Source organism: Aquila chrysaetos, chromosome 1 (genome assembly GCF_900496995.4).
Source record: "Aquila chrysaetos chrysaetos chromosome 1, bAquChr1.4, whole genome shotgun sequence".
NCBI lineage: Eukaryota > Metazoa > Chordata > Aves > Accipitriformes > Accipitridae > Aquila > Aquila chrysaetos.
In genome coordinates, this window is record NC_044004.1 from 25,304,886 (window position 1) to 25,426,781 (window position 121,896).

General features: G+C 39.7%; 2 protein-coding genes and 1 long non-coding RNA gene across 6 annotated transcripts in view; 2 read left to right on the forward strand and 1 right to left on the reverse strand.

Moving 5' to 3' along the window:
• LOC115346169 overlaps positions 1-3,016 on the reverse strand; it is a 3,892-nt gene extending 876 nt beyond the window's left edge. The window contains exons 1-2 of the long non-coding RNA XR_003925044.1: positions 2,632-3,016; positions 1-750 (exon numbers count right to left, since the gene is read on the reverse strand). The exon at positions 1-750 is cut by the window's left edge and continues 876 nt beyond it. This is a non-coding gene — a long non-coding RNA (uncharacterized LOC115346169). The remainder of the gene's footprint in view (positions 751-2,631) is intronic.
• Positions 3,017-12,592: 9,576 nt separating this feature from the next.
• Positions 12,593-71,129, forward strand: NWD2 (NACHT and WD repeat domain containing 2). 2 transcript variants are annotated; one of them, XM_030023127.2, is made up of 7 exons: positions 12,593-12,855; positions 34,795-34,883; positions 39,762-39,878; positions 60,820-61,023; positions 62,824-62,968; positions 63,273-63,862; positions 65,469-71,129. In XM_030023127.2, exons 1-7 carry the CDS (start codon positions 12,705-12,707, stop codon positions 69,402-69,404), a joined length of 5,232 nt encoding a protein of 1,743 aa, XP_029878987.1. In that variant the 5' UTR covers positions 12,593-12,704; the 3' UTR covers positions 69,405-71,129. The 2 variants fall into 2 exon arrangements, with proteins under 2 accessions (XP_029878987.1, XP_029878997.1); XM_030023137.2 differs by lacking the exon at positions 12,593-12,855 and having other exon boundaries at positions 34,713-34,883; positions 39,762-39,864.
• Positions 71,130-76,794: 5,665 nt separating this feature from the next.
• Positions 76,795-120,652, forward strand: C1H4orf19 (chromosome 1 C4orf19 homolog). 3 transcript variants are annotated; one of them, XM_030028529.1, is made up of 6 exons: positions 76,825-76,921; positions 96,375-96,424; positions 98,982-99,072; positions 101,889-101,943; positions 117,444-117,491; positions 118,593-120,652. In XM_030028529.1, the coding sequence occupies exons 5-6, from the start codon at positions 117,460-117,462 to the stop codon at positions 119,542-119,544; spliced, it is 984 nt and encodes a 327-aa protein (XP_029884389.1). In that variant the 5' UTR covers positions 76,825-76,921; positions 96,375-96,424; positions 98,982-99,072; positions 101,889-101,943; positions 117,444-117,459; the 3' UTR covers positions 119,545-120,652. The 3 variants fall into 3 exon arrangements, with proteins under 3 accessions (XP_029884382.1, XP_029884389.1, XP_029884379.1); XM_030028522.2 differs by lacking the exon at positions 96,375-96,424 and having other exon boundaries at positions 76,795-76,921; XM_030028519.1 differs by lacking the exons at positions 96,375-96,424; positions 98,982-99,072; positions 101,889-101,943; positions 117,444-117,491.
• The last annotated feature ends 1,244 nt before the right edge of the window (positions 120,653-121,896 follow it).

The following is a 121,896-nucleotide window of genomic DNA, read 5'->3' on the forward strand; positions in this document are numbered from 1 at the left end:
TAGAGCATAGGTATGATAGCAAATTAATTCACAATTAAGATAACTACAGTTAATTAGACCTAATCCTGTTTACTTAGAATACATATAAAATTAAAGCTTTACACCTAAGAGAAAAAGTATCTCCACTGACCACCTTAGTGCCTCCTGAAAACACAGCAAGACTGAAACATAACGGTTGTAAGGTGCCGCCTATCTCTATATTGTTGCAAAATGTCACAAAAGTCCTTCTGAGCGTAGAAGTAAACAGGTTTATGCATTTCCCTGCGATACCTAATTAAGTTTGCAAGTAATAAGCTTGTGAGATTAAAGTTTGTGAGACTTTACCATTGTCAGACATTTTCAGTGCTGTTTCCTCTGAACAGTCATGGTATCATTGCACTCTGAAGGCACACCCAGATATTTGCTGAACAGATTACTTGGCAACAAGCTTTCATCTCCTGAACAGCTCCGCTGCCCATCTCCTCTGGAGAGCAGCAAGCAACCTCTGTGAAACCCTTAATATGAAGAATGAAACTTTAATTCATTGCTAAATACAGGCCACCCCGATGTCAAGATGCCTCTGTGCTGCTGGCTTCCTGAAATACCGCCAAACTGTGACCACATTATTTGCCAAGCAGCTCTGCAGAGGTGGACAGACCCAGCAATGCAAATAGCCTCAGCACCTGGTCTGAGCTCGTAACATCTCACACATGAAGTTTGTGTCTTCAGAGAAAAATGTTTGATCTGAAAAGCTCAGTTTCGGTGTTATACCTGAAAACAAAAATAGAAAAAGGAATACTTAATACAAACACACCGTCCCAGGAAGCAGCGTTGTGAAAAATTCAGTACTTGCATAAAAGACACTGGTCCTCAAGGGAACCATGAAGTGGAAATCGCAGAGGAGGCGCCATGGTAACTTGTAACACCTATCTACCCTCACTGATTCAATACCACGGCATGAATTTAGCACAGGATGCGGATCAAAATGCTATTTTCCAGGTGAAAAGCTAAATGACGTCTTATGTGCTTGTGTTATGAGAGTATCAAAAGCAATCCTCTCAAGAGTAGTAGATTTAAGTCCACTGTCCTGGCCAAACTCTGACTTGGTAAATTAGATTATTTCAATTTTTTAAATTAATTTCTTCCTTTTTAAGGATCACAACCACTGAAATCTGTAAGGACATCCAGTAGTACCTGGAGGGTCTCATGCTTATGTTTTCCTCATGATCTCTACTGCTTCCAGTATCCTTGTTAGGCGAGGAGGTACTAAAGCTTGTATCTTATCTCCCTCACAGCTTACAAAGGAGGAAAGGATGTATTAACTTAAAGCTAAAGCTATTCAGTCCTCAGACCCAGCTTTGACTCCCTGACTCCTGAACATCCATGGGAAGAATTATTTTCTGAGGAGAGAGGTTCTCAGAAGCCATAAGGCTGAGTGACCTAAATTAGCAATTTTGGAACTAAGGATTCAGCAGCAGCCAAAGAAGGATCATGACCACCTGGAGTTATATCCTTAAATTTCTCTGTAGACCTAGGCCTAATTGACTTGCTTAGTCATTGCACAGGAAACTTTGACAGGGCTGGGAGTTAAATCCAAGTCTCCTGACACCCTGACCATGCCTCATTCAATAGACAATTCTCTCAGTGATTTGAACAGAATACATAACATGTATTTGGGCCAAAGAAAACCTAAAAGGAAATCCATTTTACTTAGTTACATATTATTACGCACCATAACACATTTTTCAACACCCAGTAACAAAATGAAGCCTGCACACTTTGTACAACACTACAAAGCCACAAAATTAATATAGGCATGAGAATTTGTGGGGTGAATATGCCCAATGACTGCTTGAAGCAGATCAGGCCACCTGCAACAGTGGGCAGCAAAAACAGCCAACAGTCCTAGCCCACCTGTCCCATAGGGAACAGTCTTCCTGACTCAGATTTAGCGATTTTCTTAACTATGTGTGTACAAGCAAGATACAACCTAGCAGGAAGCAGAGGGCTTCATCCCAGATGTAGCTGTGCTCTGTCTCCTACTGAAATCAACAGGAGCACTCATGTCTTTGGAGGAAGACACTTTTCCTTAGCTTCCATGCTTTTTAAGTGCTTTCATGAACAAATTAATTTTGGAGGGAGTGATAAAATGCTCTCTGTTGCTTTCATTCTTTTTATTTTTTTTTTTAAACAGAAAAAGAGTAAGAACTGAACTTGAGTTTCAGTCACTTCAATAGAGACTCAAGAATTTGGGGTTCAGTTCCCCAAACATACCTGAACTGTCACTTAACATCTCCAGGTCTCACTTCTGTCAATAGAAGAGGGCCACAAAAAAGCCAATAAAGCAAGTTCACGCACTCCTAGTGGGAGAACAGCTCTATTTCTGAACAAGAGGGATTTATTATTTTTAGGTTTTTCGTGGGTAGTTGGACACCTTAAAGCAAAGCTTTTACTTAGAGAGTCATTTTTATAAAAGATTTAAAGCCATCCAACTAGTTTCAGTTGGCATCCAGACAAACAAGAGAAAACCGTGTCTCTTCAAAGACCAGCCACCAACTCTCTTACACAGGAAAACTAAAAAAGGAGTGACTGCACCCATCGGCAGCTCAGCCAATAGGAAATATTAAATCACACATTCAGGTACACACTTACCTGCTTGCGCAATACTTGGCAAAGAGAGAGCCAGAGGCTGGTGCCTGGAGTAAGCAGCCGGTGAGTGTCGGGGCACTTGTCTCTCTGTCTGGTGCCTGCTGCTGCTCCCGTCTAGCCCAAACACGCAGATTCTCTTCACAAGAAAAACAATGCACAGGAGGAGCTGGTACATGATCTCACCCTGACAGCGACCTTCAATACAACTGTATAGCTCGGAGCTCTGAAACATTTTTGGATCTACGGGTTTATACATACCTACATTGATGAAAGGGCAGACTCCGATGCCATTCTTTACAATAAGCAATGCATAACTCATAAAAGAGACTTACTAAATCATTTAAATGGCTTACCAAACATGACTAATGGCCAAGAAAAGATCTAAACTATTCTTGCCTCTGTAAAAAAAAAAAAAATTCATTTTACAGAAGCAATGACCCAAATGACAGATTTTATTTGGGGATAAAAATTATTTCAAATTAAAATTCACCCTTGGATGATGATAGTTGTCTTCATGATTCTTCAGCAAATGTTTTTACATTCAGGCTGCCTAAGGGCCTTCATAACGCTTCAGAGCACAGCATTGTACAACTGTGGCACAGCAATGGTTGCAAAACATGTCTATGATGGCATTTGGTAATAAGGTACTCCATGCTCCATCAACTTACAGAAATCAGTATTAGCAACAGTAGACTAGAGACACAAATCCACTGCCATCATTTCTGTGGCAGACCAACCAGATTCATGCAGAGAAACTCCCTTTTGCTCTCAGTGCTTGTCTCCAAGATTAAGTACTTTGTTCTGGACTTGGAGCAGGTGGAGAGCTTCCTTTCCCCCCAGCATAGCTGCAATATCAATTCAGAAGCCAGATGAAAAATGATGGCATATACTAAATAAGACTTTAGAAAGTGACAGCTGCTTTTTTCAGAACCCCTGCAGGTAAAACAAAGCTTAGCAAGTTTGGGTTTTTTCCTTTCTTAGCACTAAGAAGATAAATTAATGTTGCTATTATAATCCCACCCCCCTGGGTCTTCATATGTCTAAAATAAACTTGCCATGTCAATAAATCCCATAAAATCACATTAACAATGGAGTGTAAATGCTTCATTTTCTATTAGCACAAACACATCAGAGTAGCAATTTTATTTTCCATGTAATGTGCACAAATAAATAAATATACACACACGCACACATGTATAATCAGATTGTTAAGCTTTATTCATCAGCAACCTTGCAGCATGAATATTTTGACTCATCTATTTAAAATTCACTGGCCACATGTGCAGCAGGTGTAGTTCACTTAGAAGAAGAAAACACTCATAAAATGCTGCACAGCAGATGGCCCTCTCTTAACTCTGCTGCAGACACGTACGTACTCACTAGGCTCAGCCTCTCCCTAATTGCTGTTTCAGATACGATTCCAAGATTACTTGCCATAACAATCTATGCAAGAGCAGTGGCACAGAAACTTGGACAGACTCACAGAGAAACATCTCAGCCTTCTTTCCCTCCTCCTCCTTTACTTTCTGGTTTGTATTCGGATTGCATTTCCTCAGAGGGAGTGCAATGTGTATCTTCTTTGCTGCCATAAGCAACTTCTAGACCCAGAAGCTTGTAAGTCCATCTCAAATGTTCTCACCATATGGAACTTTACCATGCTTGTCACCACTACCAGTATATATAAAGACTAACGCTCCTCTTTACTGTCCTAGGAGAAGTGTCTGTCAGGGAGCAGCAGGGGCCATCCCACCGCCCCCCAGGATGGGAGGGAGCAGAGCAGGTGGAGGGGAAAGGAAGGATGAAGTTAGATGGGGAACTGGGGAGAAGGGGAGCTCAAAACAGCTATGCAAAGTTATGATCCCTAGAAAACACAGGGACAGATGAGCTAAGAGTAAGGGGTTGGCCAAAGAGATGAGGACAGGGCGGGGGGGGGGGGGGGGGGGGGGGCGGTGAAGACACTGAGATTGCACAAAGAGAGTGCAATGGGAGACTAGGACCAGTAGCTAAGACGGAAAAAATAGGTGGTGGGCAGTGGAAAGAGACAGATGCATTGGACAAGAATCTGGGAAAAAGATAAAAGGACTGAGTAAGACAAGCTGAATGGGATAAAGAAATGGAGAGTGAAGTACGGTGAAGTCCCTAGGGAAGCAGAATAAGCATGTGGGAAGACTGTGATGGTGGGCTGAGGAGGGAAATTACAGCTTACTGAGTAAGTTAGAAACACACTGGAGCGTATTTTGCCTATTTTGTTGCAACTATGGATAACCTTTAAAGATGATGCAGAACTGTAAAACAAAGCAGATTGCTGATTTATTTTTAGCTGAGGTTAGGAAGTGCAGGAATAAGGCAAGGAATTACAGGAAAAGATGGTTTCATGGCTGAGAAAGTGAACATTGCTCCAGAGAGGGAGGGAATTACATTCCATCCTGGCTTCCACCACAGATTCCCTAGGATGCTTATTAAGTAATTTAAATTTTTCAGGGGTGGTCATTAATTTTAGGTTCTTCATTTTCTAGGCACCTTACTTGGAAGTCTGAAGGTTGAAACACAAAAACGCTGAACACTCTCAGCTACAACTGATAAAAATCATGTCTTGTACTTAGTATCTAATACCAGTTGCTTTGAAAAAACACAGTCCTTGGTATCTCAGAGAGGGCATCCAAAATTAACAGCTACTTCAGGTGTTAATTTTCCTGTGCTTCAGTGGAACAAGTATGATTCAATAATGAAACTCTCTCTGGCTTGGGTGTTACTCAGATTTTGGAAGTGCTTATATACTTATTAACTTGGGAAATAATATAGAAGACCTCAGGAGAAAAAGACTGCTGCTGTCGTCTAACAGGGTCCAAACAGTGAGCTGCAAGTATGCCACTGAATGCACACTGACTAACAGTTGAATACTGTTCATTAACTGAACACCCCTCTTTTCTGCTCTGAGTTATGTCAAGGGATGGTAAAATAGAGTACTGGGTCAGTTAATTAAAGATTGCTATAATGTATATGCACAACACGGTGACATTTAAAGCTATATGGGCAAATTTGAATGACTAACTTGGAAATCTTACTATTGCGTACTCCCTGTGTGAATTTAGCAATCCATACATCCTTGCGTGTCTTTTGAGTGTGTGTGTGTACATGTGTGTATGCACCTATCCTTGAGGAGCACACATCTATATGTATGTGTGCAAAAGAATACTAATTCTGTATGAAGAAACAGGTTTCTTTTAAGCTTCCGATAGAAACTAAGACAAAAATAATTTCCATGCCTTCATCATGTTATTTTAGCTGCGAAGAACCTTTCAATCAAGTGTGACATGAGATAAAAATAGAGATGTGGTGTAGCCACTTACAACATTTTAAGAGAAAAGGCTATGTTTGCCGTGCTAGGTTTCAAAGAAAACAGAAAATTTCTAAAGAAGCTCAAAAAGAAGAAAAAAAAAAAAAAAAAAAAAACCCCATGCAGACCTCTTCCATTCCCAGACCACTGTCATTCCAGGTGTTAAGGCAGATTCCTGGTGGTGGCACTGTTTTAACGATAAAGTAGAATTCCTTGTGCCAACACCAGCTGGCAAGTAAGACTGGGACCTGGAGGTGAGAATGAAGTACCACTGTGCTTACAAAGCTACAAACCTAACCAGCTTGGAAGTATTATCTTCCCTGTTTTCCTTGAACTATAAATTAAACTGTATATTGTATACGTGCATAATTAGATTGCTTGGCAGCTCGTGAAAAACGGGATTGTTCTTATACCTCTCTGTTTGGAAATCTTATTCCAGGTTGGAGTACCCTCCTTAGCACTTGTGAAAGTGATGTGGTTTGAAGGCTTAACACATATTCCACTACTGTATATTCAAAAGCCAACTTTTTTATTGTTAAGTTGCACAGAGAACATGCAGAAGTTACCAGAATTTCATTACAGGCTCACCCACAGGAAAAAAGTATTCCTGGACTAAAATACACAAAAACTCAAACTTGTCTTTGTTTTATGACACCAAAGTTTAGCATCCTCTTCTGGATGTATTAATGTACGGGTTTCAGGGAAAGTGTAAGAACATTCCAGTGGGCCAATGTGGGATAATATGCCTCCCATAAATCTCCTCTTAATGTGATGCAGTGATTGACTAAAGTTGCAAAGTCTAATGAAATGTAATATGCTTTCCAAATTCTTATTACTTATGATGAAACTGGATTGTCTTTTTTTTTTAATCCATATACATTTCCTACCTTGCTATTAAGGACCTTGATGTGTGATGAAGGCTGACCCACCAATGCTTTCAGTGTATGTCTTTGGATGACACGATAAACCTAACTGTGAACCTAATGCAAAGCAATAGTGTCATCTCTCAGACCTTGCAGTCAGCTCACAAAACTCTGCTGCTCCAAGCAGCTCCTCTGAAGAGCAGTAGAGCAAAATGACTATCATTGCAGACAGGTTCTCTGTTACAGCTTGTAACCATGTTGTCAGTGACACTGAAGGCTACCGTCGACTCTACTGGCAAAGCCTGATACAGCAACCTATTCACAGCACAGAAGAGATTCATCCCAAAAGCCTAGAGGTGTCAGAGCACAAGGAGTGAAGGGTGGGGGGGTGGGAAGGAAGGGAACAAACATTTTTGGCACTCAAAACTGGGTGTAAAATGGAAGTCTACATCAAGTAGAGTTAACTGATCCCTGAAATGGCTGTAAAAGGTCCTTATAGGAACCCAGTACCCACGTAAGATTTGCTAAGACATCTCTTATTTCTTGCAATCAGTTTCTTGACATAAATATAAACTCAGTAAGCCTCGGCAGCCTGTCATTCCCAATTTGCAAGGATAATAATAACAGGAGGGTTTTTTTTAGTGAAGCATGAATTCTGTGAGCTCTCTAGTCTCAGCACATCTGCCCCTGCTCTTCTGCCAATCCAACCACCCCAGCAACAGTAATACAGCACTGTCAAGAAAAAGGAGCAGAGAACGAGCACAGAAAGTTTCTCCCCTCAGTATCAGCACCAGCAAGCTGAAGCAGAGACAAGAACAAATAGATGGGATGTTCAAACAACAGGACTGTGGCCATGGTTCCTGTGGTAAGGAGATTGCTCAGTCTCAGCACCCCAGCAACTTGGGGAGAATGATGCCTGGGGAACGCACCAAGTCCTCATTAAACAGGCAGAAACAGGCACAGAGTCACAGGGTCACTTTCTTGCTTAAAATGGGATTTTATTGCCTCCTTTTGTCTGTCACTCTAGGCAACTGCCTGCTTTGCCTGCTCCTAAAACTGGGACAACTTGCTAGGGAGCTGCAAAAAAACACTCAAAGTTAGTATTCAATGAGAAGACATTAACTCCACACAGGACTCCTTTAGGTTCTATGTGAAAGGGGAGATGCTGGTCAATTTGCTGACCCTTAAACTTTGATTTTTGACCTGACCTTAAATCTTTGCCTTCCCGAGTCCTGCAAATAGCTACTGTTTTGGAAAGAAGACAATAGGAAGGCTGAACATGCAGCCCCTGGCAGAACCAGGTTCTAAACACCTGAGGAGAACTGATGGGTATTTTAAGTACCTAGGTCATACCTCAGTGGGTATATTTTAGTGCGGGGCAAAATACTTTAAAGATACGAAAAAGAAAACCCTCAGCTATTATGACCCTGTCACATACTTGGTATAGGATTTCCAAAAGTGCTAACTACAGGTATGCCTGCAACAAAATTACTGAGTATGTCTCCACTGATTGCAGCGAGACTGAAATTAAACCACTACCGAGCACTTTTCCACACCCCACAATAAGTATTAAAGTATTAAACAGGTATGAACAAGAACAGAAATTTAGCTTGCAGACAGAATAAATTTGTTTCTCGTAGTTAACTTCGTATCACAACACTGCCTATAGCATATCACTCCGGTTACTTTCCAAGCTCTTCAGACAATTAAGAGCTGATCTATAATGCTCATTTTTACACAAAACTCAACTCGGAATAACATGTCTGAGAAAGTTGTTTGTAAACTACAAACCCTTATTCATGCTGGGTTTAAGACAAACAACTTGGTGCATTTTTTATTGCTCTCCATGGATTTGGATCAGGACAACTGAGCTATACTTCACACCTCCAGTGTCTTACCATTTCCTGTGGGACTGCTCAAGAAGTAAAGCACTACTCTGTCTGAATTACAGCAGGATCAGGCCATCAGGAACAACTTGGGTTTACTCATGTGTTTCACCAAGGGATGCATTCTGTAGCTTCATTTAAATATATCTGAACTTGGAGCAAATGAGGCCAGAATGATAACCCAAGAAACATTCAGATAAAAGGGAAAAATCTGTATACTGAATACATGTCAGTAAAGATTCCCTGCCACTTTACTGATTTATGGTTTTTCAGGATCAAGCTACTAGCCATGTTTACATGAAGGCACTGCAGAATTACAGATTTGTTTTTATTCCTGTTCAGCACAAGGATACTTCCTGCATTAACTTTAATGACAGACACTAAAGATCTGCTCCAAGTACGGTAAAGTCAGTGTGAAAGTTTGGGGATCATGCCTTCAGGCAATGCTCTGCAATGTTTTCTACAGGATGAGAATCTCTGCTCAGACAGCTTCCACATAACTAGTCTGGGACTCAAATACAGACACTGATTGTAGAATACCACTTCCAAAGTAGTACATTTTCCTAAATGAAAAATTTAAAACATCTGTTATTCAGTATGAAACAGGATAATTTTGATGTATGATTTATAATGAACACAGTAGTATCCTCTTCATGATTTGTATTTGGGTTTACATAATATTCCTTGAGATTCTTTTTCTTCTTGTTGAATTAACAAAATAATTCTTTTTAATTTAAGAGAAGCTGCCAACTTATCTCCAAACTGAGTTAACCCAGAGTGCTTTCATACTGGTAAAGTCTCAGGTAAAGCCATGAATTAGTTTCTCTGTAATCATTTCTTTATCCTCTCCATTTCAGCCTCATAGTACTTCATTCCCAGCATTTTACGTTCACAGGTGCTGAATCTGAGGATGTTGAGCCCCAAATGCAGACAGATTGAAGCCGGACAGCTGAAGAGATCACCACACTGAGGCATCCGTCCAGTTCAGCCTTCGCAGAGGTGGCAGCTACCGTGGCAGGAAGCTGAGTCATGCATAAAGGCAATCCACTTCACAGATCAAAACTGTAATACAGATCAGCACAGGTTCTGAACTGCATAGTGGGAGCCTGCAAGCTGCACGGACTACCTGCTTCACATGCAATGCAACTACGCCTGCCGCAAGAGCGGTAACCCCCAGGCAACAAACAGACAGGGTGAACAGTTGGAATTGATAGGCTGGGTCCCATTTCATTCAGCTGGGGTTTGTGAGACAATATATTCAGTTAAAAGCGGATGCTGTTGTCAACGCTGTCAAAGACAAAATTCCAAAAGAATTCAAATTATGCAAACTCAAGTTTTCAACTTAGGTAAAGAGGGCTGCCAAAAAGAGTCTTAAAAAAACACTGCATTATGGCTGGCACGGTAAAGGGGTAGATCAATGAGCCTCATCTTCCAAAGAAGCTGTCTGAGAAATTTATTGATGACAACACTAAGGCAGAAGCAATATGAAGTGAGAGTCTCTGCATCCTTACCAGGAGCTGCTGCTTCCACAAGCAAATTCGTATTTAAGAACTGCCTAGTACTTTATGCTGGAGACAGCCTAGCTGAGAGTTAGTCCCAGCAAAGTACATAAGACGTAATTCAGCCTACACTATAAATCATTTCCTCCGTGCATTCATTAACTGTCTGCAGCCTCAAGGAGCTGCTTTTCAGCTCTGTATTAGAGAAATTACCTGTTCATGACACAAGCCAGAAAAAGGCGCGTCTAAGCACATTGGCTATACAAAGGGTAAGTGAAGTGTAGATAAGACCAATAGTTTTGCAAGCAGTGACATATATGAAGCCTCATTTCCTAGGGAATTGCACCTCATGACTGTCAAGATTTTTTAACTGAATTATACCAAAGCTTCAGGCTTGTCTTAAACAGAGCATCAGAAAATCCACAGAGAAGAGAAATATGCATGTCTACCATGAAAGGCTTCAAGTGAGATTTGCTCCTTATTGGACACCACTGAATCCTACAGGAATATACATTTTGATTGAAAGGGGGATTTTCCAATTCCTAGGCATTCAGTTCCCAACACGGTGCCACAACCTCTCTGTCCAATGTTGACATTTCAGTATTAATGCTTGTATTTTTCCTCTTTCCTCCCCTGCCCAGCTATGTTCACAGAACTTACAGGGAATGTTATCTCTTTGAGAATTAGTGTCTTAAAATTTGCCCCTTTGTTTCATTTGGTTGAAATCGGCCCAAAATTTATGGGGTGCAGAACTAATCAAGCAACAGCAAGCAAACAGCAACAAAATTACTCCCTTATACTCACATGCAAATGCACACGGGATACAATTTTGCATATGCCTTATTTCTTTAAGAAATCAGGATTAAAAAAAAAATTGCTCAGCAATACTTAAGGAACCCATCTGGCTGTCACCTTCGCTTCTGAAAAAGAGCTGAGCAGTTTGCTTTTGCCTACTTTAGTAGCATTACCTCCCTGAAAGCCAGCTCAGCCTCCCCTGTTGCTGACACTGCCTGCCACAGCGGGCAACTCGTCCGGCAGAGACCGCAGCAGGGCAGGGGGGAAAGCAAGCCAGTACCGAGAGGACGTGGGGGGAGAAAGACCTCAGCTCTTAAATACCGTGTGTAAATACACAATAAGGTTGTTTTATATACATTAGGCATAGCGTGTTAGGTATTTTAGTACGTGTGGATACACAAACCAGCTTTGTGTCGGATATACCACATGAAATAGCCTGTATAGACACTACCCGCATTAAGGACTCTTATCTCCAGCCTTTGAAGCGTACAGAAACACCTGCAAACCCCTCTGTCGAAGTCTGCGTCTCCCTCCCAGGAAGGTATTCATTCCCACGGCCAACAGACCCATCAGGCTAACTGAGGCCCCGGGCCCACCCCTCCCCTGCCCCCCCAGCCCCTCCTCTCCGCTTCGCTGCCAGGTCCCTGCCTGCCCGCCCCTCCCTGGGAGGTTTCTAAACTCCGCGGCTCGCCCAAGGCCCGCCGCCCGCTGAGGCTGGGGCCGCCGCGCCGCGCCGCGCCGCCACCCGCCAGCGGGGACCGGCCCGCCGCCCCCGCCCGCCCCGGCGCACGGCGGAGCCGCGGCCCGACCCCGCCGCCCTCCTGAATATTTCATCGGCGCTGCCCGACGGGATGCCCCGCCACTGACTGCTGCAAAGGGACCGCATCCCGCCGGCTGCTGGTCTCGCTGCTTCCTTCCTCTTTCATTCTTCAACCCGGGGCTTTTCATTTATTCCGATAAATAAATAACTGATTAAAAAAAGAAAGAAAAAGAAAAAAGCAGCAAGAGCATCTCTTTTGTATCTGAGCAGGCGGGACTCCTGTGCAGGCGATTACCGAATGAAACACAAGAAGGGCTCTGAACTCTTCGGAGCCCGGAGGATGAGCCGGCAGCAGTTCTCCTATAAAAATCCGGTCCCGGGGCCGTGACACACTCGGAGGAGGGAAGGCGCCGTCGGCCTTGCCGGAGACCTCCCTGCGTTGGACGCCGCAAACCCTCGTGGGCGGACGGGCACCCCGAGCGACTCGCCGGCCCGACCGCGCAGCGGCTCTCCCGGCGCCCGGCCTCCCGCTGCTCTCCGCGGCGGCCGGCGGCCGCGGGCGGCGCCGGGGGGGGGCTGGCTGGCTGGCTGCCGCCGCGGGGCCGCCGTCCCGCCGCCTCCGCCGCGCCCGGCACCGCTCCGCCGCAAACTTTCTTCCCGCGCCCTCCCCGCCGCCGGCCGCCGCTGGGGAGCGGCGCGGCGGGGCGGCCGCCGCCTCGCCTCCTCGCTGCCCCCGCGCTCCGGCGCCGGGCGGCGGCTCCAGCCCCAGCCGCGCCGCCGCCGAGGAGGCGGGCGGCGGCCCCGGGCAGCCGGAGGGTCCGCATGGCCGCTGCCGGCGAGCCGGTGGCGAGCGCCGCTGCCGCCGCCGCTGTCCTGGGGCTGCCCTGAGCCGGGGCCCGGCGGCCGCCTGCGAGGATCGCCCTGCAGCGCGGCGGGATGTGGCCGGCCGGGGCGGGCGGCAGGCTGCCCTGCCCGCGGGACGCGGCGCTGCGGCGGGCGGCCTTCTCCGGCAACCTCTCGGCGCTGCCGTCCCACCTGGTGCCGAGCGGCAGGAGCGTCCGCGTCTTCATCAGCGCCAACCCCGAAGGTAACCCGCGGCCCGCCGGGCCCCGCCGCCCGCCCCGCAGCTCCCCCTGCCGCCCGCAGCGCCCGCGCCGCTCCCCGGCCCCGGCCGTCGCCGCGGCGCTTCCCGCCGCTCCCGGGCGGCGCCGGGCGCCCTCGCTCAGGGGGTCCGCGGCGCGGCCGAGACCGGCTCCTCGTCCCTCCCCCCGCAGCGGGCCCCGAGGGCCGCCAGGGCGGCGCGCTGCGGGGAGCGGGGCCGCTCCGCCCCGCCGCCGGGCGCCGTGTGGGGCGGCGGGGCGGGGCGGAGCAGGCGGTGTGGGGCGCGGGGCGAGGCGTGTGGCGGCGGCTGGGGCGGCTCGCTCTGCCGAGTGTCGGTGTGCGAGCTGGCGGGGGGGGGGGGATTGGTGGGCCCCGATATACTCCGCTCCTGAAGTTTTATGCCCATAAATGACACCTCTGAAACGCACCGGGGGGGGGGGATACGTGGTCTCTCTTTTTTGCGGTGTCGGAGCAGCAGGGCACGGGGGGCTCGGGACATGGAAACGGGCTAGCCAAGGGGAAGCTTTTGCGGGGGGGTGTTTCGTGGAGCTTTCCTGGGGAGGCTGGTTAACAGAGTTTCCGATTGATTTCATAGCAGAGTAAAAGCAGGTCTCAGCCGGCTGAGGCTACAGCAACGGTGATCCTTTGATCCCGGTCACACTCTGCTTCCAAGGAAGCATGCACTGAGACCTGCAGTTTTAGCTTGATAAAGTCGGGATCGCATACTCGGTATCTGAACTAATTAGGCATCCTGCTACTTAAAGCCTATTTTTAAAATTACCCTTTGATATGAGGAATTTGCATACATTCAGGAGCTGTCATTCCCACTCGTAAGATTTAAGTTGCTGAAGCATATTCCCACTTGAAGCACGGAAATAATAAATTAAGCGTTCACACCTATGACTTTTCTTGTCTGTAAAAATGAGCCCACTGTATTCACAATTCGCTTTCACACCACCACCCACCACCTTCTCCCCCAACATTTCTAATTCAACAATACTGTCAGCTTTTATGCAAACATCAGAGATCTGAAAATCATGCCTGAAATGACAAAATAGTTTGAATTTTGAAGTGAAAATTGTCTTGGCACCAGTACTTACGGGAGTATGAGAAATAGCGCTCACAAGCAAAAAAGTGGGCATAGTGCTGCCTTGAAGAATTCCCACACCTCCAGGTCTTCTGAGTTGCTCTCGACACAAGGAAACTCTCAGCTCTCACATCCGACATTCCTGTTTGTTTAAAAAGATGCCATTCTTTAGGAGGGCATGAAAATGCTTGCAGTTTATTGTTGCAATCTAAGCAAAGATATATAAATAGCGATAATTGAAAAAAATGTTTATTTGGCTCTGGAAGAAAATTAGTGTGGATTTTTAGAAGATATGTTATTCATTAGAAATGGATTTCTGCCAGCCTCGCCTTAACTGTGGAGCTACTGATGCCTCCGTTATTTGACGTGAATGGCATTTATCATCAGGATAGCTTGGTATGTTAGCTAGATATTTGCTAAAATAAAAAAACAAACAAAAAACCCCCCACTAAACTCATTCTAAAAGTTGGGGTTTGAAGCCATATATATCCATTTGCAGGATTTTACCCTTGCATTGTTATTTCAAAATTTCAGCTTTAAAAAAACATTAAGAGGAAGAAAATAATTTGGTCAGTTTAGGATTATTTATATCAGCCTCTTTGTAGGATCACATGGTCACAATGATTAACACTTCTCATGTCCAAAATTTCATTGTCAATATTGCTCCTGCTTTCAGAAATGATAGTTTGGGACAGAAATTTCAGAGTGGTTACAGATTTTGATTATGAACATTTAGGGACTCTAAATGATGAGAAACCACCTTGACTATTTACCAGTGATACCACTGGCACAGAAGTGTTACTTCCTGCATGTGACCTTAAAAAAAAGAGTGTATGGATAAACAAGAAAAAACAGCCTACAATTGGATGTAGATACCATCTAGTAAAGTACTTAGAAATAAATATGCTGTTTGCAAAATACCTAGAAGAGTTCACAATGCAAAAGTTGTGGAAAAAAAGGTTAACCTTTTCCAGCTTATTAAACTATTTAGCATATTTAAGCCCCAAGCCACAATGTATATTTGCATGACTAAGGCCTTTCTTGTTAATTTTCAGCATATCAATACAGTTTATACCCATTCTTGGTGCAGAGCATTCCTGAAAGGGGCAGACCGGGGCACCAGAGAAACTTAGGGATTAATCCTGCTAGCAGTCACAGGAAAACTTTATCTACAACTTAAAGTGTACAAACTTAAAAGTAGTTTTCTTGAATTATATCAATTTAATAAATGTATATTGCAGAACTATGGTAAATCAGTGTTTGGGCTGTTCTTTACGAACATACTTTAGTATGATTGAAATATATTATGGTTTTATTATGCAACTAGGAAAACAATTATTTGTAAAATTTCTTAAACAGAAATCCCTAAAAAAAAAACCAAGGGGCGACAGTGAGCATGGGTAATAGGAACAAAATTGCTTCATTTTACAGTCTCATTTTCTAGAGGAAATTTTGAAGATAAGTGAAACTGTATGTTCCCCCTAGTAGTTAACAGTATTGTCTTGCTCAAATTGTTGATATCAATTAATCAATCCTCATATCACTCAAGATGATTGGATCTTTAGAGACATTGAAGTTGCTTTATTATTTGAATATAAATAAGTTTTTTCTCATTTCAGTAGATATGAGCAATCAGACATATTTTAAATATGTATTTTGGCTAAGAGAGGTTGAAGACTGCTTTAAATAATTTCTTGGTTTTCTCAAGGTATTTTTATTGCTTCAAAGTGATGAGGCAAGTAAGTTATATTCGCCTGATTGTAATAAAGGTTTTTACTGTTTCATGTAGAAACCTGTGGACTGTAACAGCAGTCAGTTAATGACAGTTTCTCTGCTACTCAATAGTGCCTGTATAGATGCCTGCCATTAACATAGAGTTCATATTAAATACAACAGGTATGAATTTCCATATGGTCCTGTTACATGGAGCTGTGACATCAGCCCCATATAGGTTCAGAACATTCCAATGATTCTCATCACTACTTCAAACAGAAAATTATTTGAGTTGCAAAGTTTGCTACTTCAAGAAATTATGTGGTGATACAAGGCAATATTACAAGCCCTGGTTGAAACTGATGCCTTAACTGGAGTTAGGAATTTGTCTTGAAAATGAAATCCTGTGAGTTGGAACATACAGTCAAAACTCTGATAATTTTAAATTCTCTTGGCTCTTCTGAAAGTTAGGAAGTTAGCCCTTTGGTAGTTTGACTTAAGGTCCTGTTATTGCTTCAATTAGTTAAGACATTGATCGGTTTTTACTCTGAGCTCTTTAAGTTTCAGTTGTGAAGGTGCCTTTCACATCTGTAATTTAGCAGAGGCAAATGAGTGCACTGATGTGGGATATGTATAAAACCAAATACTACACACAGGTGGTTCCATTGAAGACAGGATGATAATACCTTTGTATAGCATCTGAGTGTGTCCTGACATAGGTGGTGTTAGCCAGTCTTATCTCAAAGTGTAAACAGGGTTGCATTTAGCACTTCACATGGTAAGGATGCTCCCTTTTCCATCCATTATTTCAGCTGCATACTGCTCGCTGTCATCTGGGCAGCACCTCTGCATGCTTCCTAAGTTCCAACATAGGATTGCTTTTTCTCGATCTTGACAGTTAATACTTTTTAGCCATTCAAAACATTTCTGTTGTACAGAAACAATTGTGATGAGATCATGAACAAGCTTTGTTTTAACAGCCCTTTTTAATACAGAAGGGCTATGTTCCTCATGGTTTCTGTGCCTCCAGTACCCATTTTTTAAAACTATAAAACCAACTACATATAAAAATCCTAACTAATACTAGTTTTGGCATGATTAATAATCTTAAGTATGAAGTCCTATGTATACATGTACGAATGTAAAATGGAGAGCTTATTCTAATAGAAGACACTACCAGTATTACCACCACTTTAATGCCTCCATTGTACAAGGACGGTATAAAACTAACCTGTACAGTTAGAACCTCACCAGTTTCTCCATAGATTGCCTGAGTGACATTTCTGTGTCTTACACTATGGAATGAGTTTGAGTTTTCTTGAGTTATACAGTTTTTCTAACTTAGTTTATTTCCATTGACATGCGTCATCCAGAACATTGTATTCATTTGAAAAACACTTAATTCTGATAAAGTACAAATGTTTGATGCTCAATTTACATATTTTCTCCTGATACATAAAGCAAAAATCTCACCTGCAGTTAGTTTTGCTGACTAGAAAAGGATTATTCCTATAAATAATGGTTGCAGAAATGGGTCTTACCAATGTTTTTGTTTGGACCTGTTGTTGTAGGCTGCTTTGCTGGCATTATATGTATTTCTATGCATGTTGATGTACATGTGAAAGAAAAAAAAGTTATATGCATTTGTAGTTTAGTGCTACTGAACATGAGGGTGGATAACTCATAACAGATGAAGAATTATGATTGCTTTAATTACAAAGTTATTGCCATATGTGATAAGAGAAAGGTATAATTTTGCATTCTTAGCATGTTCCAGGTGTATTATATTATTTTTACCTGAAATGTTGTTTCTCTTAAGAAAAATATCATTGAGGAAATGTTAATGTGGAAAAATACTCAAAACCCAGAATAATGCTTAGTTAATGATGGTCCTTTTTGGCCAGCCCCAAAATACCATATGGTGTCCCTACTTGGATACATTGCATGAAGATCTTTTTATAAAGACAATTTTATATAATCTGGATGGAATTTATTCCTTAGCTAAAGGACAACACAGATGTTCAAGTGTACGAAATTGCAAGGGAGGTGTTGCGGAGATGTGCAGACAAATAACTTCAGGACTTTTTTTATGCTAAGTGTTAGTTCTGGTTACCTAACTTCATACCTATTTATGGTTTTACGTGACGCACATCACTGTAGTGTTTAAGAGCTACAAACCAAGCTACACTTGGTTAAAAAAAAAAGAAGTTCAATAGTTTTAGAGATGAAGTTGAATATCTCAGAGTTTGGGAAAGCAACATGGTTCAAGTACCTGGGTTTGGTATGGGCCTTGATTTGAAATATGTCTTACTTCAGGAGGCCCAGAGGTCAGAGATACCTACAGTTTATTAGGTTGGAAAGAAGCCTGCCATTTTCAGTATTTCTGCCTCCATGTGAAGTCTTCTCTTTCCTCTTATGCCACAGAACAACTCCGTTGTTGGTGTGGTTGAGCAGAAAGCAAGATCTGACTCTCCTTGAGACTGTATGACTGAGTCTCATGTAGGCTTTAACTTTTTTTGCAAGGCAGAGCTGGTAGATCTCAAGCAGAACCAGTGCGAGATGACATTTTGCTGAGCAGATTCTCAAGCCTTTGTTCCTGTTAGAGGAAATGATTGTTTTGGGCTAGGATGGAGACTGAATTGAAGTTTATTCTGCCGGACAGATAAACTTGAGAAACTGTTGATAAACTGTATGAAAAGAAGTGCTCTTCTTGTCCCCCTGTTCTTTTTGTGGACTCTTTGCTTATGCAGCCTGGTGGCTGGGCTAAGGATTTGCTCTAAATGTACCAAATATGCAAGTGGAAACATTGAAAACTTTTGTTTCATTTTCAACAAAATTTTTCATTCACATACTCAAAAGGTAGGATATGCATTTGGGGAACAAGATTAAGGTCAAGAGGTGGTGGTGGGGGGGTGTTAGTAAAACAGCAAGCTATTTAGTTTGTTGGGTTTGTTCTTTCTTTTTGATACTTGGAAATAAGCAAAATTACCTGAAACCCAGTCACCCTCCCACTAAGCAGCATCTGGAATTATCAGCTCCAAAAGTTTGGATTAGGTATTTACCCTATCTACTTAAAAAACAGCACTTAAAATTTTTAACCACATGACCATTCTTTTTTAGTTTAAAAAAATGTTATGAAATTTGTATTTTTCTGTAATTTTTATATATGTGTCTGTAGTGTGCATGCACACACATACACACATATTGTATAAAGTAGTATAAACTGTATAAAATGGTATAAATGGATGTATAAAACTCAAGCTACACTGTCACAGACTATTTTCAAACTTGCTGTTAGGACCTCTTTTGAGAACTGAGTATTTATGCTCAAAGGCCATCACTCAAGGTTGTAATTCTAGCATTACTGAAGAACAGCCTAGGTTTTGTTAAATGCTATTGTAAAAGTAAAAGCTTTACAGAGGAGTTTAGATTTTATCCACAAGTAAACATTCGGGGTTGTATGGACCTGCACTTTAGGTTCTATGGCTGTTTTTCTTAGCATTGAAGAAATAATATTAAAACAGAGCAGAACCTACAATTTCTTTTCTTCCTTTTTAACTTTGCAAATATTGCTTTATTTCTTATATGTATTTGCATGCTAGACGAGTTCCATATATTGCAGTTTATGTATATATACATACATATATATGCATGCATCTTTTCATTAAACTAGAAATACAGAGCAGTCAAGATGTGCGTAGGACACCAGAGCGTGCCTTGTTCTTGTGTAAAGTGGTCATCCTTTCAATGGCCGTCAAACAGGAGTTTGCAGTCCCTGTACACTTGACACAGTTTCTAAGTACAGTGAGGGACAGTGAAACACTTGTGCAAATTCCAAGTGATATTAATTTCTCAAATAATATGTTAGATGATGGACAGCAGCAGTATTGAATCGAGTCCTTACTGTGAACCGTTCCCTCAGCAAGGTATAAGACCTAGCTTGAAATGAGAGGCAGCACCGTGCAGGCAGCGTTGCAGTGCCTTCCCCCATCAACACAGGGGAGCTTCTTTCCTGCCTGATCAAGGGCAGCGCGATGACCTCTCAACTGAGCAACAGTCTGCTGTGCAGCAAACTAACGAGGATTTCCGAGGCTGTGTTTCAAGGAGATGACGTGTATTCTGTGTGGGACTTGTGTAACCGCATAAGAACAGTGTAGTACAAAGGGTACATAACTTGGCGTCCTATCTCTTAAGCTTACGCAGCAGAATAACTCCTTTTAAGAAACTTACATACATGACTATGTGGGCACATGCAAGTGTCCACAGATGTGTAAACACACAAGAGAAAATCCTACATTAGACTTTAAGTTTTGTTTGGAGAATTCTAAAATATTTATTATGGAAAGAAAACTTTAGATCAAGGAGTTACTGAACTCTAATTCAAGATATGAGGGCAGCGGCAATTTTTTTCATCTGAAACAAATGAAATTTCTTTGGATTTTCATCTGCTGAAAGAGTATTTTATGATAAGATATCCTTTCAGGCTGCAGTAATAATCCATTAGTAATATTTAGCTACCGGTAATTTAAGGTTTTAATATATTGAAGGTGGTAGATATAAATATAACGTAGTCATAGATCGTCGTGTGTATGGAATACAAAGAAATCTGGCAGGTTTTAATATAGGCAGTCCCGTTCAAGACAACTGCTTTATCCCCTTACTGGAATTTTAATTAAAGAAGGATAATAATAGATAGAATTAGAGAACCCGATTTAATCGTGGTTGTGCCAGTGCAACTCTAAAATAACTCCACTGGCCTGATGCTACTCTTACTAATTTAGGTTTTGTATCAGAGACAGGCTTTTACTTACAAAATCTTTAGTCAAAAGGGGAGTAGTCCTAAATGACAGGTAGCTGAAAACAAGGAGTGTAGCAAGGTAAAGAGGAGGAAGCCCCGAGTCAGTGCAGAGTACCATGTGCATGCTGCTGTGTTGGACAAGGAGGAGGTGTACCACATGCAACTCTTGTAAGCCACCCCATCACCACCATACTTACATGCCTGCCTCTATCTTTGTTTGACTTGGCCTTAAACTCCCTCTATAAGCATCTGCTATTGCCCATTGTTGGAGACAAGACGCTGTGCTGGACAGACCTTATGCCTGACCAGCTGCAGTCATTCTTGTACAGAATCTCCATCTAGAGAGAAAAAGTCACCTTCACAGACTAGATTTAATCAGGCTGTTCAAAATACACTTGGTGCCACAAACTGGAAAGACTAGCAAATGGCAGGACTTCCACACTGGACTTAATCCAGAGTCATGCTGTTGCTAAGTATCAGTTACTGGGACTGATCAAATAGCTAAACAGATCAGATTTCAAATTGTCAGAGCCTGACAAATACTCTTGTACAACCTGCTCCTAGTGTTTGCTTGGGGTGGCACAGCTGCAGTCTTCAGTATAGTAACATGCCTCTGTGGTATGATTAAACACTTCAAAATGTTTATTAATAGAGTCCATTTCACCCTACTAGCAATTGAGTACCTTTGCAGTCTCACCTATGCTTTATAAATCTCCAGCTTTGTCCTCCAAATCTCTGATACCTGAATCAGGTATTGAGACATGTAGTTATAGTGTATCTATGATACATAGCAATGTTTTTTGTAAAATTATTATTTAGAGTCTCTAATTAGTAACATTTTACAAAACATTAAGATGAAACGAGAATTAATGACTAAGAGCCCTGTCTGGACAGCTTTAGTTTCAGAGAGCTCCCCAACTGTAGTGTTTGCTATTGGCGGGCATTTCTGAAGCCTAGACCCTTTGATGTGTTCGTATTATTAAAGAGCATTTGCATTTCTTAGAAGCTACAGCACTTCATAAAAGTACAAAATAGATATTCAGAAGCATATAGAAGTTCAAAGTTAAAAATCATTAGCAAAATAAATGGCTTGTGCAAATCCTCCAAAACCCCCTTTTAGCATAGTGGTTTCAATATACATTATCTGTTAGTTAGCATTGTTTATTTGCATTGTACAAGATTGATGCCTGGCCATGCAATGTAGGAAGAAATGACTGGCACTTTAGAGTATGTGTAACAGAAGCCCTGACACTGCCTGAGCTTACACTCCGTGTTTACTCACAAGCGATCTCACTGACTGGATTTTATTAGATGAAGATTACTTTTAAATTATTGAGAACCATCAAATAACCATGTGGGTTTGATATTTTCAGATGAGAGGAGTTATCCATATTTGTAGAGTTATGCACATCAGCTATTATATGAAGATAAACGAGAAGCAAATGCAGTAAGATTGGACTTAGTGAGTTAGACCAAGGGAGCCCACTACTTCTCTGACCCTGGCATTTTCAGATGCGTGATGAAAGAATAAGAGATTACACCCGGGACAAAATTATAAAGATTGTATCTTTGTGTTTAATAATCTGTGAGGTCCTTTGGTTCCATTAATTTATCTAGTTGCTTTACTAATTAGTCAATAGTCTTGGTACTTAGAAGAACCTTTCAAAGTCTTGAGATAGATTATTGCGCAGTCAAATGCCTAATCCTAACTTAAGTGGGAATTTTGTATGAACAAGACCATGCGTGTTCAGCCAAAGAGATCTCAAAAACCAAAAGTGGAAATATCTATGGAGTAGGGTATCTAAAAGCAGATCTCCCTAAAAGAGTAACTTTATCCAAAACCATAATTGTAATGATCCGTTTTTGTCTGTCTGTAGAAAGAGAGGTTAGCTGTGAAGACCTAGTTATCTGAATGTCCTTATTTCCATGGGTTTATTAAAATGGAGCCATACTAAGAAATAAATAAGGAAATGACGTGTTCAAATAATCTAAGGTATGGAGTCTAATCTAAAGGAGTGCAGTGTGTCATGCAGGACTCTAAGGGTTATTTTATTACCAAGAATTTTCCACACCTACTTATGCGAGCATGACACAGCTAGAGGATCTTGCTTTACTGTCATAATCAAACATAACATAAATCATGTATGACTGCTTTACTAGTGATTTTCTTAAAATGAAGGAATTAATCTTTTTATTTTTTTGTACCTACTGTTGTTTAATAAAGGCCCCAAAAATTCTAGAAAAGGGGAACAGAAGAAAAATATTTTCTTACTTGATAATGGTCCTGATGGCTAGATTCATAGTCTGTACTGTTCTGGCAAGACAAAGTTATTTGTTCTGAAGAAAACACCTATTTTTCTCCTTCATTTTCCACCCTATAATATTTTTGATAGCTCAGATACTGAGAGCAGTGAGCAGTGATCTTTTTAGGAGTGGTTACTGGAAAATACTAGGAGAATGATAAAATCATATTATTGTTTGAGAATGGTCTTGATTTGCTTATACATTTATTGGATTGCATTTAAATGTGATGAAGAATTATGCAGTGCTCTTGAAGCCAGTTATTGAAACATTCCTGTTTATGTGATCGTTAATTTGGTATATCAAGACACTAGCAAAGTCTGTATGATGATTTACTTTGAAATGCAAGTAATTTGCAACATGGGATTATAAAGAATTAAGCAATCTTTGGTGAGCAAAATGAGTGCCATTGAGTTAAATGACATGCCATTTAAACCAGGTATATGTGGCCATAACAGAGGTCCAAGGGACCTTAGGCAGTTATTTCAATAGTCAGTTATTGTGCAAATCACAGACCAGGAGGCTGGAAGGGACCTCTTGAGGCCTTCAGATCTGTCCTCCTGCCTGAAGCAGGATCAAACATACCTGTGCCATTCCTGACAGAGGATTGTCTAGCTCTTCATGAGCTGTCTCCAAACCAGTTAAGAAAATACACAGGAAAACAGACTGTACAGCATACTGCTGCAGTATGTCTTTGAAAGCACAATGGGTAGTGCTTGCAGCAACATACACAGGCACAAAATAAGCTCAGTAGTCAATAATAATGACCAAAGGTAAAAGATTTCCCTGAAAATTTCCTTGCTTAGAATGAGTTTCAGTAACTTTCACTACTGTATGTCATTATTCATAAATTTCTCAAATCCAGTTTCTGCCTCTTCATCCTTTTACCATGTCAGAAAGCCGATCTATGCATCCGTGCAAAAGATAGATAATATAAAGCAATAAACTCCCATAAAGATTATTTTACCATGGATGTATGTCCTGCAGAGGCCTGCTTGTTTCAGGTGAAGCTTTCCTGCACATGAGGCATTTATGAACTGTCCAATAGCTCATGTTACAGCTTTTCCTTTGGTGGTTTATTTATGAATGGGAGGAGGAGGCTCATTTACAGGACTTCTCTTATTTACCTGGTGAGTTATTCTCATGTAGGATATTCATTATATTTCAGATTAATATCATTCGGTCACATTTGTTTAATGTCAGTCAATGAGTTTAAAATCTTTTTCAAAACCGAAGACATGTAGAAGACACAGATCATCATTTATTCCTCCTTTCTTTAGAAAACAGAGCTAAATATGCAAATGACCTCCTTACACTCCACCTGTTTTAATTATGAATGTTCTATTTTATACTTTCTATAATCAACCATGTATAATACTATATAATTCTATTGAGGAATTCCATTGCTGGTATATTGTTCCAGTGTTAATACCACAGTCAGCTTCTCATAGTCATTATGTAAAATCAAAATCATTTCAAATAAAAGAAATGAGATCCTCAGTTGTGGATTCAGTTGTGTTTAACTATGTAGTTGTGGAAGGTAAAAGATGGCTTGCACATGTTTTTATCTGTTCTCTGGCCAAGGGACAAATACCTTCACAGGCACTGAGAAAGACTGATAGTGTCTGGCAGTGCAAGAAATGGAAATGAAGTCAAGTCCACCCTTTCAGCCATCTTCTACACTGCCGTTCAAAGTATAGCATCACAGAAGATCTTTATCCTCCCTTAAAGGTAATTATAACTCATTGGGTATCATTATTGTGAAAATAACAGCAAAGAGTTGGGGAAGATGGCTAAAGTAATTTGAAAGTACTAATTTGGAAGACTGTCTGTAGTTCAGTCACCGATTGATTAAATTGGTATGCCAGTTCTGGAAGTTCTTCAAATACTGTTTTCTGTATCACACTTGTGAAAGGTATTTGTGAGCAATTGAACTCAGTTGTTCCAAGTACATCTGCTTCTAAAATGGAGCAAATGACAGGAACATGTATTGTCATTTTTCAATTACTAATGCCTAAAGATTGTTAAACTGCAAATTTACTATTACCTTAATATATATAATCAACCAAATGTGGTTAGCAAGCAGAAGAAATTAATAAAATCTGGAACAAGAAAACAGTATCTAGTAAAATCAAGGCATCAGAAAAATATTTGACTCATAAAAACAGATACATTGTAGAATTTATTAAAAATGGCCTTTCCAACTGGATTATATAATCTTCACTAAAAATAATGCTTAGATGAATCATTAGAATTGGAAAGAGTAAGGGAGAACAGAGGTAAGATAGATCACTCTTCCTTTACATGTCAGTCACTGTTTTCCTCTCAGACATTACATAATCCATCAAAATGAGCCAGTTTTGTAAATTATTTGGTCATGTTCAATGACTTTTAGCACAGAGCCCACCTGGAATTCTCAGTTTTAAAAACTGTTGTACTGCAGTGCCTGTAAGTGGGTGGTTATAGCTAAGTAGAAGTTGTCTGTTGGTATGTGAAATCGTCCTGTAAGAAATCAGTTGAGATTCTCTTACTTAGGCAAGGCATGGTTGAGTTTCTGGCATCCCTCCCTCACGTAGTCCCGTTGTTCTGGGCTTAATGCCCTCTTGCAGCTGCTCTCCTTTGCTGGGATTGTCATTTAGTTTCTTCATCTTCGATAACTGTTTCTACAGCAGCCAAGAACTATTCTGACTGTGCAGTGATGTTATTTAATAGTCCTCTCCATTTAGCATCAAAAAAAAAGTCTGTTGCAAAGAAAACTCCTACTTTGTTGATGCAGACTTACTGCACTGATAGCAAGCAGCACCTCTCACTTCTTCTGTGGGTGTCTCTGCACACCCACAAGTGTTGGGTTCAAGACTTTTTCATCTTCTGGCGTAAAAGCCTTCACATCTTTCACTTGAAGCCCATACAATAGGCTACATTTATCAGTCATGCTTTTCCAGCTGGACTGACTGACTTCAGCAGTTTTGTAGTGACCCAAACCGTGGCCATGTTCCACCAAACTTACTTAAGGAAGAATACGACCTGGATTAGAACTTTGTGACTTGTGAACTTAAATAGAACGTTTAGAGAAGGGAAGGGCAACTTTACCGGAGAGCAAACAGTGCTTGCAGAGCTCTTCAATAGCTTTGCAGCGCTGCCAGATGTAAAGTCACATAGGTGTGTTTATTGGAATTTCTTCAGAACGAGGTGTATTTAATGGGCCTGCACCAGCCTGTACTGTGAAATACACGTGTGCTTTTACAAGCCTTGCTTTCTCGTGGCTTTTTGTGGCTTGCCTCTGCTTTCTGCCTTCTCAAAGCCTACAACATACTACTTCATTTGCTTCCAGCACTTGAATCTGCAGTTCAGTTAGGAGGCAGAATGTCTGTGACATCCCGTTGCTTTATTGATTGCCACTGCCTCATTACCTCAAGTGCTTTAGTAACATACCCTGATTGTTTTCTCTTTGCTCTAGTGATGTCAGAAAAAAACCAGTAAAGCTACTGCAATACATACAACTTAATTGTTAAAAATATTTTCCAGTGTTGTACAGCTATTTCTCTGCTTTCTAGGTAATTCCATAATTTTTTGAAGTGTGAGTTGACACCTCTAGATGAATTAGTAGGATTTTTGCATGTATCTTTTTTACTGCACTGACCCTTTTTATGTTTTCTGTTACGCTTTTTTGCACAGCTCACCCAGAAGTCCTCTTTTAGATTTCAAAAGAAGTTTTTCTTTCACGTTAATTTTGATTATAGTTGCAAATTCTTGTCCTTGCAGGCTTTGCTGTTTTCCAGTGCTTAGCTGTAATAAGCTTTGGTGTTCTGCAGAGATAATTTTCAGACTTAATTTTGGTGTCTCTAAACGTGCTGTGTCTTCAGTTTCTCCTGTCACATCATTTAATTGTATGACAATAATTGTTTGTAAATCATCATGTTTTCAAGAGCTTTTCCTAGTTTGCTTTATTGAATGAAAGAATTAGATTTTGTTGAATTCTTCCACTTGTGCAGTTTGCAGAATGCAAAATTCTCTCCCTGTAGAGATTCTGCCTTCAGCCCATGGTGCCACTAACGCTCCCACTGTGCATTGGCATTTGCATGGAGATGCATTTGCATTTGCAGTGTTTGTCACAAATCACAGTCAAGGGATGCAAGGACACCTAGGCACCCAAGCTGCAATCTAGGGACTATTTGCAGATTTGGGAAACAATTCCAAGTCAGCCTAACTATTCTTTTTTCTTTAAGAACATCTACATGTAAGGGTGAGGTTTTCCCAAGAGGTAATGTGAGGTTCATTATTAGGATACATTATGAGATAAAATTCTGCTTCAGAGTCCTCACCCATACCATACCCTCTAGATTTAATGAGTATGTAGTGTTTGATTATTTATTTATTTATTTATGGACTGAAGGATTTCATCCAAACTCTGTGGAAGTCAGTAAGGTATCAAAAAGTACTGGGTTTCAATACATGCCACAAATATAGAACTTCATTTAAGATCTACTGAGATTAACAGCTCTTTCCATTAACTTCACCAACCTTTGGATCAGAATCCAAATTTGTTTCATGTAAGCATATTGTACGCATAATAAAACTCAGAACTCTCAGCAACCAACATTTGTTTTAAATTGGGAACACAGTCACGTGTGAATAATCAAAAGTCTTTTGATATTTAGATACAGGAACTTCTTTTCACTTCTGTGTCATTTCCATACTGATATTTCCCCAAAATTCTGTATTTTAACATGAGTCTTGGCCCCATTGATCTTACTAGATGCTTCATTTTTTTATGTATACAAATTGACAACTGGGTGTTATTGTTAAGCCAATAGGTGGCACTAGTTAATCATATTAATAGTCAAGATGCAGGGTATTTTGTAAGAAAGATGTCACTGTGAAATGTGGCCAGCTATTAAGCATTATAATTAAAAAAATAATAAATGCATATTCTATCTGTGTTGTTTTAAATTTGTCATCTTACAGAACTGACAGTAGGGAACATTTCATAGAAGCAGGTTTTAAAATGACACCTCATTTTAAATCGGATATTGTTTGATTTGGGGCTACAAAAGAAGAGCTAATTGCTGCAACTAGAAGTTTTAGGCTTATAATTATGGCCTACATTTTGAATCCTGCATCAGATAGTTAGGTCTTTTGTTTTGAAAATGTGTTTGTTTAAATGTTCTGGTGTAGATCACAAATTTGTAGTCACATCCTGTCATTTCTTCACAACTGAGAGACACATTTCAGGATTACTTACTATTTTAATGTTACTTTCTGTTATTTCGTCTGATTTTCAGGCCAAGCGGCCATTCCTTTGGGCTCAAATGCTCAGCCCACTGTTGTTGTATTTATTTTTTTAAGAACTGAGATGGTTGAGGAGAGGGAGATGCCAGCAGTGTTACTCTGCGATGTCCTGGTGGCTAGAGCACTAACCTCTGAGCTGAAGGACTGCAGTCTAGGTCCTCCTTAGTCCAGCACAGTCACACACACCTTCTGCCCATCCTGTGAGAGAGCTCCCACCATCAGGCTGGGTGAGGACACACAGCTGTGTGCATCACAGTAATGTTGCAGTATTTTGCTAGTCAGAATTTATTTGGAGGGTTTCAGTCAGTTGTGAGCTTTAGTTTAATTAATGAATGGTCTTCAGTCTGTCCAGCTTCTCATTTGCCTTTTTAGCGAGCCAGTAGACACCTGAAGATTGGCAGTGTTGTTCAGGGAGGGCACACTGGAAGAAGTGACCAGACCAATCTGTTCCCATTCTCTAAAAAGAGTCTTGGGGAGCTTTGGATGCTTATTCTAATGCTCTCTAATCACAGAAACCCCAAGAGAAGGAAATTACAAGAGAGTCTATGCAGTTAATTTTCTAGGAAGGCAAGGGTACTAGGTAGCTCAAGTCTTTTTTCCCTGTCTAACCAGCTACATGATTCAAGCTCATTGCTTGCAAAGTGCTCTGAGATTCTCAGATGAAAGGCACTATAGAAAGGCAAATGACTTATTATTCTGGTATTATTTTCAGAGACAAGGTTTCTATAATATTTAGGGACATTTGTTACCTACTGGTATTCAAAGCTTTTAGTATCAGGGGTAATATACAATGCTATTGTGCATTATTAGTAAAAAAGGTAGTTTAAAAGGAATAATTCAGTTGAATAGTCTTATGTGACAAGAACATACTAGCATTAAGAGGTTTGGCAGCCACTTCCTTACTTGGTATTGCTGCTAAGTAATTTTTAACCTTATTTGCATCATATCCTTAGATAATTCAAGTACAGAAATTCCTACTGCAGTTAGTAGGCAATGGTTATAAAATACCCACATTTTTTATTATTGCAATGCATTAAAAAAAATCCCATGGCAAGAATCTGTCGTACCCATCCAGCAAATCTAAGCATTTAGAATACTTAGAGGAAGCAAATAGCTGGGTATCTTAGTGGATACCCATTCAGGACTAGATTAGAAGATACTCTATGCTCACCCAGGGCCTCAGACCTCCATAGTCGCACAGAAGACTCCAACATTATGTGATAATAAACATATCTGTGTGCATTTGTACAGGAGACTAAGCTAGCAGAGAAGTAGCCTGTGGAAAGAGGTGAGGTCAAGACCCCCAGCCAGCCTCTGTCCTGACCCACTGCAAAGCATGCGAACACCAAGCACAGGGAGGTGATACAGAAATTGTTTCTTCTGTGCGTACAAGGAGCAGCTCTTTCCTGGGTGACGGGCTGGAGATGAAACCTGCAGGCAGCTCTGTGACCCCAGAGTTCATTTCTGTGGTACCTTGAACAGCTGCAAGGGCAGCTTTGTTCTTTTTCTGCCTTGGTCCTTCCAGGTTCAGCTGCCTGCCTCAGCCTGTTACGTCAGTCAGCAATTTTCCTGCCGGCTCCTTCGAGCTGGGTAATGCTGCATTCCTCTGTCAGTCAAACTGGCAGTGCAAACACCCTCCCTGCTTAGGACTTTCCCCTGCTTGAGGGCCTTAGCTTGCATCGTGCTTGGGTAAGGTTACTCACAGGTAACATTTCTGTGAATAGACTCTCAACTTGAATGCACTGCTCCTTTGAGGGTAGTCAAGCAGGGCTCACTGTCCCCACATTGGCACCCCCTGTGCAACACATGATAACAGGATGGGGCTGAGCAACCTCCTTATTCAGCTTCATCGAGCCTCGGTTGAATTCAAGTTGTGGTGTGACTCCAGCCCATGCACATGAAACAGCCATTCTCATCACTGTGGCTGAACTCAGACCAGTACAACCACCAGCAAGAAGAGAAACTGTTTGGTCTTAGGGCACAATAACTGGTGCTTGAAAATGGGTGATTTCCATTGGGCTTCTGTGTTAACTGTTCACTTGTATATACATTTTGAAATTTTCTTCAACTAGGCTATTTTCCATGACTTATTTTATCCCAGAGATTAATGTTTGGCAACTGTTTGTAAGTACACATCATCTGTTTACTAACACAAGAACGTAAAATGTACTTTTCCCTATTAAAAATAAAATAAGCTACTTTAATAGCAGAACAGCTTGTGTTTGAAGGTCAGACTTTGGCATGGAAATAGTTCACGCTGAGAAGTAGCACCTTGGAGTACTCTAATCAAAACTGGCAGTGATTTGACTGAGCTACAAGCCTTCAGAAATCACACCTCACACAGTCGTGTTTAAACAGCGATTGCCTATTATTTGGCAGAAAGGCCGTAAATGCATATGTGGCTAATTCAGTCCAGTCTTCAGCATTACACTGGGGAGAGGGAGGGCTGCAATGGCATTCTCAGTCAGTCCAAAGTGCAGGGGTGGGCAGGATGGTGTGGTTATGGACTGGCTTAGGAGGCAACCATCTGCAAGAGTTAGCACTTGTATGGAAGGTGTGTGTTCAGCAAGTCACTGTCTTGCTCAAGACAGTGTCATTTTTTGGTTTCATTTAAATACTGGACACAAGTTTAGGGTTGGGGGTTTTTTTTAAGTCTTGTCTTATGTTTTTGCAGATGTAGTTTTATTCCCACACTTTATTATGGACTATCATTTGGATTTCAGAATATCAGAATTAACATTAGAAGGTGTATAAAGCTCATCTCACAGCCACTGTCTCATTTTGGCTGCTAGAAGAATGTCATTTAGTTAATCCATTCATCTGCAGCAGCAGCCTGGAAGGTGGAATTTGCCTGTGTGACATTTTTGTTAGGATCTGCCAGCTTCACAGATTTGCTGTCACTGTAAATCAGGTTAGATTTTATTTAATTAAACCAGCTTATCTGCCATCCATACTAATTACTGTAGTTCATCTTAACTACATGCATTTGTGTTTCCTTGAAGTTTCACAACTTACTACAAATAGAGGAATTGTTAAAATTCATTAATATAAGCACCAGACTCATTCCATTCCATTAGATTTGGAGGTAGGAATAAAAATACAAGATGGGTATGCCGAGTGTCTTATCCAGAACACAGTTCTAGCTGAAAGAATGTTTTACCTCTTTCTATTTCATTTAATACAGTATCAGAAATGTAGCACTACTCTTGCAGTGTGTTGTTTCATTTTCTGAACTAGACTCTACAAGTTATGCTGTAGGGAATAGCACCATGTCCTAAACCTAGAGCCAGTGGGGTTCTGCAGTGTAAATCCTATGGGCATAAATGGAAAGCAGCAGAATACGGTTTTATCTGTTGTATACCTCAGACAATATATTTCTCATTTATCATTCAATCACGTTTAACTCTTAACTTCTGCCCTTTTCCAATATTTTTTTTGTTCCTGCAACTTAGCCTATTTTAGTTCCCTAGTAGGACTGCTCTGCCCACTGTCACATTGATAATTTAAGTAACTGTAATCAGTAACTGTGAATTGTTTCTTCCTTAATAACAAAGCTGTAGTCATGATTAATTTCCATTTAGAGAGGCAAGAATAATTGTGTTTTAGCTCAGTAACTGAGTAGTAAGTTGGCTTTCAACAGAGTTTATTCTACTCAATAGTGAAGATACGGTGCTCTGTGTTTTTGTAGACTTGCATGCCAAAATTAACCTGTGTTAAGGCAAAGAATATAGAATATATAGTCTTCTATCACTGACTGGTCTAAGGGCCTCAGTTACTGTGAAGGTTAAAAAAAAAAAAAAAGTGAAGTATTTCAAATGAAGCAAAGTACACAGGTAGCTTTTATCACAAAGTACAGCAACACCGTGCAGTATAGTGACTCCAAGCTAGCACTGACAAAAGTTGCTTTGCAGCCAAAATAATACTGCTGCGTCGGCACAGTGCAACCCTCTGGCTAATTAGCCTTGTTATCTGTGTACTACATTCTGCAAGAAAAGGTTGACTTAGGCACTAAAGTGTGAGAGAAAATGAGTGTGGATCCTAAGGAGGGAGCAACTCATCCATCCCTCTATTCCTTATGGACTAACTCAGGCAGCTCTGGGCTGAGAGCACTGGTTTTTGCACTCCGTTCCTGAATATCTGTGGGACGTGTCTGTATTCATCCAGATCTGGAGTACACTTCTGAGGCGAATCTCTTGATCATCACTATCTAATATACTTGAACTCACATCATAGAGCGGTCTTGGCATGCATGAACTGGGTTCCTTTTGGACAAAAAACAGGAAGATAACTCCAGGATCTCACTTAATGCACTCCAAATGTTTGTGGGGGTTGAGCACAATCCAAAGTAAAATCCCCTGAAATACATATGGCATAGACATCAGGTCCTTGGCACCAGCTGTTTTAGTCTACATTTTTGTTCCCACTGGCCCACGCAGTAGTAAAAGTCTTCCCAGGCACTGTATGAGGGGCCTGGATGACTAAGACAAACCTGCTGGATCTTCTGAGAGACAGGATCACTGCTGGTTGCAAGGGGGACTTAGGAGGTCATCTGGGCTAACCTCCCTCTTGAAGTGCTGCCAGCAGTAACTTGGTCAACCATAAACTTGTCTAGTCAAGTCTTGAAATGCTCCAAGGACAGAGGAGCTTCTCCTAGTGTCCAACCTGAACTTCCCAAGCTCTAATATGTTGTTGCCTTTGCTGTACTGTCTGACACTGCCACAAAGAGCTTCGCTCTCTCATCTTTTTAAGTGCCTTAGAAGTAATTGTAGGCTGAGGTTAGGTCCCCCTTATGCTCTTCGCCAGACTAAACAAGCCCAGATCCCTCAATCTTCCCTTGTGCTCTTGGCCCCTGATCATCTCAGTAGCCTCTCCAGTTTCCTCCCGATCCTCCTCATCTGGAGCGCCCAGAGCTGGGCACAGCACGCCTGGTGCAGCCTCTTCAGTGCCAGGTAGAGGAGGGTAATAACTTCCCAAGAGGGAAGTGAGGAGAGAGGGAGTGAGGCCACGCTCCTCTGAATGTAGCCCAGAGCAGGGTCTGTCTTATTTGCAGTGTTCAAATTGGATATATAAAAGCTGTGCACTTCAGATTTACGATCTCGCCTTGAGTGGTGTGCCCACAGTCAAACAGAAAGCTTGCAATGGAGCAAGGACTTGACTAATGCTTCTAGACCATTGTCTTCAGAACACATTAGCATAGTTAATGTATTTTAAAATGTGAAATCATGAATACATAATATTGTTGCACTTCGAGAGAATGTTTTATAAAAACTACTACGCCTTTGACTCTTTTCCCCGTCAAAAGTTTGTGAAGGAAGAACTGTGGCAATTCAGATAAATTGGATGAAGCTCATGGCTGTACTTTTGAGCTTTTGTGGTATAGCCTTTTTACCTTGATGAAGATTTCACAAGAAATAATTCTCTGGAGGTGTTCTGGATTGCTTTCTGTTTATAAAAATAAATGGTAATTATACCACACATCTGTGTAATATTTCAAAGGTATATTCAAATATTAAGAAGGGTATTACGAATTTGGTGTAATTAATTAAATTACAGATTTCACACTTTCTTAGGATTGTCAAAATAAAAAATATTATAAATCTGTGACCATGATTCTATGAACAGATCTCTGACTTAGACATATCAGCTCCGGCTCTGGTAAACAAAACATTGTTAGATTTGCATACATATCTCTGGTTTACAACAGTATGGGGATTGTTAAATCGGTTTTAACCTATTGTGTTGTTTCAGTGCAGTTATACAAATATTGCTTTAACTGCAGCAGATGTTCTCCATCATTCATAAGTTGACACTTTATTTTTCATCACATGGCACTCAGATCTAGTGGTTTACAGCAGTTGAGTTTTATTTTTGAAAATAACTTAGCAACAGTGTCATCCCTCTGTGTCGTAACTCAGTCAACACTGATCGCAATCTAGACCTAGCAAAATCCATCACATACCTTAGTCTAATTGGGAAAGACAATAAAATTTATTACCTATACAAGATCTCATTACTAACCAAATTTACTTCACATTTGACAGTATGTTTCTTGACTGGTATGTTTTATAGAAACGTGTTCAGATTAACTTAGATAGACAGTACTTAATAATAATTTTGGTGTCATTGCCATATTGTACTTCATTATCAAAACACATGTAATTTTGCATGGTAGGAATAACATGATGTCAGAACTGTGCATTTAGTATGATAGCAGGAATCACCTGGACCAAAAGATACCATAAATAATGCTATTAACAGCTTTTTTCCTTTTAAGATACTATCAGATTAAAGATGCTGATGAAAGTGATAGTGTTTGACACAGTGTCATTAATTCATGTTATTGACTTATTTCTAAGTATAGAGCTCTCTTTTATCTTTGGTATATCTCTTTGTTCCATGGTGTTTCTAGTTCCTAAAATTCAGCTTCCTGAAAATTAAATAGAAGCCAAACTGATAAATTCAGACTGCTGAATTACAAAATTAATTCAGCTGCACTGTATTGAAATATGCTGCAGTATTAAGATGTGTATGAAGCCTAATGTTGGACATCAAACGCATTTATGTGTTTGTGCAACATACAGTTTGGAGATTAAATCCCAGCACTTGATTTTCATTAGGGGTGGGTGGGTGGTGTGGTGGGTGTGTATTAAGGGCTCTTTTTTATGTGATACATCTCTATGACTAAAAGAACAGAGTTCATATAAATATTGTTAGTAACATCTTTCTCCCCAATACAGATACAATAGCAGAAAGGAGTGCCCTAAGAGAACATGTGTATCCTAAGCTGAGAGAATTCTGCAGGGAGAACTATGGGCTGGAATTTCAGGTAGGTTTTGTTGTGTTGAATCTTGCATTACTTTTCTTGAAATTAACTCTATTTACAACAGATAACATTTTTAAATATCATTGGTAAAATAGAAAATAGCAAAAAATGTATTTCATATTTAATTGTACTGAACTGATGTACTTAAATTATGTTACAGGCAGATTTGAGGTAAATTCTAAATGAAAAACATACAGTTTTACAATGCCACATTGCATTGGTGGTAAAAGCAATAGGGCAACAAACTGACAACTTTCACATTAGAAACTTAATGAAACCACCACTATTTTAGATATTCAAAGTATTTAAGAAGAAATAATGTTACATTTGAATTACCGTGTTGTACTTCTAGAAACCATACTTCAGTTAATGCAACCTTTTTTTAATTTAATGTAATCATCATTGGAGTAGCAACATCTGTATATTCACATAACTGTTATATTATATCTACTCTAACTATGGGTTTGTCTTCCACTGTAATGTGGAAAATAGTTTAACCAGGTGAATATTGAAACTGATTACCAAAACGAATTGGATGTGGAACATTTCTGTTGTGATTATATACTATGGAATTTGCTTCCTTTAACATCAATTGTAAAATTCTCATTGCTTCAGTCAGTTCATGTTTTCCTTTGTGTTAGGGAAGACACAGACCCACCCACATCTTTGGTAAGAGCCAATTGGTAATAAATACAGTTGCATTTGACTTAAAACACATGAGTTTGGCATCACAGTTGAATTCACTGGTACTTTTAAGTCAGGTATATCCTATTCACAGTCCAGTAAAGTCATCCAGTAAAGTCCCGTATATGTCAGCAGGCCTGGAACTGGTTCTCTGCTAACAGAAACAATTACAGTGTGTGATGTTGTAAAAATGCTGTTCAATTTTTCAAAAATTCTCGTTCCACATCCTCAAGCCTTCCTCACATACTAGTATTAACCTGGCATCTTAGTGACCCCAAAAACTCAGCTCTTCAGAGTGTAGCTTACTCGGAAACAGCTAATGCCTTTTATGCAACATCCTGTTCCTCCCAGTGTATTATTCTTGATGCACATGCAGCTGGTTTTTAATCAAAATAACAAGTTCTTAAATTAGGATATTTGGTTTTAATTCCCTGAGTCACAGTGGAGTTGCTGAATCTGCATGGTGGTAAATTCCAGAGTGATTTTTGATTATGGCTATAAAAGAATTTCATCTGAAGGTCCTAGCTCATCAGCTGATTGGGAAGTCCCAGCTGCAGTGGTACATGCAAGGCATAGCAAAAGATATTTAAATAATAAAGCATTTTTCTCGTGTTACTACCATGTAATACTAATGGAAAATATAAACTTTATTTCTCAGTCATCTTTGAGGAGACATCTCAGTGACAAGAGGGAAATGTCTCTTCCAAGTAGATCATAATCCTCTGAATTCTTTGTGAGAGGAAACATGTCTCTCTTCAAATGGATTGTAATGTCGTCTCTAGGGGAGGTATAATTACGTTTATTGTAGTTGATATTCATGGAAGCAAATTATTTTATTACATAGTTTCAACACTAGGAGCATCCTTATGTGATACGAGGTCTGAGAGACTGCTCCACTGACACATTTCTGAAAACAGCTAGAAAGCTATCACGTTTCTGTGGAAGCGAAGTAGGAAAACCTGTACAAAAAATTAGCTAGGGAAAGTAGTAAGGCATTCTGGAGGAAGCTCTGAGGTAGACTTTATCAAAACTTTTTCTTTTTGCCTTTTCCGTTCCTGATACACTGAGTTTCTTAGGTTAGCATGCAAAATCAAGACTACAGTTTTTAGTGCAGTGGTGTCAAGAAAGTATTATGTACTTTTCAGATACAGGGATAAATTTGTATTTCCCTGCACAGAGCAGAACACATAACTTTTCATCCTGATATGTAATCTTCTACTGACCAAACAAGAACTACCTTGCATGTGACTACCACAAATGCGCTATAATATCGGGTGACCTGAAGACACCCTCTTCCTGATAAATAATGACCCAAATGAAATGCATTTGAGTACATTCATTGCTCCAGCTTCCACTGAGTCATCTGGCTGCACTGATAAGTGTTTCAGTTGTTGCAAAGCATGAGATCTGTCAGGCACCCTCAAGTTGGTTGGAGCTGTTAGGGAACATAACGACCATGTGTGTGGAAGCAGAACTGAATATATTCAATCACTCTATGAATTTGTTTGCTCGATGGACTTCCTTTTCCATTGAATCAGAAAATATTTCTGAAAAACAGGTATTGGTGAACACAGAAAGCAAGTAAGGTGAGAAAAAGACTTCCAGAGTGCATGGTGTTTTGTACCTGAAATACAGTATTTTTCTAGAGGAGGACAGAGATGTTAAAGAAAGTAGTTGTAATAGAAAATTTTTGAAGGATAACTAACCATAGTTAATTAGCAGCATACTGTTTTCTTCTTGGGAACAATGAACTGTTTCAAATCATTTTCACCATGTGATATACACTAGAAGGAAAGTGGAATTTCTCATGAATGAAATTTTTTTGTGTTTTTTTAAGCACTTGGAAGCAATAAAATTCTTCCACTTCCTTAGAAAAATCTGTGAAACTGTAAGATTGGAAGGACAAAAGCTAAAATAAGCAAAAGGAAACACTGAATTACGAACAAAAAGTCTCTGTTAGGTGACTACTGTGGAAGTGAACTAGACCAGCATCAGTCCACTGTGTGTAAGTAGCTCTCGCACAGAGCACTGGTTGTCATCTCACCTTGGCAGCCTTACTGAAAGTTAGAGTGGGTGTTTGTCACACAGTTTTTCCAAGTATAAGTGAAAACATACTTCAACATCAGATACAGTTGTCTTCTTGTTCCGTTTCTTTAATTTTGTAAATCCTATTTATTTTAGCTAGCATAAAGAATAACTGATAAGCCTCTCATTTTGAAATTCTTGGTGCCTTTAGAGGTTTGATGGCTCAAATATTTCTTCTTGCAGGACAAAGCTATAACATGTTAAGCTACTATGCGCCAAAATTGTGTTACCCAATAAAAAGAACCTATAACATTATAACACACAGAAGGCAGCCACTGAGCCCCTACAATATCTGCTGTTCCAGAGAATCTCCTCTTCACATTTACAGAGTTAGCGTGATTTCTGCACAGTTAATTAAAATAGAAATTGGTTTTATGTTTCAGATGAACTTGAGCAGCACAATAAATTCATTCAATAAGTAATTCAAATATTTTTGACTGTACGCTGAGGTGCTCTAATTTTATGACTGGAATACTTAAGCTCTGTCATACATCATTCATGTAATCAGACAGCTGAATACAATGTGAAGTTCAATAATGAAGTCATATAGATAAATAACAGAAGGGAGAGAGGAAGAAGGGAACACTTTTCTCCTAATCGGACTAAAAGAGAAGAGGACAGAGAAGAAATCAGTGCAAATGAGGGAGATAGGAAGGCTGTTTGAGGTGCAGTTTTGTAGAGCAGAAGCTGCTTGTTCCAGCAAAATTTTGGAACAGAGTTTCTGTAAAAAAAATAAAGATATTAAGTGTTTTTTCTTGGCAGTGTAAGCTGTAATGCGTTTTATACATGGAGCTATTTCACTCATCATCAGTTAGATGGTGCATTACCTCTCGTGTTTGGCAACAGTGTGCCTACTCCAGCAAACACTGACACATGTCCCAAACTTTTCTGGAAGAAATAACCAACGAGACTGTTGGTGATAAAACTAAACATGGCTATAAATGCTTCTGGGATTAGGTCTTAAACCTTGGCATTTATTGTTATGAGAAATTTCCCGAGATTAACCAGCTGTAAACTGGTGAATTTTACTTTTACATCAACGCATTATTAGTTCTTATATTAGGTCTTCAGGCTGATTTTATGATCTGTTTAGACAACAGCTAGTTTTGTGGTTCTGTTTCTTGTGGAAACAGCAGAGTGCTTCCACAGTACAAATAATACTACAATAAACAATATTGTAATATATTCATGTCTTAATACGATTTCAATTTTTTTTTTAACTAGCCACTAGACCTTTTTTTTGTTCAAGGTACATACATGATGTTAACAATCAATAGTAGCGTAAATGAGAGTGTAGTAGCATGTACCATAAGTTTTATTCTGAAAGAAATGCATACATATGATCCCTATTCTTTTAAATTCAATTTTCCACAGTAAGAATTCAGCCTTTTAGTTAAAATATGTAGTGAAATCACACTTCATCACTTAATTTCTTCAAATAAGTTTAACATCCATATTCCAGTTTCTTCCAGGAGCTTGTTTGCAACTAATTACCATCACAAAACTGAGTCTGGCTACAGGTAAAAGGCTGAACAGCAAGCTGTCTGTCACTGCGTATCTATACAATCTCTGCTTCCAAAGTAACAAAGACCAGCTGACAAAGGAAGTACGATATTACAGAACCACACATATTCTTTCTTTTGAGCCATGTGCACAGAATGAGTTTATATCCTGTGGATACAAGTGACACAGGGTGTCACGTTGTGGTCTTGACTGTGATCCACAGCAAAACTCCCATTGATTTCCATGGAGCCAGGATTTTATCATCAATGCTTTTGTCATTCTTACTTATCCATTATAAGCAATCTAGTAGCAAATAAAGACTACATCAAATCAAGATCTTGTAATGCTAATCTCTGCAAAAAAATATGAATATGAAATGAGAGACTGTCCCAGGAGGGACTATCTGGGAGGGAAAATAAGAGGCTTAAATTGTTATTTATTTAAGGAAACCCTGCCAGTCTGTGTAAGGACTGGTTATAGACCTCATTGCCTTTTACTGCACTGCAGAGCAATGCTTAGCAGTACATGAAATGTTGACAAATCTAATTTTTAATTTGATAGGTAGAAAGGGCATATGTTAAAGTAACAATGTTACATACTATTTTCCAGGTCATAGACTTATACTGGGGAGTTGAAGCAGACGAATGGGACAGTCCTGAGCTGCAAAAGACTCGTATGAAGCTGTTAGAAGATTGCTTGAAAAGTTCTGCAGGTCCATGTTTTGTTGTGGGTATAAAAATAATGTTTTACTTTACAACAAAAATATAATGTTAGCTATCCTAACATGCATGATTCAATAACAAATGTATTCTTTTCTTCTTTCTAAAATACTTGATATTCCTTGCTGTACATTTGCTATACTGCATCCAAATATTTCCCTATACAGCACTGTAGATTAGATTAACAGTGATTACTCAGTATTAGTGGAAAGAAGGATCTTTCATGATCAGTCCTCATAGCAAGATGGGTTTAGAAACCACAAGGTATGACTGTATTACTGTCACAACAGAAGTATGGACTACTTGCTTAAGGAGGCCACCATTAATTAATTCTTGGCACTTCTCACACATGCATTATTGGCTGGCCTAGAAGGACTTAGAAAAAGCACAGCAGCAGCCAAGAACGATCTGCTCTGATCTGCATTTTGCTGTTTTGTGTCATAAACCCAGGGCAAGTTAGGATGACAGGTATTAGAGTGTGAAAAGACTGGAGGTTAGTGGCAACCTGAGGAGGCTCTGAGTCATTGTGGTTTTACTACTCTCTGCCTTTTCTTTACTGTTGCCAGAACAAGCATTGCTTTCAGGATTCTTCAAGAGTCAGTAAAGCTGGCAAAAAAGATAGATCTTCACTGGCTTTTCCTGTTAGGCCTAAAGGAGAGACTGAACCACTTTTACAGGAGTGGTTTATAAAGCTTTCCATATTTATTTTAATGTCAGAGAGGTCTTCTTCTGTAGATGAACCTGTTGTTTTACATCAAGCTCAACAGTCTTCAGCTATCCGTCACAGCTTTTACAGCTGACGCAGTATGAATTTATGAAGTTATGCCAAACATTGTGTAGGGTTCTAATAGCTGAAAGGCACTGGGAGTAGGCTGCATATATAAAGTTCTGTCAGGTATGCTTTACCCCTTCCAATGAATCATATACAATAGATTTTGCTGTCACTGATTTTATGTTAAATATACAATTCAGAGTAGTGCATTTTTTTTCTCTTTCGTCTGTGGCTAGAAAGATTTGCACCATGTTTTAAGATGAACACAGTTAACTTGAAAAATATTTAAAGTCCAGTTTAGTGCATGGTATGCTGACTGTGTTAGTTTTCAGTGCATAGACAAAAAAGATACGACTTTTGATAAATGCCTTTTTCAAGCTGCTTAGAGTAGCATAACCTCTTTATCTATGAAGAGTAAGGCTGTTCTTTAACTTTCTGGGTAGATCTAGATAGAGAATCTCTCTAATGAGATTGGCTATTCAATGGTATATAGTGCATACTTAACAGCATCTATTAAAGCATCAAAACAAAAGACAAGATGATTTGGGAAGAATGTGTGTATATTTTGTACATGAGAAGTACTATGTGCAAGGGAGGCTTCAGTGAAAGTACAAAAACGACCACAATGAATAGGATTTGCTATGATCAAGGATACTTCTCTAAAAGATAAGTATTTCTATTATTCCAAAACATATTTAATTATTTTATCAGCTGTCTTGAGGCTCCATCTTTGTGAGAAATAAATGGGGGATGTATGACAATTATTTTTCTATGCATAGTTGTAGGACTGCAGAGATACTAGGATAAGTCTCAAGTTAAATTAACCTCTATAAAACTCATCATTTGTGTTTAAGAAGACAACCAATATTATTTTAAGACAAAGTGCCTGCAGAGAAAAAAATAGATAACCTGCCAACATTAGATAAATTCAGTTCCAGTTTCATTCTAGTGGTGTAGAAGGACCAGAACATACAGGGCAAAAGACAGACTCATTCAGGATCTATCTGTCAGGCTGAATGTTTTCAAGTAAACTTGCCTAATACTACCTAACTAATTTTGTCAATTATTACACTAATTGTTAGTGTAAGTTTTACTAAATTACAAGCATTTTGCTATTACATGTCTTTATTACAAGTTTTCAAGGATTGGCCTAAAAGTAAAAAAACATTGCTTCTGTTTACTGCTGATATACTACTGATTGTCTTCTCCGTAGTCACTTGTCTATTGCAACTGGAGGGGTAGTGGAAATGCTTGTCGCTCAGACATCAAAGGACACCTGCCACTCTCCTTTGACAGCTTTAATTAACATCTGTTTTGATGTTAGCCTTCAATAGAAAACAATTTTAAGACCACGCCTTTGCTGTTCCAAATTTTCTTTTCTATAATACATTTGCTAAGAAAATAATTTAGAAAAGGTAGATTTCTCCTCTATATTTAAATGTAGCTAAGTGAACTCTAATTCTTAGACTTGTCATAATAAGGCAGAGAAGAGTTCTGAAAAAAATGCAAGTCCTTGATTATTTTTTTTTTTAAGGGAAGAATTTGAAAGATTTAGCAAACTGAAACCACAGAATCCCATGGGGATAGAAGGGATACAAAACACTGCCTGCTGTGAAGGCTGGAGATCACTTCTCTCCATGCCAAAGATGAGACAAAGAGCAAGCTGTAGCATGTGTTGTTCTGTACTTTTATCACACCCTCACAACCATCTCGCTGCCTCTGTTTCATTCACCTGCTTGCCTCACTCTGTTATTTAGCTTCAGAGCCCTGGGGAACAAAGGCTGTCCTCAGCGCTTGACTGTAAAGAGCCCGGCGCGTGGAGTACTGAGTCTGGGGTGGGTTTGATGGTGTCATGATACTGTTTTTCACGAGGACACACTGGCCCAGATCTCTACAGAGTTTGCATAGCTTCCACCTTACGTGACTAAATTTAGTTTTCTGGGCTTATTTTTCTACTTTCTGTCTTCTCTTTGATGAAGAAACAGAGTTGGAGCAGAAAGGCATGGCATTTTTCCTGTAGCAACACCCAGTGTCCTTAGACACGGATGTTCTAAAATCTCTGACAGTGAAGGAAATCTCGTCATGTGCCATTGCTGCATATTTTAGCAGCTCAGAATTTTGAAGCTGTTAAGAACTGCCTGGCTGATATTGTTACTAAGGAAAGAAATCAAGCCTAATCAGAAATTTTAAACAGAACAAAACAGTTAGCAAAGAGGTTGCAGTGAGCCGACAACTTCAATATTTATTCCAGGTTTTCCAAGTATGGGCCAGAGTAATAGCTCTCCCAGTGACTAGACTGGCAAAACTACAGAAATCTCTATATACATTTGTTGTTTGCTTTGTTGTACCTTAGTGGGATGGGGTTTATTTCATTTACAACGCCAATTGAAGACGATTCTACTCCAACAAGCATAATTAGTTTTAATTTATAGTAACATAATTCAAAACTGACTTTGGCACTGCAGGCTTTGGGCACCTTCCCATTTCTTGAGAAAGTTCTATAAAATGTGCCACTTCCATTCAGCTGGTTGTTTTTTTTTTTTACTTTTCAATTACCACTTTTTTAATTCAGATGCAGATCTGGGATTAAATCGGACTATTCAGAATTAACTAGCAGATATGGATTGATTTTAGAAAGTGTTTCTTTATGGCACTTTGTGCCTGCATTGTGCTATCAGATGGAGAGAAAATGAAATTCAGTTCTTAAATTCGTGCAATGTGTAAGTTGGAAGTCCTAAGCTTTTCTTCAGATACAAAACAACAAAATCCAAATGAACACATATCCATAAACACAAAGAAGGAAGCAGTTCTGAAAAAAATGGGTAATTCATTTCCTGTGACACTTTCTTTGGGAATGTACAGTCCCTCTGTTACCTACTGCGTGAGCTCTATCAACACTGGACCCAATTAAGGGCAAGGGGAGTTGTTTGGTTTTTGGTTAGGTTGGGTTTTTTGTTTGGTTGGTATTTTGCTGTGTAAAATCACAGCCTATTATAGGTGATCATTTAAAAACTCATAGCCTTTACTGTAGGTAAATACACACTGTAGGTAAATACATACCATGCTATTTTTGATTTACAGAATAATTTATCAAGATTTATTTATGAGGGGAAAAGTACTATTTCTGTAGGAAAAATACTTTCCGTGCAAATTTTATGCAGAAATCATACTGGTTGTCTCTGGAATCTACATGGGGAGATTGAAATGCAGTATATTTATTAAATTGTGAACTGCTTAACCTCTGCATTGCATAACAATGTCAAAGAAAAAATACATTCAGTGCATCACTGGAACCTTTACATTTTGTTGGTTATGTTTCCTAGTAAATTCATAAGAGATGGTAATACAGACAGGATGGTAGAGTGACAGTAAAGGTTATATTATCATCCCACAACTAGTACTGATCATGAACAGGATTCATCTGTTACGGATCTAGTCTCGATACCTTTAACAATAGAAAGATATAGGTACCTCCACTAATATCTGAGTCATCTTCTGGATGACTGTTTCTCCATTAACAGCAAGGAGACACTAGGGAGTTAGACTGCTGAGTTAGGAACCCAAGTACAGTGCTTGCTATCAGTTAAGGCCTTAAGCTACTTAGGGTGTCGTTAGTCTATAGTGATTATTTGCAGAATAAGTTTACTGCCCTTTTAGTGGGGTTCCCTAACTAACACTCCATTACTAACCTGCTGTTGATTATGCCTTAGTACAGATGAGGGAACTGGCAGGCTTCTCTGCACTTCTCTTCAAACACACCCTGCAAGTTATAACACGTGGGTGCTCTCTTCCATCTGTGCAGCACCACGCAGTCTCTGCCTGAACTGCTGTTCTTGCATGACAACGTCCTGAAAAATCATAAAATGAAAGGGAGAAATGGAAATGAAATAGTTTGTCACCTGTAACAATTTGCTCAAGTAAATATGTTTGGGTTTGTACAAACCTAAGAGATTGTCTCTACCCATCGGTCAAATCATCTGGTCCAAAGAATAGTAAAAACATTTTCTACCTACTCTGAACAGCCACTGTAATTTACATTATCCCTCTCAAATTATTGACAGCCTGTTGTTAATTTCAGCATTAATGAACCATTAAAAAAGACCTAGCATTATAAAATTGGGATTCCAGTGGAATTTTAAAAGAATATTAGCAATTTACAATATTTGGCATGTCCTTAAATCAGCCAGAAATTGAAGACAAAATACGGTAAATTGAGAAGTGAGATGTTTTTTACACCTTTGGATCTTTGTGTTCCTACAGTACAATGCATGCTTTAATCATTCCATGAAGTATACTGCTACTTGGTTCTTTTTGCTCAGTACAAGTGGTTGATAATTAATTCTGAGCACATTCCAGCTCAGAGAAAATTCCAAATTATATTACTCCAGCTCTACTGAATCTCCTCAACTCCCATTTCAGTTCTGGTGTTACTTCAGGGTTTACTCCTAATGTGAAAACCACATATATACAGGTTCTAGAACACCTGACTTATGTTTTACTTGCTCTTGTGGGAAAATTGCCACACATTTTAAGTTAGGGAGGCTAAAGTCAGTCAAATGTGTCTATATTAAAACAGCCAGTTTAGGGGGAATGCTAAGCACACAGTGCTCTTCAGGAATTCAGCAGAAGTTATACGTGCTTGGTAAATTTAAGAATTTAATTTTTCTCAAGGAAGCAGCTCTATGTATAGCTTTTAAGTGAATGAGGAGAAATAGCTGGAACCAGACTTGGCACAGCAGCCCATCTCTCCCAATAAGGTATATTCCAAGAAACAAATATCAAATTACAAATTTTCTTCTCACTCCGCATGTGATTCAAAACCTGTCCAAATAAGAGCTCTCTCTAATGTAAGTGGGTTTGGGGTCATACAGCATATCAGGAATGGCTCCATAGGACTTGTTGGCATTAATCTGAAGTAAAGTATATGTCTGCGGACACTAATCCTGTTTTAGGAAAGATTTTTCTGTGAATGTCAAAGTAGAACTTTCTATATTTTTTTAAACCCTTCAAAACAGATAAAGTGATTAAATTTTAAAGACATGGTATGCAACTTTCCCCTCAGCAAGCCTTGGTCTTCTTTCACTGCCTCCAGACTAACAAGCAAAGGGTGTATATCCCTTTCCACGTTGTTTGTCCCTGAACAGCAGATAGACACACAGAGTGGAGTCAAGCACAGGGTGATATCATATTGATTAAGCTATTGTAAGTGAGTTCCTTGATCTGCTTTAGGGCTGGGAACGTATTTTCCTGTGAATCATCTCTGATTCTCTAAATCTAAAATCTAGGGTCTAAAAATGCTTACCCATTTTTTAAACATATCCCATTGAAAATAGCTACAAGATTCATCAGGCAGCTTTTCCATGGAACATAGAAACTGCATGGTTTTTAATGCGGTCTTAAAATAGCTTGCATTTTCAGCCTACAGTCAGAAGACTACGTATTTTCTGCTAAGTCACTGTATTTCTTTTTCTTGACATAAATAGAATTTTTGGTGGTGCCTTTCAGAAAGGTTAAGTATTATATTTAATATAAATGACCATATTAGTGAGAACAAGATTAGCATGAACTCAAATTTCCATCATTCTATGTATAATGTGTAGAGGAAGAAATAGGCTGCATGAGATTTATGAGATTTATTTTCTCTTTACGCTCAAGAGCTTTACCAAACCATCTTCTAAGGTAATATTGTAATCAGCTAGATGTAATGGTCTGTTCTGTAAATGAAACTGTACATCAGAAAGCCAACACTGGCTATTCTGCAGAAGGGGGAGGGGGCAGGAATCCTAAACCTTGAAATTCTATTTCTGTGTAAAGAAAAAGCATACTTTACAGTATTTAGCAGTTGGTTGCTAAGTTTAACGAGAAGTCTTAATGCTATTGCTTGCACCTAGGGTATATACCTTCCCTTTTCTCAAATACAGAGATTCATTCCAGGGATCCTTTGGTTCTCCAATTACAGACCCAGAAACAAACACCTACCCACAAAGTAACTAGTTCACTTTTCAGTCTGATTATTGTTAAATCAAGCTAGCAGTAGCTGGGTCTGGTTTTTTAAGATAATCAGAGTGTATAATTTCACAGGTTCCTTTTTTCTTCAATGAAAGATACTAATTTACAGAAGTAAAATAAAAGACAGCATCAGTGTTCTTCATAGTGATACTGGTATGCATCCATAAGGTATTGCCTTGTTTCTCTTAAAATATTTGCTTTCAGTGCAAGGTGCTTTTTTTGGAGTTACTGTTCTGTTAGCATGCCACGTAGCAGCTAATTATCATATGCTTCTTTCTTTCATAACTGGAAAACCTCACAGAGTAACTTTTTATTTCATTCCACTTTTTGAAAAAAGGAAGAGGAGAATGCTTAGAATGCTACGGAGACTGCAGTTATTATGAGTAAACTACATGTTCTTTTCTTGTTAACTATTTTGCATAGTATAGAAATTGCTTTAATACTTAAAACTGTTTTAAAAGAATTTAGAATAGTAGTGCCACTCATGGCTGGAAGAACAGCGCATCGCCTGGCCACATACTTTTGCAGAGTATATACTCTGCCTCTCAGTCATGCCATTGCATGGCATAGGCAAAATAGTGTTTTTATTGAAAGAAGTGTCATGACCTGATGTTCTTTGCTATATTTCATTTGTTTCCCATGGGGATTTGCTACAGAATTTTTAAACATTTAGCTAATGACTTGACCTATTAACTGCAGGCAGTATTTAGTATTTAGTGCTTGTACACTTACCATTAATTTTAGGTCTAATTACCTTTTAGTTAAAAAATAGTGTTAGAAAAGGCATGAAGATATCCCACTAGAAAGCTACTATAGGTAAGGTTTTATTTTAACCTAGTCCATTCTTGAAGAATTATGGTAAGTGAAAACTAAGAGGATTTATAAAGGTGATTTCTTTCATCTATATTACAAATGGAAAACTAATATTGGGTAGTATTGAAGAACAATAGGTTTTGAAATGTGGCGGTTCTGAAGGTGGCTGTATGAAAAGATGGATTTATATTTAATATAAATTAAATTATTAGGGTTAGCATTCTCATTGTAATATTTGGTGATGTGAATTAACTGTAAAGATTGTTGACACAGTGAATACTTTAATTTTATCTTCATCAGCCACAATCTTTGTCAAGTGTGTAAGGGGTGTGGTTTATGAAGCCAAGGAAAGCTTTAATCTCTATTATCACAGTGCTTGCTTTAGTCTTTTTCCTTCAGTTCAGCTTTTTTGAAGATCCCTTCCACATTTTTGTTTCTCTCCTTAACTGTTATTACAATTTAGATAATTAGTTCCTTTCACAGGAATTAGTTCCTTTCATCCTGCCACTGTGCTACTGTCCTTTCTAGCCTCCTACAATTTTATATTTTAATAAACCAGAAGAAACAGTTCTTCCCCTCCAAGCATGTGGAAAGTAGGGAACGCATGCAAATAATTTAAGAACATACAGAAGGGACTGATAGTTCCACATCAGTCTTAAGTTTACTGGGCCATCATGCTGCTAGCATTGTTGGGGAAGGAAAATTATACTCTTTCTATATGTGTCTCTTCTTGTGCAAGGACTTACCTAATAATTTCTTTTCATCTTTGAAGGACTAGATTGAAAAAGTATCTGTTCAGAGAGTACCAGTCACCAACTGTCCCAAATAAAAAGCCCTAAAACCTAGGCCAGCTGGCTTGAAGGAAAGAATGTTTTGTTACAATTGGCACGTAAGGATACAGAAATCAAATAAAAGTCATCAAAATCCAGGAACCGGTCAAAATAAATTATATAGGACATTCCACGTGTACTTGCAAAGCAGATTTGATGTTACATTATGCTACTTGTTTTGCATACTGTGATAAACACTAAATCCTGGGTGCTGTAGAGAGGTAGCATTATCATCTGCTAGAGCTAATGTCCCTTATACTAAAAATTTGCCTTTGGGCCTTCATTTATTTTATGTCCCTGCAAAACATGTTTGTTAATGGTGTTTTAGGTGCTCTACTACACACTATGCAGTCATGGGTCATATCAGGCTCATGGGGACTGTATTATTATATGCAAGTTGTGAAATCATTTTCTTGACATTTAATTACAAAATTAGGTTTTCATTTGTAGATTCAATGAATATCAATCTGTTTAGTTCTAATAAGAAGGGGAAAAAAACCAGCAAAAAGAAATTTGCAGCAAAATCTCATATCATGTTACAACTAGCTTCAGTATTCCTAAAGTTGGGAGGGGTGTTAAAAACTCTCTTATACCATCAGTGATCTCTGCCTCTGATAATGCTCATTAATTAACACTTTCTAATACCTTCATAGTGGCTATATATGTCACTGAGAAACACAGCTTAATTATGTTACAGAAAAGCATAAATATATAGGTCTATTTCTAATAAAGAGTGTGTATGCGCTTACAGTAGGATTTGGATAGATTTTGCAATCCTGAAAACCCCTCCTCAGTTGCTGCAGCTTTGGCAGTGATTACAGACTAGATGCCTCTCTGTTAATCCCTTAGATGCCTAATTCATCTCTTCTTGCCATGCTCAACGTCACTTTAATCTAAGATCTTTGGCTCATCATTTATCACTTAAATACCATCCCAAAATGGGAGTTCAGAAACTAAGCAGCCCTTCTGATGAATGCTAGCAAGATTATATTTCCCAGAAAACAAAGACATGGCCCCTTGTTTTTAGAGGGTGCAATGGGTGCGGCATGAGGCAGCATCCTTTCTTACATATGAAGCATACCAAAGAGGGCAGAAAGGATGAAGAAGAGTCCTAGTTTTTAACTCCTGAGGTTGGTGTCCAGAAGCCAGTACCCTGCCCTCCCAGCTGACTACACTGATAGGCTCAGAGTATCTTCTTTCTTTCTGGCTCCATGATGCCTGTATCCCTGGATGCTCAGTAAGGCACATTAAACAGCAACAGTAGCAGAAGCTTTTCTCCATTAGCCAGCCTTCACCTGTGAGACGCAAGACAGTACTTAAAACCCTTCCACCGTTCCTCCCTGCTTGGGTGAGTGTTGTGATTATTTTACAAAGCAGGGGAGGTTACACCACCATGCTTTCCTCTAAAAGACAAGAAAGGTATGTTTCCCACTCCCTGTAAGAAGGGTAGTGATTTTCACAGACAAGGTTATTGACTCCACTCTGGGCTGGGTGCTAAAGTCTTTTATTAAACCTAGCCCTTATAGTTTGTTTTTCTATCCAGCTCCACAATTACAAAGTGTTATGGGACCTGTCAGAGAGTTGACAGGAATCTGGACTGCAGTAGGAGTTACCTGCAAGGTCCTGAGCTTTATGTGAGAGGAAAAAAATACATGCCTATCAGGAAATCTCCCACCCAACTTCAAAAAAAGAGCAAAGTGAGAGTCATATATTTGTTTGGAGGAGAATCAGAGTGAGTGAGCAGCTCAAATCTATAGCCAGAGGTAGGCGAAATCTTCTCCACTCCTTCCTCTACACTACCTTTATTCACCGACCTCTTTCCTAATTTTATTCTTTTTGACTGATTTTCTCACCTGCACCCATGCTCAGGGAGATCAAAGACCCAGCAATGAGAAACGGTGAAGGAAAAGGCAACAAAATGAACTGGTTGCTTCACAGTCATGTAGAAGACAGGAGAAAGAGTGTGGAGGAAGAAGACCATTGATACTTTCACAGCCAGGAGAAAGGAGAGTTCTGATGAAGCAACGTGTATCAGGGAAGTAGGTCATTCATTTCTTCTGAGAAAGCACATTCACTCTGCATGATAGACCGTTAGCTCTTACCCACTATGTCCTGAGAAATTACTCATCATTGTTTCATATCTCCCTACCATTAGGGAAAAGCTTTGAGATTTAAAAATATTGCACTGTGGGTGAAGTTCAGAGTTGAGGGAATTGGTTCATTTACAACTGGATTCGGCTGCTCTAATTTTCTGAAAGACAGGTTAAGCATCAAGTAACTCCACCATCATTTTCTTCTTACACTTTATGTCAGGAACATTACTCAGAGCAAAAGACTTAAGCACTTGCACCTCATCCTTCCAGTCCCAATTCCAGACAGTTTTCTTACAAGGTAGCTCAACAGCCCTTTTTTGTTCTTCAAGGAACTGAAACCAATACCCGTATCAGGTTTCTGAAATACCTATAGCCCCCCAGTGTACTTCTGGAGCACCTTCAGGGAAAAAAGGAAGAGCGAAATTAGGGTATGGCTCTATGAAACAACACACAGCAATGTTTCTCAAGCCAAGGAACATAAATGCATATCCAGGCAGGTGGAAAAAAAACTAAATCTAGTTCTCAGCATAGAAATGTCTTTATTATACCTTCAGATTTCTACTCACTTCAAAAATTTCAATTAAAAATTATATTTCTTATTTTATGTTTTGTATGGTCAGCTGAAGTTCTAAAACTAAATCTATTTACCCATAAGCTTCAACCAAAGGATTGAGGTATGGACACTATTATTATCACCTACGTATGGAGAAAAATAAAATGAAAATGTTTGATACTGCTCAATGGTATCATTTTTCCCTTAAAAACTAAACAGGATAAACAATGTAAAGCAACAGTCCCATCCCTGCTGATATATAAATACACAAGATCCTTTGCATATCAACACTCAAAATAGAAATGCTTATTTTGCAAGCTATCATTAGCCTCATTTTATAGATAGGCAATCTGAGGCAGTGGCAAAAGCATCAGGAAGTTACCAGTTTCCATACTGAGATGAAGCAAAAGTGCAAAGAAGATTTAAGAGTTCTGCAGCAACTCTAATGTTCTGTCGGCTAAGTTGCACTGCCTTACAAGTGTTGGCAGTGGAAGAATGTGCTGTTCTGAAGGCACTTTGACCTGTACATCCTAGAAATCACAGATTACAACTTTTTTGGCCTTTTTTTCACATTTTTTTTTTTCTAATGGAAGTCTTTTTGGGAGACTTAATTCCAATGCAACATAACTTTTGTACTTTGATCGCTACCATGAATAGGCAAGAAAAGCAGTCAGATGTATTTAATTGAATATTCTCTCTGTGCATGTATCAGGAGGCCCTCACACTGTACGCATTGCAGCTAGAAGGAAAAAAGGGGAGTAGAAGCAGCTATTTTCAAGACATCTCTTGGGCACCAGCTACTCTGAAACTCCAGCTTCCTCAAACTTGGTTTAGATGAAGTGCCTTACTACAGCTTTCTCCATCTTGGTTTCAGTTGTTCACATCAGTTCAGTTCAATGGCTTGGAATTTACCCTAACAAGCAGTTAACATATATACTGCATTGAGATTTTTAATTAATTCATATATTTGTTTTTCTTCCTACTGAAATCATTAGGGCATTGAAAATAAATTTAAGTAAATACACTTTTCTAGTTTCAGTTCAGATGATTCACTCTTGTTTAGCCATTAGCATTTGTGGTTTGAGTTTGAGAAGAATTGGCTATTGTTGCCTTAAGGAATAAAAAAAATATATATAGGACATTATTTTCTGTTTGTTTCTGGTAGTAAATTCTCAGTTTCAATTCAAATCATGTTTATTTCTCAGAAACAAGGTTCCAGCTAATCCTGTTATTTTGTTGTTTTGGGGGTTTTTTTCCTCCCCAAAGTGTCTCTGGCTGTGCCTGAACATCTTATATCACATAAGTAATTTCTATAGGATACTGTTACAATAGAGTTATAATCTACTGGCAACAAACCAAAAAGACCTATAGTTGTACTAAATTTCTTTGAATGGGATATTAAATGAAAGGCCCTTAGAAATTGGTATCCTGACCATTTGTTCCAGATTTTGAAGACCTGATTTACCTGTGTATTTGGTTATGTCAGTTAAGCCCACATTTCTGCAGACCAGGAGGGTAAATACACCTACGTGTTACAAATTCTGTGTGCCTTGCCTGACCTGAACATGCCGCCTAGGCAGGTTTGCACATGTAAATGCACTGTGTTAGCACATCCAAATTCAATATGAAAGTCAGGGCATAGAATGTGGCTAGTATACATATAAAAAGTAAGATTTGAAAACAATTGAGCATTTCTTGTAGTTATGCTGAAGTGATTCTGTCTTCAATTCAAACATACATATATATCAAATGAAAGAAATTGATGGGTATTATCATCTGATTATAATAAGTATGCTTTTTAGACAAAACATTTCTAAGAAATTTGAGGTCTTTTAAAACTGAAGATAAATATATATGTCAATCTTTCACTTGTATTTTTCTTTATGTGTCTTTTTTGTCTATAGCAGTCTGATCTATTACTGAGTAACATACTTTTTATTGGCTAATAGATATATTAACATCGCAGTAAGCAGTAGTGCAAAAAACGCATCTCTGAGTAAAATGGCTATTTGACTGAAATGTATGGCTTTAAAGAGGAAAAAAGGTTTTATTTCATAAGAAAGATTTAACTACAAGAGGAAGGAAGCCTCGAAGTGCAGGCTGAGGAAGCAGAGTTAGATCTTTCTAAACCCAGGACTCACAGAAGACAGTGAAGAGCAAGTGTCCTGGTTTCAGCTGGGATAGAGTTAACTGTCTTCCTAGTAGCTGGTACGGTGCTATGTTTTGAGTTCAGTATGTGAAGAATGTTGATAACACTGATGTTTTCAGTTGTTGCTAAGTAGTGTTTAGACTGAAGTCAAGGATTTTTCAGCTTCTCATGCCCAGCCAGTGAGAAAGCTGGAGGGGCACAAGAAATTGGGAGGGGACACAGCCAGGGCAGCTGACCCAAAGTGGCCAACGGGGTATTCCATACCGTGTGACGTCCCATCTAGTATAGGAACTGGGAATTGGGGGCAGGGAATCACCGCTCGGGGACTAGCTGGGTGTCGGTCGGCGGGTGGTGAGCAATTGCACTGCGCATCGTTTGTACATTCCAATCCTTTCATTATTGCTGTTGTCATTTTATTAGTGTTATCATTATCATTATTAGTTTCTTCTTTTCTGTTCTATTAAACCGTTCTTATCTCAACCCACGGGTTTTGCTTCTTTTCCCGATTTTCTCCCCCATCCCACTGGGTGGGGGGGAGTGAGTGAGCGGCTGCATGGTGCTTAGTTGCTGGCTGGGGTTAAACCACGACAGCAAGTGACCACAGGAGAGACAGGGATCCAGAGGACTGACTTTGTAGCCCTTGATTAGGGGACTCACACAGACTGTGGAAAGATTCTTGTTAATTAACATTCCGTTACTTATACAAAGCAGGAGCTTTGACACGCTACTGTTACCCCATCATTGATGCCCAGAAGCCTGATGAGTAGGGTACATACCTGGTGACCACAGATTTGTCCTTCTTCCAGTTCAGGAGAGATTTTGAAACAGGCCTCTTGCTCCACGAGTGAGCTCCCTCATTACCTGCCTTGCTTTAGATTATGACCCACTAGCTACAGCCTGCTCCTCACTGGTTTTCTGCCCATGGCCTCCTGGTGAGGTGTGAGACAAGTTTCTACCAGACTGCAATCCATAGTTCCTCTGAAGATGGTAGAAGGACACTTCTGGGACATCAGTGGGAGCAGCATTTCCCAACCCTTGACTACAGATGAACAACATAACATCCCAAGGCATTTTAACAGCACTTAAGTCCCTACAAGTCAAGCAGTTGCTGAAGATCCACTTGGTGCATCTCAGTGGCACCTGAATGCTGATGTTGGGTCCCTGCAGGCAATTTTCAGCCCAGAGCATGAAGCATTCACTGCACCTTCCATAATGTGAGATACTCTCTTTCTCCTAATGGAGCTGTTCTACTTTGAATAAGTGATCTCAGTTTAAGCTCATTAATTTAGCTGGCTGAAATGAGTCACTCAGGACGTAATTCATGAGTGGGCAAGGCTTTCCTCCTTTAGTAGTGAGCAGTTTCTGTAAGAAGGACAGGGCTGAGAATTAGGAACAACAACTTCCACTACCCAGTTATAGCTAACTACTGCATACCTGTCACAGCTCTAAATCCCTGCCCAGGCTTAATTCCCTGCACATACTTCCTGTGTCAAATGGTGACAAAAATACTTCCTAATCCCTCATGGATCTTGCAAAAACAAATCATTTAAGAGGTGCTTAGATCTGGACACACAGAGGTATCTTAGGTTAAAAAAATAATTGTGGTTAGATTTAATTCCTTCAAAGATGATTTCTTGAATGCTTGTTCTTCAGAAAGTTGGCAATCCAGGACTGCTCTGAGAAGAGGCAGAGAGGACATATTTATGCACTTCAGTGTCACATGTGGAACTTCACAAAGACCAGAAGTAGAAGTGGTAGGACTGATCCCATGAAGTCCAGCAAAAAGATCATTAGATCAGATCATTCACCAGCTACAAAACTGTATTTTCAATTAATCTGAAGCTTTCTGTGTTGGCAAAACAGCAAAAAAAATGTTGCTCTTAAGTTGACAAATACCTGAAATCACTTCACAAAACATTACAAATCTGACTTTTCAAATGACTTGGTTTGCAGATGTTAACAAATAATTTTTTTTAAAAGGAAACAGATTAATGAAACCAATCAGTAATGAATATAACTTGCTGTTATTTGACAGCCTGTTTATATTAAAATTACCACTAAATATCTTAGCTGGAATTAAATTTATCTAAAATTTTAACTTGTTTTGTATTAATAAAAGGTATGATATGATGGTTCATGAACATTTTAGTGATGATGTCTGAACTAATTACATGAGATGCACTACAAATCCATCATATCAAGATCAAATCCAAATCTGGTTAGTTTCCTCCTTTTGGTCATTGTTATGACTGTGCCTATAACTTTAATATCTTTCCACACCAAGATCAGAAGGAAAAATATTTCCCATCTGGATCTAAACAGTAATTTTTTAATCTTCATTTAATAGTAACTTCTGCCTCAGGCTCAACAAAGCTAACAAGACTACTGCTGAGATTGCTCTGTGTTAATTCTATGAAGTTTTGATAGATACAAATGGTTGCTGAGGGTTTTATACGTGTTTGCCAGCCTGGTAGCTTTAAACAGTTCAATTACCATCAGTCTAATGAATCTTTAATTTGGTGGTTTACTATTAAAGGAAAATTACTCATCAGGTGGGAGATTTTGATTCACGAGTCTGCATATAAAACTGTCTTTTGGTACTGAACATAGTGTAAAACATTACTGTTCCCTTTAAAAATAATTTCCTATAATACTCATCAAAATGCTGCAATGCTGTTATCACAAATTGAAGTTTTATGTTATTAGTGTAGAGTACTGTGATATTTTTCATAAAGGTCTGAAATAACAGTATTATTTGCAGACTTAGTATGAAACACCATGAAAATTGTGAGAAATTATATTTTCTTTCAATTGTGTTGCTTCATTTTTCTTCATTTTTCTGTGAAGCAATTTGCATTTACTTGAATGTATAGGGAATATGGAGGGAGCGGGGCGGGGGGCGGGGGGCAGATATTCCAGAGGCTGCTGCAAGCCTCTGGCACGGATGCAGTTCAGACACTGAAGCCCCTGGAGGAAAAGTGCAATTCAGAGCTGCTCATTTAGGCCTCTAAAGGTTTGAGTGTTTTTGTGATACCCTGATAGACTACACTTACACAGCCAGATACAAATTTAACCGTAACAACACCAAAAGAGTGGAGGGAAGGTGGCTGTTCCCTGGTACCAGCTAGAAGGAGATACTTCCAAGCCTCACCTCTGTGTCAAAACATGGGAAGATGCAGTTTTCACAGCTTGTGCATGCAAATGCACCCATCCTAAGGCTGTCATGTATCCTTACAAACAAATAGTTTATTAAGATTCCAGCAAACACATATAGTCTGTTTATAGTCCTTAGTCTTTTTTTTATTATTATTATTATTATTATTATTATTATCATCATCATCATTATCATTATCATTATCATTATCATTATTATTATTAGTGACCACTGTTAATGGAAAACATGCAGTGTATCTGGAGGAAGGTGTGTTTAGGTGAAGAACTGTTCCCCAGGAACCTGGTGTGTTTATGTGACGTAACCCAGCATTAGAGCATCAGTCTCTCAGTAGAGAACAGCTACATTTACTCAGCATTCCTCCTGCTTCCAGCATTGGGGCATGATATCGCAGTCCTTTAGAAAAAGTGTCAGTTATTTTTGTCCTCTCCAGAAAAATGAAAAGAAGTTGTGTTTCAATACCTCAGTTACACAGCCAGTGAAACTGGGCTGTAGGTTGAGGCTAGTCCGGAGTTATCAGAAAGCACAGGAATGACTCCATTAAGAGTTTTCTACCACATGAAAGTTTTTACCAGAATATTTTTCAAATGGCTACACAGAGTCAGGTACTAATACCAGAACCTCAGCTAACTTCTGTTGGGGCACTAAGAGGAACACAGCTGCAGTGCAGCGCCTGGGATTGCCCTGCTCTAAATGATAGACCTGCTCTGCACAGTATATATGATTTGTTGGTTCTCCTTGTGTAATCAATTCCCTTCTTCACTCCAGTGCTGCTCTTTTTATTCCCTATCCTGTTGCTATTTCTATTTCTCTTCGTTTACTTGTCAATTCTACTGTATTAGAACATCAAAGACACTAACTCATTTAATTGCCTTTCTAAATGCACATATTCACCAAGTAGATGCCACAGGTACCCTCAGAATCTCTGTTCACCTGCTCCTTAACTTTGCTTTAACGGCACAAATGCCTAAGTTTTGGCTAAAACATGGAGTTCTTGCTCACACCAGCCACATGAAGCAGTATTCCTGAGTTAAACACAGCCAAGTTTCAGAGTTGTGCTCTGAGCCTGGCCAACTCATGCAGCTTGTATGAAGGACTTCTGCCACAATCCCTACAATAGTTGTCTGGTGTGCAGTGGGGACAGTTACAGAAGACCGGTCGGCACCATGCTGCCTGTTGTTCCCTGAGCAGTTCTCAGGGAAAAAATATGTGGCAGTGGGGTGCTGGCATAGCCTCTGCAGCTTCCTTTTTGGCATAGTCTACTTTTTAAGTTCTAAAACTAAATGTTTTAGCACATTTAGATCCTTGCATGATGTTCAACTGATGTGTTCCTTTCTTGGTACAGCTGTTAGCTTCAGGCTCTCCTAAACACTAGATGTCAACTATAACAAGCTAGACTCAGTTTTCACTGTGCAGTGCAATGTATATTCACTCAGACTTCTCTTTCCTCCACACTTCCTTATTCCTTTTATTCCTAGCACTATGCATGTGTCATCTTTTAAGATTAACCTTAAAACTTCTCCATAAACCACAATCAAACAGGAAGAGAAATTCCTGAAAGCAAAATGATAGAAGGCTTATTTCGTTGTTTATTAAGTTTTATGGATGCTCACTGTCATCATCCCAAATGGAGGACACTCTTTTGTCTGTGATTCCTCTTCTTTGTATGTCTATTCTTCCCTCAACTAATGCTAGACTTCTAGCAAAATATTAGCAATGCCATCTATAGCACCAAGGTACACCATGATAAATGTATGTCCTCCACTGTTTAATATTAGTTTTAAAAAAATGCAAAGGCTTGCAAATAGTGTTTGCATAGGCCTCCATTTTATTTAAAAACTCATGATACAGTCATCCACAGTGATTCTAGTATTCAGATCACATCAGAGTTCTTTCTTATTGTGTTTTGCCCTAGTAGCCAGGAGGATGATCCCTAATACAGGATTATTTACATAATGTCTGTTGCAATGACAGATAAGATACAAGAAAAAAAAATCCACCTTTTCCTTTTAAAGTGCTGCCTTTTGTTATTTACCTATAGTACAGTGGAGAGAGAACAGCACAAACTGTACCAGAGAAGCAGAAAAGTACACAGAATAATTCCAAAACAAATTTAGTTGATTAAATGCAGTACATTAAAATGAGACATTTTAATGTTGACATTTTAGTATTATTAATGAAGGGCCCAGCTATTGGTCTTTGCTTGGGCAACTGTCTATTGAATCCACTGGACTTAAATTCAGAAAAAGTGTAGCCTAATGAATTTCAAGTAATAATTGCTATACAAGGTAATTGCAAAATTTGCATAGCAAAGCTCCTCTGAGAGAAATTTATGAGATTTCTACATCAATCTGAATGTGCAGAGGCTTGCAATTCAGCATGATATGAGTTATTAACCTCACTTGAATAAAGAAGGAAAATAATATTATATTTTGTTTAACCTCTGCAGCTTCAGAATTCAAAAATTATAGGGCTCTATGAATAGATCAGAACAGTAAAAACTTAGAAATTTTCCCTGGTTATCTCATTATGTGGAGCAACGTAGCTCACTCTCTGAGGGGAGCTACTAGTTAGAATGATCACATCATAGAAAAAATAAATTCACATAATGAAAATACTGGATCATTTCATTAAAATTATTATTTAATTCTAGTTACTGAACACATGTGTTCCTTTCTCCTGACTCCTCGATGTGCACCCTGAATGAAGCTACTGTGGGATATGAATGGGCAGTCAGGCAAACCCCTCTTTCTCCTAATGCCTCTCTATTGGAGTAGCTTCTTGAAGCACTTGGGTGCTAGGGCTCGTCAGAGACTGAAACCTGGACTATATGAACTATCACAATCCCTACATTCCTTCATTTCTCCTAAGCAGTGGACAGACATTGGCTTGTTCCTGTCCACCAGCTGTTTGTCAGTATTCCTCTGTTGGAGGATGCCAACCACTCGCCGTCAGAGCCAGCACTGTAGTTCATGTGAGCTCTTCCTAATCGGCTCCAGGTAAAAATCAGCCAGGTTAATTTACACAATGCGAACTGTGGTCTGAGCTAACTGAGGTGGTTTTGCCTGAAAGAGGTTAGGAAGTGTTCATGTGCACTGCTCTGACATCTGTGCTCTGAGGCTACAGCATCTAGCATGGTGAGCCGCTTGAGTACCTTCTGCCAACACAACTGGATTCAGAAAAGGGGTCTGCAGCTTCACACTTTTATAATCAGTGAAGCAGGCTTCATCATCATCAGTTATTGATTTTCAGGGTTTAGTTACAGCTGGAAAAGTTTAAAACAGCTTCTCATTATGATGAGTGCTTTAAAAATAATGAATATTCAGATTTTTATTATTTACAAACAAGGTTATTTAAATTTTTAGGGTACTACTGTATTTGCATTAGCATTACTTTACGAAGAGATCTTTCTGATTCAAACCAAGGTGCTGATACTGTTGGTTCCTCTCCACATTAAGTACTCCTTCTCATTAACTCAAAATCTTTACTGAATACATTTAAATGAGCAAAGAAATAAAAAATCCTACTTAAAAGGAAGTGAGAGTTCTCACTGACTTCTGTGGACCAAGATTTGAATGCAGAATTAAGCTGATGATTGCAAATTTGAAAAATTTTGTCAAAAGAAGGAATGTCCTGCAACTCTATCTTCTGTAAAGGTTTTCCCAATCCTTTTTTTATAAATATTTATGGACAGCAAACTATGGAAATAAATTAAAAAAAATGCATTCAGAGCATTGCAACCAATATTTTAATCCTCAGTTTTGAAGGTTAAAAATCTCTTGTGCCACAGTTTAAGAACTGAATTCCACAAACCTTTGCCTGTATACCAAATACGTGCATCTAAGTACTAAAATTTCTCTTTGGCATTTGATCAAACCTGTTTTCCCTTGCCCCACTGTTCATTTGTCAACAGCTACCGGGGCAAAGACTTTGAACATTTTTGCAACAAGGGAATATGAGACAGCAAAGCAGCTTGTGGTTCTGCAACATTGATTGTTGGTATTGCTGGTATAAACCACATATTTAAAAATACTAATATGAGCTGTACATAACCTCATGGATTTTCATCAAACAGAATATAAAATCTTCTGTTTCATTTCTGTGGAAAATAAGAATAAAGCCAAGAGGTAAAGAATCCAGAGATGCATCCTTATCCTTAGTCCAGAGAAAAGGATTTCCACATTCGCATTTGCATGTGAGATTAATGCCAACCTGTGACTAATGGGAATCAATAATACATGAGTCAATACTGTGCTAAGAAAGTATGTTGGCTATTTTTTAATTTCTTCTTTTGAATGCCTTTGTATTTTTATTACCAGTTAATAATAAGAAAGACAAGGCATCTACTTGAAATTTTACCAAGTCATCATAGTAGGATGCAGCTCAGTACAGTACCCTCAACAGTACTTCATCTTACACTGTATCTGTTTCCCTTCCTAGTAATTTCAAAGTCATGAAACTATTACCACACTGATTTTTATGAAATTCAGATCCTGAGGAGGGATTTTGCATAACTAAAAAGAAAAATTTAATCCCTACTTTTCTGCAAATACACAGGGCCTATTGGGAGAGAAGTACGGGAACATCCGAATACCAGGGGAGGTTGAGTCAGCAGAATTTGAAATGATCCTGGATGCCGCTGTAGAGGCCAAGCTAGAGACAAGGATTTTAGAAGAGTGGTACTGCAGGGATGAGAATGCAGTGCCACCAGCATATTACCTCAGACCAAAATCTGAAATGCTGAAGAACTACCAGAATACGGTAAGTCATAGTCGCCTCCTCCTTACAAAATTCTTCTCGATCATTTACAGTGGTGGGCAGTCCCCAGGGCCAGGCACTTGCTGCTGTCTCTGAATTAGCTTCTACAGCCCTGTGCACACCTGAGCAACTGGTGCTGTGATGCTCCTTTCCTATAAATGGTGAAGGGAGCAGCTGCAAAACACCAAGGAACATGACTGGTCATGACTCCTGCGCTGACGTGCTCTCTGATAACAGCTAGAGAAAGTGGATTGTAGTCATTCATGACCTGTTGGGGCTAGTGGGATGGTTGTACAGATTTCTCTTCCCTTCCCTGACGTTGGAATAGGGAGAGCTGAGGCTCTCCTGCCCTGGTATTGTGCTTTTGCTAGATTTCAATGAGTGGGATTTGCAGAGGAAATACACATTTTCCCTTCTATCCCCATACAAGAAAGCTCTTTAACAGTCAAACAAGTGCTTAATGCTGTCCCAAGTTAGATCTCATACTTTTAACTTACTAACTGCATTTTAACAGAAGATTTTTGAACACTGTTAATTATCATTTTTAAAACAGGCATTTGTCTTTGATGACAATAAAAACTGTATATTACCCAGGGCTCACTTCTACCCTTCTGCACATCCAATATACCCAAGGACAGATTTCAGTGTACAAAAAATGAAGTCCTTAACAGAGTATTCACTTCATTTTGAGTGCATACTGTATTATACAAGAAAATGAAATTAAACCATTATACTGCATTCATTTATCGTGTAGCAGAATGTTTTCTCTGTCCCATGAAAAAACATTGAAAACATGAAAAACATAGACATGGAAAGAGTTTTAATGAGTTGAAGACAGTATAATATGGCTAATTCTGAAGTATTGATCACAAGGAAGAAAGCAAGTTTTGTAACTTTGCATTGTTTTGCTAGTGCCTACAGTATCTCTTTGAATAAAGCTTGGCTTTTTTGTTATTAGAACTTTGCACCTTTCCTCAAGCTACTGATACACAGGAGTAAGTAAAACAATGTTCATAACTTAAAGCTAACATGGAGTTACATCTCAAACTTAAAGTAATAAAATATACAAAGCTCTCAAAGTGTCAAGAAAGAGTTGCTAGGGAGGTTATCCTGGAGGCTGTTCTTCTTCCTATTACACCCTCCAGGAAAACTGGAGACCCCTTAAACACTTCACCTGCAGTAAGTAATGCAGCAGTGACTACCAGCTGCCTTACAGAAACCACCATCATGGCATCTGTGACATACCATCTGAAAGGATTAGTGAATTTATATTAGAGTCTCTCTTTGATGACAGGAAGATTACTGTTACTATGGCAATGAATGAACGAAAGTAATGTCAGATATAATCCCATATTTTTCAAATATGGTAGCTAATATGAGGTGCTTAATTACAGGTACCAGGATCCTCATTTTCAGTTTTGAGATCCAAGTTTAAATTATTATTATTATTTCTCATTAAAGGAGCGATAATTTTAGCAGTATTATTGCAGCTTTATTATCATTATTTCAGGCTTGGTTCTCAAAACCCTCTTTCTATAAAGGTGTTATTGGTCTTATTCGTGAAAAATATTGCATTAGCTGCCTACAGTAGGAATTCAGAAAATACTCTAGCTAACATAATTCTAAAATGGAATACATTATGATTATCTGCGGTATAAAAAGTTGAACTCTTATTTATTTATTTTTAGTGCATGTGTTTCTCTGTTACCACATTATTTATGACTTTGAATATTAGACTTTTACTTTCTGAAGTTGTAGATGTGTGTATTACAGCTACTGTTTAACTATGGATATTTTTAAAAGATGGAATCTTCTTCAAACTCTATGAATGAGAACAAATGGCAAGATGTATCAGAAGAGATTAAGAAGATTTTTAAGACTGCTGTGAAATCGCTGTATGAGAAAGGAAAAATGAAACACAGCCAAGCAAAGAGATATCTTTCCTCTGGTAAAGTTCAGACTAACTATCTCTATATATTAATTTATTATCTTTTCTATCAACCTTTCCACAAACATGGAAATATATTTCTGTTGGCATTTCTCATGTAACTGAACAGAAAAAAAATGTTCATTGGGCTTGTTTGAGACCAAAACCCATACAAAAGCACCCAGAGATTTTTCTGTGCTTTTTCTGTTTTTTACAGAAAACAGATGCAATCATTTAAGAGTCTGCATGTTGGGGGTGGGGGATGTTCTTGAACTGTTTATAGAGAAAAGATGACAGAGACTCTGTGTTCTCTTTTCATCCTCAGCTATTGAAGATGAACTTGATTTTGCCTTGGGTAAACAAACACCAGCTTTCCTAAAGAAGTGTGTTTGCTACATTCGGAAAATTGCCAACATTGAGCGTTTTGTTAAAATTCCAGAGATGGGAAAATACATGGATGTGGTACATACAGCCGGGAAGTTTCTACGAGATCCCGAAGCCCATGAGAAATTGATCAAGCTCAGGGATGAATTCATTCCTACCATCGTCGCATCATCCAATCTGAGAGTGTACACGTCCGTCACTCACTGTGACATGAAACTGGGCTACTCCCACGAAGTGGAGAACCATTACATTGAAGGACTTGGTAAACAGTTCTATGAAGACATGATTGACATAATCCAAGCAACAGTGCAGCAGAATTTTGACACCGAGACAGACTTGCTGTACGATGAAGTTCTTCAACACTCATCACTATGTAAAACATACTCCACTTTTTATGAATACAGATGTGAGGCATTAAACATAGTTCACAAGTATATTCTACCTAGCAAAATAGGACATATTAACCCTCTTATCATATACGGAGGACCATGCACAGGGAAGACTCTTTTATTAGCCGAAGTAGCGAAGAAGGTAAAAAAATATTTTACATAACACGGTGATGTTAGGAGCGTTAGTGTGTAAGGGCCAACTTAGTTTTCATTCTTCCTTTTGTCAACAGATCTGATATCAGCCCTCAATATATAGAATAAAAATAATAAAAAGTATATTCTGCATATTATTGTACACATAATCAGAAAAAGACTTACCTTTCAATAATAACATGTCTGTATCATCTGCTTAGCCAAAACAAAAGTACCTAATAGGAATCAATATATTTTTGAATTAACAACATGTATTTTAGAAGAATCTCTTTCCTTCTTGTTCCACTGAGGTCCTATGAATCTGGAACCATCTAGACATCGTATGCTGGTTTTAGTCTTATTCACAAATACAATATGTCTTTCCAAGTCACGCCATCTTATGTTCTCATCAGAAATTATTCCAGAATTAGTCTGATACACTTGCTGGAAATACACTTGGTACAAATCTATCTGTAATAACCTGCAGAAATACCTGTACTCATTTATCTAACATATGCCATTTAAATCATTGAGCTGAGTACTACAGGGAAATGAGTGAAACACTTTGTGCAAGGCAGGACCAGATGCAGAAAAAGACCAAGCTGGCATCTCTAAGCCTAATTCTCCAGCTGGGAGTCACAACTTTGATTTCCCTGCAGGGTGCTCAGAGAATTTAGCACAGTGGGCTGGGAAACAGCCGTATCAGCCAGAATGAAATGGAGAAGGGAACAATAATGTTTAAAATCCCATATCTTTCCCAAATGTGGCTTCCTATAGATTCACATAAGTTGCATATATGAAATTGGGATTTGCAACTCAAGATCTCATTTCAGATCTGAGTACGTAAGTTAACCTAGAGACTCTGGTTACGCTTTCCTTTTAAAATATTCTGTAATAACTTAAAGTGAGGTGAAAAGACTTAGCAAGTAAGAGAACTGAGTGTGTTAGCCTGCACAGACTGAGGGGATTTAAAGCCACATTCTTCACTTGCTTAGAGTATGCTAACCAAAAAAACAGCAAGAGATACTTTTTACCCCTTGTGGCAGTGTGTAAGAGCAAAAGTCACAGGCACACCAAGACAGAGTGTACTTCTGTGGTCCAGGAATTAAAGTAACCTGCTAGTAAAGGGCAATCTGTACTCTGATCCCTGTCCTCTAAAACTGTCAGGGCGTGCATTTATACTCAGCTGAGAATCAATGTTAAACAAGTTTAGGTGGCAAACTGGTCTGCATGGCCAAGGATCATTGCTTAGTGTCTAAGGAAGTTTATTAATGAGAGAATCTACTTACTGACTTTCAGAAGTGAGACACAGATTTTGCAAAGTGTACCCTGGGATTTATGGACTACATTCTACTTATGTCCCCTTAGACATAAGCCTTTTTGTGGATCTGGGTCTTAGTGTTTTGGGATATTACCTGTGCTAAACAAAGATGACATATGATACGAATTTCATTCAGTGCACATAAATCAAACCAGCCTTGAACTCTGCCAGTGAAAGCATTTCCATTCAACCAGTAACATTTAAAAATGTTTATTTATATATAGGCAATCACTATTTATAAAATCTGTTATTCTGCTTCATTTAGGTATTAACTGAATTATGCTCTATATTCTAGTCCTATTCCTGGCTGCAAGAAGAGATGGGACCAGAGTCTGACCCTGTGGTAGTTATAAGATTTTTGGGATCCACGGAAACAAGTACAGATCTGAAGAATATACTTCAGAGCATTTGTGAACAATTAGCAGTCAACTATCGTTGCCTCGTACAAAGTTACCCAAAAAAGATTCATGACCTTCGGGACTTGTTCATCAATCTCTTGAATGAGTCTTCATTCCATAGGCCGCTGGTGATAATATTCGATGCCCTAGAACAGCTAACAGATAGTGATGATGGTAGGAAGCTCTGGTGGCTTCCCATTCACCTTCCACGTTCAGTACGGATAATTTTGTCAACACTGCCAAACAAGCATGGGATCCTGCAAAAACTGAGGTGCCTTATTCATGAAGAAGACAACTACATTGAATTGACTGCAAGGGATAGAAAGATGTGTAGCCAAGTACTGAAACATCAGCTGCTGCGAGTTAAAAGAAAAGTAACATCAGGGCAACAAATCTACGTCAATGAAGCATTCTCCAAGTGCACACTGCCTATGTTTGTGAACTTAACCTTCAGAGAGGTCAGGAACTGGAGATCTCACAAAGATGTGGATGAGTCCTCCCTCTGTGTCACTGTCCATGAAAGCATAGAGCAGTTGTTTTGGTCACTGGAAAACAAGTGTGGATCCAGACTATTGTCAAGAGCACTTGGCTACATCACTATGTCCAAATCTGGCCTGAGTGAAATGGAACTGGAAGATATTTTAGCCCTTGACAACAGTGTTATGTACGAACTGAGTGAGAGTGTCAGAGAAAGTAACCCATTGAGAATTCCATATATATACATTGCAAGGCTTAAGGAGGGCTTACAGGGGTACTTGATAGAGCGACAAGTGAAAAATGTGACACTTCTTCTTTGGGCAAATAGGCACTTGCAACTAATTGCCCAGAAATTGTACCTGCACAATGAAGAAGATTTACATGAAATGCATACAGTCATGGCAGAGTATTTCCTTGGTGTTTGGTCAGGTGGACGAAGAAAACCTTTTTACAGCAACGACCAATATCTGAATGGTTGTCCTGACCATGACAGTAGAGGCCTGAATGAGGATGAAAAGCATTGCATGGATCAGACTGCTTTTGACAGGCAGGCACCTGATCAGCCATGGGTCTTTCAGTGTAATCCATTAGAGCCTGATATCTTTTTTATCAATCACAGAAAAATGACAGAACTTATTCATCACTTGACAAGGTGTGGAAGAACAGATGATCTTCTGTACGGAGTCATTATGAACTTCAGCTGGCTGTACACCATGATTAGAATAGGGCAGTTTGATAAAGCACTTTCTGACATAGAACTGGCTTACACCTACTCGCAAGAAAAGGAGCTGAAATTTCTGGCCAGTACCCTCCGCAGTATAAAGTTTAAAGTAGTAAAATACCCAGGTTCGCTCTCTGCTGAATTGCAGCAGAGGCTTCTCCCAGTAGTAAGTTCATTGCCCAAACTCAGACATCTCCTCTTAGAATGTGACAAGGATGGACCCAAGTATTGCTCTATCGTCCCTTTGCATTCCTCCATGGATGTGACTTACAGCCCCGAGCGCCTGCCACTGTCATCCAGCTGCATGCACGTCACTGAGATTTTGCCTACTTTTAATCCCAGCACAATTATTGCTGCTTTAGAAAATGGCTCCATCAGCACTTGGGATGTAGAGACCCGCCAGTTACTAAGGCAGATTACAACAGCTCCATCTGTTATCTTAGGGATGAAGCTTACTAGTGATGAAAAGTATCTTGTAGTGGCTACAACGAAAAACACTCTCTTGATATACGATAACATAAATTCCTGTCTTCTGTCTGAGGTGGAAATTAAGGGGTCAAAACATTGTGGAATTGCAGGGGGCTCCAGTTTTATAAACGGATTTACGTTATCAGTCAACCATGCGCTTGCTTGGCTGGAGGCCAGCAAAGACGTTACTGTAATAGATCTGCTTTATGGCTGGCCTCTCTATCACTTCCACTGCTGGTATGAAGTGACCTGCGTGCAGTGTTCTCCAGATGGAGTTTATGCGTTCTGTGGACAGTACTTGAACACCACGACCATTTTTCACTTGGGCAGTGGAGAGAAGCTGGCCACCGTGACCTCTGAATTTTCTGGTGGATTTGTGAAATTCCTTCTCATTCTGGACACTGCCCAAGAAATGGTGATGGTGGACAACGAGGGTAGCCTCTCTGTTTGGAATACAGAGGAAATCACAAATCCCCAGCTTACGGATGACTTTGACTGTAGGAGAGAAGACAGTGAAGTTGTCAGCATAGAGCTTTCTGAAGACCAAAGTGCAATTTTAATTTGTAAGGCTCTCAGCATTGAACTTCTTGACACTCATGTGTGGAAGGTGGCTGAAAAGTTTAGAGCTAAACACAATGAGCGCTTTATCTCTGCCGTGTTGTCAAAAAATGGCAACTGTATAATTGCTTCAATGGAAAATACCTCAGCCATTTTTGTTTGGAGAAGAGATACGGGACAGTGTATGGCAAGCTTACAGGAAATCTCAGGAACTATAGTCAGGCTAATTAAATCAAATCATCATAACATGCTGCTATCCTTATCCACCAGTGGTGTCCTTTCTATTTGGGATATAGACATCATAACTGCTATGTCCAATATTGACAAATCTGGCAAGCCTATCCAAAGACTGGTGTTGCCAGCCAGAGGCGAATTAATATACACATTGGATGGATCAGATTCTGTCCATAAGTGGAACTTCAGCACTGGCTTTATTGAAGCTGTGTTCAAGCATGAAGGTATTGTTGAAAACTGCGTGCTGACCTCTTCTGGAGAGATAATGGTTACATCAGATGATAAATGCAGCCAGTATGTATGGCACACGGTTAGTGGTGAAAATATCTTTCGCATTAATGGACAAAAAATCTCAGAGCTAATGATTACTCACAATGATCAATTTGTAGTCTCTCTCTGCGAGCAAAATGCATCCAGAGTTTGGCGACTGGCTACAGGACATAGGGTTTGCAATATTTTAGTTGCCTTACAGAACGCATTTATAACAACTGCAAATACATTCGTAGTTGGAATGGCAAAGAATAAAGTGTTGGCAGTGAGTCTCTGGACAGGCAGTATAACCAAGAAGTTTTGCTGTGATGATGGTGCAAGCATTGTCGATATTAAGCTGATACCAGACTGCCCAGATATTATAGTATTTATAACATCTACTGAAACTGTGAACATCTGGAGCCTAACAGAGGAAGTCATCTGCAGACGCGTACAATTGCCTACCAATTTCTTAAAAATTTTGGAAGACTTTGAAATATCTCCAAATGGGAAGCTAGGAATTATAACCCGTGGTGATGAGAACATCAATGTGCTTGATTTATACAGCGGAAAACTTCGTGTGGTTCATGCTCCGGGTATCATCTGGAGGCAGAGGCTGTCTCGTGATGGCCGCTATCTCGTGTACATCTGTTTTCGCAGTGAAGAAGATGATGATAATGGTGCGGTCTCTAGCTTAATTGTAATGAGGCTAGCGGATGGCAAAAACATCGGTGCCTGTTCTCTTTATAAAACTCCCACTTTTCTTGCACTCTCACAGAGACATTTAAATATTATTATTGGATTTGATGACGGAAGTATAGGTACTTACACTGTAGTGGATCGAGTCGATGCTGCACTGAAAATCAAAATTGCTACTTCAAACAGCCGTCAGATTTTCAACAACACAACACAAGTGATTAGGCCAAAATGTCACAATTATAGCTTCAAAGTGACTGCAGACTGCATTTGGAGGGAATCAACAGAAGTATTTGCAAGGGATAGTCCCATTACAGTTACAGAGCCTGAGGTGAGTGAAGCAACACCAACCAAAAAACACAACTATTGCTATGAGAAAGTGTGCTCAGCCATAGATTGCAGAGGACACAGTTTTGCTCCTGACAACTGAGTAACCATCTGGATGAGCTTATCTGAATAATAGTATACATGCATAGATTTGTCTTCTGAATTCACCTAAAAAACAGTGCATTTCTTGGAAGACAGACAGAAACAGCAGAGGGCAGACCAACTGTTTTTTCCTCGACTAATATTCTTACATTTATGTAAACATAAAAGCAAACATAAAGAAAATGGGCTGCAGGGTTTTTTAAATTTCGGAATACAAGGTTCAGTCCAGGATTTCACCAGGGCCTTGATTAAAAATTTCTAGCAATACTATCAAAATTGTTATGCTATTACAGAAGTTAGGCGATCTTATCTGGGATTGACAAACTGTTTTAAGTAGAACTAAAGCTCCACAGGATCAGTGAGAAGAGTCAGACCACTATTTTATATACCAAGCCGCCTAGATGGGTCTATAGCTAACAGCCAGCTTTATACCCACTTGCAAAAATGTGTTTTTCTGCTTGATGGTGCAATGACAAGATGTCACCTGCCAACCTGGAACACTTGATACATTCCATCATCATTTAAAAAATACCTACTTCTTTTTTTTTTTTAATTAGGATTAATCTTTGGGTTGAAAGTAGTAGGTGCCAGTCAGCTGCAAACATGTCAATGTGTGAGGTGATAAGTATTTGTTCACCTCGATGAATGGACTGAAAGATTTTTCTTTTTAAATGCATGCAGGGATTTCAGGTTTCTCTATTGTGATAAAAATGATTAAAACCTAGGTCATAAAAGGAATATAGGGTTTGGGGTTTTATTTCTGGTTTGGGAAATTTTTTCGTCTTCACAGTGTGTATTAGTACAGGTCGTAATGAAAACTTTTTCAAACAAAAAGAGTGTTACAGATGACCAGTTAAACACATTAATTTCTTTATGTTAAAAGGTTGCTATCCATTTTGTTGTAAGACAGTCTAACGTATCTCCTCTGTCCCCAAAGTAATCTTAATAGAAATATTTCAGACATGCCATGTATTAATCTTGATAATATTTGCCTTACTATCATTTCTGTTCTTTCCCATGGTAAATACGGATCAGATGACCAAACACTCTGGGATTGCTTGTGTATGTGCTGAAGTATTCCACTGAATGTAAAGGCTGTCCAAAGCTCCTTTACTGGTCCAATTTGTTATGGGTTTTTCTTACTTCCATATACTTACAAGCTTCACTTTCTGCTTTAGAACTGTTCTGAGCCTTTTGTACAGTTTTACCAGTTTCAAGGCAGAAATTGTGAAATAATGACAAATGCTTTAAAAAAAATTACATTTTGCCCAAGTAGAAAAAAATACTGGACAATATCTGAAAGGATCATAATTTTCCCTCCTTACATATATTAAAAATGGCACACCTGTGGAAATATTTTCAAATTATTTAAACAAAACAATTTTATTTTTAAAATCAGAACTCCATGCCACAAATTTCCAAGAAATGAATGCTAAGCTAGAACTTAACGTAGTGTGTGAATGTTCAGTGTACAAGCCAATGTAGTATATTAAGTGACTTGAATGATTTTTCCTAACTTGTTTGCAACTAATAGATCATATTGAATGTTTTTATGTAAACTTTGTATTGTTGGGAAAACCTACCCAATCAGAGATTTATATTTTCATAAATGTCAAATTTAGTTAAATTTTGTTACAGAGTTGTTAAATTAGAAATCTATTGCAGTCTTCAAACAATATACAGTCTTGTGTATGCATTGTTTGTACTAATAAACTATGGAAAAACAGATTGTGTGTGTCTGTTAATTTCAGGAAAATTTCACTCTGGCAGAGGGACACAAGGCGTTTGCAGCTCCCATTAGTCTGTATTTAAATCATTTTTATGGGCTATATTTGTAAGGAAATATTCTAATATTTTTCTCACTTTGGTTAACTAAATCAAACATTCAAAAAACAATGAGATTCACCAAAAAAAAGCATGCTTAGATGCTGCTTATGACTAGATTGCATACTGCCAGTGTGCCAAGTCAACAAACACGAAGGCTTGTGTAACCTACCCAGGAGAAAGCACAGAAGAGAGGAGCACCTGAAATCCCACTCCCCTTCAGACCTGTGGAGCTATGGGAAGGGGCTGTGGGATCCACGCCTCCCGGGATCCTGTCCTGAAGGTAAGCAACTTCCACCTTCTTTCAAACAGTGGGCATGACTCACCGCATTTCAGCCTTGAACTCCTTGTGCATAATGTGCATAATGTTGGAAAGTTAGTTCCTTCATTATCCTGGAAGAGTAAAAATACATCTCCTATCTGCCAGGAGAGGGGCTAACTTTGTAGTAAAGGAGTATAACATAGAAACAAAGCAAAACACAGAAACAGAGAAATGTTCTTCCTTTTTGGGAAGCACTACCAGAACCCAGCTGGTCCCAGCTCAGCTGAGTGGCTTATCAGTAGAGTACCCAGACTTGTTCCTTTTGTTTGCTGGCTCAATGAACTTTGTGGTCTTCTGCACAGTGGCACGGCTTCTTGGGGCAGGAGATAGTCCCCAGCAAAACAGAGGATCGGCCTAAAAGTGAGAGCAGTCTTCCCTTCATCTCGAGCTAAAGAGGGAATTGATTTTAGGCCTTGTCCAGTTGGTCAAAGCAATAGGCTGACATGTGAAAGCAGCGATGCTGTATATAAAAAGGCAAGGGTGTTCTTGTCCTGCTTTGAACTTTAGTCTTTTATGTTCTAACCAAGGACAGTCAGAGTGGGCAGCACTACTATTTTTCTTAATCATAAAACAATGAGAAAGATGAACATGAACATGACTCCTAATCCACTTAGGCCTTTCAGCCAAGTATTGGGTTCCTAAGCTCATTCAAGGATGCTGTTTTAAGTCCTGTCCCTCCTCATAATTTATCTATGCCTTAATACATAAGCTATCTCATTCAGCTTTCCAGCTTTCTGAATCTATTTCTCAGGGGGTCAGACTCCTCACACTGAGCCTAAGCAGCAGACAGGTTTCTGAATGGCATTAGGCTACTCAGTGTCCAAATACTTGGAACTGCAAGAGTGAGGACTCCACAGCCCCTCACAAATCTGTCCCTAAGTACATCTATGCAGTGGTACAGGGTCAAAGTAGTTTCTCTAATAATGAGCCATCCAAATGCCAAGTGCTGTTCTATCCCTACATAGGAATAGAGCACTTTACTTTCTTTTAAGGAGCACTATTTGCATATCTAGAACAAAGCTTTCATTTATTCTTTATCTAAAGTGCATCAATAAACAGGCTCAGATGGGGTCCATATTTTCTGACACAGAAGATTCTAGGAATAGCCTGTAGCTGTAAGAAAGCTTTAGAGGGGAATTAGCCGGAAATTCTTTGGCACACAGAGGTAAGCCGGAGGTCAGATAGAAAAAATATTTTTATCAGTCATTTCCTTTGCACCATAGCTGGGGAATGCACAGCCTGTGACTTCATTTCATACGGCCTGTGGCCATTTGACTTTTTTCACATTATTATCAGATAACATCAAAATGTGAGTTAACAGGTAGCCTGGAAAAGGCATTCAGAAAGCATTCAGGTTTCAGTGGTCCCCCAGCCATGATTTCTCCATGCTGCATGCTCAAGCCCTGTACATAAACCTGTGGAAACAGAATTTTTAGCCATCTAGCAAAGGGAATTTAAAGCAAAAATCCATTGCTAAAATGGCATTCATATGCAGGGGGAACTATTTCAGCCCCAGATCAGCTTAAAATCCTGAGATTTTGCCCTTTGTCAAAAACTTCTTACATGTGTCTGTATGATACATCATAAAATGGGTCCTTTGGGTCATTACCATTAGGCTATTAGCAACAGTCTGCATTGTTTTATTTTGTTGATTAAGGATTAAAAAATATCTGTTTTAACATAAATATTAAGACTGCAAATTCTGAAATCTATTTCTTCTAATTATAAAACAAAAGGCATCTTACTTTTTCACACATTATTTTTTATGTAACCATAAAATTATTATGGAATCATCCAAGTGTGGACTAGGGTCTTTGGATAGTTTTCGTTATCAAGGATTTATTATTAAGAATCATTATCAAGCATTTATGCTACAAATATGACCTACTTCAAAGTTCTTGTATGCTGTTAAGGATGTTACTCAGTATCTCTTCCTGGAACACCACATCACTGAAGGGAGAGTAATGAGCTACATTTTTCCCGTAGTTTACTTTTCCAGCCTGGTCACTGAACACCATTCCTTGCATTTTGGAGGTAGTCTCCTGACTTACATGACGTGAAGTGATGCTCTCAGTGTGGGTCTAAATCATAGTCTCAATTCTCAACAGTGAGGTCAAAGGCTGAAGGAATAGTCATCACGAGCCTTCCCTGGGAGGGATGAGAAATTTTATCATGTGCTTCTCTAGAAGGGGCAGTTTACACCACCATCCGTCTGTGAAAAAGGGTTTCACTATCGAGGACCAGCTACACAGTGCTAAATTCACTTGAAAACACAGGCCAAATAACCAGAAGAGTGTGAGGGAACATTCTCCTAAGATGTCCAGTCCAGCAGAACATGCTCTTAAAATCACAAGTGGTTCCCAAAGTGACTGTAAAAATCTGCCCCTAGCAAGCTCTTCTCCTTGCCTCCACTGCTCCATCTTCCTAGGCCCATGCTGCTCCTGCTTACCAGGGTGGGTGATGCTCCCATCCAAACTCAGCAAAGCCCCTGACGTTCCCAGCCATGGTACACTCTCCATGTGCAGCGCCTACCCTTTTGGCAGCACACCAGTCCCCTTTCCAGCCTCAGCAGGGAATATACAAAAGCAGATTTAAGGCATGTTCACATGTTCCTGCTGTCACAGCTTTCACCACACAATGCTGCCACACCAGCACAGGCCTTACTTTTACATAGCATATAACAGAGATAAATAAAATCATCTCCCCACTTACATGCCACAGCTCTGATTCCACGTGCATTTTAGTGCATGTGAGAAAGCCTCTAGACTAAAATAGATCTATTTAAAGTGAAATACACACACTTGCAAGGTGAGAGATGAAGCAAAAATCTGGACATGCTGTAGCACAGTTAAAAACAGAACATCCGAAAAGCAACAGGATAGTTTGCTGCGATTTGTCTCCATTACTCCATTGCCTGTTAGTAAATTGCCCAGCACTTCCCACTGTAGTATCATGTTGACAGTAGTATCTGAAGTTACAAAGTTAACCTTTTGGGCTGTAATTTTTCAGGGCAGACTTCTATCTCAGCAGGAACGTTCTCCAAAAAGCCTCAACCAAAACAGTCAACTAAGATACAAGAATGAGATTAGAGAAAGAGGATTTCTGCAGCCTGAATGCCTCAACTACTTTTCCTTTGGAAAAATGTTGTCACACCCATGTTTTTGAACAAGGACTATGGATTGGTGAGACAAGTGATCATTTCCTGCTGGACACATCTGTGAAAACCTGATCAAATGATCAGCCTGAAAAGATCCCAGCAGTTTGCACATATTCGTAGAAACCTTAGGTTTCAGGAACAGTGCTATAGGAGTGCAGCTTGGGACTGCAGGGGCTGGGGCAGAACTTCTCTACTACTGCAGAAATACTGAGCGTGGGTTTGAGAAACCGCAAGAGTGAATAGTCTGTGGAACGCCAAATATACAGTAGCCCTGAAAAGGATCTGATGAGGAGGCCTGGTATCAGGAGAAACAGGGAGGCAGCCTCCCCAAGGTCACTTCCAGTGGCCTCCTGGCCTACAGCACAGCTTTTCGACCAGGATGTTTCTCAGGCTATTAGCCCAGCTCATTAGCCCAACCACCGTGAGGGTAATGGCAAAATACCACCAGCTGCAGAGCTGGCCCATGGGGGCTGGCTCCAGCTTGGCAGGGCTGTAAGCTGGCTACGCAGCACGCACTGTGCACGGGTCTGCGCACAGCATCACGCTCCATGGTGCAGAGGTAGCCCCTAGCTGTTTGCATCTCCTGCCTTCCTCACCTCTTCTACAACTGGGGGTTATGTTAGCCTGACAATTCTTTACACACTGACCAGAAAGCCTTTGGGAGAGTTTAGCGAAGGTTTTGTAAGAAGACATTCCCTGGCTCTCAAAGTCAGCTAACACTAAAAGCTTGCAGGAGAAAAAAAAATTTAAATCTCCCAAAGAGCTGTTGCAGAGCTTTGCGGTTTGCTAGCTCACAGACTGTAAATGGTATTTGGCCTTTACATTATGACATAGCTCTCTGCTTAAAATAAGCATATCCAAAGCAGCTTTTATTAATTTTTGCTGGCATCCGATGCTTCAGCCTCGAGTGCGCGGCTCCGCAGCGGGCGGCTGGGGCCAGGTGGCGCAGCTGAGTCCCTGCTCCCCGGCATGGGGACCGGTCTGCTCTCAGCCCACTGCTGAAATGAGTTTGACAGTCTCATCTTTAGCTCACTGCAGCGCATACGAGGGGAAGCACAACAGGGCAAACCCAGCCAGCTGCTGAAGTGGGATTTTAGGAGGATACTTTGCATGAGAAAGGCAAGCAGGACTCGAGCACGGTCCTTCCCCAGGGAAGGCAAGGATGCAGCCCGCAGCAGGCAGGGAGGCAACCCTAAATCCACATTATTTAGGGTGAGAACAGCACACCTACTTGTACAGCAGCTGAACCCCATGCAACTGCTTCCATGAGGCTTAACACCACAAACAAACAAACAAACAAACAAAGGATTTAGTAAAATGCTTTGTTAGCGCTGCTTTGGACCCCCCAGCTGTGACACATGCAGTTAGATGATGCAATGTTAGTGCCAGTTCTTTCCAGGAGGTTTTGGGGTTTTTTTTTACAGTTTCCAGATATATGTTAAAGATTACAGCCAGGAAACACCTGACCCAGCTGGCTTGCAGATACTGCTTAAGTTAAATCTCTCCTCCTGCACAGGGAACACTCTCCTAACTGGATTATGGGAGCAGAACATCTTTCATATCACTTTTGGAAACACCATACTCAAACCAAAATGATTCCAGGAAAGTCAGCAAGTTTCACAGGTAAGTGTGATGCTCTGCCTGCAAATATACCTTAGAGCAGAGTTCCTCCATAGAGCATCACCCAAAACAGTGGGGATTAAATGTCACTGCTAGGCAAAACTACCTGATGTAACAGAGGAACCTTCTGACAAATCCCTCCAGTGCTGTTTGTGACATGGGGAGATTTAATTTTACGAATATGAAAATGACATCACTCATACACTCACAGGCTCAGACTTTGTTGTGGTTGTTGTAAGCAACTGTCCGGAGGAAAAGGAATTATTTGGCACATGTTCTTCCTCTTCTCCTTTTTCTAATCCTGACCAGAAAACAGTGAGCTCTATCAGGTTTTTATCCAGCTTGCAGGTAAAGGGTTACAGATTCTAGGAAGTATTAAATGCAAACTTTAAAGGATTTTATTTTCATCTACAGTCACATGACACCTTAATACCCAATGACACTAACTACAGTGTCTCATTAAGAGGTCATGCAAACTCCCAAGCTAAACAAGGCATTCTTACATATTTAACATTCAAATGCAGAAGCCAAGCTAAGCCATGGAAGATTGTAATCAGAAAAAAGCTACACTTCCTGATCCGCACAAAAGCTACAGGTAGGAAAAGTTCTTCTTCCTTTAAACTTGCAATGCTGCGCTTTCAAGAGAAACTGTTTACAGGGCATATTTTGCACTCTCTTTCATATTAGCTGTCAGAATAGTCTAATAGTTTTATCCTGAAAATATCTGATCTCACCTTCACCTGTTGTTGAGTCAGTATTGTTTTTATACTCAGAAACACAGTTGGCTCAGCAGAAATCCAAACAAAACAGTTTTTTAAGCCAATTCTATTTAAAAAGTAATAGTTTTAAAGATTTCTTAGTTATTGAAATGGTTGTGTTAGACTATGTGGGGTGAAGGGGGAGTTAATATGTCTTCAATGTCTGAAACGAAGGGATTTAGAACTCTTCTGACTTGACTTATACCATGAATTGCACATTGTTTCAGTCACTTCAATCAAAGTGTATTTTAATGGATGTGGCTTCCTCACTGAATTTACGTGATTTCTGATTTCCCCTCCCAGAATTTGGTGCATTTAAACAAAAAATCTTACAAAAGCAAATGAAAGGCAGATGGGAAGTATTACAGAGCTCCATAAAAGGAGAAAAATTTACAAAATAGGGAGTAAGAAAAAAGTCAGTTATAACCCAGTTAATCAAGAATTTAAATTACATTAAAGCATATCCATTTTCACATGGAGTGATAAAGTTTCACTAACAATTGCTGGCAATATTGCAGGAGTTCACTTTTTTTACTTGTGCTGAAGGATTTTTCCAGGGTACAGCATTAGCATTTTTATCACAAAGATCTTTTTCTCATCACAATTTTTCTTTAAACTGTAATTGTTTTCAGACAGTGTTCTAAATACTCAGCATTTTAATCCCTTTATAGGAATTTAGTTAGAGACTACATTCTACAGAGCTACAGAACCTATATTTACCAAAAGATCTCTCGTACATTGTAAGATTTCCACCCCTGAGGATTCCCACTGCACAAAAGCAGCAAGCAGTGTTTATTGTTTTACTCCTACAATGGTTGGGTGGTGATTACAAGCAATGTTTTTTTTCCTCAGTTTATTCTATAAAACCCATCTCTTTTTCTTCTTCCCACATAACGCTAGGGCATACTAAAAAGGCGGGGAGAATAATAATACTTACAGCACCTTGCTTCAGATAAGCTCTTAACTTTCTTTGGGAAAAAAAAAAAACAAACCTGTTTTATCATTACCAGTACTTAAAATAAATTTGAGAAAATTTGAACCCCAACAAGTTTACCAGTAGTACTTAAAAAAAATGAATACTGTCATTCACTTTCAAGGTGCCCACCTCAAAACATAGTAGGTCTAATGTTGAGAAGGGCCAAGACCCTAGTATGGCTAGTATGTTCAGCCTGAGACATTAAAACATTTTATATCAAACTAATTGTACGTCTAACCTCCCAGCAGAGGAGCTCACAACTGCACTGGTGGGAATATAGCAAGAAGCCACTACACTTTAAAAGAACTGTTCTAAATTTGCTATAACTGACCTCTGAACTTAAATTATTTACAAAAATCTATTTAGAAACTCTTGTAGATAAGGAGTTTATTTGCTAAGCTAAATTTAAATCTTAAGGGAGTGAGGGGAACGCACCAGCTCCCAAATAAACAGCCATACTATTACACAGGCTTTCACTGAGGAGGAACATGGCACCTGACATGCTAGGAACAGCCTGCCATGGGCAGTCTCTTTTAAGAAATGTTTGTACAAATTGGGTGTGTCGTGGTAAACCAGCACTTAGTAGTTCAGTAGTTAAATATGTTGAATGTTAATTACGCAAAGTATCTTTGTGGGGTGGAAGGTAGGACAAACACTAAAGTTACTCTGTGACCCGAAAGACAGACTGGCCATTGAATGAGAGAGAGCAGTAACTCCTTTCCTAGAGAAAGGAATACAAATTAGGCATTTGCCATCTAGCTCTCTAGCAGTTCAGGTGTTCTTTATAATCACAATTTTACATTCATTACAGGAATTTGTACTGCTTTAGTTATTACTCTTTTTCCTAATGAAATAATCCAACCTATTCTCTTGCTTTGTCACATCAACATAAAGTCAAATGCAGTGTTGTTTCATGGAGGGGGCACACAAATCAAATAATTCCTGCTCATAAACAAGAAAAGAAAGGGGTTCTTGGAAACTGAGATTATTGGAAACCCAAGAGATATTTTTTCACTTGGATTTTGAGGGAAGTCAGGCAAACGTAAAAATCAAAACACTACCAGAAGTTTGGAATAGTTTTCTCTCTACCCCAAACCCAGAGCTAGGACAAACATTGGTCAAAAGCCAATCCAGATCTTCCAAAAGGCTTTCAAATCTCAGGAAACTTGTACCAGATTTAAGGCTAATACTGAAAATCATCAACCTGATGATTTTTGCACAGTTCTAGGTAGGTGGGAAGACAGAACAAAGCGAAGGGAACTGCGGCTTCCTTGGAAAGCCCAGTTGAAAGCGGTCACTGTGCAGGGTAAACATTTGTGAGTACTGAGGCCCTTCTCTAACCACACAGTTGGTTGTATGTGATCTCAAACAAACTTACTTAAGGTAAGTATTTGCTCTCAGGCTTTACTGAATGAAAGCCAGGGAAAGCCTTTCTTCACGTCTTTCAGGAAGGGATGGTCTTTTGCTATGTTTGCACAGTATCTAGTTAAACACTGCCTCAGCATTGTCTACATCTTCCACTGGTACCATTTCACAAAAGACTTGGGGTGGGGGGGACTCAACACACACAACCCCCTGAAACATGATGAAATGTAGCCAGATAATAAACATTTGTTTGGAACTTATAATTCCTCCTTCAGACCCTGTTTATCTGAGGATTATATATCGTCACCTGCCAGCAGAGTATGCCCGTGATTTCCACACAACAAAGTTGTCATGGGAAGGGCATGGCTAATGCAGAGCAGGAGGCCAAATCCCCACTGCTCCTTAACCAGGAGCACTTCAGTTAGCATCTGATCGTGCTAGAGAAGTAAACTTCATGCCCAAGCAATGATACATGGAAATCATTGATTTTTGCTGAGCTACAGAAGAGTTGTGGAAAGCAGGATGAAGCAAAGGAGAATAGGTATAAAGCATGATGTAGTTTTTCTTACTGAAAGTCTGATATCAAAATGGACAAAATAAATGAGTTTTGGTAGAAAGGTCAAAAGGGATTATTGGAAAGGGGGGGGAAAGGCAGCAATTTTCCTGTGAGCTCTCCTCTGAGTCACTTTCACTTAGACATATGGAGGAACTTTAACATTTTATTAAGAGCCGAGTACATTGTTTGGAAACTAAACATTTAATCACTTACAGCAGGAAGCAGGGAAAAAAGGGCCAAGTTCTCTTTTTTGTGTGACATTTTTCTGTCTGCGGTTTTTATACAAGTTTATTTAACTTCCATTTTTTCACTTTAACCACAGATGTTTGCTGCAAAGCCACAGATGTTTTCTGGTTAGAAAAATATTTCTGGTTGAATATTCTATTATTAGGTCACATAAGTTACTTTTCCATTTGGGATAGCGAGGAATAAGCCATCTCCTTGGGGCTTACTTTTTTTTGGTGTTACCAACAGCGCCTGGCTCAACTTTGCATCATTTCTCAACTATTTAATATAGTTGTATATCTCTATTAAAGAGCAGTTAACTGTCTGATTTTATGTAAACAAGGTCCAATTGCAAGGTCCAAACAAGGTCCAAGGCAATCTGCTTTCCTAAAAGAGCTGAGTTACAAGGACAAGAGTATCCCATGTCAAGAAGAACACACACCCAACGACTGAAAACCCTTTCAACCTGAAGTCTACCCTGGGAACTTTTCACACTGGCTCCAGTGGGAATAGTATAAAATCCTCACACTGTCAACAGAGACCAGGGGAAAAAGAAATAGACCAATGCAAGCTGTGCCAGTGCTACCCAGCACACTGCTGCTAGCAGAAAATGACAGCATGGCAGCAGTACAGGTTTGCCTGTGCTGGACACAAGCTCTCCAGACTATATCAAAACAGACTATTTCACTTCTGCCTCATCTCCTGTGCTCAGGACAGGTGCATCTGGATGTTAAGGCACTTTGCCCAGGCAGGTTGGCATTAATGTCCTCGTACGATACACCCTGATGCAGAGTCTCTGAAAGCAGCTTTCAGGCAGGAGAGGCAGGGAGTGTCCCAAATGAGCCACATGGAGCCACACTGCCACAGTCCTGAGGACCTGTCAGGCTGTGGGTCTGCTCCTCCTCTGACTGCCTGTATTTACTGCAATGACTGTATTTATTGACTGGGGTGTACTTATTACACTTACTTCCCCCTTCATCCCACAGCCACTTTGCAATGGTTTTATCAGCAGTAGATTTGGGAGTGCCCAGCTTTATCTACCTTATTAAGCACCTGAGCTCTGTACAACAGTTGAGGATGCAGAAAGCACCACCTATGCCCTGACACAGCCGCCCAAGGACTTCCTCCTCTTCCTTCTGGGCCGCGCCGGGCACTCCCTCCCGCAGTGCAGCAGTGCAGCAGTGCAGCAGGGGTCCTCCCCGACGCCCACCATGCCAGGGCACCTCCCAGCTCCGGGACTGCGGCCTGCAGCCAGCCCCTGGGCTCCCTTGCCTGCTGCTCCTCTTGCCCAGCTAGCAAATCCACACTGCTCCACATTAGGGGCAGTTTCTTTCCCCCAGGAAAAGTGTTATCAGCTCTTACTCCTCTGATGGTACGCAAGCTTGATAGTGATGGCATTTGCATGATTTTAACACTACAAATTTCCACGGAGCTATTCTGCTTCTCTACTTCTGATCTACTCATAGTAAAAGCAGTGTAAGTCCCAGGTAAATTCAGGCTTTTGAAGTAAGCTGCCAGTCTTGTTCACTTACAGCTCAGTGGAAAACAAGCTGCTACTGTCAGCTGTCAGGAACCTGAATAAAGCTTTGTTAAGGGCCCCTCTATCTCTATTTTTGGTTTGGGTGTGGCATGGAAAAAACAATATTTACCATCTCAGTAGCTGTGCCCTTTGTGTATTTGTTTTCATATTCTCTTTCCCCATGTGAATTTAGCAGATGTTGCACGGCTTGATATCGGCCCTGCATTTGTTGTCGGAGTACGTGTATGTCTCCACTGAACATTAGTAACGAATAGGCAATGTTTGTGCAGCAAAGACACAGATTCAACTGCCAGGCACCGTTTCAGAGGCAAACATGAATAAAGACCAAAAGTACCGTAAGATTTCATTTGCAATGTAAATGAAACAAAAGCTACAGTCATCAGCCCTGAACTGAAGGCCTCCAGGGGCCTGAGAAGCTACAGCCGTGTACAGTGTCCAATTTCTGTCTTTAACATCTCTTTTTAAATTAAAATCACTTGGGAATATTTTCCATTGCTTTGGATGAATGCACACAGGTTGCTAAAAGCCTAGTCCATATTTACCAATATACATTAAAAACTAAGGCTCAGTGCAATTATCCAAGTGCAATTATCCAACTAATTACCTTCTATAAAAACATTTCCATTCACTTTATGTTTATATAGAGTACAAACATACAGATTTGCTAATGCACAGATGATCAAAAAACCCCAAAGACAGTTTAAGAAAACAGAGCAAAGCCAAGGACAAAGAGCTAGAGGCTAGGGGAATGCCTGCTTGCTGCTTTCACAGCCAATACCAGCACCCAGTATTCATCAAACTACAGCCTTAGCTTTGTTTCATTTCTCTGCCATCCTTCCATGATAAAGCTTTACAGCGGTACCACCAAAATCAATGCAGCTGGACTTGCCTCCTGGAGAGAGTGAGAGCGCACCTATTTAGCTCAGAGCACATAGTTACCCACATTTTGCCTGTGGGGGAAGGCCAGGTTCAAGAAGCAAGGAGCTATATCAGCCCCATGGCTCTGTGCAGGAGGCAGAATTTGAATCCAAGTCTCCCAAACGCTCTAAGAGCCAAATCTGCCTCTAGAGCCCAACACCCTTTAAAAATCCAACCCAGTGTCAGTAACTTTCTTGCCATGGGGCAATATGTCAGACTGGCCAATAAATAAAGTTCTAACACACAGGCAGCAGGTATTTGCTTTATGATAGAGAACACACCATGGCACGAGCTCTTCAGAACAAGGAGTTCTGCTGGAAATGTCAGCCTGTTGTTAGCATAGAGCATCATGAGCAACTCCACTGCCAAAACACAGTCCAGCAAGTCAGACTTAATAGTGCAATTTTCATTGATAATTTTGGTGAATACAGACCATTATTTTGCACAGGATTAAAAGAAAGAGAAAGAAGAAGAAGGGGGGGGGGGGGGGGGGGAAGGATTACTAAACTGGCTTGATGCCAGACAACACTAAGACTTTTAAGGCAATGAATACTTTTCTATAGCTTTCAAGTATTGTTCTACTGAGAGACTGAAAATGTTGCAAATGCAATCAAGATAAGCAATTCAATAATACAACAGAAATGCAGCTGTATTTCACTGCTATCTCACCATTACCATATCTTAGCCACATTTGGACCTTTTTAATGCGGTGGTCAGTACTTTGGATCTGCCTTGTTCTGAGAAATAATTATTGTAATTATAACACAAAACCTCTTTGCTCTTGTTCACGAAGTTATTGTGTCTTATCGTTCCCTTAGCCACCCATCATCACTCAATGTCTGTGAAGGAAATTGTTTTAAAATAACCAAATGGAAAAGTTCACCCGCACTCTAAACAGCTCTAGATTAAATTATCTCTATACTTTACACATTAATCTAAGTGCTGTATTTAAAAGAAAGGAAAAACCCTTTGAATCAAAATGAATTCATGTAAGAGAAAAAGTCACATCACATAAAAGGGTCTTTATTAAGGTATTGTATCAGAGTCTTTTCTTGAAGATTTTTGAGTGTGACTTTTAGTGTGTTCTATATTTTTCTGTTCTAAAAGGTTTGTTATCCATTTTCACAGTACTTTGTAACTATGGCCCAGATAATCCTCTGCTTTTCTGCTCTCTGCTGACTATTCTTTATGTGAAATGTTCAGGAACAATCAGGTAAAAAAAATGCATCCTGGTATGTTTCCCACACTTGTTATGTAGAAGCAGTACTGTGTAGGGGGAGCATCCTGAGCAATGAAACTGGGGGAGAGACACACACACACACACACACACACACCCCAAAAAAAGGGTGAAGGAAAAAGAAATGCATCAGGTGTATTAATATCTTCAGGGTATGTCTGATCTGAGAGCTGATACAGATATAACCTGATAAAGAAATTGGTTTATATGGCTTATACTGTTTTAGAAGGATTCCTATTTTTAGTGCATGTATTTGAACCTTCTCAAACATCCCCATAGCTGACTGGGTCTAAGTAGTTCTACTTACAGGCTACAAGATCATCTCAGAAATAACTGCCTGAGCCAGGCACACCATAGCCTTACCATTCACTGAAATACCAGGTTCTAAACATTTGGTGCCCCTAATGCTAGGCATTCATCTGAACTGTGGACCACCAATATCTGACATAACTAACTATATTACTATTTTGCTCACAAAATAAACCAACTCTACTCCTACAACACGTCAAATTCTTCTGCTGAGGAAATGATCTTCTTCAGGTATCAACTGTGTAAGGAAAGTTTGAGTTTGAGGTTTGTTTGTTTGTTTAAGATGAGCAAAGTCAGATTTTTCTTTCAAACTCACTGACTCATCTGCATCAAGTCTATTGTTCTCCAGGTTTTACATTTACTTCTCCCACTCCATTCTTCTGTATATGTCTTAGCCCAAACACTGTGCCCTATGCACAGCCTGATTCTCAGACCTGCTAGCAGCCATGAATTTGGGCAGGAGACTGAGTTGTTAATTCATGGTGCTCTCTTTCAGTCTTGCCAGGAAAACATATGTTTTGGCTGAACAATTAATTTATAGCATGTGCTTTGTGGGTCATACCTACTCCTCTGTGTAGGATTCACTTTGGGCTAGCAGTTACAAACCAATGTTTTAACTCTTGCAAACTCAAGCTATTTATAAACAGGTTTCAGTATCTTTTCCTTCTGTTTACATTCCAATTTGAAGATCCAGTTATAACTTGAAATCTTCCCAAAAGATTTTCCAGTCTGCCAGCCACACAAAATACAATTTTTTTCCTGTATCTACCTAAATTTCCTTTGAAACAATGAAACCAACATTGACTCTTTTCCCTGTGGGTTCTGTTTGTTCTTCAAGGAGCTAAAGTTTCATGTTTCTCCCCAAACCTGTTGAGTTGCCTTAACCTGTTAAGCTGCCACACATGTTAAATTGCCTTTGTCACACAATTTTGAAGTCTGTAAACCATTGATTCTTCTAATCTTATGAAATTATTTTCCATTCTCTGTATCACTCCAACTTGATGCAAAAAGACAAATCTGCAAAAAAATTGTTTCAAAAGACCTGTATTTGAGATGAGCCCCAGAAGCGTGGCTTGCTGCAAATCTGTTGTTTGCACTGCTGTAACAGCTGCATTAAATGAGTATTTGTTAGGATAAAGTAAACCTGACTGAATATCTCTGAAGTACGTTTAGGACAGATAATCCAGCAGTGGTATGCTCTCTGTGCTACAGGGCTTGTATTGTTCAGTATCATGCCATGAAAGAGCCTAGATTTGTATATTCTACTCTTGACATGAAATAAAGTTAATCATAGACTGAGATTTCTTTGTTCAGGAAAACAGATTTTTTTTTTCTGGCCTGTTCAATTCTACTTTACCTCACATTCCTACAGCCTGCAATATTATTCTGTCCACAGAGCTCACTGTGCAGTGCAGTGCTACAGCAGTTGAACAGTTCACCTAGATACTGGCACAAATTCTCTAACCCAAGGGCTGAGTCCATCAAGAGCCACCTGTTTTCTAATTTGGCCTTCTGTTTCCCAATCTGTGCAAGTCTCTATTGTTACTCTGCAGGATTTGTACTTTATTCAGGTTGTTTTGGTTTTCCTCATCTCCATGGCATCATCAGTAAGGAGCATAATATCCAAAGATACCATAAAAAAGCCTTTTGTGCTCCAGGAGATATACGGGGTTTCTTGAATAAGGCTCTGGAAACGTTGCAAAAGAAACTACATGAGTAAATATACTACCGCCCAGGAAAAGCCATGCTCCCTCTCCCAAGCAAATGGAAAGTTAACTCCATCAAGCCCTGCAGATTCCAGAGTCCTTCATCCTCAAAACTTCCTCATCACACAGCTCTCGCAGCATATCTGATAGAAGGAAAATTAAGTTTAATATGGCAAAGACCCCATTTATTTATGCCAAGAAAATCCCACACAATTTAGAATTAATCAATAGCACAGAAACCCCCTCCCACCTACCACATGGAGCCCAGTCTCCAAAAATCTGCAGTCTCTCTCTCTCTAGGGTGGTATTTGAAAAAAGCCTGTTTGTAGAACTAGCTTCACCCTCCTCCCATGCCACCTTCCCACATAAAGAGATCTTTTGCTACTTTCCTCCCATGGAAAAAATAACACACCTATGTAGAAAATGAAGGATAGAGCATCATAAAGCCTGGAAGCGCCTCATTTGAGAAAATCTTCCCCTCACTGAGCCAATACACTTTTCTCCCACTAAGAAACACTTATTTCTAGCACAGCAAAAAGCAACACAAACAAGAGTTAGCACTTGTGTCAGTGAGCCCTTTTGAAAGGCCTGGTAAGAAAAGTATGTCTGAAACAGAGCCTGGGCTTCACCTTTCTTCTTTCTCCACGGTTTTTTTTGCTTTCCAGGAGGCCTGAAGATCTCTTTATGGAAGCAAAGATTGCAACTGATTGCCACAAAGCTTTCCATGAATGGCCTTTTTGAAGCATCCAGGTGAGATGCCTGGAAGACTCTGCAGTGTTTGTTATTCACAGCGTGCAATTCCCCAGCTCCCATTATACTTCAGGGCTTTTGCCCTCTCCTTTCCTGCAGGATTTCCTCATATAAAGAGGCTGTAGGTGCTTTGCCTCTGAGTTACTTTCAGTTTTTTGCAGTATTTCCTTGTTTGTGTTACAGCAGCACCTACAGGCACCAGAATTGACAAAGGCCCCATTGCCTAATAAGACATATACTATTTAAACCTTTATAGATTACCTAGATGGTTCCAGACTGGATCCAGACTTCTGGCACCTGCTTACTTCAGGGAGAATAAGGAAGCATAATCCAATCCCATCTTGCTTATTAGTAAAGAATACACTATTCCTGAGAAATAAACGCTCTGGGTTTTAATCCCTTTAGATTTAGGAGGCACTTAACCACAGGTACCTGAAATCCCAAGTGATGGGTGACATCATGATGAGGTTATTACACAACGTGTGGTGGCCACTGCCTCACGTGGCTTTGACAGCAGTGGGTTCTGGTGTCTGTCCTGTGCATGAGGTGGGCTCAGAGCTCACCCAGAGCAGCAGGGACTTATCAAGGAAACACCAGGTTTGTGAACCTTAAGTTGCTTTATACAATGTGGCTGTCAGGCTGCCTTGCTCAGACAGAAGGGTACCTGCCACAAGCATGCTATTGTCAAGCCCAGTAACACGACTTTAGACAGCTACACAGATTTTGTGGGGCAAAATCTTATACATAATATGCACTAATATCCCACACAGCTAGGTAGGGCCTTTGGGAATTGTTCTGTGGTGATGTGGCACTTGACTGCTGCCAGAGCTGGGCTGGAGCTGTGTCCCACAGACCACTCCTGCAGCCCACCCACCACTGGGGCAACCGAGAGCACAGGCAGGCAGCGCCAACAGGAAAGCCACAAACAGACTGCTGGGTGTTAGTCAGGCCTCTTAATCAAAACTGTCCTCCCCAATCATTGCTCCACCCAAACCACACAGCTAACTGCCCTAATGTTTGCCACCTGTTTCCTCCTTCTTAGGCTGTACCTATGGAGACATCCTTTTCCTAAGCCCAAATCCCCAAGTTGCCACACTTCTTTCATGTCTGTAAAAATTTCTGAAAAAGTAATAAATGAAAAAAAAAAAAAAAAAAAAAAATCAGGGGATCTTTCAAAATAGCTTGAGCCAGCAAGCTTTGTTTCTTTTATACAACATTATGTGCAATGTGTTCCTTTCCAGAGGCAACAACAGTGAAGAGTTTCCACTCCCCTCTCGCCAGGCCCCACCGCACAGGCTGCAGCAGTGCTGGTGTTTTAAGACAATGTCACAACAGCACAGGCATTGCAAATTAAACAGCAGGCTTGTTTTGTGAAGTCCCTTATTGGTTTCTGACTATTAAATACCACCTTTATAAGCAGACTCCTTTGTTAGAGGAAGAAAGGAGGAAATCAGCAGAGAGCTGCCTCTCTGTCCTCTTACCTCTGGGGAAAACTTCTCCCCCCTATTTCTGGGGGCCACCAGATGCTGCGCTCAGAGCCAGTGCCCAAGGGGACACCTTCAAGACACCCTCAGCTCCAGCTGCCTTAGGACAATGCATGGTTTCAGCGTGTGTCTGTCTCTGGTTCACAGGCTCTCACCTTATGGGCTCAGATTAAGCTCTAGACACAGCAGACTGTTGGGTTTTTTTTCAGGACTTCTCTTCAAATTAACTTTTTTCCTTTTCAATACATACAGCACAAGCAATAGGTGAGAAAAGGGCCATCTCTTGGCAGCAGTTCGGCATCACAGAAATTTAGTTGTGACAGGAAACTACACCACAAGTCACTCATATGTCACTTTTGCTGGAAGGAAGTTTTGCTACAGAGAAAATAAAAATATAAGTTTGATACATTTAAAGGATTTCAAGAGGTAATATGCCAAATAGCACAGTGTGAAAAAGCCTTCTTTTCTGTAAAGGACAAAAATATCTTATTCCTTCAGACTGCTTCCTCACCTTATCACAATGAGCCATGTAGACTGAAACTTGATCAGATAGCAGAAGGGCTAGGAAAGCACCAGCTACATTTTTATGCAGATTTGCCAGTCCATCCTAGCTGAAATTAATTCTGGTGTCTTTTTGACATGAACAAGGTGGGATTTGATAGAATCTAGCAGCTATCTGGGTCTCCATCAGCATCTCAACCCCTTTCCTGTCGCTTCACCATCTCATCTTATGAGGACTGTGATCCAAACTGGTAAAGAAGCTCAGTTCTTTGGATATCAAACCGGCAGCCTGACAAGGAGCACAAAAACTAAGCCTTGATGGTTTTTTGAGGGGTACAAGAACCTCAAAGCTCTCTCAAATAGGGAAAGACCACCACAAAGATCATCTTATAAAGTTAAGGGGGAAATGGTCTTTTCACAGATAATTTTAAAAAGAAACCACAAAAAAAAGAGTGTGTTTTCTCAATAGGAACAAAGCTACATTTTTTGTGGCTTCTGTAAACCAGACTTACTATTCCCCACTCATCCTTATTACCACATGCCATTTGAAAAAAATATATACAATAAATGTGAATGTCTCTAGATGTCAAAATGTTGGGAAGCGTGTATGGTGAATCACCACAACAAAAGGCCTGGAACACTGCAGTGCAAGGGACAGCACAGACCCTTACGGGCTCCAGTGTCCCTAGGCCATACAGATATCCCTGCCACTAGGACCTGAGAAACAACTCAAATAGTTGAGGGGGGAAAAAGTCCTTATTATTGGGGATAATACTCATTTTTAGTTCCCATAGATTACTTAGGTCCTCAGTTAAAGGTGACTGGTAAAAGAAAAGCAGTGCATCAATATTGGCTCTGGGATGCATAACAGAGGTCAAGATTTTAATTTTAACTGATTTTAACATTAAAAAACTAGGTTTTGTCAAAGCTGGGGAGCCATCCATTGTGAGAATCAAAGCACATGACTGAAGGACTGATATCAGACATATCTGATTACACTGCAGAAAAAGGAAGTCTTTGCTACAGATTTAACCATGCTCAGCAACTCCAAAATTTAAGTAAAGCTCATTCAAGATGTGATACATTGCATTTGTTAGTGTAAAATCAAAAGGAATACTGATTAACAATAACCTTTGTGTTGTCTGCTTAAAACCCCAGGAATACAAACAAATCACGCCAGTTAGTTAAGTTAAACCTACAAAAGAAAAATAAATAGCTGAATTTGAGACCTTCTTTACAGATGTGATCAAAGACTGCAAACAGTGAGGATATTCCCATCATTTAAAACTATCTCTTTGGTTTCAATCCTGCATATGCAGACTGCAAGTAAATACCAACACTGGCAGATCCCAAGGAAGCCACTCTCACACCAGGGCACTGCAGGGGTCCCTCGGCACAGGAGATGTGAGAATCCAGCCTGTATTAAATGCTGCAGTGGCACTGCTTCAGCTGCAAAACCATTGCTCAGAGCAGCTCACAGAAAGGCCAATGTGTACTACACACACAGCTCTAAAAAAAGTATGGTGTTGTACTGGCATAGTTATACTGAAGCAATTTTGTACATAAGAATGATGCGCTGATTTAAAATTGGTCTATTTTGATTAGTTTACTCTTGCTTCACAACAGTGCCATTTCTGTGGGCAAACAAGGCTTCAGTCTTAAGTAGATGCTTGGACTGTCAGTCTCATAGGATTAGCAACTTTAAATTAAGGAATAGGTTGCAAGAAAAAGTAATTTCATGCTTCAAAAAGAACTTCTATTTATTTCAAAGGCTTGGAACCTAGAACCATCACTCCATAATCTTATCCAAATGTTGATGTCATCAATGCATTTTAAAGCAGCTTTTAATTAAGTTAAATAAAGAAAACAGATGTTGCTGAAGAAATGCCCAGTAAGAATTTCTATTTCTAGATAAAACTGCTTTAAATGCATAACCAATTCTGCTAACTGTGGGATGTGATGCACACAAGTGAGTTTATAGGTGTTTAGTGAGAGTTTTGTGCCATTTAATATGTCACTGTGAACAGTCAGCACAAAGATAATGATAAATATAAAGAGTGGGCCTATAACCTCCACTTCTTCTAATTAAAAATGTATATAAATTGCATAAGTCATATCCAGTAGCATTTGCTCTGGGCTGCAACAGCATTTACTTTCCTTCTAAAAAGTTTCATCTGCCCCAATCGAAAAAGTCCTTTTTCAGTTTTCTTAGCTCAGATGAGCATACACAGAAGGCAACCATTCAGGAAACATTTTCTATATCTAAACTCTGTCAATTAATGGTGCTGTAAACCAAGTCCCATCCAGGCCATAACATGATCTTAAGGAAGTTAAATTGTATCAGTGTGAAAATCTGTAGCAGAAAGGAAGAAACAAAAATTAGGTCAGTCTAATTGAATTGCAGTAGCTTGTCTGAAAAACACCTTTGCTACCCACTTTGAAAGGACCTTAGAGACCACATTAGGGAAATGTTTTCATTTTCAAAATCTTCATTACTGCCTGCTTTGCCAAGATGACTTTCAAAATCTTCACCTTTGCTACTGCCTGCTTTGCTCAGAGGACTCACTGCTGATACATCCTACTGAGCTTTTATTTGGCTGGAGGATGAAAATATTGCTAGCATTAAAGCTAGAACTTTCAAATGGACCAGGAGAAGCTATCTTCAGCAGGATTTTATGTGCCTTTTAGGCCCTTATGTACATATTAAGGTTTATAAAAAATGCTTAATTTTCTCACCCAGAGGATGTACCCTAACTGCAGTCTGGTCTTGGTCTGTTTTATGCAGCATGCTGCCTGCACACAAACCAGAAGGAGAAAAGGGTAGAGCTGTTGACCACTTTGGCAATGGGGCTTTCTGGCCTTTGGGGACAGCTTTATACCTCTCTCGCACAAGTTGAGCAACTTCAGGAAAAGCAGTAAGCCTTGGGTAAGCCTCATACTAACACCTCACCTCACTGACACCAGCTCCAGCCTTGGCTCTCCAGCACTAGGTGCTCCGGAAGAGATGCAGATGCCAGGAAGCTGTCAGCTAAACTCCCCTGGACTGCAATCCCCATCCCCTAGATGTGACAGGGGTGTTCACACTGTAGGTGCAAGTTGCAGAAAAAAATATGTCTTATTTTGAGCATATATTGTTTACATTGGTTAATGATGTAAGATGAGCTACATAAATGTATGCCAACTATAAAACAAGGATCCATCCATTTGTTCCACTCAGTATCCTATTTCCTAAGCAAGAGGAAACCTGGCTCCACCCTCTCAACAAACACTCACTTTCAAAAGGAGGATGTACCCTACCAAAAGCAGGAGAAAGAAGCAGCAGCCACTGTGACTCACTTATCTTTCTAACTAGATGAATGTACACTATTAAAAACTAACTCGGATAGTGTAGGGCTTTCCACACACTAACCACAGCAAGCAGGAATATATATATATATATATATGCACATAACAAAAGTGATGGGGAAAACCTGCTCCCAAGCCTGTGTTTGCTAGCACTGAATATTCAAAATGTCACCTCAAGCACCTCTATTCCACATTGGTTCATCCTTTACTTGTGTCAGTGTAATATTCACACAAGTACGAACTATAATGAACAAGTCCCACTCTGAAGTTGGGGCCTTGAAGGCTGCATATGTTATCCAAATATATAAGTGAATGCTAAGCACATTGGGATTCTTTCAACCACAAATCTACGTAATGACAATTATTTCAAATGTTGCAATAGGAGAGTCATGTTCAACTAATTATAGCTCAGAACATTTTGCTACTATGTCTACTTGAAAAGAAATACTGTTCCTCAGTTTCCCAATTTTCATAGCCTTCAGCAAAATACATTTCTTACCTCTATTAGCACAATCTTTATTAATAAGCCATTTAGATAAGTTAGTTTTTGAGTGAATCTCTAATCTTCTGACAGGATTATAGACATAATGTGTTTCCTCAAGAGATTTTTCTACTTACAGAATCAGTCTGCAATCTTCTCACTGTCTAAATTGTAGCCCATGATTTAATGTCATCCACTTCCACATCCTCAAAGACATGAATGGAGGGAATTTCTACAGGTAGCTCCCTGGCTCTTTGCTGACAGAAGAGCTTATAAGCTTATGACAGTACACCACACTCTTCAGAAACCTTCATAAGTTTTGTAGCTAAATTAGGTGTTGCTTTGTCACCAGTGCCTGAATGAAAATAGTCAGAGACTGGGAGATGACTAGGTGTCTGGGAGTACCGCTTACAGAGCCAGGTCCTAAACAAGGTAGCTGCAACCCAGACAAAAGCTGGCAAGACTGGCTAATCACATGGATATATTTGCATCAGGCAGTGCATGCCACATCAGACAGTTCTAATGAAAAAGGTAGTGGAAAGAGAAGAAAGACATCCACAGTACACACGTGTCCCCTTCCCCTCCATTAGTAAATACATGATTTTTTTGTAAGAATAAAGACAACACAAGCTCCCCAGTAAGTGCAAGCAAAGAAAAGATCCACGGCAGGTCTTCAGAGAGGGTCTGCAGGGAGCAGAGCATCAGGGAAACAGTGTGAGGTCACCTTTACAGCAGCACATCCTTGGCTCTGCCCAGCTGTAAGCCACCTCTTACTGTTAGGTGACACCACAGCATTATAACCAGGCACTGAGCCTCAGCGTTTTCCAGTACAGCACAAAAAGGCTGAAAACAAGCCTTTCCCCCAACGCATCCCCATGAAGCTCCGGACCCAATGCAGAGGTAGGTTAAACAGGTTAAACAGCTAAAAGCTGCCATGACTTGCAGATAAGGCCCTGCCTTTAATTTGTCAGATGCTTCAGCAATCAAGGAATAAAACAACACAGAGCTGAGTCTAACACTCAAGTACAAATGATTCACAGTCCAGCTTTTACCAAGCTTAAGGACCACACCAGTTTCTTTCCATTGGAGGAAGGCGCACTGCCATGGAGAAGACATGGTAGAACACGCAGCAATGAAGGCTAAACCGCAATAAATTTCAGTTCACGTTAATATGCACTGTGAACCCTGGTAAAAAGGAGTAGAAGAAATGCAGCCTCTTCCACCTTCCCTACACTGAAAATCACCTTATCCAGTAATGAGATAAGGCCAACAGCTGGGATGATGATTTGCTTTTTCAGCTATCCCTACATAAGACCCCAGAGCATGCAACACAGCCTTTACACAAAGTTGTGATGATGAAATCGGGCTGATGAAGATTTTTTACATGATAAAATGCTGCCAGGTATAGCTTTAATAATAAGAAATTATTAAAGTCTTTTGATTAAAGCTGTTATATATAGATGAGAAAGCTAAAATATTTATTCTACAGTTAAATGAAAAAATGTTCTCTTATAACAAACACAAAGACCTAGCGCACCAGCCACCCAGTGTCTGGCATTCTTTGTGAACACTTCCCAGAATTAGTGATGTCAGTGTCTGGCCAGTACAGCTATAAGTGTGTTAAATATTTAAACTTAGAAAAGAAGCAGCATTTTTTGACTGGAATTTTTTATGGATGTTCTTGTTTTGGCATGACTGTTTAAAAACCAAGGATCATGGATCTTGTCAGGATATGAGCATGGATGGGGAATGGAAGAGAGGTCTGAGGATTTTGCCTGATTAATATGTGCAGTGGCCTGCACTCTTAACACTCACTCTGAATCTTAAGTTCCAGATAAATATTCATAAATGTACTCACCACAGGTCTGGTAATGTTGTTCAGAAATTTAGAGGCCTGATTCTCCTTGAATCCCCAGGTAGGTCCTGCCCAAAAACTCTAAGCAACAAACAAAAAAACCTAACAAAAAAAAAAGCTAGAATTGATACTGTTATTACATCATCACAGGGTTCAAGCAATCATAGGAGAGTGGATGCCATTCTGCACCTAAAGTTTTCAGAATGCTCTCACACCTGTAGGCAACACAGGGAATATAAAGCAACATTCAACCATTTTTTCAGTATTTTCAAGCTTATTCCTGAGTATTTGAATAAAGCACCACTGTTTTCCAACTTACTTAGAGATTAACTCCACATCTCAGATATGCACACTAACCAAAAAGACCCATCCATATAGAAGAGCTCAAATAATGCTCTGAATAACTCTTTCTTCTAAAAGAAGCTGCATTTCTCAGTATACATTTTTCAAAGTCCTCTAGCTGTCTAGAGCAAAATCCTACACTGCATCATAGACTAAAGGGAAAATGTAACCATCTTTTTATATAATATAAAGACCAGGGAACATTCAATCAGATCAAAAAAGGGACTAGTTCAGAATGGAGCAAACAAAATAATTCCTCCAGCATAACCAGTCTGGGCAATTGCTATCTATAAATTTGTTACCAAGGGAAAGAGTATAATAAGGTTTCCATAGAAAACAACAAACACTATCCAGCATCACAAAAGTGAATATGATAATATCAAATATAAGTTTTTTAAAAGTACAAAGTTTTAGGAGAATATAAGTCTTCAAACTCAGAGACTTAAGCCATGTTTGATGTGATGTAAAACTTGCATAATACCAGCTCCCTGAGGGGTGTTTGCACAACTTCTTCTGAGGTATCTGATGCTGACTACAGCACTGAACTGGGGTCTGATCCAGCCTGACAGTTTCTGTCTCTCTTTATACATAATAAGGTAGAATTAAAAATACAAGAAAAATCAAACAATGCAGAGATATTCCTGATGATCCATTGCAGGGACAGTTTTAAAAGAATAAGCTTTTTTCCTTTTTTTTTTTTTTTTTTTTTTTTAAACAGAGTGGCAGGATAAATCAACTTGGTTTTTTTTTGTATTATAATTAAATTTCCAATCATGGAGAACAGACCAAAAAAACCACTCTTTTTGTTTTTCCCTAGAGTTTTCTGTAGCGGCCATTATTAAAGCCTTTGTTGAGCAGAACTCAGGTGGAACCAAGAAAACAGGAGCTAACCTGCTGCTCCTTTGTGGCTCTGATCTGGGTGTCCAAAGAACAAGGATTTGTTGCAGTCATTGGCTTGGCACCTGCCTGAGGCATTCAACTGTATCTAGCACAATGATGCTGGAAAGCTTTAATGAGTAAATACACAATAACATTTGTATGTTTACAGCATCTGTGAAAGGTGTGGGTAGGGTGATTCCTCTACTGTGTGTTTCCAGAGCAAGTCAAACCCATTAATTAAATTCATGCTCTTGTCCTGCCTTCAAAAGGAAAAACAGAGCTGATTTATGGGCACTGACAGCTGCAGGAACCAGGAGCTGGTTTTGCTCACTCTCTTCCCTTACCTAATTTTTAAGCATCTGGGTAGGTCAATTTCTCAGATTCTGATCATATGAAAGCCTGCATGTCCTCAGTTTCTACAAAGAAAGAAAAGGAAGCTGCTTCATGCAGAGTACAGTCTGTAAGACTGTCGTGGTTTCTTAGTACTGGCTGAATAGTATCTACAGGAATCGGGTACCTGAACGTCTCTGTGCCCAAGCAACTTGCAGGATGAACCTGTAAAAGTTCCCACTCATAAGACATTTCTTATCTAGTCATTATTTTACTTGTCCTGACAACAAAAACTTTAAAATGAGAAAGCAGTACCTGAGGAACAGTGCAATCTACTGCAACAAAAAATTCTCTTTTTAAAAACAGTCAGGGAAATTGCCACAAGTACTTTCTTCTAGAGGGAATATAAATGTCTCTGTATTGCCATAGCACATAGCGATATATGCAAATAGCAATATAGAGCAATCCTCCAGTATGTTCTTTTCTTCTAGGTTCTTTAAACAGGAGACAGATTGCTAGCATTTGGGGCTGAAATCTGGAGGTAAGCAATCAGAACACATTTAACAGCCAAGCTAAGAACAGGAAACTGTTACAGAAGTGGAAAATTTTGGTTGCTGAACTTTCACCCTAGGCTTCAGGGAGATTTTTCTAATAAAGAACCATACAAACATGGACACAGTATATTGGCACTGCATCACCTGCCCAGCAGAGCTGTATGCTGCTGCTGCAGACACTGCCAATAAAGACCAAAGCTTTCCATGCATTAATAAACTAAACCTGGGTGTTACATGTTTCATACCATGCTGTAGACCTATATTGACCTCTATGGAGTGGAAGCTTGGGCCAGATGAACTCTGGAGCCCCCTTTCAATTGATTATTTTATGATTCTGTACAACACTCCATAAAACATAAGATGAATTTATTTTGTTGTGATTCACAGTCCAGGCAGCAGAAAGCCTGCTGGGAACAAGGATACTACCATCTAAAACAGCTCACGATCACTAGTTACCAGGAAAAAATAGAAAGTAGCCAGCATGGTCTAATAAGTGGTGGAACAAACAGAACATAAAAATATCTCTTTCTGCCAGTGAGCCAAAGGGGCCTCACTAAAAGATGACTATGGTTAAGAACCTGTATCTAGACATAAATGGGCACATGATAATGGACTGCAAGATCAACTAAATGGACAGCGCCATCCTAAGCTGCCTTAGCTAACAGAAAAGTGGTAATTCTCCAGAAATCTCTTGTACATATTTGAATATACCACTTCTTACAGTCCAACACACCAGCAGCCTACGACATTTTCAGTTTATGGCAAAATGAGCACACCTCAACTCACACAGCTGGCAACTGGAAGTTCAGCCCATGCACACAGGACCTGGCAAGACCACAGAGCTCTTCCAGACAATTACTGCCTATTTTCAGCTGTGGATCAAGATCTCTCCTTTTGTCAGCTTGTTTTTACCACTCGGGAAACAACCTATGCCTTTCCAGTTACTGAGCGGGCTCTCCACAAATGGGGGAGATTAGTCAGATCTCAAAGAATTGTTAAATGGTGTTCATTCAAATGTTGACTGGTGCATGGTGTCTCAGTTAACTGTTTATGTTCTTCATGTTGTTATTGCCAAGTGTGATATTTACAAGGAGCGTAACGACAGAATTCAAGAACTAGCATGCTGATAAATACACAAAAAGTCTTGAAAAACTTTCTGAATTCATGAAAGATTGCTAGAATAACTAACCTCAACATGATTATATTTCCTAGGTACTTTTCGTGAAGAAAACTGACTATTCATTTCTCTTCCTCCTCAATTCCCCCAGTAAACCAAGACAGCTATAGTTACCTACATTTTTACTTCTCATCCCTATAGAGCCTAGGAGAGAAGTGTGCAATTTTACAGTTGAAAGATTATTTCTTCACTCCAAGCATTCACAGAAACAATTTAGGATTTTCAAATTCAGCTTTGATTTTACAAAAATTGTTCCTTTCATGACCTTGCAACAGAATCTTAAAGGCTTTGATTCCACTCCTAGCAAGGTCAACCACAGTTTTACCATCAACAAGCAGTGGGTCTACATTTTATACAGTATTCCTCATACAAAACATATCTCAGCTTGCCTTGCACAAAGAGCACATTAATACAACCATATGTAAACAATTACAGTGAAACACATGGGCAGAAACACAAAGAATGTATGGAAATCAGAGGTTTATTCCACTGAAATTTGAATTGAGATGAAGAGTTGAACTGATCAAAAAGACCCCAAAAAAGCTGTTGGGCAACAGAGTTTGCAGCAGAGAAAATATTTGAACAATACCACAAAAGCACACATGTGGCAAGGCCAAGGGTATTAGAGAAGGGAAGGAAGCTGTGAGAGGAATGCAAACCTCAGGGCATAAATTAAAACCGCTGTTGATAGCTGAACATTTTCTGAAACTGTCGGGAACAGCATGGAGTTCTAATACTTTTGACCAACGAAGGAAAACAAGTAATATCTACAACCTGCTGATCTTCAGCTTGGAGGACCAAGTTATGAATTCTGGAAAGAAAGAGTTAAACCCAGTTTTGTTTGAGTAAAACAATACATGTATGTTAGTATGTTAGTTCTCTTTGATCCTTAGGGTGAGGGAAGCTCCTTTCTTATGAAAAGTGCTGGTCCACGTCACACATTATACAACAGAGAAACTGTGTATGATGCCTGAAAAGTTCAGGGTGGGAGATCCTAATGGAGTAGGACAACAGGTGGATTGGAACGACAACTGTCAAGCCTGCATACAGAAAGCAGCACCCCACGCACTCTTCTAGCAGAGGACAAATATAACGTTAAAAACCCAAAAACCTAGAAAGGGATTCAACAGCAGCACTAAAAGGTAAATACAGAAATAACTGCTCAGTGTCCAAAAGGTTAATTTTGTCCAGCACAAAACACAACCAGGGTCTGAAGTGAACCCATGGTCTATGCCAAAGCAGGCTTAGGGTATTGCGCCTAGATTTTGACTATATGACTTTGAGATAGCATGTTTTTCAGCAACTAAATGAAATGGAAAATGCAAATAGGAGCTTCTGACAGCCTAATGATTTTGTTTAAATTCCAGGTTATTTTGGAATGTGAAAACTACTTGCTGCTTGGATCCATGACAACCATGTAGATACTATTCACTCGTTTTAACTATCTACACCAACATGGTAAGCCATATTCCAAAGATCAGGTCTCAAGTCACTTGTAGTTGTGTTGTGTAATAAGTTGGAATGACTGGGTGTTTAAGGCTTCATGTTTCTTTCTCAAAAAGAGTAATATAAAAAGTACTAAACAACATAAGCAAGCAGGATGTGGCAACATTCCTTGATTACAAACACTGTTTTACACACCAGACAAGTATTAAGTTTCCCAGAATATCTCAAAAGGGATGTTACTAAGCAAAGATGATAGTAAAAAGAGTATTTAATTAAGGTGTCTGAGTGTACTTTGCAGGACTAACAGCCTTGTTCCAAACTATCACCAAGCAGAAGAGGAAAAAGCTCCAAATACAATGAAAAGTGGATATTTTTAACTCAAGTTTAAGTACAAATATAGAATGGTTTATGCCTGATCCTGACACAGAAAAAATGAATTATTGGTTCAATTGAAAGCCAGCTTCTATACATATTCTTCCATTAAATAGTCAGCATTTGCAACTGGGTTTTCAGCACTAATTTTAACATTATAGGCAAACAGTTTCACTAATTCATTGCTTTTTCTTAAAGAAAAAGCACACTCTACTTTTGGGTCAAAAAGCCAGTCACATGCATCAGACAGAAGTTCACAGTGAAATCAGTTATCACTTAACACGATATAATGGGTAAGCTTACAATCTGCCAACAGCTGTGACTCCCATCAGCTCTCCTTTTTGGCATTTTCATTTTAAATTGCCAGGGAGTTATAGAAACATATTTCCTGGAAGATTTAAAATAAACAAACAAAACCCAATTATAAATTAAAAGAAAACCCTATAGCTAACCTACTACTTCAAAACTTGTAAAACAGACAAATGCAATTCACAGAAGATAAGGATCCACTGTAAGGTTTAGTTAAGCAGGCTACATCTTTTGCATTTGTTAAATAAAATCTGCATTCTTTCAACAAGGGGCAAGAGGCCATGGATTTTATTTTTCATTTTACCTTCATTGCATGCATAAATGTTTAGGCCATGACTTGCACAAAACAAGTAAGGACATCAAGACAGAATTATACTGTAAGTAAGATTAATTAGAGATTGGAACAAAAATTAAACGGAAGAATCTACTTGGTAACTAATAATGACAGCTATATGAAATAAGAATAGAATTAAGGTAAAAAGAGACACAGGACAACCCCAGTAAAAGGTTGCATAAAAACAGGAACACACAATGACTCATTCTTCATAAGCTTTATTATTTACTCCACCTAAAGTACTGACAGCACCTTTAACAGATGCACAGAAACACTCTCAACCCTTTGCAACAGTATAATAAGATTAAATAGGGCTATAAATCTCCAAAGTGCTGTACAAACATTAAGCTCTGAGAAGGATATGAAATGGTAGCATACAAGACAAGTTAAGTGACTTGCTGTAGGGCAACAGAGCAACGCAATGAATCAAGGGTTCCCAGGTTCTCCTTAGCAATGAGTCATATCAGATATCTGGGCCGCCTCAGTTTGCATTTAGTTTTCAGTCATATTTCAGGGTTTTAATAGAAAAATCTTCTAAATATCACCTATGGGTCAAACACTATGCATTGTTGTCTTCTTGACTTTGCAGGCCAACAGCAACCATGAAAATACCAATAGAGCCAAGGGTACTTTCAAACCTGAAAGCTAGCAGTAAAATTTTATGAGAACTTTTCAGAGTTCTGAAAAATATAATTGCAAGGAATATGTATGCAAAAAGAGCGTAGCAAAACCAGCAGCAACAGCAATAACCGTGAAATTGCCTTGTACTGTCCCTCCCCAGCCCCATTACCTATGGATGCTGAATTGAGGAATGAACTGCCTTGGCTTAGATCCTAGGAGAGTTCTGCTGAAAGGGATCTCAAGGCCAGTAAAAACCTCACTCTCTTAGAAGAAAAGCCTTGCAGGTTTCAAGAATGGTGCAAGCACAACTCTGTCTGGATTTGTGGCTTGTAATGTAAGCTGCACTAAGATTTTTCAAGTTATTGTCACTCAAGCTGAGAGATGCCGAGAATGAAAGAATGCACATGGCCCAAATTCTAAAATCCACAGCAAAATACATTGCCTGTTTCACAGAAATGAGCTCAACTTGGTGATTAATATTCATTACAGGTTTGTGTGCACACACAGATCCAATATAGGCATATGCCCACATTCCACTCACTACAAGAAATACAGAAAATATTAATATTTTTAAAGGAAAAAAGGGATCTGCATTGTTTCATTCTAATTCTATCATCTTATTAATTTATCTGTTTCTCTATAAATTCTTAATAGAAAACATTTTGCTGAATTTTCCATTTAGCCTGGAGCACACATATCTGAAAGAACAATAGCTTTACCAATACCTAGAATATTACTGGAATGCCAGAGGCATTTCTTAAGTTTCAAAAGTGTTTGAAAATCTGAAGGAGAAAGTTCTGACAAGCATACAGTAAAGGTAAAGTTTTAGCTGATACTATAAATATCCTGGCTCCCAGCAAAGAAAAAAAAGAAATCCCATAATAGTGCATATTTGAAAGTTTTCTAATTTTATTGTTAAAAGCATAAACACTTCACATGAGTCCTAATCCACTGTAAGAGGCAAGCTCATGCTCACTTTAAGCAGGTTAGCATTCCAGTTCAGCTCAAGGGGATGAGCATACTAAAGTGATTTGTTTGATCATTGTCTAAATTAAAAATTCACAATGGCACGAAGAGGAGGTTGTTATGTTTCCACATTGTTTGCAGTAGACAGCCTACACCTCAGAGTATCCTTCTTACTTGTGTAGGCACATGAAGAAATCACTTGCAAAGTGTTGTTTTACTGTTGCAGGATCAAGACATTTAAACCAAACCTTTCAAGCAGTCGATGGAGTACAAGCTGAAAGGTAGGATTATTTTTTTTATTCTCGTTATGTAAATTTAAAACTTACTGGCCATCCACTATTGTAACTTCAGCACTCCACAACAGAGAACTCACTGGATTATTTTTCTCTCTGCAGTACTCCACCATATTTTCTAATGATGATGCTCTGACACTACAAGCACTGGTAACAGAACAGGTTCTGAACTGTGTTTCCTTCCAACCCCTAATATTTCTGATGTAACAAATAAAAGCTTGCCAGTTTCCACTCCAAAGTTTAGAAAAAGATACTGTAAAGAATAAATACAGGAATACTAAGTTGACTCATTCTAAGTCAGTTAACACAGGTGGAAAAGGGCAGGAGAAAATGTGGAAATGCAGGCAAATGGTATGGGAAGAACAAGCTAAGGCAAGGGGGGGAAGAAAGAGGAGAATCGGAGGAAGGAGAACAAACTGGAAAACATAAGGATTGATTTGGCTGGAGAGGGAGAGCACGCTGACTTCTAATAGTTCCCTTAAAAAAAGCTACAGGTTATTCCATCAAATGGTCAAACACAATACCCTGACAATTTTAAGAAAGCTCCTTGATACATTTGTTGTTTGTTTTTTTACAGAAGAGAATCACTGACTTATACTAACTGCTTACGGCTTTATCCAATTTTCTTTGTATTAAGAGAGGCTGATGTTCTGAGCAGTACACCACCACCACCACAATACCTGCCACTAGCAATATTTCAGATGATATAAACAAATCAGAAGCATCTGAAATATTCAGGGCAAGAGGATTTTTGGGGACACAAAGCTACAATTGAATACCACAGCTGAGATCACATATCCTACCTGGCCTCAATCCTGCCTAAAGGCATATACCCAAGAAACTCCAATACCTATTTGAAGCAATCCCCACAGACATCCAAGCCTACTTTCAGAATATTTCTCCCTTAAGTAAAAATGTATGGCATACACTTAAAGGATAAAGGCCTGCTGAACTTCAGTAGTGTCTCTTCATGCCCATTTCCAAAAACTCAACGTGGGGGGTTGGGGAGGGGGGGGGGGTGGTGAGAAACAAAGCACTGAGCCTATCCACAAAACTGATGTGCAAACAAAAAAGAAGTTTTTAATAAGCTAGAATGCCAAAATTATACGAGTTAATTTGTACCATTTAGTGCACTTACGCTTAACTGTTGTTTTCATAAGTTTTATTATTTTCTCATTTTAACTTACAAGAATTTTACAACTCCACCTTATCTCCTTCCCCATCTTCCTCTACTCACAAAGTGCCTCTCAGATCACCTAAATATTCAAAGTCTTTCAACAGCATTTTTTAAAGGTTCTGCTATCTATAGCCCCCAAGAAGGCCATAAATTGTTTCTGGGTTTTCACTGCTGCACAGAACTCACAGGCAAATACAAGAGGCAACAGCTTCCAGCAGATGAAGGATCAACGAAGAGCTTGATTTCATAGCAGTGTACAGTATGCTGCTATGCTGCAAGCTAGTGGCAGCTATGTGATAGTGTACATGACATAATCACATAACATAGCTGGGAACCAGTCTGGCTTGCCAAATTTTTCTCACAGACTAAATCCTGTGGCAGTAGACTGCAGCCTTCATGCTCACTGTCTGATATTTTCCATTTTCCTAATGTCCCAAGTAGAATTTCTCATTGATTTCAGCATCCATAAAACTGATACAATAAAAATGAAATTATTCCGGGAGGCTACAAAAATAGCCTTTATATATATTCATATTATAGAAATATATAAAAGTATATATTCAGTTGAGAAACAATTCACATCTAGAAAATACTTCCATATTTAAGCAGGCTTATAGTCTTCAGCTGATTCTGCAAATGGAAGTCTAAGGAAAACTGACTTCTGAGCCAGAAGACAGAAAACAAGTAGCTCCACAGCCAGTTGTGCTGACATACAAAATTTAAGTTAAAGGATTTGTTTGCTTTCCTGTCAGTACTGCAAAGAAAATTGAACTGTGCAGTTTCTAGCTCGTTCAGCCCCAGAGTAATAAATATTCTGAAAGCCAGATTCTGTCCTTATTTGCATTCTCTCGGTCACCTCTGGTAAGGGTGCAGGAAACTAAGGCCACATCATGGTCAGGAGAGAATTTTTGCTTTGTATTTACATTGCCATGTGGATCCTACATTGCTACAGGAACTTAGGGACCACCATATCACTTCAAACCAGTGACCTGAGTGACAGCAATACACCAATTGTCAGCTCATTACCTGAGTTTAGTGCTACTTCATGTTTAAGTCACACATAGGTATTGAGATCCCCCAGCTATGCCTCATTAGGCACTCTAATGCATCAGTTTGCTCAGTAGCATTTCACACATGGTACCTTTGGACATAGCCAAAGATAAATCCGTCAAGGGCTGGATGCAACTGCAGACCCTGTCATATTGTTGTTTTCTTCAAATGTACCTTGCTGACCTCAGCATCTGCCCTTCCTCAAATTCAGCTAAAATTTCATTCTGATCTTTCACCAGGGACAGCAACATCTTTCAACTATTGCTATCTTTACAGACAGCTTTGACCTCTCAGCAACTGTTGAATTTTCTCAGTCCTCAAAATTTACCAAAGCCTTTAATATATTGATGGATCAAGCAGCATGCTTCTGTCCCCTCTCTCCTCTTTGAGACCTAAATTTATTGACTTCTGTAAAGTTAAGTCACCCTTCATTACCTCATCTTTCATCCAAAGGTTGAAATCTCACTTCTTCAGCTAGCCCTCTAGACAGAACTAGAAGCATCCATAAGAAAGCTATCACAAGACCTTTAGTTGTTTTCATTTCCTTAATATTTTAAAGATAGGTCTGAGAGACCTACTGGGGGAAACAAAAAAATCACCAGATTTTGAACTGTATGTAGTTTTTATGCCAGGAGAAATGGTTCAGCCATTAGGAAAAAAAGAAAGTGTGAAGAACAACAACATACATATACAAACCTCAGTGTTTCCAGTGAAATAGGCAACTAGTCAGAAATCAGGCAATGGAGGGACGCATCCAGATTTTTTTTAAGTAAACTGAAACGTCTCCACAGTTTTCAGTGTATGATTGTTTCTCAAGCAGGCACATGGAATATGGATGCACCCAGTGCAAAAGGCTCGTGGTCTTCAGGACGCTCAGACCAGGCCACTGAACAGGACTGAAATTACAGAATATCACTAAAGCAGGATAGAGCAGTTCAAACTTAGGTTTGATCCTCCAGCTAACACGACAAGCGGAAATACCTAGGACAGGCATTGGGTAACACCTCAAAGTACAGATATTTCTAGCAAGAAGCAGGAAGCAGCCTCTTGTGAAAGTACAAAATAGGAACTATATGAAAAGACAGGGAACAGACGAGTATTTAAATATTTCAGAAATTATTAGGAGCAAATAATAGCTTTTAACAGCTACACTAAAAAGATGTGAACGTGGAACAGAATTTCCAAATTATAGCTTTTATTTTTACTGCAACTTCTTTAGAAGCTACCTCATATTCTAAAATAAACATTAAAAAATAGAACTTGGACCTTTATGGCATACATCAATCACCATGCACTTTTCTTTCAGCAACCTCATACAATCAACTCAAACAAGTTCTCTGTGTGATGTCTTCCTACTATTCCCTTGAGAAGTCCCTGAGGCATAAGAGAAATGACCGTCTGAAATCCATAACCAGGACTTCAGTAGTTATATTTCCAAAGCTGGGGAGCAAATGAGACAATTTTACCAACAGGAAGAGAAAACTGCTTGGACTACCACAGACTTATTCCCTGTTTTAAGACCTTTTTATTTATCTATACATATATGTGTATGACACCTAAGAAGAGGTACATTTATAAATACCTAAGGAGAGGTACATCTATATAGAAATACAACCTTACAACCTAACCCAACACATCATTTCTTTATCACAAAGATTATGGCATAAAAATGACAAGCCGCTTCCTCTAGCTGAATCTGAGTTGTCCTGCAAGACTGGACAAATGAGGCAAATGAGTCACGTTTTTCTCTTGAAAAGATTTACTGCATCATATATATGACACACGTGAAGTCTCCACTGTCCTCAGGGAGGAAAGTCACAAATGAGCTTCCAATGCTCAGTTTCTACCCATACCACTGCTACGCCAGTGGGACCCTGATTCTCTGTGGTAAAATGCCTAGCTAGCAGAAAAAGAAGTTATCCATATGGACAACCTGTCCTCATTCAAGCTTCCATTTCACTAAGCCCAAGCCAATCTATTGTATATCCCACAGATGTATTACATGCAGTCAGGGTAGAGCCTTTTGAGTCAGGAAAATAGGGCATCTTAAAGTATTTCTTATACCAACTCCTACCTTTAGCATCCTGGTGACACTTCAGTGAATTTTAAGTGCCCAAGCCCAAAACTGAAATCCACAGCACTCTCTGGAAGTCCACAGACACTGCATTTCCACCCAGGTGTCTAGCTGACTAAAGCTCTTTTGATGGACATACCAGAGCTCTCACCATCTTGCCAGGTCTCAGCAAAATATCTCCTGCCAAGTTCATCTGGGAATTGTAAAATAAGCAGACTATTTGTATTAGGAATCAGGAAAGGCTGTCCAGCCAAAGATATAATAGAACAGGGAGTCCAAGTTAAGAGCAAGGATTTATAATCAATATCCACATGCATCTATGCCCGGAGGGACAAGGCACTTCAGCTGGACACCCAGCCAATTCTGCTGAGAGCTTATGAACCCCCTGCCCTAAGGTGTGACTACACCAGATTTCCTGTGGCCTGAAACCACATGGTGTTGCTGAGTCTCCAAAGCCTGGCAGGTGCATTAAGGCCACATCTCACACAGACTAAGAACACAATGTTCAATCTAAAACACAGCAGCCACAGCAACTCCCAGTCAAAACCACAGAGGAGGCAGTGATTATTTTACATAGTATTGAAAGGGTTAGAGAATGCCCTCATAAATTAGGAGCCCTGGTTCAGTTTGACCCTCAGCCTCAAAGATATGCCTCACAGCTATCAGTCACGTCCTTGATGCCTTGCTGTGAAGAAGGCTGCTGAAGCCTGCCACTGGGAAGGGAGCTGTTCCAGGCAAAGTGTAAGCAAAGGATCCTGTGAATTGTAGCCCGGTGGCAGCACTACCTCAGGCCCTGATTCTAGAGCTACTTCTATGTTAAGTGTTTTAAAAAGACATTGGATACAACCAAGGTTTTTCAGACCAAGGGTTGGAACCCAAGAATCCGTTCTCCAAAGTGCAAAGTTGCACAAGATTGCAAATAGACACTTTAACCTCCCAAGAGAGATGAGATTTCAGATACAGTCCCTCTTTGTTACATAAAAATTGGCTATAACTATTTTGAGGCTCCAGCTGTTTTCCCAAACACAGATCCCCAGTTGGGCCTACCCTAACACAATTACTGAATCAAATACAGTTTCTCTACTGATTGCTTCTTTCACACATACATGACCATCTGCTTATCATATCCATTTTTTGCCTTGTCACACTTTTAGACCATGCATCCCTTGGGAAGGAGCGCATTTCTATGTTTGCCTCTGAACAATATGGCCCTAAACATGATTCAGGGTTTTAGGCCTCACTAGAGTACAAGCTATTGTATTTTATGGGATTAACAATTTTAGAAGACAGGAAATATAAACTTCAGTAACTTAAAAACCAGACAGTGATGTAAGTTTGGGAAGACCAGATGTAGGGAATAAGCTTGGCTGAAGAGGAAATGAGTGTTTTTATGCTACAAGCTGTATTTGTTTTTCCTTTGAGCAAACTGGCTAATGATTGTGAGAGTTTTACCCTTTGCTCCACTCTTCCTTTTAATCATAAAAAATAAAACAAACATTTTGTACGGTAAATAATGGGGGTAGGGAAATGTTCTGTGACCTAGTGCTGTGAGTGATGAGGAACTAGTCAGAGAGACTGCATTTCCTTTTAAGTATCTTATAAATATTTAAAATCAATTGCAAAGAGCATAACAGGGAAAAAGGACACGTTCAGATCACCTCCAAGTTGTAGTCCATGTGCCCTCTAGGGTACTCTACTGCAGTAATAAGGGCCTCGCAGAAAGGTCTACCTTCCCTGTGAGCTGGCCTTACATTTTCAGACGTGTTTACAAAAAAGCCTACACCTACCAGAGAGATTAGTCAGTGAATGAAATAGTACAAGAATTACTTTAAAATAAAAAACATTGGCAGAGTGGAAATAGGAATCTATGATGAGAATAAAACATGGGAATTCATATACTGACTAATACTGTCAGGAAGCCACTAGGGCTAAATGGAAGATCTGGCTGACCTTACTGGTTTAGAAAGAAGGATATTTTGAGGAGGAGCTAGCAGGACTTAACATAGCTATGCACATCATTACTTTTTTTTTGGAAGATCAGCTTAGGCAATAACCAACAGTTACAACTCAAGACAAAACACCTTTTGTAAAACTGATAGCATCTACTTTTCGTTACCTTCCCCTTTCGCCAGGACGCCTGCAAACAACAAGTGCAGGTGTGCTCAAGCTGCATTGGCACCACTCAAGCTTCCCTGCCTTGAGGCCTGCCCACCACTGCATCTTAGTTTGGTGCAAAACAGCTACATGAAAAAGCAAGAAAGTGAAGGGACAAGGCGGGAGCAGAAATACCATCAGGATCTGATAAAAACATAGCTGGATGCCTGGGGAGAGCGCAGCTGTAAACAAGTGGAGCAGTTTCTCATGTTGCATTTGCATCAATTCAGATGCTCCCCATTCCAGCTAAATTATTTACACTGGCATGTAACAACTGGCAGGTATTCCCATTGCCAACTATACTGGTATAGTTTCTTGGTAGTACAACTACACGTATGTAAGATAATTAGCATGTATTTTTCTAATATCAGCAGAATCAGGCTAAATCTGACCTTTTCTCAGCTCTTTGAGTGAGAATATGAATGTAAGCAGATATTTCCATTAGTCTGAGCATCCTGACTGCCAAAGTCGCTTCTCATCAGATTGTTGCTGGACATCACGCTGGCAGGATGCTTTTCCCCAGTGTTGAGAAATGGCACGGCACGCACCCATAATTAGAGGACATAATTGACTCCTGCGCAGCAGACACACCTCTCAGCTAGGAGACTGCACTCTCCCTTGAATGTTGTTATGAATAATCCAAAGATATAATTTGCAGTTTGTACTATTTCATGTACATAGTAATTAGTGTTGACTGCTAATGTTGTGATCCTGGGACAAAGAGCACAGTAAGTGCAAATTTTTGTCCATTGTTATTATTGCAAATTTCCTGGATAAACACTTAATACATGCATACATTTTCAGATGACACCATGCAGATAGAGGTTAAAATCATGAAAACATTACTCCCACTGGTTATTTGGCAAGTAGGCCATAGTCTGGTGATTAGCTGATGCTGTATTGATGGTTCATCAGGCAAGCATAGTGTTTGTTATTTGGGTGTTTGATATTAAATCATTTTGCTCTGTAATCTCCTGAAAAGTGTGGGATTCAGCTAATTAGAAACAATACTGTTTAAGTGTCACTTGGTTTGCTTTTCCCCTTGCTATGACTGCTCGCATACCTTTGTCATTTAAGGATTCTGTTATTCTGCCATGTACTACATTGATGAAGCAAAAACATGTTGTGATATCAGAGCTACTTCCTCCGTAACAAAAGAACTACTCTATACCAGACTACAAAGCATCAAAATTTATGAAGCCATAACTCACCGAGTCCTATAAATTCCCAGATAACAACCAACACATGCTTCCAAGGTATAAGAAACTTCAGGTTTTGATACCTGCCCTGGTTAAAGCCACATTTCTCCCTTGAAAAAATTACGAGTCTAAATCAGTTTCATGGCTTCATTGGGAAGAATCATAAATTATACCCCTAAGTCCCTACACACAAAATCAACCCCAAACTTCATGCCTTGAATAGCACACAGAATACATAAAATTCTTCCCTCACTGAAACAAACAGCCATTGTCTGTACACAGTGCCAGTGTGTAATATCACCCAGAAGTTTGACACTTCAGTCACAAAAACACAAAAAGAATCAGGCCACTGCCTGAACAATGTACAATCCATGGGCTCAATTCAGCCTGGCCAGGGAGAAAAAAAGAGAAAGAATCATCTTCAAAAAAAATACATAAATATTCTTCTCAACAACTGAAGATAGTGTAAGAATTATTTGCACTCATGCAATGATGACATTTATCTGTGAAAAACAGGGGATCCAATTTGAAAAGGAACAAGCAGAGGGTGGCAATGGGAGTCAAACATCCAAAGCTGACTGCCGTAAGTCACCACTGTAGTTAGGCTGTGGCTGAAGAAGTTTTATATGAGTCTTTGATGGGTCCCTCTGTGTCAACTTCTCTTATCTTCACAGTTAGTTGTACTAGAGATGCACACAAACCGTTCAGTGGGCAAATAAGGCCTCAGTGGAAAAGAAAAATGGCTGGTAGACCTGTGCAGCTCCCCAGCTTTGCTTGTAAAGTAAATGAAAAGATGAAAAGGCTCTTTCTGGCAGACACTCTGACACTCCTTATTCCCAAATATAGAACCTGCCTCCCTCCAAACAGGAGGGTAAACCAAGCTGCACCAGGAAATGCACTTGCACAGTTCCCTTTTCTTGCAGAGCAATGCAGGCAGAAGGGACTGCAGGGTGACTCAAAGTCAATCTGCAGGTCATACTCCATCAGCAGGATGGCACAGCCAGGTATCTCACTAGGGCTTGACTGCAAGATGGCTGAAGCACGGAAATGACACTTCAGCGCTGCACTTTCAGAAAGTCTGAACAAAGAACCTGAAGTCAATTCAGCCACAGAAATACAGACAGACCAAAAGATCCCATGGGGTGGGACCTGCTTCCTATAAGGGAGCAGATTATGGTATTTCCTCAGGTTAGTTCATTTATTTTAGATTATATATGACAATTGAGTTGTTCCCTGAAGCACTTTTAAAATAAATTTCCAGACTAAGATTCAGTCAGGAAAAATGAAAGTAGACAGACTTCAGTCCAGCTTTAAGTGGATTCAATGCAGAATTAGGCACAGCCTTGTTATCAAATTGTTGCCTCCGTAACAAATACACTAAGATGAGAGTTGCCAAAGACTCTAGAGACTTGATGAAAAAGATCAGGCATTCTACGCCACTTTAATTTTCACAATTTTTTTTGGTTCTCACCTATATACCAAATGTGACTGTTCCAGCCAAATTGGGCTGTAACTTTCAGGTACAGGAGTAGAACTGATCTGGCGTTGTGTAGGAAAGTAATTTGTTTTCAGAAGACATTTTTCCGCCAGCTCCAAGGGTTTTGGTGGTGGTGGTAGTCTCCACAGAGCATTATAGAATCATAGAATCGTTTGGGTTGGAAAGGCCCTTTAAAGGTCATCTAGTCCAAAACCCCTGCAATGAGCAGGGACATCTTCCACTAGATCAGGTTGCTCAGACAATTCTGGGCCCAGGATGGTGTTTGGTTTTTCCCTCTCTCTCTCTTTGGAGGCCCTTTGGCCTCAGAATAGTGACTAAGGTCAGGAAAAAAAACCACAGGATTTTAAGCATTGTCTGTATTTTAAGCAAAGTGAGACAGTTCTTACAGATGATATTCATCCAGTAGTAGTGATTAGCCTGCACAGTGCATGGCTAACAAAGTTACGTCCCTGCTGTTTCTTCCTTTACAACCTTTTCCCTGTTATCCTCTCTCTCCCTCTACCACAGGCTGGTAATTTTTTCTACTGTATGTTTACTAGTTTTCTAAATTTCTATATATAGTTCTTCTCAGCTCTACCATCTGTCCCACAATCTTTCTGTGCCTTTTATATAATGTCATCCAGAGCAATTGTTCTTCTGCCTCTACTCCTCAGTAAAACATTGCACTTCCCTCCTCCACCCTAGACACACCTGACCCCTTCTCAGACCTTGGCACATGCTGAGGACAGCCTCTGAAACGTTCTGAGGTGCGAATGCCTACTCAGCACAGAAGGCAAACTGCACCTCCCATTTAGAGAAGCTTGCCAAGTGCTAGAGCTCTCTAAGGTTATTCCCACCCCAAATTCTTTATATTCCCTCTGTACATATTTCTCTGCAAATGCTTTCTCTTCCCACATTTGCTTCTGTGCATATGTCTCCTAGCTGGTTAGGACTTGGCTTCTATATGAGACCTCACCAGCACAAAAAAAAACCCCACTAAGTAAATCGTTTTTGTGTTAGCAGTGAGACAGCTAGGCTTAATTTTGGTGAGTGATGGTTTCTGTCCGTTGCAGAGACTAGTAGCTCAGGCTGGTAGCCTGAGAATGGAAAGGTTTCACTGAGGAGTGCAAAGCACAGCAGACTAATGGGGAAGACACCGGTAGGGTCTAGTCTGAAAGGTGCCTCTACTGGAAAAAGTCATCAGAAAGAGGTGCTCCAGGCCTCTGGGCAATGCATCATTCAGGCTCAGCAGCCCAGATAATACATACGCAGAAAGACACTCCTTACTTCGTAATCTAGAGGGGGAAAGGATGGAGAAGAGAGACAAGCCAAAAAACAGCAAAACTTCATAAAGCACCAGGGTGTAGGGGAAGAAAAACCCAAACAAACAAAAAGACCAACTGGCTTAAAAAGAATGACCCAATCAAAAGTCACAAGCCAAAGTTTATCAATTTGAGACCTACTAGAAAAGCTATTTTAATATGCTCTCCCCTCAGCTTTCTGTCTCTGCTCCTGGAGGGTTTTTAAAAAATAAATATATATTAAAAAAAAAAAAATCATCAAGACAGAAGAAAAAACACACCATGAACAAAAATAAGATCGTCCGCCTTCTGTTTCTATGTAAACTTCCAAGAATATTGAGAAAGGTTGTCAAACCATTTTTATTTCTCCAAAATATTTCTCCTTCCCTTTTCATGACATTATCTTTCATTTGCCTTTTGTTTATTCATAACACAGCTACAGTTTAAATAGACAACAGAAGCTATGTTATTACATAATTTAAAATAAGATATGTTGTTTCTCTCAAATCTGATAAACCAAAGCAGACTTCTCTTAAAGCACATGGCGGCTTGAAATGCAAGGTTATGTTTTTGGAGTCAGACACTACTCTTGTTATCCTCGGCAAGGTCTCACAATTTAAGAAAAGTCCCATTTCATTCTCTTAGCAGCTGCCACCACAAGAGTATTTAACAGCCTCCCCTTTTTCAGCATTTGTTTTACTGAGGGGATTGGCGTTCTGCTCTCCTCAAATTCAGTCTAATTACTATCTCCTTCCATAGTAAGATTTTTTCCAACTGATTTTAAAACAGTTGCTCTTCTGTATCATTTTCCTTTGAAGGAAGTCACTCTTTGATAACAATCAGTCTTCCTGGTCTCTCTGTGAACACTTGTTTAATACATTGCAAGGACATTATATCTAGACTATCTTTTGCATGGTCAACTAAAGGTCTGCTGGTGTGTCTGGGGGAAATACGCAAAGAGTTGGGCCTCTTCCATCTCTTTCACTGCAGAAAAGTATCCTAACTTTAACTGAAGCAAGCACTGACAAGTGCATATGCAAACCACAAGGCTATCCTACTCTCTCATGCTGCAAGTATCTGATTATTTTGTAGAAACTGGTACAAGCTCAACCTCAGAGACACACTTTAGAAGATTCAGCAGCTACTCAAAGCTGGAAAGTGAAAGTTCAAAATTTAGCAGAGTAAAAAAATTTAATTCTAGGCCTCCTTCATTCCTCTCACCTGAACAGCTCCATCTCCTTCCTGTAAATGCCCCAAGTGTTCCAGTGCATGTCTAAAAAAAACAAACAAAAAAAAAATCTGTACTTAACATTTTAGTAGAGCTTTAATGCCAGGTGATGTGTTAGTGTTCAGGATAAAGTGACTGCATAATAACCAGTGACAGAAATTTACAGGTCTTCAGGAATTTCATGATTGAGAAAGAATGATGTCTAGGATTAATGGCAGTTTGACCTGAATTCTGAGAATCTAAGTGTTAAGGCCAAGCATTTTACTGCCACTTCAGACAGGCAGCCTTTTTTTTTGGGGGGGGGGGGGACGGACGACGGACGACTAGCCCCCAAAGTGTTATGCAAGTGAGCATTCCGCATCATGTCATGTTCATCTAAAATTATCTAATCAATTTAGCAGCACAGACTATCTAACAGAATAAAAGTCTTATAAAAAGGCAAAAAAATGTTGAACATAAAAGGATGCAATGTTTCTAAACTCAGTATCAGATAACGTATCAGTATCCATTGCTTGAGCTCTCTAACCACTTCTTGTTGCAAGTCTGTATGTAGCATGTGCTTGATTCAAACGGCTCCAGAGAGGAGCTTATTAATACTGCTTATCTGTTAACGGAACTATGAAAATCACAATACACGAGTCTTTAGAGCAAAGTACCTAAAACAAGATAAGTAGTATTAAAGCATGCCTTTTCATGTTATAAAAGCAATTTGTTCCCCAGAATTATTTTCCAACTTGACTTGAAAGATTATTATAAATATGGAAGAAAAGGGCAAGAGAAAAAAAACAAACCAGCGTTCATACAGTGACATTGTAAAACCATATTCCTATTTCAGGGATGTGAAATAATTTATAAGATAATACAACAAAGTATTTTCCATATGTAATAGTTTATTCATGCCAAAGAACTAATCAGTAGAAAAGCTTAACACAGTAGCTGTAGAGATAATTCAAACAGTAACTAAACAACACAAACAGGAAAGTGCTTCCTACGAAAACAACAGCAATTTGCATTTATAATCGTCTTCTATGATGATCACAAGCTTCTTTACAACAGAATAAAGGACAGCAATTAGCACTTCCCAACAGTTAAAACCTACGAGCAAGATTTTGTGCTTTAAAAATCACAAAAAGTTATAAATAAAAGCACTGAGTGGGAAATTTGTCAGATAAAAGTTTAAACAGAAGCATCCTGACCTGAAGTGCCCACACCCAGCTACAAGCAGTATCTGTTCTCAGAACTGGTCTACATAAAAACTGGGACTGGTTTCACCAAACCAATAAACTTTAAAGTGAAGCCAAAGGCTGCGTGGGCATTTCAGTGGGCTCACATGGCAACTGACAGCAATTGAAGTTATCATGATTTAGTAGAGCTGGAATAATATTTGCATACTCTTAGCCCATGGCAAGCATGAGGGATGGTAAGAGTCTGTACAGAAAGAGGCTTAACATAAGCCAAGTTACATTGCCTTTCCCATGAACAGAGATCACATGGTGACTTATCTAACACATGGTAACCTGCCAACCACTGAGACTTGAAGGTTGAGTCTATCAACAGCTGGACAACTTTATGCAGTTTTTGTTCTTTCAGGTTATAAGCAGGTTTAAGCTAAAACTAAAGATGTCAGTCAAACCAAAACAAGTGCCCACATAGGGCATAGCTCAACTGAATTAGCTTCAAATCAATCTTAATCTAAAGAAGAGTTATAGCTAACTCAGCTTTTAAGATGATCAAAGCAAATTGTATTAAGAATGCCTCTTTGGCTGGAAAAGATGGCTACACCAGCCAGCTCAAATAAATCCCATATCTAGTCAAACCTCTCCAACCACCTTTGTACTGCAGAGCACCTACACATAAGGAGGGTCAGTACACATGACCACCTCACCAGTTATCGCACCCTCTTCAGATGAAAAACCCTGTATCAGAATTCCTGCTGTGGCGTTGTTGAGCGGTGGGGGATGACAACACACACCACAAGATCAGCAGAGATGTGGAAAAGAGAGTGCATTTAAAGAAGAGAGAGAAGCAGCACCAAGACAGAGGAAGGAAAGCAGCTGGCTTACAAGCCATCCCAACAGGCATTGAGCTACACCAAGCCGGCTACTCCCGAAAGAAGTTCCTCTTCCGGAATAGTTCACATGCAAAGACAAAAAGCATAGGAAGAAGCAGCTATACCCTAGGTAAAACCAGCTGCTGAATGATTGTAGGACCTTAGAGACTCCAGGAATGAGGGGCTAGTCATCAGGCATTTTGTTCAGTGCTAACACCAGAGGAAGTCAGATTTTAGAGGAAAAAAAGTGAGACAATAAGCCCATACAACAGAGAGTTTTGATTGTAATTTCTGCTAGCATAATCACTGGTGTGCAGTTCAGGCCATGCCTGGTAAGAATAAATCCATACTACCTTCCTTTGGTGTTTTGTGAATAAATCACTCTAGAAAATACCCTGACGTTGCATCATCAATTTCTTTTTATGGGAACTGAGCTGCTGTCCTTAGGCAATGGCAAAAGTATGTGAGGTTGTAGAACATCTCAAGAGAAAAAGCAGGAGCATGAATAACAATGGACAAAACATTATCAACTTGCCCTGACTTGATTAACTTGAAATAAGATAGCCCCAATCTATAAAGAAAAATGTTTTTTTCTAAGATTTTGGGATGTTCAAATCTGTATCTTCACTTTAGATTCAGAACATAAAAGTTCTCAAGGGTCAAAATTAGCAAATTATTTCTTCCCATAATAAAAGACTTTGGCATATGAACCACGTAATAGATAGCTCTTAGCATCTCACTGGGTCAGGCAATGACACACATACACAAAAAGCTTGCAATATACAGAGACATAGCAAACCGCAAACACTCTGCTAGTTCTAGTTCAAGTCTGAAGAATTTACCATAGTAAAATGCAGGTGCAACACACTGCATATAATAAAGTGCCAATCCCGGCAATATGTCTGTGTCTAACTAAGAGACGGTTCCACGAAAACGTCGCCTCAGTACTCTGTAGCCGTCACAGAGCCAAGTGAGAGAGGACAGGAGTTACTAGGAAAGAATAAATCTGTGGTTCCCCACACCTTGAGAACTCTGCATTTGTGGTTCCCACACCTCATCGAAGAAGGATGTTGAAATGCAAGAAACCCAGAGAACCACCACAAGGACAATCTATAGGCATGAAACACTGTCAGTATGGTTAACATTTAAAAGATGAGGATTCTTCAGACTGCATATCAAAACTGAAGGGGCAGTACAGGACCTGTACTATAGTGACAATAGGACATGCTGCTCACCATCTGTTCTAATACAAGAACTAGAAGGCATCAAATACTGCTAAGGCTCAAGTCAAACAAAAGCAGGCGCTTCTTTACACAGGCAAGGCTGGATTGCAAAACTCCCAAGTAAAGGATGCTGTAGGTGCTAGCACTTTACTGGAGTTCAGAAAACAAGGGGATAAATTCATGGAGGAGGAGTCCATCAATAGCTACCACATTAAAACAAAAAAACAAAACCACCACCAAACACTGCTCTGACTTAGGAGTCTCCAAGTCATAAAATTGCTTAGGAAAATATTCTGTGAGAACACCACTATCTGTTTAAGAACTGTTAAATTCTTCCCCAGATTTTTCCCCAACTAAAGGCCACTGACAATGCAAGATAGCAGCCTAAGACGACCTTGAACTGTACTGTATCCTTTCTTGTGTAGGCATCTTTCTTTTTAGCTAATAAAACCCTTCTAAACATGAGCATAATTTTCAATGCAATTGCCCATCCATTAATTTCATAATGCTTCACTCACTTGCCCTCTCCCATGCCTTCCCTCTCTCTCTTTTCAGATTAAAGAAAATCCAGATGGGGTGCAGGTGCTGCAAAATGATACAAAGGTACAACAGAACAAGAGTTGCTTAGAGTGAATAAAAGGAATGCGTTAAACCATGTGTCTGTGCTCCCCTACACCTGTTGCTTAAATTAAGCCTATTTACAAAGTTGGAGTTTTCCCGAAGTTTTTAAAGTCATGCCCGAGCATAGGCATACTAATTTCCTGTGAATGTCCTTTTGATTTACTGTAATTGAGCTCCAATTCTGTAATTCCCATCCCACAGAAAAATTGTGTGGCATTGAAAACTCATCTTTAGCAAAGCTTTTTCTCATTTAGGTATCGTGCATGACCTTCCCTCAATTCAGTAGAATGAGGAGCACAGATTTTGTCAGATCCTCCCTCTCTCCTAAGCAATGAAAATGAACTACAGAACCTTGCTTCCATCACAGCTTTTAAATGTAGTTAGTTGTGGGAACAATTCCCACATTAAAAGTCACCCTGGAGAGGAAGACTAGCTAGTTTTAGAAAGACAACACTTCAGCCCCACTTGACTTTTACTCCTTCCCTTGGCCACATCTCTAGAACAGGTAAGGAAGTGGGAAAGAAAACAGGTGCTATGAGAGAAAGAGTGGAGATAAAGAAAAGAGAGAGAAGTAAGTCAAGGAAAATATGGAGTGAGAAGAAAAAAAATTAAGTAAGAAAGGAAAAAGGAGGGGACAAAAATAAAAAAGGGACAAAAATTTAAAAATGACAAAAAGACTTGAAAGAAAGAACACCAGGGAAAAAAAGGAGATACTTTATCAACTACATGAGGACATATTAATTAACAATATATGTGATGACTACTCATTGGCTAATCAACACCCCAGAAAAAATAAAAAATAAAAGCTGGAAACATGCAACAACCAGCACAAGGTTCTCTGACATCCTCCTTATGCTCCTGGTGAGTCTCACTACAAGGACTAGTTACGATCAGTCCTGGGACACAGCAGCCTACAGTACAGCACAGCATTTCCATTCAGTTTAGCTCTTTCTCAGGACCCCAGGTAAAGTTTAGTGACACCAGTTCCTCAAGATCTCCAGCTTAAAAATGAAACTTAATCCTTTTTTCTGATTATATTAACAGCATAATTAACATTTCCTCTACAAAATTTCCTTACTCCAGCTATATTTTTGATCCAGAAGAAGTACAATCACCTGGATGCATTCATGATGTAAACAGCTATGAACACAATGAGCAAGACAGCAATAAATCCAAATTCAAAGAGAATAGTGAAATTCAAGAACATAAAAATGAACTCCAGAAGGATGAGCTAAACAGAACAGAAAATAAAAATCAGGTAAACAGCGCAAAAGAAACTCTCTGGAACCACGGAGGCAGTGATTTTCAAGAGGATGGCCTTGTGAAGCATGTTGCAAAGCTTGATGTTGCAGCCAATGGTGGCAACTCCTGTGCTGGAGTGCACTCCGCGCTCAATCCCAACACAAACCCAGTGAAAGAAGACAATGAACAGGGAACCTCCAGCCAGTCAGACGCTTCTTCAGCCAGCAATAGAGACTTTCACACCAATTCAAATAGGTCTGGCCAAGAACTTGACCTAGAGACAGGCAGCCAGAGGAAGGCAGCCTGCAATGAGCCGTACAGTATTCAAGATGAGAACTCCCAGTCTGCAGAAGACAGCATCTTTCTCAAAGAAAGTGCAATACTGGAGAAACAAAACAATGCCATACAGCTGCCAGATACTGATTATCCCCAAAATGGCAATCAAACCAGGAACTATGTTGAAAAAGATAGCTTTTCAGTCAATTGTGCACATTCAGATCAAAACACTGGGCCTTTGGCCATACAGGACCAGGACCCTTGTGTAACCCCACCTTCACCTACGAGGGAGAGCAGTATTGAACCATTTAAAACTGACTCTGCATGTTTGAGTGAGGACATTACTGGTTGTATCACTGCTGTGGCTGTTACCAAAGTAGCACAGGCACCCCCACACCCCAACCATAAAGACATCAATGGAGAAACTGAGGAGGAAGATGCAGAAGTTGCAGCAGCTCTGGCTGCACTGGAAGCTGCAACTGCAGGGGAAGACCTGGAAGATGACGACGAGTACTGATGAAGGTTTCTTTCTAATACACTGGGTAAGATCCAGATTTTGTTTCTGGATCTATATAAACACATGTACAGCACATGTGGACAGCTGTTACAAACAGCATATATAAAAGGAGTTGGGACTAAACCTCTGTCCCTTCAGCTGTTTTATACAGCCTTTTAATTTCTACTGCCTGAGCTACAGAAGTGCTCCCTTGGCTAACAGTAATACTAACACTCTTCTGTATGGGGCCAACTAGGAGGACAAAGCATCATTTCTTCCACAAAGGCTATTCTGCTGTATATCCACCTCACCTGGACTCATGCAAATGTTTTCTTTGGTTTTAACCCTCAAGAGGGTCTGCACACACTGCATGTTCCAGGTTCAGAAAACTTCCATTATTTAAAACAGAACTACAGAAGCCACGGAGTTAGAAACCACAGATTTTTATCATGTTAGCACAAAAAAAAAAAAAAAAAAAAAAAAAAAACCAAAAACCCTGACCCAAAGTTCTATGATCTAATGAAGTATGAAATAGGGAAGGCAGCTTGGCTTGCACTTCACTGCGGTTATGGTTCCATTCCGGATTAAGCCTAAATCTGTGCATGTGCAGGTGGTGATAACCTCATCTCTTCCCTTATACCTCCCCTGAACTTTGTTTGATACCCCAAGTGACCTGCTTCAGTTCATTAAAACAGCAGAAGCCTAGCCAAATCCAAGAAAGTGGGTAACTTTCTGTTGGTTTAATGAGCTGAAGTAGCTCACATAAGAATTGCACACCATCAGAGGTGCTGGAGAGGGATCAAAACTCAGTCCTACCAGTTTGGATAGATTAAAACTGTTGTAAAACTGCAGCCTGAGACCTCTCAACTCTGCTAAATTTTCAGGCACACATCACTTGCCTTAACAATACAGGTTGTGTCTCATAAACATCCCCAGCAAGATGTTTTGTTTATATACAAACAGGGAGAGCCAATGTGGACCCCCGCCCCGGCTCTGGTGCAGCCCTTAAACTTAGAGCAGGAAAGGGATCAAGCTTCAAAGTTAAACATAAGACATGAAAATATCAGCTGCATTCCTGGAGCGTTTACCCTTCCTCTGATCTTCAGACTAGCATGTTAACCTTTCTTGGGGAAAAAAAAAAAGGAGGTAGAGACCAACTTTGTGCTGCCAGTTCATCAAAAGTTGGATCTTAATGGCTGAAACAAAAAGTGCTTGACATTTTATACTGAAGTTTTGTGGTCTCACAGTTTCTGTTATAAATTCTTAATAAATTTTTTTTAATCATATAAAAAAAAATCTGGTGGCTTTTTGTTCTTTATGCATTTTCTGATGCTATAAGTTACATAAAAACTACTATATGATATATCTGTTATTAGATACATGAAAAGCACCAACTATGTATTTGCCAACAGCATATGCTGAATCCTAGTCTAACCCCTAATATATGTAAGGACCACAATATTAGGAGGTGGGTTTTCAGTAATGTGTAGATATTTAAATTATTTCTATTTAAATGCAGATTCCCTCTTTTCCTCCAAATACTGCAAGACCAAATCAAGATTTCAATTTCTCAAAACATTACTGATACCCCTAGGATCAATTTAAAAAACCTAAAGTCTCAGCTTCACAAGAACTATATTCAGCTACAGATGAAAGTCACTACGTTGTATCTTAAAAAAAAAAAACTTTCTATGTTTTTAAAGTATTGTAGTACTGTTGATTTCTCTACCACTTTCCTACTTTAATAGGCCCTTCTAAGCATTTTCATAAGTACATACAAGTTTTATGTGCACACGTCTGTATCAAAGATTACTATAATGCCAAATGACAGTGAAAGACTACTTGCACATTGCATATTACTAGTTATTGTTATAACAGGACATAGCATGTATGTGCTTTTATATCATGAGGGCATCACCGGGCCTGACCATCCCTACCCCCCTCCCAGTCCTCCTCCTGCCCTGCCCAGGACCCAGGACCCCACGTCAGCTCCCCAGGGGCATCAGACCCTGCCCCAGCTTCCCACAGCCCTGCCCAGCCTGTCCATGGGCCCCACCAAGCTGGGCCTACCTGCGGGCTGACAGCCTGGCCCAGCCTCAGCCTGGCCCCACCACAGATGCCTGATGCCGGGGTTTGCCCTGGTAGCCCCAGCCTGCCACGATCCCTGGCTGGGGCAGTGGGACAGGCCCTGGCTGTGAGGTCCAGCCCTGCTGTCCCCAGGAGAGCCTCCACTGCTCCCCACATCCTAGCCCCAAGGAGCCAGCAGCCCCTGGGGCACCATGACATGAACCATGAAAACTTATTTAAGTAAAAAAAATATGTTAAAGAAAGAAATGCAAACACACACCCCAGGAAACTTATCTGATTTTTCAA

Coding starts and splice junctions, on each gene's coding strand:
- NWD2 (XM_030023127.2), top strand. CDS start 12,705: ATGTGGCCGGCCGGGGCGGGCGGCAGGCTGCCCTGCCCGCGGGACGCG. Junction 39,879..60,819: donor CTGCAGGTCCATGTTTTGTT/GTGGGTATAAAA, acceptor GCAAATACACAG/GGCCTATTGGGAGAGAAGTA. Junction 62,969..63,272: donor AAAGAGATATCTTTCCTCTG/GTAAAGTTCAGA, acceptor TTTCATCCTCAG/CTATTGAAGATGAACTTGAT.
- C1H4orf19 (XM_030028519.1), top strand. CDS start 76,866: ATGGAAGATTGTAATCAGAAAAAAGCTACACTTCCTGATCCGCACAAA. Junction 76,922..118,592: donor GATCCGCACAAAAGCTACAG/GTAGGAAAAGTT, acceptor TCCTTACTCCAG/CTATATTTTTGATCCAGAAG.